Source organism: Coloeus monedula (genome assembly GCF_965178545.1).
Source record: "Coloeus monedula genome assembly, chromosome: 6".
Lineage (NCBI taxonomy): Eukaryota > Metazoa > Chordata > Aves > Passeriformes > Corvidae > Coloeus > Coloeus monedula.
The window spans coordinates 61139503-61283681 of NC_138786.1; the positions used below are offsets into that span (position 1 = coordinate 61139503).

Here is a 144179-nt window from a genome sequence, read left to right on the forward strand (position 1 = left end):
CATTCCAAGTTGGAGCAATTAATTCACTCACTTAAACTGATCAAGATTTAATTACCATCACTCTGTGCAATTACTCCATAATTAAAGTAATTTGGTTCATTCCACTCGCTGACAGTGTCATTGAACAGCCATTCATAGTACCAAAAGAAGTGATAATTAACTTAAAGAACAGCTCAAGGCAGTTTTACACAGACTTTTTGTTATTCCTAAATATACCTATACAGGAGAAAGAAGCCTATCACATACTACAGGTGCTTCCCTTGTAAAGGGGTTCAGATCTTTTGTGTTCAATTTTTTTCAGCAAATGCATTGTAACAAACCCAATTTTGGGGAAGGCTCTGTAGCTGTCACCAGACAATGGAGCATTTCATACAGGCAGGCACGATAAAACCTGAATCCTTGCAGCAGTTCAGGCATTCCCTGCCTGTTCCTGGAGACTCCTCGCTAGGAAAGGAAAAAAATAATCCTCAATAAAAGGTTCCCTCCGTCCAGGTAACAATGCCAGATCTCAGATCTTATTAAGTATCCTTTGACAGACCAAGTCCCCAGCTGATGGGACCAAGGGAAGGCAGAGAAATCTCAGGGTTTTTAATGATCTCAGTCCCCGGGTTGTTGACAATCATTGAATCATAGAATTATTTGGGTTGAAAGGGACCTTAAAGCTCACCTCATTTCAACCCCCTGCCATGGGCAGGGACACCTTCCACCATCCCAGGTTGTTCCAAGCCCCATCCAACCTGCCTTGACCATTGCCAGGGATCTATAAATAAATATCTGGTCTAGGTGTTCATGGCATGTCTACTCAGAACCCAATGTTGTGCTTATTTTATTGCAGAAAATGATTTTGCCAGAAGGGTTATTCCTCAAGGTTTGGAAGTGAATATTGCTGCCTGTTTTCAGAAAGGCTGTTTGTACTCACAAGTACAAAGCTGGGGCCCCTTCTAAGAGGCCAAACTTATTAGACCAGTCTAATCTTTCCCCAGTAACCTTGTGCAATGCACATGCCAAGCTCTCTCCAGGGTGGGCAAAGAAAGAGCCAGATACATCTGTCTGTCCTCTCTTTTGAAGGATGGAGCAGCAGTCAGGACCTTCAACACGTTGTCCACCCATTTCAAAGTCAAGCCTTCTCAGCCCAGGCACAGAAATCCAAAACGTGTCCTACTGCAGTCATTTGGACATGAAGTTTGCAATATTTGTACCAATTTCTTTTCCCCCCACCATAAAAGTGATGTTAATCTAGAGAATCATCTCAAACAAGTGGAACAAGCACACTTGCCTTGATCTGATGGACAGCGTGGACCCCAACCAAGCCAGGTTACAATGATCATGGATCAGCCAGGAGAAATGAGGTTTTGTAATTATCAAACAACACAACAACAACATGGAAAACATGGAAGTTTAAGAAGAATGTAATGGGTTTAAACTGAAAAAGGGGAAATTTAGGTTAGATATACAGAAGAAATTCTTGCCTGAGGGTGAAAGTGGTGAAAGGATGCCCAGAGAAGCTGTGGCCACCCCTGGATCCCTGGAAGTGTCCAAGGGCAGGTTGGATGGGGCGTGGAGCAACCTGGGACAGTGGAAGGTGTCCCTGCCCATGGCAGGGGTTTGGAATGGGATGGTCTCTAGGGTTCCTTCCAACCCAAACCATTCTGTGACTCAATGATTCTGGGGTAAAATTAACACAAATTTGTTTAAGCAGAAGGTGAACAGCTCATGAAGGGAATTGTGGCCCCTGGCTCCATGTGGCAGCAGATCCCACGTGGTCCTGCACTCTTGTGACCCACTTTGGAGGTGACAGGTTCCCTGCAACTCCTCTCCTGGTGCTCTTCCCTCAGCCATTAAATCCACAATTCTCAGCAATGCCAGACCTCCCCAGAAAGCTGAGCTATGCCATGAATTATTCCTCCACCTGCAGCATCTGTAAATCAGAGCCTTTTGGTTGGGCTCCCAAATGCTTGTTAGCCTTCCGTGACTCAGCAGTGGCTAAGTTAATGTCAGCTCTACCCAGGGGAAAATACTCAATATTTCTTTTTACTTAAAAAGAAAGAGGGGGGAAAAAACCCTCAAACATTATTTTTAAGCTCCTAAAAGAGCATTACAAAAGAAAGAAGGGAAGAAAAAAAGAGACTGTGTAAAGATTGCTTACCAGACTCCTTTTACAATAGTCAGCCACACAACAGAAATAGGTGGACATTAATTCATGCTAACCTTGCACACCTAAATACCATTAATTCATCAAAACTAATAACATTAATTCCTTCAAAAATGAGATTAAAGACAGGCACCCCTTGCAGTCATAATCTGTGGCTGATGACACTAAAATGAAACCGCCAGTATACAAAGCTACCAGCAGAGCTTGCAGAATCTCATAAATTGCAGCTGGCAACACATAAATCCTCAGGACAATGTACATTATTTTCTGGGGAGCGGGCATTTGCACGCCAATTGCCAGGCAAAAAGCAAAGCAAAGCTGTAAAACTTCTCCCCCAACCCAGGAGCTGTTGCCAGTTGATGTCAGATGATGCCACTCGGACAAATGCTCACCTAAATCCATCAGGCTGGAGCAAGATTTAGGGCACATGTACTGAAAAACACTTTTGCTTTAAGTTTGTAAACCCAGGGAGCAGAAATCTCTGAGCTGGAGGTGGCCAGATCCTCTGGCAATGCATGCAAGGCTTTGGGTGCACAACCTACCCTCACTGGGGGATGTTGGAAGAGCTGGGAAAGGTCTTCAGCAGGACCTGCTGATGCCTCTGAAGGGCACTGAGATGGCTTTGGGGTGGAGAAGGGCTCAGCTGTACCCTGGCTCCAAAGGCAGCTGTAAGGAAGTTAAAAGCTTTCCTTCTGCTTTCACTGGGTTTTGGCCATGGGAATGGCATCAAGCTGAGTCAGGGGAGGTTTAAGTTGGGTATCAGGAAAAGGTTCTTCACTCAGAGGGTGATTGAGCACTGGAACACGGTCCCCAGGGCAGTGGTCACAGCCCCAAGGCTGCCAGAGCCAGGAGGGTTTGGACAACGCTCTCAGGGATGCCCAGGGTGGGATTGTTGGGGTGTCTGTGCAGGGCCCAGAGCTGGACTGGATGATCCTTGTGGACCCCTTCCAGCTCAGGATATCCTATGAATGTATGGACTTTGGTGGTGGGAGAGCCTCTCATCTGCTCCTGAAACATCCTCCTGCTACTTTTGCTCATGCTGGAAGAGCGAGTGTCTGATCCCAGTGCTGGGCTGAGCCCCGCCAGGATCCTACTGTGCTTGGGCTGCCAGTGTGACCCTGTCCCTGAGATCTGTCACACCTCCTTCCCATCCTCTCTGTTGTACCCATTGCATTTTCCTTTTCTTCCAGGCTCAGGTGAGTGGTTTCACCTGCATTCAGTAGGTTGGGCAGCTAACCCACAGCTTTTACCTCAGGGCTCCTTTTTCCTGTGACCACTGCCCTGAGGGGACCCTGACAGCACATGCCACACCCAGCACACCTCCAGGTGCTGGGCCCACAGCTGTGTGTCACCTACAACATCACCTGCACTGGTTTGGGAGTTCCACTGTTACCAGGGCAGGCCTGCGAGGGCATTCACAAACCTACAGATTCAACAAATTTCGGTCTTGCACTCAGAAGTCTCCAGTCTAGAGAAGATGCTCAGGATGAGGGCATGATCACTCCTACTGCTGGTGGCCACAGAGACCCAGAGATCATTTCAGGAGGCAGCAGGATGCTGCTGTCCCAGCCAGCTTGTCTGGCAGCGCTGCCCAGGGCTCGTGAAGGACGGCGGCTGGTCCCGCCAGCCCTGTGCCGGTACACCCAGAACACCGGAGGTATTATTTCCGATTAAGACCAGATTAAGCCCATTTAATTTTAACTCAGATTAAGCCCCTATTTAGAACTTGGCCCTGTTTCCAATGCAGCTGGGCTGACCCCCTCCCTCCCCCCCAGGGGGCTGTGAATCACCGTGGAGGGATGTTGGGTACCACCCAGCCTCTCCCCCATCCTCCTGAGACAGAGCAGCTAACACTCTGAGTTACTAAAATAAGGCTTTGCTTGTGAGCACTCATGTAAGAGCAGCGTTTTAGGATGGGGTTTAATATTTTGTGGCTTCAGGAGGGACCCCAGTGCCTGCAGTCCACGGGGGTGTTGGGCAGACGTGAGCACTGAGGAGCTGAACTGGTTTAATCTCTAAATAACGATGGAAGTGCAAGTGTGTGAATTACTCCAAATGAATGTATCACCCACACACGCTACACTCTCTGCATATCTAATTACGCAGCACTTGCTCCTGCCCTGCTTTTGAAGAAATACTCCACAAGCCACCAGTGCCTTTCAAACAAGTGATTACAATGCAATTTCGGGAAGGAAGAGTTTGGGACCCTTTCAGCCTAGCTGAAAAACAGCACTGGGGAGAACATAATCAATCTCACTGATTTTTTATTCCTATTTGTGTAAAGAAGGCACCCCAAAGCTCCAAATCTGTGAGGAGATAGCCCCAAGACAAGCAAAATCTCTGTTTTTCAAGAGGAAAACAGATTTTTTTTTTTCTTAAGAACAAGGCACCACAGCAAAGGCAGGTTTGGCAGCACTTTTTTTTTCTTTTATTTGATAGATTTCTGGAGTAGCTGTTATTCTGACTTTACCAACTCATCCTTCATCCTAACCCTGCATTGGGCTGTGATATGAAGTGACTGTGTGGTGTGTTTTCACTTCCTATTGACTGGTTGTGTACTTCCCTCCCACTAATCCCTTGTTAATGGACACTTTCTTTGAGCCAGCTGAGATCTGAGTTATGTTGTCTTTGTGCTTCTCACAGATTTTATTACTTGGATATCTTTGTTTTCATTATTTCGAGATTTGGGGATTTTGTCTCTTCCCTTCAGATGGATTCATGCAGTTAGAGACGGGCTGGCCTCCCACAGCTCCTGTTTGCATTTGATCTGGGAGCAGTGGGAGAGCAGCTCCTGGGATGGGAACAGCACAGTCCCACACTTCAACAGCCAAATCCAGGAGAAAACCCACTTTTGGCATTTGCTGGAAACCACCTCTCACTTCCAAGGGAAAAAAATAAAGCAAATCCACCACTCACTCGCTGAACTGGGGTGCGCTGGTTGTAACTGGGCTGGGCTGGAGGGTGCACACGCAGCAAGATACAAACCACCCTCAGCAGCAGGGAGGTGGCAGGTGGAGCAGGCAAGGAGGGGACAGCCCCCCAGCTCTGGTCCTGGGATGCCAAGGGACTTCCAAAAATGCAGAGCCTGAGGCTGAAGGAGCATGGCTAGGTGCAGGCTGTCATGGAATCACGGAATTACAGAATGGCTTGGGTTGGAAGGGACCTTCAAAGGCCACTCAGTCCAACCCTCCTGCCATGGGCAGGGACACCTTCAACTCATCAGGTTGGTCATGGCGTGGGGAAGCCGTTGGTGACGTCCCTGGACACGGTGCACGTGGCAGTGAGGTGCACGGGAGGTTCAAGGACACCACTCTGGTCTTCAGAGGAGGCAAAAAGGGCAATGCATGGTGCAGCAAGGACAGATGGAGAGCCCAGAAGGAGTCCTCTGGCAGCAGGGTCCCACCTGCAGGAGGGACAGGAGACCCACTGGGAAAATCCAGGGTTGCAGGACAGGCTTCTTGGGAAAGCAGAGAGGGGGAGATCCTGCAAAACCACCGGCAGAAGGGAGACACACAGTTAAAGACTTATTCCTCCCAATCAACTTGGAGCAGAGCTATAAAACTTTTCTTTTCTTTCCTTTTTCATTTAAATATATTTTAGCCCCATCATCCTTAGGATGGGCGCAAACCCAGTCCAGGGAGGAAAGGCAGAGTAGTCAGTGCTGGCATAACCTGAGCAGTCCCTGGAGAGCCAAGGCTGCCCACAGGGACCAGACAGGTCACCAAGGGCAGGTGGGAACTGGAGTGATGCTGAATTGGGTTTTCCAGACCAGCGGGAAGGTGTTTTCTAGTGGAGAAATCAGAAACTACCCCACAGTTTCAAGAAATGAGACAAAAATAAAACCCCCAAGACTTCAAAGGAATATGGTTTGAGGGTGAGTTTCTCAGCTGGGACACAGAGCCTGGTGCTGGTCATGGCAGAGCTTTGGCCACGATGTCCCTGGAGCTGGGAACCTGCTCTTTGCAGACTGGGAACTGCTTCCAGCCAAATGCCACAGCTCAGAAAAGTCCTGGCATGTTCAATATCTCCACTTTGTCTTCTTAGTGCCCTCTCCTCAAAAAATCAAAAACAAATCTGATATTTTGGTGCTTCCTGATAAAATTTACCTCTGTCAAAATGACCTTTTGGTTAAACAGCACTAGCTGGCATTAATCTTATTATTTCATCATGATTATTATTTTTTATCAATCCAACACAGCTGCCATTTCATCTGGCACTGAGTGAATTGAAGTTCTCAGCTGGGGCATGCCGTGCTCTCAGATGTGTGAAACGCTGATAGCCACAACATGAATCACCCACCCCTTGCCCTCCTGCCACCCTACAGTTGGCTCCAGGTCTACATTGAGATGGTCAGAGAAGTCAGCTCAGCATCAAGAAAAATAATCTCTTTCCAGTTTGTGGATGCACCAGATGAAATTCAGAGTTGTCTCTCACGGTGCCCTCAGCTCCTCACGGTTGGGCGATGCCACAGCGTTCCTCAACCTCTGCAAAAAAGGAGGAAACGTGATAGAATTGCTGATGTCTTGAAAGGGATAACAAATACAAGACAGCCCTATTCCAAGATTGATTTTAAGGCAGATAAAGATGAGGGCTAAAGCATTTCAAATCCAATCCAACAAAGTCCTTAAGCGGCTGCTTTAAGGCAAGCAGAGGAATAATGCCATTGACTCAAAGGGGGTGTTTATCTGGTTATATTTGTGAGGGCGCTTAAGGGCTTTGCTGGATCAGGATGTCAGGTGTGGGAGGAGGAACGCCCCGCTCGCCTGCCCGCCGTGACCTGGGCACACCCGGCCACGCTGCACAACTTCCTGGGAAAATGCATCCAACGGGAGGTGCAGCCGTGACAGAGCCATTGGAAGGGCAGCACAGCCTGGATGGGTGCCCAGGGGATGTGGTGGGGTCTCATGAGAGCTCATCTCTCTAGTCTGGAAGTTGCTGATTCCACCTGAGAGCCAGGTATGGGTGAGGTGACCTTTTGAGGTCCTCGTTTCTGTGTGAGGGAAGGGTTGGAATTGCAGGAGGGGCTTGCACTGAGCTGCTCCTGCTGAGCCTGGCCATGGATAGACATGGGAGCGGGCATGGATATAACCATGAGTGTGGACATGGAGAGCGACTTTTTACAGGAGCAGATAGTGAGAGGAAAAGGGGGAATGGTTTTTAATTGACGAAAATCTTGATGGCTAAAGACTGGTAGAATTGGGAATTCTAAGCCTGGAAAGGAGAAGGCTTCGATGTGACTTCCAGTGCCTGAAGGGAGCCTTCAAGAAGGATGGAGAGGGAATTTTTACAAGAGCATGGAGTGACAGGGCAAGGGGGAATGGCTTCAAACTAAAAGAGAGTAGGTTTAGATGGGGTATTAGGAAGAAATTCTTCCCTGTGTGGGTGGTGAGGCCCTGGCACAGGTTGCCCAGAGAAGCTGTGGCTGCCCCTGGATCCCTGGAAGTGTCCAAGGCCAGGTTGGATGGGGCTTGGAGCAGCCTGGGCTAGTGGAAGGTGTCCCTCCCCATGGCACAGGGGTTGGAACAGGATGGGCTTTGAGGTCCCTTCCAACCCAAACCATTCTGTGATTCTGTGATGGATGTGCAATGAAATTAAGTCTGAATCAGCATAAGGACCCTCTGGGACACACCTGAGAGCAGATTCCTGCTGGCAGTGGGAGCCTGTATTGGGACTGGGAATGTCCCAGCCTGTGCAGTGGAGAAGGGACAATTATTTACCAGAGCAGGTCCTTTCCTCAGGGCTTCCCAAGGACCTCATCTCCAATGAGTTCATCCAATGCAGCAAATCCCTTCTCTTGCAACCCTCCAGATGAACCAGGCCTCAACCCCTCTCCCAAGACCACAATCTGGGTGACAATCCCAGAAAAGAAGGAGCCTTAGAAGACCCCTCTGTTTTTAGGAGACAGTGTAGGACAGTGGCTGCTGCTTCTGCAACTCTTCATTTGTCCTTTACAAGGTTCTGTGATTTAAGAATGTGTGTTAAATCTTCTGCAACAATCAATTCAAATATACAAGTTTGGCTATTCAAATTACTTTTCCAAAAGTACTTTAAAATGCATTAAGTTATTAATTGCCTGCTGGCACTTTAATCAAACGGGAAAATTGACATAGCCAGAGGCATGTATTTTTGTGGAAAGGAAATTTATTTAAGAAGAAACAGCGGCTCTTACTGCTTAATTTAAACTGAGAAAACTGTGGAAAATCAACTGCTATGGAAAATTAATAAAACATTTCCAGCTGCAAACAGTGACTAATTGTACAAGATGAAGACTGCCTAGAATTAATAACTTGCAATCTTCTGTGTGAAGAACCCCCTACCAGTTCAATTTACTGGGAGATTAAATTACTTCTAAGTTTGCCATATTAAAACAGAACATGAATAAAATGTTAGTGAAAGCACATCTATTATTTACTGTCTGTGATATGGATATAATTATTTCCAAACAACCACAATGTGACGTGACTGGCAATATTTAAATTATTTGCTAAAGAATGTAGTTTTACCACCTCGCTTCCTATAAAAAGAGCCCAAATGGGTTTTTACAGATGGCATATTTCTGCCACAGGGAGTTATCCCCTCATCCTCTGCCCCATGGTGCCCAGCATCCCTATGTTACTTCTCTTTTAGCCCCACCTCTCGTCTCCCCCCACTGCCCCATATCCTACTAACTCCACACCTCCTTCGCCTTCTCGATTTTTGTGTTTTCTCCCCCTTTTTCAAGCTGACTGCACAGAGTACCTTGTGCCAACAAGAGCTTTGGCAGCGGTAGAGCATAATCAGGCAAATGTTTTCCCCATGCACGAGGGCCCCTTGCTGATCCCAGCGTGGAAAGCTCACCTGTGGAGACGGAAAACTCACGCTTGTCTTTTTCAGAGCGTGCCAAGCTCGCGGGACGCACGAGCCCCTTCCAAGGAAGCAAAAAATAGGGAGGCAAACACGAAAACCCAGGCAAGAGGGTGTTTGTGAAAACCCAAACAAAACCCAGCAGGGTTTCCTAGAAACCTGCGAAGGAGCAGGAGGTGGGAGAGCCGTGGAGGATGGAGGAGTTGCCAGCCCTCGAGGCTTCCTGCTGGGATGCTGTGTGGTGGCCCCAGTGCATTGGTAGGTGCTGAGATAATGCAAAGAAAGAGGTTGTGCAATGGTGTGGCTTAGGTAGAGGGGATTTTCAAAGCCCTGAGTGGGCTGGGAGTGAGGAGAGACCACCTGGAACATGTTTGGGACTGATGGGATTGGCCACATGCTCACTGCCCTGTCATGAGATGCAAAACTGGAGAGGAAGAACAATGAGGAGCAGCTGAAGGATCTGGGGGTGGGGCTCAGACAGGAGAAAAGGAGGCTCAGGTGTGACTTTGTCCCTCTCTGCAACTCCCTGAAAGGAAGTTGGAGCCAGGTGGGGATCGGGCTCTGCTCCCAGGCAACCAATGGCAGAATGAGAGGAAATGGCCCCAAGCTACACCAGGGAAGGTTCAGATTGGACGTTAGGAGGAATTTCATCATGGAAAGAGTTATCAAGCATTGGAATGGGCTGGCCAGGAGTCACCATCCCTGGAAGTGTTCCAGAAAAGACTGGACATGGCGCTCAGTGCTCTGATCTGGTTGACGAGGTGATGATCAGTCAAAGGTTGGACTTGGCAATCTTAGAGGCCTTTTCCAACGTAAGTGATTCTGTGATTTGGTGTGAAAAGACTTCCAGGACCTTAATGTAAAACTGAGACCCCCAAGAAGACCCCAAAGAATAAAGTATTGCAGAGAGATGGTGTGGGAGGATGTTATTGGGCCATAGGGTGTCTTGTCCTCTGCTTGGAGAAGACAGGAAGAAGGATGGTGTGGCAGCACCCCCACTTTAGAGGGGAGAAACTGAGGTATAAAGTGACCTGGGCCAACCCATCTCTGGACAAGCAGGCTGGGCCTTTGTGGGGGGCATCTTGCAGTCACAGCCCTGGCAGAGAGACCACCCCACATCCCTGTCCATCCACCCAGCCACTGAGCAGAGCTGATACCCCCAGCAAAGCCTGGGGGATATAAGGGCACAATTAAGTGCTCTCAGGAAGTGACAGAAAGGGATGAGAGCCATGGAGCTGGACGAACCACAGCAGGAATCACTCCACAGCTCCTCCAAACAGAAATAAATGATTCTGTCATTAAAGCTCGGCACGGACATGGTTAAATACAGGTGCATGAAGCCAAAGCTGCCCAGGCAGCAGTGTCAGAGAAGGAGAGGACCAGCCACCCTCTCCAGCTGCTGCTGGAGGTCAGAAGAAGTTAAGCATGGAGTGATACCTTCACACCTTTTCTTTACCTCCACTGCTCTGCCACGATCCTGCTTCCAGCCAGGGGTGGTCCTTTGGACCTGCGTGTGTTCCTGAAGTGAGGAAATCCACAGCTCCATCATTTGTCCTCACCTCAGCAGGAACCATTTACACTTGTGTTTAAAGGGATGTGGTCGTGCTCTGTAGAAATAACTGTGCTGCAGGAAAAGGAAAGGGGCTCTGTGGTAACTGTGGGCACCTTGTTTGCTGTTTATCCCCATCTGTCCTTAAGTGCCCTTCCCAGCTAGAGGTGATCCCTGTCCCTCACACTCTCTGCCTGGGAAAGTCTCCTGAGGAAGATGCTGAGCCCAAGCAGAAGGCCCTGAGGAGATGAGTCAGCCCACTCCCAGCTCCTCAGCTTGACACTTTGGGAGAAGCAGCTCATGTTCACAGAATCCCAGAATATCTTGGGTTGGACTTTAAAGCCCATCTCATTCCAACCTTCCTGCCCTGGGCAGGTATACCTTCCACTATCCCAGGTTGCTCCAAGCCCCACCCTTGGACAATTCCAGGGATGGGGCAGCCACAGCTTCTCTGGGCAACCTGTGCCAGGGCCTCCCCACCCTCACAGGGAAGAATTTCTTCCCACTGTCCCATCTAACCCTGCCCTCTGGCAGTCTGAATCCATTCCCCCTTGTCCTGTCACTCCAGGCCCCCATAAAACCCTTCTTCTCTATCTGCAAAGCAGTGAGTTGCAGCTCAGATCTGTTGGTTATCTTGGAGAATGTGGATGGAGATGGAGTTTCCCAAAGACACTTTCACATGTCAATAATTGAGTGTGGCACATTTAATTGCTGTAGTCCTGTTGCTGTGCAAACCTGGGGACCTCTCCTCTTGATGTCAGCTTAGACCCGATTTTCTAATTGCATTACCTGGGTAATTAGATAGAAATACAGCAGCCCTGTGCTGCACCAGAGCGAGGATCCACTTCCTAGCAGAATTAACCTGGCTTTAGTATGGAAAACTCGTACCCACACACGGGCACACAGACACATTCAACTTAACCCGGCTGCGATCACACGGATTAGACCATGGGGCTTGTTCCCTTCAAGAAATGGCTCAAAATTACACAGGCTTGGTTCCAAATGGACTGTAATTTGAATTCCAGCAATTAGAGGTATGAGACAACATGGAAGCCACCACGTTCCCACCATCCAGCACCTTTGCAGGATCGCCCAACAGCCCAGTCCAGCCCAGCTTGAGATGCTCCGGATTTGGGTGCACCAGACGCCAAGGAGCATTTTTGGCTTCATGAAAGCCCAAGGCTGGGAAAGGTTTTGAGTGTTATGGGCTTCCTCACTGAGTCCGGCATCACGTCCCCCGTGATGGTGGCAGCACCTGGGGAAGAGGGAGGGACTGTTTTTGCGGGCAGAAGGACTTGCTGCAGCCATGACTGGTTGCCACCATGCCCTGCTGTCACCATGCCTACTGCCACTGTACCTTTTCCCAGCCAGGGAGGAGAATTAGCTTCACCCTGGAGTGGGTTCAAGAACAAGAAAGAAAAGAATAATCCCCCCACGGCAGGGTGCAAGTCTTGTAAAAACAAGTGGCTGTAGCGCTCACCTGGAGTCCTGGTGAGATTTGTTGGCCTGGTGAGATTTGTTGGCCTGAAGGTCCCGTCCTTTCCCTCGTGGTCCATGCAGAGATGGGGATGTGCCCACACCTTCATGTCCACTGGCCAGGGACAATCTGCACTGACCTTGGCCATGGTGTGACCAGTGAGGAGTAGGAAGGAAAAGGCATCTTCATGCAGAGGGTGGTTGGTATTTAAAACAGGTCCAGCCCCTTTTCCAGCCCTTCACGCCTATCTGGGACAACCTGGTCTTTCTTTGCTTTGAAACTCCCATTTCCCATCCCATCTCCCCCCTGCCCACACTTGTCCCACCTGTCCCCACCACCCTCAGCCACTATATCTCTCTGACACACCACCAACCCTCCCTTTCTCCCTCCTTTTGTTGTTCCCGCCCCGCCCTTCCTTTTTTCTTCTTTTTTTTTTTCTTTTTCCCCCCTAAAGAGCGAACAAAACAAAACAAGAAAAGGCGATGCCAAGCCGATCCTCTTAACCCAGCGTTCTTACCCCGGGGAGGGCCCCGGCAGCGTCGAGGCGCACGGCGAAAACCCCCACGCATTTTGTCCTGTTTCTTCAGAGCAACTCGAGCAAATTGAAAGCCGCGGAGGGGTGTGTGCCCCCAGGCACTTGGTAAATCCACTTCCTTTGTCATAACAAGAACAAATCCCACCTTTGAAGTTTTTCCTTCTTGTTACAAGGGGAATGTCTTTTGTTTAATCCATTTTAGCCTTTAATGCCTGACCTGGATCAATCCTGTTGGGTAGATTACACACTACTCACGCCGACTTTAAACTACCCTACAGGGATTTTTATTCTTCCCCCCTTCTCCCCACCGCATTTGTGTGAGAATCTCAGCAATAATCGGCATTACGACTTTAGACCATCACTCACTTTGAAGGAGGAGACTGTCCTTTAACAAAGGGGAGGGAGGGGGAGGAAACCCTCAAATATCAAACAGATTTAATCAGCTTTGAGGCCTTTCAATCTCATATTCATACCGGATCTTTACTAGTTATGAAAATCAGTGCAGAACTTGGCTGAGCTCTGTGTCTCCGCGTTCTCCTCCCCTGTTTCATGCTCCATTCAGGACTGAACTCACTTTTGCAGCCTTCCCAGTGCTGGTCCAGGGGAAATACAGGGAAGTATCCACCCAGGACTGCTGCAAGCAGCCTACCAGGGTGTCCATCACCCACACCACGCCTGAACTGCACTGTTCTCCTCCTCTTCTCACGCCAGTGGAAGAGGCTGAAAACTGCTGCCAAGAGGACCCAGGTGACCCCCATGGTGACCATGACTTCCATGGTGGATGGATATCAGCACTGAGGATAAATCTACACATGAACTCATAACCTCCAGCTCCTTAAACCTTTACATTAGGACTTGCTGTGGCAAGTGGTGACCCTCAGCTCTTGCCATCTCCTTATTTCACAAGACAACCTTTAGCAGGGGCTGCCTGTGTTCCCTAAAAGCTACTTAGAGCAGGAATGTCCTGTCCCAAAGCCTTCTCCTGCTGGCAGCTTCTCCCTTCTCCTGCAGCACTGAGGCACTGGCTGTGCTGTGGGCCTTGTTAACAGACTGACATTGGCTTCACTGCTGTTTCTCGTGGTTTAAGGCCAATCACCAGCCTTGTGCAAAGCCACAGGGCTCAGGCACACGCAGAGCTGCAGGAGAGCTCCAGAGGGGACTGCAAGTACCATTTCCCACTCCTTCCCAGCTCTGGCACCAGGATGGAGCTGATAGCATTCCCACCAGTCTTACTTTGCTCCTGGTGGCCACAAAGTGGAGAAGGCCTGAATGACCCAATCCCTCCCCAGGAGCTCTCTGTCTTGGAAAGCTCCAAGGCAGAGGCTGCACGTGGTCCCCTCATCACATCATTGCTCTTCCAACTCAAACCAGTTTTTCCTTGAGTGCAGCTTTGACCTTTCCCCAAGGAACAGGAGAGCCAAATCCTGCTCCAGGAGGCTCATAGTCCATCTCCCCTCACCAGATGTGGCCCAGCATCACTTCTGTTCCTTCCCTCTGGACTCCCTACAAGCTGCCTACAAGGTTTTGAAGCCCTGAGCTGGACACAAGGCTTCTCTCATGCCTGGTAGGAGCACACAAGGCAGGACCACTCCCTGCCAGGTCTCACATGTGGCTCTCTTTATAATAAACACCCCAAATAAGTTTTTCTTTGCTGTCTGATCAGCCTTAGGCTGTGATTTGTTCTGCCTTCACAACCTGGCCCCCTGTGCCACTGCTTTCCCACCTCTTCTCCATTTCATACCTGTGTGCCCAATTTTGCTCTCCTAAATGTCCCCAGAAGCCCTGGCTTTGAGAATTTGTAACTGCTCATTTCTGATCTTAGTTCATCCAGGTCTATTTTGGATTCCTGCACAAAGGCTCTGGTCTCTCCCTGTCTGCAAGGGCCACAGGTGCACCAGCTCGGTGTCTCATCCATCCAAGCATGGGAAGGCAAATGAAAGGGATTAAATGACCCAAATATGCCAGCAACATCTCACATTGCAGCCCTTAAATTCCTCTCGTCTTTGAATGGCTGTTTCTGGTGGTTTCTGCTCCTGCCTCATGGGTAGATGCCCTATTGTGGAAGCTCAGAAGACTGGGAACATGAGGACATCGAGGAGACTGATGAATACCAAGATGAGATTTGGGCAACTCAGTGACTTCTCCCATCCTTGCCCCTCAAGCAGCTCCCAGCCAGAAACCAGCCAAGGTCACCCCAAAAAGTCATCACAGAAGACATGGGAACCAAACGCTCCTGCCACCACCAGTGGCCACATTTGGGGCCCCAAAACACCTGCCAGGACCCTGCTGCCTCACCCTGGGGAATGAAGCAAAGAGCGGGATTGTTTTACAGCAAAAATACACCCCTGGGTTAGAGCAGCTGTGGGTCAGAGTACCAGGATTAGAGTACCCGTTCCTGACAGCATCAGCCTGGGAGATAAAGTGACTTTTCCTTGGCTTCCACAGGGCGAAGCCTTAAGCAGTGGGTGTAGCAGAGCATTTTGGCACGTGGAGCCAGCGGACTGCTCAGGAAGGGGCCAGGGAGCCCCCAGACATCCCCCAGGACAGCCGAGTAAGGAACCATCTCCTTTCACTTTTTATGAGATTGATATGCTTTGAAATTAGTAACCCTCCATTAGCTCTCCAAATAGCTCCGAATCATTAGGGTCAGTACGTCTGCACTCCTCAAAATGAGCTTTTACCTGAATTAGCATCTCAAAGAGGCAGGACTCCCTTCCCCGGTTTTAATTCCAGCGTCGCGCTGCACATCAGGATGGTTTTGGTGGCCAATCCAAGCCCCGCATCCCAAATACATTCAGAGGAACCTGCTGGCTTGTTTAAAATGTTCTTTTTCCTTCCCATTCTTTACTAAATGCCTATTATATTAATGTTTAAAATCCATTTAAGTTCATCATGGGTGGCTTTGTGAAAGGACAGCGGCTCCATCACTGTAATTAGATGATTTATTGCCCTCTCGTGGTGACACGCGCTAACTAGAGAAGCTGTGATTTAAATTGGATGATCCTTCCAAGAGTGTTTGAGTGAGAAATAAAGGGAGAATTATTAATACTATTAGAGAGCGGTGGCGTGTTCGTGCAAGGGATATACTGTGCTGGGAGAGGGATTAGCCAAAACTTGCTGGTTTTGCAGCTGAGCGTGGCTTTTCCCCGGTGTGGGACCGGCATCTCCCTCAGCCAGAGCTGTGAGCAGGGCAAGGTGCTGGCACAGCGATGAGCACGGTGTTAAAAACCAAGTGTCAGCCAAAACCACTGGGTTTAGAATTGGAAACTCTGGGGAAACCACCCCCATGAGAGGAATCGTTGCTTCATCCCAGCCAGGTGTCCCATCTGCCTCATAAATCAGGATGTCTCTGTCTTCCCTCCTTTTCAGGGGCTGCTGGCCACCGGAAAGAGAGAAGGAGGTTAAATCTTTTTTTTTCATTGAAATTTTAGTTCCTTTCTTCTTCCTGCTGATTAAAATACTTTAATCACTATCTGGGCTGACAGACCCTCTTCCCTACGAGCATGCAGCCTTCCTCATTCCCGCTCTTGGGAGAACTGGATGACTCCCAGAGCCATCCCACTGCAAGACAATTCACCACCAGTGTAAGTGAATCCACATGAACACTTCTCACGGATTCAATTAAAACACCAGGCAGGCCTGAGCTGCAATAATTTGGGATAGAAACCAAGTATAGACCTAGCCTGGAGCTGTTATTTAAAAGCCTGGGTTAATACAGTGTAAACCCACGAGCACATCCTCTTATGATGGGGCTTAAATCTTTTAAGAGTGGCTTATATCAATCTAGTTTAAGTCAATTCCTCACCGAGTTAAGCTAAATTGAAAGAAGCACTCAGACCCCAAACACAGAGCTGGTGTTACCTAATCCCTCTGCACACAGCCATGGCTTTGGCCAGCGCCTACTGGGAGGGGACAAGCCCCAGGGAGCCTTGGCCAGGCCCTGGGGAGCACCAGGGCACAGAGTGTCACAGTTTGATCCCCACAGCTCCCTGCAAACACAGCTGCCCCCTCTCAAGGGTCCCCTTTGCTGCACAACCATGGTGTGGCCCTGTCATCACAGAGGACGGGCGTCTCCAGGTCACCATTCCTTCACGATGAACTTCAACCCCAAATTAAAAACAACTGCTTGTGAAGCTTTGGAGAAAACCTCTTTTTATGCTGGGTTTATCCAAAGGGATGGGCAAAGATTTAAAAAATGGTTTCCTGGCAGGAGGTACAAGGGGAGTTTCAGAAACAGTAGGTGGATGTCTTGTGACCACCAAAGGTCTGTGTGCAGATGAGGGCTTTAGAGTGGTGAAGGAAAAAATAAAGGAAAAAAATCTTTTCTCCTACTTGGGACTAAGCCTGGAGGCCACAAACTGTTTCAATGCCCAATTACATGATTTTTGTATGATTCTGGGGTCAGCTGGCTGGCATAAGGCCCAGGAGCTCCCACCAGGAACGCCGTGACCTGCACAGAGGTAAAATTAGTTGTGGAAGCTAAAGGAATTCCAACCTAGATTTTGGGCACAGCCATTAGGAAGCTCCTTGGTTGGGTCCCATGAGCCCATGGCCCATCAGCCCCGGATGTATCAGCATCCTTCATCTCTGCCCTCCTCACCCCCCAGGTGAGCAGCGCCTTCCCAAAAGACAGAGGCCACCCTGAATGTTGTGACATCCAAATTCTGCGTTTATTTGTGTCCAGCCACACAGATCCCATGCCCTCTGCATCCTTCATGGAAATGTGAAATCACCAAAATCCCTTGGAAGGTCCTCAGGAGATTGGACCCCACTCTGAGGGTCTCTTTGGGAAGGACAAGAGCAGTCTTTAATCCATTTCATATCCACCCACACTCATTCTGGAGAGCGATGATTGTGAATATAAAAAAAGGGGGGAAAAAAGTAAACCTTCTGCAGAAGTGATACAAGGGAAGGAACCTGCCCCGAGCACCTCAGTGAGTACTAAATAAATACAAAGTTATTACAGGCAGCAACACTACTCAGATACAGAGATTAATGAAGATCTGACTTGAAAAAAACTCCTTTCTCCATTCACAGATCTCCCATCCAGCCCATCATCCCAGCCACCAGCTAGTGGGAGGTGTCCCTGCCCATGGCAGGGGGCTGGAATGAGGTGTTCCTTAAGGTCCTTTCCCACCCAAATCATTCTAGGATTTTATGACACGATTCTATCCAAGAAATCATCTCTCCCTCCCTGGCAGAAAAAGGGCAGGGGGGAGCAGCCCCAGCAGGACTGAAGTCCTGGCCGTGGTGAGCCGGAGGGTGTTTTTCCTGCAATTTTCAGGTGTGCACAGCCCAAAAGACCAGCTAAAAGCATTCCAGGCTACCCCACATCCCTGCCCAGATGCTCCCATGATGCCTTAGGTTTTAACTTTTATATTTTTCAAATCCTGCACTGCCTGGTGTGTAACTCTGGAGTTTCTTGTAGCCTGTTAATTTCTGCCCTCTCATGCCAGGCAGACACAACAAAGCCTCTCCAGGCCTGCTCTCCAAAGACACTCAGACTGTCCTAGGGCCAAAAAGTATAAACCAAAGAGCCTCTAAGGGGCGTAAGCTGAGGGGAATTACATCATTAAACGGAAGCTTTAACTGGAGAATTAACCCTGCTGTGCAAATGAACCAAACCTATAAAAGGGTGAAGAACTCGTGACCTGGGGTCCATCTTGGGGTCCATCTTGGCAGTGGCCTCTGGCTCCCCAGGGCTACCTTTGAAGGCCTTTCAGATAAATCCCTGCCTTATTCCCTTACTCCTGTCCAGTCTCTGCTTCCAGGAGGCTTCTTAAGGCATCACCCACTGCTCGCATGAGCTGAACTATCCATGAGGTTGGTATCTGGAAAGGAGCATCCTTTACCTGCACAAGCAACACCCCTTAAAGAAAGGGGGTCATTTTTGTCTCAGCTGCCAAAATCTGCCTTCCTCGTTCCCTGCGGGGTGCGGGCCGTGCCGGGCGCTCGGGCCGTGGGCATTAGATGGCAGCAGCGCTCAGGGATGGAGGAGCCCGGCAGCCGCAGCCAACATCCCCCCTTCCCTGCAGCACCGAGGAACAGCTTTGGGATCTTGGCAAAGGAGAGGAAAGCGTTTTGGAAAGAGCTGCGGGTTGGCAGCGTCGCCCTGGATGCGTTACCCCGGCCGTGGCCTCTGGAGTATCCTTTGCATAGGGAATAGCGGGGCCAGAGGGGCCGGAGCAGGGATTGTCCCCTGTGCTGAGCATGGAGGAGGCACCTCCAGTCCTGGGGGCAGTTTTGGGCCACTCACAAGAAGGACATTGAGGGGCTGGAGCATGTCCAGAGAAGGGAATGGAGCTGGGAAGGGGCTGGAGAATTCCTGAGGGAGCTGGGAAAGGGGCTCAGGCTGGAGAAAAGGAGGCTCAGGGGGGACCTTGTGGCTCTGCACAAGTCCCTGACAGGAGGGGGCAGCCGGGGGGGTCGGGCTCTGCTGCCGGGGAACAGGGACAGGAGGAGAGGGAACGGCCTCAAGGTGCACCAGGAGAGGTTTAGGTTGGATATGAGGGAAAATTTCATCACTGGAAGGGTGGCCAAGCATTGGGTGTCCAGGATGGTGGTGGAGTAAAACAGGTAGTTCCCGTGAGCCAACCAGCCAGAAAAGGAACGTGCTGGGAAGTCTCAGGCCTAAGCTAAGAAATGTCCTCGGCTTTTCAGCTTTAGGAGATGCTGTGAGTCCTTTCCCCAGGTCCAGGTGCTCAGTCCGTGGCAGAGGATCTGTGACCACCAGCTCAGGGTGGCAGCAGGACGTGCAGCCATTGCTCCATGAGGATCACTGGAGCGTGATCCCAGTGCTGGGAGCTGGCTTGGAGCTGCAATGCAGTCCCAGACAAGGAGTGCCCTCAGCCCCAAACCCAGGAGCAGCTCTTGGATGGGTATTTTCACAAACAAACGTGTTTTCACTCCCAGCTCTCTGGCTTTGTGTCCATCAGGAACAGATCATTACTTTGCAAAAAAATTGGAGAAGGGAAAAAGGCATCTTGGCTGTTGCTGCAGCAAACTCATGGGTGCAGGAGGGGACTTGCAGAGCACAGTATTTATTTTTTTTTATCTGACGTATCCACTCTCTCAGCCTCTCGTTATCTTATCTGCCATCCTGATAAGGGCCCCAGAGAAAAACCCAGCAGAGAAATTAGCAATCACGGGCCACTTTATCAGGTCTGTGTGACAAACACAGGGACAGGGAGCAGTGTGTCCTTTGGCCCCTCAGAGATAGGGGTGCCTGGAAACCACATGGCTGTTTCCAAAACAGGTCAGAGAGATGACGTGACTCTCAGTTTTATTTTTCCTGGTCCCACTTCTGCAAACACCCGGCACACCCAAACTCCTGCAGGGAGCAGCAGGTTCAAGCCCTGGATGCCACAAGGTGCTTGGCCATGAAGTGAATCTAGAAAGTCTTTGCTTCAGCAAAAAAAAAACCACCTTTTTTTTTGGAGTTGGTTTTGCTCCAGGAGCCCAAGGAAAGATGCTGATCCTCAGTGTCTGCTGTATTACCAGCAGAGAATCCCAGAAGGGGTTGGGCTGGAAGGGACCTTAAAAACCATCTGGTTCCAGACAGAGACACCTTCCAAACATCTTCTCTGCAAATGCAAGGCCCTCACAGCCAGAAAAAAACCAAACAATACAACAAACTGGAGATATAGCAGAGAAAATCACAGATGAGCTGGCCCAGCCTCAAAACCTGGGAAGCAGCCCTGTCCCAGGCCAGGCTGGAGTCTGGCATCACGAGTCCCCCTCCACCCAAAGCTGCACCTTGCAGAGGGAAAAGCCAGCAGGCTGCAGAGAAGTCAGCCAGATCAATACTCACCAAATTCATATTAAAAAAAAAGAGTGAGAGAGAGAGAGAAGAGCTTGCTTTTAACCTTGGGCTTGCCCTTTCTCCGTCTGGCTGATGAGATTCTGCAGCCAGCCTGCCAAGGAGGAGTGGCAGGACGTGCCAAGCTCCATCCAGCCCCGTGCCCTCCCGGCTCCGGGGGTTTTTGTGCCTTATCACATGTGCTCTGCAGCCCTTTCCGCCGTCAGCGGGCGGAGCAGGAGGTCACATTCACAAATGTTGGGGGAAAAAAATCCTTAATTACTCCCCCAAGAGCCGTTTCAGAGCTGCTGCCGGGCCAAAAGCGAGATTGAAAGGGTTCATTAAGGAAGTTGGCAGACAGATGAGCCCGAATCACGGAGTCACAATATGGTCCCTGACCTTAAAACAGGGAACCTGACCACCATGGAATGAAAGGAGGGGGTGGAAGAGCTTCAAACCAGCCCTTCTCCAGCAGGGAGGGAGCTGTGGAGAGGAAGATGCTGTCAAGAAACGTGGATTTTTTTTTTAGCCCAGCTGGGGATTTTTCTCTGTGCAACATTCGGCAGTGCCAAGAGAGGGCAGCCCAAGCCACCACATCACTGCCTGGCTTTTCCCAAGGCTGTACACCAAGCGGATAGGATGCTGGGAGCGAGAAGAAAAAAAAACAATTTAAAAAAAAAAAAAAAGAGGGAAAATGAGGGGGAAAGTATACATAAAAAAATAAACAGGAAAAAAAAGAAGAATGGAGAAAATGGAGAAAAACAGGCAGTCAGAATAGTGGGAGAGAAAATACAGAGAGGAAGCCAAAAGGAGACACCAATTCTGGAGGGATGGAGAGGCTGATGCTGTAAAATTGCAAACTGCTTTTGGGCAAGAAAACTGTAAAAGGTGTGAGGTTAATCCATACCCCCGACCCTAAGGGGCTGTGAGGGGAAATGTGGGATGCAGCGAGGTGCTCCAGGGATGCAGCATCTGCCCTTCACCCCCTGTGAGGGAAGGTGAGCCTGAGGTGCCCAGATGTTTTGTTTTCAAGATGTTATAGGGAAAAGAGAAGCTGGGAAAGTTTCCTATGCAGGCCATAAATGTGTTTTTTGGGCTCACAGGAGTAGGTCTTGTCTCCCTCAGAGTGGGACAGGGGTTATCCATGCAGGTCATTGGGGTTTTGGTCTCCTCTAAGCCCCTTCCTTGTGGAAAGAGGCTGATTTGCACATTTACAGAATTTTTAATAACCAGTGCCTGGTTGTGGCACTGGATATTTTCCGTTCTGAAAGAGAGCAAAACCTCAAGTCCGTTTGTTTTCCCTTCTCACAGTTCCCAACCCAATCTGGACACAGAAGATTTTGAAAGGTGGTTGGAACTGGATTTTCTTTTAGGTCCCTTCCAACCCAAACCATTCCAAGATTCTGTGACTCTAATCCAAGGAAGTGTTTTGGAAATGGCACTGGTGAGAATCCAGGGTGCTGAGATGAGGATCTGCCCCCAGAAAATCTGAATTTTACAGGGACAAAGTAAATTAACCAGGAAGAAAAAGAGCTGCCCAGCAAATTCCCTCACCATGTCGTGGCAATTTAAAGCAGTGTTAATGTTGATTTATTGATTAGGAGAGGTACTTACATTTATAAATCAGCAAGGGCTTGTCTGCAGTGCCAGTAATGTAACACACCTGATGGCTCCAGGCTGGCGAGTCCCTTATCAGCACCTAAAATTCATCATGAGGGAAGGATGCCAAGAGCAAAAAAAAAAAACCAGGAAACTTTATTTTTCCTGACAAAAATAAGCAGGCTAAACCTTCCAGCAAAGGCTGGGATGCTGTGCCATGAGCTGACCACCCTGCCAAGAGCCAAGGAGTTAACCAGGCTGGGAATCAAAGAGAGGATCAGAGGGAGCAGCGGGATCTCTGGCACATCTGAGGCTCAGGGATCAACACCAACACCACAAATCCCTCAAATATCCCCAGAAGCCTAAGAAAGTTTCCCCAGGGATCCAGCTGAGCAGCTAGAAACAGGTAGTGTTTCCCAGCAGGAAAGGTGGGAGCAAGGAGAGTGTCACAGGGACGAGGGGGGATGGTTAGGTCTGGTGAATAAAGGCACAGAGGGTCAGTGAATAAACTTAGAATGCCTTTCCTTAGATCCAGTGGGTTTCTGTGTGTGTTCCATGGCAGAATTTGGCTTCTGGAGGCATTAGGTCAGAGCTGCTCGGTGAAAAGATGCTTTTCAGTGAGCAGGAGCAGGGTTTGCTCTGGGCAGCTCAAAGTGCGATGCCAAGGGAAAAAAGGGTCAGGAGCCAAAAGGCTGAGAGATGCCAAAAGCCTGGGACAGACATCCCGTGGGAAAGAGCCTTCCCAGGTCACTGCAGCTCCCTCTGCTTTGTAGCTTGTCCAGGAGATCCATCACTGGATCAGAGCAGGAGGAAAATCCCGACTGGAAGGCAAAAACAAACCAATACCTGCTCAAGGCTCACTCTTCAGACAGGTGTGGGAATAAAGGTATTTTCTCAGCATGGGGTGCAGAAAATAAATAATTTCTCATGAATCCAGCATGGCCCAGGTCAAACAGGCAGTGTAGAAAGGATGTGCCTGACCAAGGAAATCCATATAATCTCCCCACAGTTTGATCAAGCTCCTTGCCAAAGTAAGGAGGAAATTGAGCTTCTTGCACAAAACCTGCCCCTGGGATTATTCCAGGCTGGACCAGCCCAGAGAGGAGAGAAAAGCAAGAAAAGGCCAATCAATTTTCTCAGCCTGGACATCTGCCCTCTGCATCCTGTGGAGTTCCTGGATGGAGTCCTGGATGGAGTCCCCATGTGCTCTCATTCCCAAATACATCCCTGGAGGATGGGGTACCCTGTCTGCCACAGAAAAAAAGGGATGTTGTTGTCTCAGCAGACAAATCACCCACAAATTGTACAAGCCACAGTTACTAAATGATTTAAGCATCTGATCTCTGAAACGCCGAGGATGAATATGGTTTGAAAAACAGGATATTTGGGCAGGGCGAGAGGGCTCCTCCAGCATCCCTCTGGGGGCTGAGCCACAGGAGCCGTCCAGAGGAGCTCCAGATAAGTAAGACATCATTAATAAATCAATGACAGGGAAATGAAAATGGAAGTAGATGAATCAGCGAGCTGATGGGGTCACAGATGAAAAATAGCGCATCTGCTGCCGCTTTCAGTACATTAACAAATAAGGCCAGTGGCTCAGACACGCTAATGCTCGGAATAATGAAGCTTCAAGACCGATTAGAGCATAAATCACTTTTTTAAAGCGTGGCCAGGCCCTCCCCGGCCATCGGGAGACAACATTTGCCGTATCCCACGAGCTGCCCGGCAGTGCCACCGCCCTGCCCCGCTGCCGGTGGCCGTGGGGCTGATTCCAACCAGCCGAATGCACGGAGCCACCCGTGATCCACGTGTTCCATCCGCATCCAGGGAATGCCCGTGCCTTCCACACCGGCTGGATGGGACCCAACACCTGCCCCTCTTCCTTCCCCACTCGCACCCCTTTGGGGGTTTAGTTGGACCCGGGAGGGCAGCGAGTGCAGGCTGCAAAACAATCTGTTCCGCGTTATCAACTTGGATTTTGGGAAGGAAGGCAAAGCAGCTTTTTCCCTGGTGCTTAAAAACGAGCTGGGAGCAGCCCCCGCCTTACCTCGCAGGGTTTCCCTGGGGACCTTGGGGTTGGGTGCAGGGACACAGGGGTGGGACACAGGGGGATCCGCAGCACTCAGCACGCGTGGCAGGCTGGCACTGAGCAGCCACAGCTCGCAAATTCCTGCATTTGTTATCCTTCTCCCCGTCCCTGTGTCCCCGTCTCCCTGCCATCGATCACGGTGACGCAGCCCAGCGCGGCGCCCGGGAGGCTCCCGCTCATCCATCAGCTCCAAAACCAGCCAAAAACCACCCTCCGAGGGCGTTTTGGGGACAAAAACACGGAGCCACCGCACACCCCACAACCCATGGATGTGTCTAGGGGGTCTCCCCTCCTGGCTGCTCCCAGATATCCCCCTGCACATCCCCACCTCCTCCGTCCCCTTCCCGGGACACCGCGGTCACTCTCACGCAAACGAGGAGATCCATAAGCTAATCAAGCTCCTTCCCCTCCGGGCTTGATAGGGAGACAGATCGTTATTGGTGTTGCTATTTTTAAATGCCCGAGAAGTGCCTGGATCTTCCCGCAGTGGGGTCATCTGCATTCCCCGTACCCACAACCTCGTGGGGGAAAGAGAGGCACAGCCTGTCCCTGGAAATTCAGCACCCAAAATATCCATGGGAAGAGGCAGTTCTATAACCCCCCTGGAGAACTCACCTGGAAGGGAGAAGAGGGGTGAAAGAGAAAAGGAGAAGCCCCAGCTGCTGGGATGGGGATTAGGGCATGGGGCACTGAGCTGCAGCACCCTCCATCCCTGCTGGGAACACTCTGGGGCTGATCCTGGGCTCATCCTGACACTGAGCTCCTCCGCTCAGCCCCGAAACAGCATTCCCCCAAATTATTGTCGTGGCCACACCACCTGCCTGCAAAACCCGGAGCAATCGGAGCGTGCTCCTCCGGCCTCGTTAAATCAGATTGAAACGAGGGCAGGACCCGACTCGGGGGTCGGGGCTCCTCAGCCGCGCTCCGGGGTTATTGTAGGACACGATTACGGAGCCATCACCGTCCCATACCTGTGGCTTATGCACAAATGCTCTGAATTGCAGCTCCTGGTCCGACCAGCAAACATGATTCCACGGGCTGATTGCTGCCTGTGGAAAGCCAACGGGAATTCTCAGTTGGCAGGGAAGGCTGGCAGGGCCTCTGTTGCTGCCAGATGGCGACGGGAGGGTGCTGGGCTGGGGGCTTGCAAGGGGATGGTGTCAGCTGAGGCAGAGGCCAAGAGCTGCTGGGGGATATCAGGGAGTCTCTGATCCCGAAGGAAGAGTTTTGCTCTGGCTGTTACATCCTCTGTTTATTCCAGCAGCAGCTCCCGGTGTTTGTGTTCCCATTAAAAGGCAAAGGACCAGCCAGCCACACTGGTTCATTAGGAAGAACATCATGGAAGAGCCTGCTCGGGCTGTGATTACCTGTTTGCAAGTGATATTAATCACTGAATCAAAAACTAATTATGTGGTTCACCAGTTTTCCCTTTTCCTTCAACAGCTCCGCTGTGAAACCCCCGGACTTGACAAACAGGGAGCCACAATCTGCCACTGCTGTGACACAAAATGCCTCCTCCTTCCAAAAAGGGAAGGACCAAGGGATTTAGGACAAGCCTGGAGGAGCTATGGGAGCATTCCAGGGTTTGTATGTCAAACACAAACCTCTCTGTGATGACTGGGACATGATGGGAAGTGTTTAAAAATGCATCTTCTGACCTAAAGGGAGCTCCTTGGGTGTGCTTTCTAAAAAATGTCCATCCTTGGAGTCCAAAGGACCCCTCTGCTTTCCTGGAGTGGCAGGGCAGGTGCTCCCAAAGGAGCTGGGGACTGCTAGAGGAGAGCCCCAGCAAAGGAACAGAAAGGGAAAAATGGGAGCGAAAAATGAGATAAGGAAAAGGGGGAAATAAGAAGGAGGAGGGTAAAGGGGAGGAGAAGGAGAAGGAGAAGGAGAAGGAGAAGGAGAAGGAGAAGGAGAAAAGGAGAAAAGGAGAAAAGGAGAAGAGGAGAAAAGGAAAAGGGGAGAAAAGGAAAAGGGGAGAAAAGGAGAAGGAAAAGGGGAGGAGAAAGGGAAGGAGAAAATGAAAAGGAAAAAGAAAAGGAAAAGGGGAAAAAAGGAAGGCTCAAACCTTTTGCAATCCTGGAAATAAGGCAAGGGTGGGAGCTGCCACAGAAGCCACTGGGGCCCAGCAGGGTCTGTGCACCTCGAGTCACCTCTGAGCACTCACGGAGTAGCAAGCCCAGAGCGGTGCTGATTAAGTGGGTTAATTCCCATCCCTAAATGATTATTTTATCACAGCAGCAGCAGCATTCCATGGCAAGGCCCAGGCCCTGCCTCTGCTGGCTGCTCCCCAGCCCACCGAGAGCCTTCCCCTGAAGAGCTCCAATCTAGGTCAGAGCCACGCTTTGTACGTCTTTCAATATTAAACAAAACTGAGGCGCTGCGAATAACTCATCTGCAGGGGGGTGGGGGTGGCTGCTGCTCCCATCCATCAGCTCGGTGGGAAAGGCAGCCTGGAAAAAATGTGGAGAAAAGGCTGTAGTGCTAGCAGGGTCTCAAACCTGGCAGAACCTGGAGCAGTGATGATCTGTCCTGCCAATATTTGATATATTAGAATCTTTAAAGTTGGAAAATACCTCTAAGATTGAGTCCAACCATTCCCCCAGTACTGCCAAGCCCACCCCGAACCCATGTCCCCAAGTGCCACATCCATATGTCTTTTAAATCCCTCCAGGGATGGTGATTTAATTTTGCTCAACCTGGTACCATATGACGGTGGTTTTGTGGCTGGGAAAAGCCAAGAGTTCATTTCCTGCTGGAGCTCCATGGGCTGAATGAGGGGCAGAACCACCTCCTCAGGCACAACTTTTCCCACTGGCACGAGAGTGGTGGTTCAGGTGCTGCCAGACCTCCAGGGATCACAGGCAGGATGGAGTCCCGGAGCACACGGGATTTTGGGAGCATTGACCACAGGGAGAAGCAGCAGTTCCCTGTTTCCACGAGCAGTGGCTCTGGAATTGCCATGAAAGGGCTGCTGGTGAGCGTGGCTGGCATCCCCAAGGTCCGGCTGCCTCCCGGCTTCGCTGCTCCGTGCCCATTCCTTCCCATTCCAGCACCTGTCCAAAGGGGTTCCAGAGCTGATAAATCCAGCCTCAATTTAGTGCCTGTTACACTCTGCAGGGAGAAGGACGCTCCTGTCCAGGAAAATGCACTGGCTGGTTTTCATCCTTTTGATTTATAGAGCTCGTGGTTTAAGAGATGTTCCTCTCCTCTCCAAACGGAGCAGCGCTGACAGCTCCATCCATCACCCGGCCTGTCAGGAGCCCAATGCTTTAAATAAGCTATTAAAGTGAGATCTAGCTGGTTAACAGTCATAACAGAGCGGGAATCTGAGGGTTTACTTACGTCAGTGCCTGGTGAAATTAATTTCCTTTTAATGACCGGGCACTGGAGGGAGAGATCACTCCAGGCTGGGAGATGCAGAGATATCCCTGACACGGCGGTGGCTGCAGCATCAGCCATAAAGCACCTTCCTGTGCTTGCTCTGGAGGGAGAATCTGTTTTCATACTCTGGTAAAGGCTAATTAACAGCCTCAAACACCCACGGTGCCGGGCTGGGAGAGGGAAGTGGTGACACTTCTGCTGGCATCCCCTCCATGACCTAGGATGAGACACAGGTACACACTGAAATGGGACACGTGCAACTTACCAGCTTTAAATCTCTTCTGTGATGGATCAACATCACCTATTTGGCTTTTTCTTTCCCTAAAATAGGTGTTCATTTTTTATAAAATACTTGTTGCTGCTGATGTTGAAGATGAAATGGTTTTTTTGCATGATTAACCCCTGAACTTGCCTCTGTATGCCCTGAAACTCCAGTGTAAAAACAATTAGTGCTGTTATCCAGAGTTTACTGAGTGTGTACAACCAAAGAAAGAAACACAATCTAAGTGGGATTATCTAAGTCCAACAGAAGACTGAAATTTAATGTAGGAACTGTAATTATCCAAAAGGAAGTCTATTACTCCAGGATAAAACTGTCCAAACAATGATGGGAGCTCCTACAAATCACGCAGAAGATCAATAAAGCTAATTCTACATCATTGCTTGAGAATTTAGAAATTGTATTTTGACCTTAATTTATGATGCAGCCATTCAAAACATATTTTAAAAATGGGCTTTAGTGCTTCTTCTTCATTAAAAATTAAACTGTTCCTGCTGGGTTGGGACACAGGAGGCTCACGTACTGCTGTACTCTGCCCAGCAAAGCCCATCCCATCCCATCCCAAAAGGCCCACCAAAACAACCTGCTTTGCCTTTGTGGCATTTTTTTACCCCAAAGTGGCCGGTCACCATTCGTTCCCAGCCACTAAAATGTTGCTTTTCAGTAGCTGAGACACTCACTGCTCATTGAATTCCTTCAGAGCAGCAAAGTCCCTTCCAAGCTGGTCCTCTTGGCCATGGCTATATTGGGATGTTGGGATAGGGATGCCATAACCCCACAGCTAAATGCACAAGTGATGCTGAATCCCCAGCCCAAAGTCACCCAAAGGTTTTGTTCCATGGGCACAGACTCACAAAAGCTCTTGTGGAGATTTTGGAATCCACAGGTGAATATCAGGCTCTGCAGCCTCCATTCCCAGGGGCTCCAGGAGAGCTGGAGAGGGGTTTTGGACAAGGGATGGAGGGACAGGACAAGGGGGAATGGTTTCCCACTTCCAAGGAGCAGGGTTGGATGGGATATTGGGAAGGAATTGTTCCCTGTGAGGATGGTGAGGCCCTGGCACAGGGTGCCCAGAGCAGCTGTGGCTGCCCCTGGATCCCTGGCAGTGTCCAAGGCCAGGTTGGATGGGGCTTGGAGCAGCCTGGGACAGTGGAAGGTGTCCCTACCCATGGCAGGGGTTTAGAATGAGATGGGCTTTGAGGTCTCTTCCAACCCAAACAGTATAATAAAAATAAAAAGTAAAAGTAAAAGTAAAAGTAAAAGAATAATAATAATATTAATAATAATAAAGGACACAGCATGAGGGCAAACAGCTCCTCCTGGGCAGAGGGATGGGGCCAAGTGAAGGGTCATGTGCACAATGGGGAGCAGGTTGGGCACCGAGGGAAGCTCAGGCAGACAGTGATGAATGGGAAGGGGGATGAAAAGACACAGCCATATTTATTACCACTGGTCATTTCTGACAGCAGAATGTTAATAGGAATACTAATAGTCAATATTTCTTTGGGAGAGGCTCCATCCATTTTTAGCAGCTTGCTGCTCCCAGCAGATGAGTTTCTCATGGGCTGTTCCTTGTGGCTGCCGACACGATGTGATGAAATCTGAGCTCCTCAAGCTACAGCACAGAGCAGTGGCACAACTTTATTGGGCTTTCAAAAATCCAATTTTACTGTGTCCAATATTGTGAGTTGATTAAAGCTGATTTGAATCGACAAACGTCCAGGAGGATGGGTGGTAGCTCGCTGTGAAAGAAGGGAGAGAGTTTAATAAACAGGCTTGGGAGATAAAAATCTGCTTTTATTCCAATAAAACCCCCGTGTCAGAAAGCTGATGGCAGCGTGAAGGGTAAGAGAGAGAGAGAGAATTAAAAAAAAAGACATCTCCAAGCCAGTGAAGACTCAAAGATATTGAGAGGACAAGAGATTAAAATGGAAAACCAGCCAGGAAGGCAGGATCTGGGTGCAGGACTCGTGGGCAGAGTTTGGGGACAAGATGCAGAGCTGGGGTTGCTGCAAGGAATCCCCACCAGCACTAAAAGCAGTGCACCAGGATTCCAGCGTGGTCAGGGAAAAGGTTAATCCTGGGGGAACACAGCCTCTGTTGAGTATAAGGGAAGCTCAACCTCTCTCCCCACCTGCACAAACCCATGGGCTGCAGCTTTGGTGTGAGGGGATGGAGCAAGGACCCAGAGCACTGCCAGTGCTGGGGACGGGCCTGGCATGGCCAGAGGGAAATGTGGGTGCCCTCTGCTCCTGTCCTGCACCTCCAGCCAGCATTGCTCAGGGTTGGGGTGCTGGGCATCAGATCCCACCCCCAAAATCCTATTCATCTCCCCCTTTCTCCCCAAAATCCTATTCATCTCTCCCTTTCTCCCCAGTGCAGCTGTCTGGCAGCAGAAAATTTTGCTTTTCCCCTGGACGTGCCCTCCCTGGCCCCAGGAGGGGAGGGGGTGTCCGGCCATCCCTCATGGCATTCCCTGTGCCCCTGCACCAGCCCTAAAAGCCTTCAGTCCTTCAGGTTAAACTGCTTGATCCGGGAATATCCCCAGCTGACTCCTACCTTGCATTTGTGCTCCCTCTCCCATAAATCCAGAAATCCTTCACCACTCAGAGCCCTGCCTGAATATTCCCTGGCAGCAGTTGGAGTGCGATAAATTCCCGCATCCCTCTCCATAACAGCCACAGACAAACCCTTCCTCCATGATTTAGGGGGGGTGGGAGGGGTTAAACACAAATTGAGCACCCTGAGGTGGATCCTCTTTCCACAGCTCCCCAAAACCCGCTGGGTCCAGGCGAGCTCCTGCTCAGCATCACCTCGAGGATGGGATGTCAGGAATGTGCTGTGCCAAGCACGGGGCTGAATCCATGGAAAACTGTTCCTGGAGATGGGGAGGGAGCAGATCAGAGCCTCAGCTCCTGCCAGAGCCTGGCACTGAGCGGGTTTTACTGCCCTGCAGAAATATATTGTCCTGTCCTCCACAGCCGCCGGAGTCCTTATTATTCCACAGGCATCCGTGTGCTGGTGGCTCTCTCCCAGGCAGCTCAAGATCACAGCCAGGGCTGCTCCAGACAGTTGCTGTGGCTTTTTTCATGAGGAGCATGTTTTCAGAACCTCCAGGCTTTTTGCAAAAGGTTTAAAAAAAAAGGTTTTACAGCCAGGGGGTGAGGCTGTAATCTGCTGTTCCTGGTCATCCGAGAGAGACGATGGGCAGGCGCTGAACCAGGCTCCGAGAGGATGCTCCTGGCTGTTGGGACAGACTGCAACCAGTGGGTCCCTTCAGGACACCAAAACCTTGGCTTTCCCCACATTTTTCTGCCTTGGCATCTGGTTTGATCAAAGAGGAGGGATTTGGCCGTGTCCTGCTCCAATATCTGGGCACCCCCTCAGGTCCCCCCCCATTTCACAGAATCCCAGGATCACTCAGGTTGGAAAAGACCTCCAGGATCATCGAGTTCAACCTTTGACCACACAAATTCCGTGGGTGCATGGAGGTCCTGTCCCCTTGGTGTCAGGCAGAGAGGCACATCTGGCCCACCCAGTCCATCCCAGCCTGGCTGCTTGCAATCCCACCTCTGCCCAAATTTTCATTAAATGGGAACAGTAAGTACCTTGCATTGACCACAAAAATTCTTCCCTTTGAGGGTGGGGAGTCCCCAGCACAGAGAACCTGTGGCTGCCCCTGGATCCCTGGAAGTGTCCAAGGCCAGGTTGGATGGGGGTTGGAGCCACCTGGGATAGTGGAAGGTGTCCCTGCCCATGGCAGGGGGTAGGAATGAGATGATTTTTAAGGTCCCTTCCAACCCAAACCCTAAACTCTGAGTTTGGAGAGATGCAATCAGTACTAGCACTTTTTATTGCCCCCTCCCCACCTTTCCCCTTGGCTGGACAGAATCCAGGCCACAGAACCAGATGGATGCATCAACACCTGGGGACGGAGATTACAGACACAGGCTCCTCCCAGCCTCACACTTGTTTTATTGCCCTCGTGGTTATCATAACCTAAATGTCCCTCCTTTTCCATCCTCCCCCGCCCATTTCCCTCAGCATCATATTTTCCCTCCATCAATTCCAGCTCTCTCCTCTCCTGCCATGAAGCCAGGAGGGTTTCCAAATCCCTCAGCCCAGGAGTTTGCCCTGAACAGGTTTGATGTGCCCAATATCCGTGTATATCTCATTGTAACACATCCAACCCCTCCAGGTACAAATCCCCCTGTGCCCAGGGCTCTGGGCACCCACCCCAACAGAAAACAGGAGAAATTATTGCCAGGAGCTTAAACCCACAGCCCTGGAAGTGTTAAATGTCCCTGTGCCAGTCCTCCCTGTCCCCTTGGTGCCAGGGTCTCTGAGTTACAGGATAAACATGGATGGACCACAGGAAAATCCCACTTTGGTTTATGCTCCACTAAAGCATCTCTGAATACACCAGGCTGCCCCAGGGGCACTGGATGGGGGAATCCATCCCCAAACCCAGCACAGGTGTGCAACAGCTCCAGATCTTTGTGTGGTTTCGAAGCACTTTCAGAATAAAACCTTTTGGTGCCCATCTCCAGGGCAAACAATTGGCAAAGGGCATTTTCAACCCCACTTTTCAAACTGTCCAATCTTTCCTTGGTGGGGCACAGCTGAGAGATGTAAATCTCAAAACTTCCTTCTTCTGTTTTTTATAAGATGAGGCTTGAGCAAAACTTTTGATTTCTCAGGGATAAAGTTACATGTTGGAATCATTTTGCTGCTTTAAGTGTTACATTTTGGAGGGTCCATAATCAAATCCCTGGCAGGGAAGGGGAAAATTCATGAATCCCCCCAGATTTTGACCACAAATGCTTCAAGGTTCAGATTTTTCACCTCATCTGAGAGCCAGCCCCTGGCCAAACACATCAGGTTTTCCTGGGAAAGCTGCATCTTTACACACACCAGCGAGCCAACAGTCCCCCGTCCACCACAGCGATCCCAAATCCCTGCAGAAAACACTGATTTTTTTTTTTTTTTTTTTTTTTTTGTCTGGCAGGGAGGATAAAGAGGGAAATGACAGAATTAGCAACTCTTCTGGCAAGAAGGAGCTGTGTTTTTTTAAGGAACCAAACAGCATCCCTGGCTCCAGCACGGGCATGGGACACTCTGCCTGCAGCCAAAATCCCTGCCCTGATAAGCAGCATCCCCTCTCTCCCCCACATCCCTTTGTCCCCCAGCATCCCCCTCTTTGCTGAGTCCCATCTGTACAGAAGGTCACACAGTTCATATTTTTTTGTTGTTTATTCCCTTATTTGATTTTCCTGTCCCTAAATCCCTCGGCATTTTTGAGCCAAACCAAAGCCCCGCTATAGGTTGGGTTATTTTTTTTAATTACTTATAATTAAGCGATTCTTGGCAGGGAGGATCATGGAAAGAGCATTATCCCACAGACAGGAATTCAGCTAGGAATTTCCTCTTAGCCTCCTAACCCTAAATACATCTGGAAAAACGTATAATCCCTTTATTAGAGCAGTACTTCCCTGGGAATAGAGACCTCATGCAGCACCCCAGGACCTTTATCACAAAACCAACAGCAAGGCCTCGAGCTGCACCTTTGGCTCATTATTTGCTCAGGTCCACTTTTTTCTCCTGCCAAAATCACCAGGAAAAACCCTCCAGATTGTTTTTGGGAGGGGGGTTTGAGCAACCTGGGATAGCGGAAGGTGTCCCTGCCCATGGCAGGGGGTTTGGAAGGAGATGGGCTTTAAGGTCCCTCCCAAGCCAGACCACTCCGTGATTCCATGATATTTTCCAGTGCGTTGGCTGGTGCCAGACAGAGAGAGCATCACCTGTGCCCACACAGTGCTGAGAACTGCAGGACTGAACATCTGCTGAGAGCTCCGTGGGTTTGGCCACTGCTTCCATCGAGCTGATGCTCTCCCATGAGTTACAGCCTGGCTGGGGCACAGCCCTGGCTGTGGGGGCAAAGTGGCTTTGCAGAGGGGAGGAAAGCAGGAAATCCCTGATGGAAATAACTGGTGCACCCCTGTCTGCCTGGGTCGAGGGGATCTGCAGGGCTGGGGGTGCCCAGATTGGGGCTGAGTGCTGCTTACGGGCACTGAGGTGGCTCTGGCCAAGCTTTGATTCTCTGAGGGTCCTGCAGCATCTCACGGTGCTGGGTCTGGGGGTTCCCACCTGCAGCTTGAATGTGATGGATTCCCATGGCAAACACCACACACGGGGATAAATCCCACAGCTGTATCCCACAGGACAAGTGCCAGACCCAACAACTGGAGATACACAAGGAAACAGGGAAATCCAGCCAGTTCATCAATAATCTCCTTCAGTCCTACCTTTTTATTAAGCTCTGCCTGCAGTCTTGAGTCTCCAAAACACCAAATCCTTTGGAAGCAGCAGCAGCATCCCTCCCCCATCAGGCTGGATGGGGCTGTTCTGGTGGGAGATGTCCCTGCCCGTGGCTGAGGGTTGGAAATAAATGATCTTGAAGGGACCTTCCAACCCAAACCATTCTGGGATTCTGATTTCCCCACGCTCTGAAGGGGAAGTGAACCCCAAATTGCTATTTCCTCACATCATTTTAGGAAGACTCTGTGAGTCTCCTGAGGCAGATAAGGATGCAGGAGGCTAAACCAGCCCCAGTTCCCTTTCCAATCTCAGGAGCATAATCCAAAATGCTCAGAGAAGGAGGTTTCCTAGGGTGGGCTGCTTCCCAAAACCTCAGCACCTCTGGGTGGGGAGAGGTTGCCCAGAGAAGTTGTGGATGTCTCATCCTTGGAAGTGTCCAAGGCCAGGTTGGATGGGGCTTGGAGCAACCTGGGATAGTGGAATTGGATGATCTTTAAGGTCCCTTCCAGCCCAAAGCATTCCATGATTCCAACCTCACCCCCAAAACCAAAGGAACTGAGTTCACACAGCTCCGACACCCTGAGCTGCCTTGAGCTCATCACACACTGGAGTTTAGCATCACTTTCCCAAATAAGCTCAAGGAAAAGCCTGTACCCAGGACTGTCAGCTCTAAATATTCATAAGTCATGAGACTGCCGTCAAAGTCGGCAGATTTTTTTTAAAATCTTACTCATACACTGCTGTTATTCAAAATTGCCTTAATTTTTTTTTTTTTTTAATGTTCTATATTTGGCTTTCTTTTGATGTGCATTCTCTTTGGGGTTGTGTTTTCCCCTGCAACCATGTAGGCTTTAAAAAATGAAAAATAAAAGATAGCTGCAATTCTGATACATTCACACAGCTCTAGATGTTAATCCTTAAAACAAAGCAGACAGGAGAGGGAAAAAAAACCCATCAGGATGATGCCACAATAGCTGGTGGGGAGCTCCTGGAATCTCCCCCCACATCCAAAATCCTGCCTGGAATCCAGGGTGCTTCGGGAGTCCATGTCCTGTGCTCAAGAGCAGGGACAGGGACCAGGGTGGGGCGTGTGCCAGGTACCTTTTTGTTCTGCCAAATCCGGGTTTGCTAGAAAATCAGGAGCTGGCCAGGAACGTGCAGGTAAAATCCTAGAAAAATCTCCTTGAGGTGACAGGGATGCCTATGAAACCAACCAGTGCCCAGGAATGAATCAATATCCCCCGAATTAACAGGGACAGGGAGAACCCCCATTTCCCACAGCAGCATCCTCCACCCAGGATGAGAAAAGGAAAAGCCGCTCTGATTCCTGCTCCGTTTGCGGAGGGAATTAAAGGAAATCCCCACGCATCCCCGACGAGCATCGCCGGGGAACACAGCAGTGCCCCCTCCCGCCGCATCCGGCGTCTCCATCCCCAAATCTGAGCTCATCCCGGCCGCCGTGCCAGGTGCCTGCCTCATCCCCACGGCAAAACACTTTGCATAATCCGATTAAATAAATGGATGAGTTGCCTGGCACGGCACGGGCCGGCGGCAGCACCCGGCTCATCACCAGGGAATAAAAGCCTCCGGGACTTCGATGGCTGCTGGTGGATTCTGCAAGGAGAGGCTTTACCTTGTAAATCCTGGAGTACAGAGTTTGGTGTTACCGCTGGGGAAAGGGGAAAGGGGAAAGGGGGAAAAGGGGGGAAGGGGAAAGGAGAAAAGGGGGAAAGGGGGAAAAGGAGAAAAGGGGGAAAGGGGGAAAAGAGGGAAGGGAAGGGAAGGGAAGGGAAGGGAAGGGAAGGGAAGGGAAGGGAAGGGAAGGGAAGGGAAGGGAAGGGAAGGGAAGGGAAGGGAAGGGAAGGGAAGGGAAGGGAAGGGAAGGGAAGGGAAGGGAAGGGAAGGGAAGGGAAGGGAAGGGAAGGGAAGGGAAGGGAAGGGAAGGGAAGGGAAGGGAAGGGAAGGGAAGGGAAGGGAAGGGAAGGGAAGGGAAGGGAAGGGAAGGGAAGGGAAGGGAAGGGAAGGGAAGGGAAGGGAAGGGAAGGGAAGGGAGAAGTGAAAAGCAAATGTTGGGTGCAGAGAGAGAAACCTCCCAGAGCCAACCCAGTGCTGTTAATGACATCTAATTAATTGTGGATAGTAGGGAAGTCCTGGAAAATTAGAAAGATGGTTTAGTGTGGATCCAGGATCAAATAAGGCAAAAGGAATGACCCACCAGATGGTGGCTATTTCCCACTAGATATCTGTCCCAGGTGGAAAACCACAGGTATTTTTCCAGGATTCAGCCCAAATGCTAAGGAAATGCAAAAACAACTGGTTCCACTGGGAGGATGTGTGGGAATAACCACCAAACACGAGTGTTCTCCTTCCTCATGAGCTAATGCTTGGCTTTACCAACAGCAGGGAACTCCAGAGAGGAATTCCAGGAGGATGTTGGATTGAAAAGCCCTGACATTGGAAAGCAGAGCTGCAAAATTGTTAAGACTCGATGATCTTAGGGGTCTTTTCCAACCTCAGCAATTCCGTGAGGGAACGGGGCTGATGGCAGGAGGGGGAATTTGGCATGTGGGGAGGATTCCAGCTCCATTAGGTGGGGGTCTGCAGCCAGGGGAGCCTCAATCCCACCAGGTTCAGCTCAGCTCAGCAAAACCAGCAACTCCCATCACCTCCCAGCTGTCGTGTGGGAACAGGGGGGTTGCAAGGGTGGGATGTGGCCTTACACCACATCATCCCACTGAGGAGCTCAGCAGGGAAGCCACATGCCCAGATCCAGAAAGGGAACCTGAAAAGGCACAGGAAAAGCACCAGAAGGGTCTTGAGGGCAGAGAAAAAGCCATGTGGAAAGGACCATAAGGATCTCATCCTGCTTAAGGGAAAGAAGATTGGCAGTGACTTGGCCGTGTTCGTGGGGAGACACAGGCACAGCCCAGAGGAGCTGTGGCTGCCCCATCCCTGGAAGTGTCCAAGGCCAGGCTGGATGGGGCTTGGAGCAGCCTGGGATAGCAAAAGGTGTCCCTGCCTATGGCAGGGGATTGGAATGAGATGAGCTTTGGCATCCCTTCCAACCCAGACCATTCTATGAACTTCTGAGCCCTCATTTTCCTTCACCTGCCAGCACTAATTAACGCACTCATCTACCCAGGGTAGTTAATGAGACACACCAGCAACACACTCCTCAGGAGTGAGAAGCAGGAGGCACCTCAAACCTGTGCATAATCCTACGGTGATTCTCTGTCAACAAAAACACAGCAGAAGCTGCTGATTCCAGTGGAAAACCAAGCCCCATACTGACACCTCAACTTCTGGGAGACACGAGCTGCCCCTGCCACAGCTTCACAGGCAGCGAAGATGTGAGAGCTCAGCCCTCATCCCATCCCTGCTGAAAGAAGCGTTTGAAGGAGCCCCAGGGCTGGGAGCTGTTCTTTAGTGCTGCCGGATGCTCTTCAGGTCAGCGTCCCAAAGGAAACCTGTGCTTAGGGCAGGGCTCCAGCGTGAGCCCTGGGCTGCAGCATCCATCAGATGCTTTGCTCCCCCATTGTGGATTTATTCGCTTCCAACCCAAGATGTTTGGGATCTTCCGGAGAAATCCATCAGCGTGAGCTTTGTCACCGGTTCACAAGGGCAGGACCCGGCTGCTTTGATCCTTGCTCATGGAGACATTGAAGGTGCTTTTTCCCCCCAGGCTAAACACAGCTGAGCTTCTCAGAACTGCCAAAGCCCAAGTTTCCAACAACTTCCCTTAAAAAAAAGGCAGGCCCAGAGCAGTGAAGTGCAGCAGCTCCATCCCCTCCTGCAGCAGGGCATGGGCTCAGTGGGCTGAGCTGCTCTCTCTCTGCCCAGGCTCCTGTTTATTAATTGCAGACCTTGAATACAAAATATGCCAAATCCTCCATATCTGCAGTGTCTGGATTCTGCTCCCAGCCAGTCTGGCACCCTGAGTCACTTGAAAAGACTTTGGGCTTTTGAGGGAATTTCTGGTGTGTTAGTTGGCACTTGTGATGTCTCCATTAACCAGAACCACTGCAGAGTCATTGAACCCCTGAATTTTTCTGCAAATGCCACTTTAAGGATGTTTTGGGTATTTTAATTGATTTTGTTCTTTGAGATAAAGGTAAAAGTGCTGTGAGTTGCTGCAGAACCAACCACTCCCAACACGTGTTTGGAACCTGATGGAGGAGGGATGCTGCTCACTGTGGAATTTACTCACACCAAGCTGGTGGAAGTTTTCTGAGTTGGGAAAACTTTATCCAGATCTGAAGTTTTTCTATTTAAAGCAATCAGCAGCAGTGGAGCTTTGCATTTTTGAGCAAAGACCAATAAAAATTACCTTCTCTGGGAGCTGGATGGGATCATTTTTAGGATGAAGACAACAAGTTGCTCCTTGGAATACAACACCCTGACATTGAGGCTGTAGAACCTGCCCCTTGACTGGGGGCTTTGAATTATTTAAATGTAAATAGGAACCTCCACTTCCTCTGCCTGAAAATCCTATCCAAGTGAAGAAAAAAGAGGTTTGGATATTTGTGTGCTTCCATATGCTGGAAATCTCAGGCTTGCAACGAGCCCTTAGGTGGGACACAACGGACCTGAGCTGGATTCTGCACGGACAGATCAGACCTGGAGTCTCTCAGGTTCAGGTTCTTGCTGCTCCACACGTGTCCAAGTCCTTTCTGCACTCACTGGACACGGGAACGTCCTTGCCTGAGGAATGTCACAGTGGGAAGGAGAGGAGCTCACTGTCACCACTCACTGCCCACGAGCTTGGGATCCTGCGGATTGCCACGGTGAGCACCAACATCTGTCCCACACCTGTGCTGGGAAGGAAAGATCTCCTCTGGTACTCCAGGAACTGCCTGGAAAACTTGCTGTTCCCTGCACTGGAGGCTCCTGGCTGTCTAGACACGCTCGGTTACAGGCACTCAAATCCCCAAACGCTCCTGATCTGGCTCAGAGTGACCCTCCTGGCTCTGCTCCCGAGGAGGGGCCGGCTCTCCCTGCCAGCACAGCTCTCCCCAGCCAAGGAAAAGGCAGGAGGATCTTGATACCGAGGGCCCAGCCAGAGGACTCCAGGGCTGGGGTGGTGCCTCCTGATGGGAAGGGTGGGAAGGGAGAAAATAGATCCTGCCAAAAGGACAAGACTCCTGGGAGCACCCAGAGGGTGAAGGAAGAACAGACACCTGAAGGAAGACACTGGATTCTGCAGAGAACATTCCCCCTGAAAAAAGGGACATGTTTATTATCTGCTTGCAAGAAGGGGATAAAACCATTTAGTCAAAAGCCAGATTTTTAAAAGAAAAATCTCAAATAGCTTCAGGCAGGGCCAGGTAGCCCTGCAGTTCCTATTCTCTGCATAGGAAAGAGGAAATGAAAAACAGCCAACCCAAGGGCTGAGCAGGGAAAAGCCAGAAGCCAAACCTGCCCTCCTGTTAGCTTGTGCCTTCACTGGGAAATGTGATATTTTTTGGCTTTAGGTGTCCAAGCAGCTCCCATGACATGGGGTGGCTGTGGCAGCACCTCTTGGTGCCTTTCTGACACTGAGAGCTGGAGAGGGACTTTGGATAAAGGATGGAGGGACAGGACACAGGGGGTGGCTTCCCACTGCCAGAGGGCAGCGAGAGATGGGATACTGGGAAGGAATTCCTGGCTGTGAGGGTGGGGAGGCCCTGGCACAGGGTGCCCAGAGAAGCTGTGGCTGCCCCAACCCTGTAAGGATTCCAGTCCAGGCTGGATGGGGTTTGGAGCAACCTGGGATAGGGGGAGGTGTCCCTGCCCATGGCAGGGGGTGGAATGAGATCATCCTTGAGGTCCCTTCCAACCCAAACCATTCCATGATTCCTCCAGGCCCACTCCCAGGTAAGGGTTGTTAAACCATATCTGCAGCCAGAACAGACTCCCTTTGTACAGACACAGTTTGGACAAAGCTCAGCTTAATCCTCATCTGGACCCTCTCATCAGGGGAATTACTCTGGCCTGTTCTCCCTCCACCCCTTCCCTGGCTCATCACTTGCATTTAATCAGGGAGAAATAAAGAGGGGAGGGGATGCTCCACAGACCCAAGATGTGCCAGATGTTGCTCCCTGCCCTCCCTGCCCAGCTGAGCTGCATTTGTGGCCTTGGCTCAACAGGCACGGCCCAAATCCTGTTCCCCTTGGGGCTGAGGCCAGGCTGTGGCTCCTGTCCCTGCTAACACAGCTGGCTGTGCAGAGCCACAGCTGGATCCCAGCAGCCTGGAAGGGACACAGAGAGCCCATCCTTGAGAATCCCACCTGCATGGGCAGCAGCACATCCCATTTCTGGTCCCTGGGTCCCTTTCTGGTCCCCTTCTGTCCTTGCAGAGCACAATTCCTACCAGAATTAGCAGATTTTTGGCTCAGTTCAAAGGCCAGGCCCTGCAGTCTTCTTTAAAAATACAGCATTTAAGGCCAATACTCCCCAAAGAGTATTTCTTTGCAAGTATGATTATTTAATTATTTACAGGCACGCCTATGATTTTAAGCCCTGATGTAACTGGGATTCTACTGAATTCCTTTCTGCTGTGAAGTCTTTTCTCATCTCAAGCCTGTCTTCAGACAGTTTTCAGTGAGTGGAAAAGAAAAGAACTATCAGGCTCAGACTCCTCTGTCAAACTTCTGTCTGCCTCAGTTTTACATGAAAGAGATTTCTTAAGTTCCTCCTAAAAATATGCATCCATGCAGCCATGCCTTGAAAGGCAAAGGAAAGCAGGAGTCACAGGTGCCCTGGAAACCTCTCACAAAGGTGAGTTCCTAGCAGCACAAGCTGCAGTAAGTAGTGAAATTTTACAGCCAGGTAACACAGCCAGGAATCGATGCTGCCTTCAGAGGGGAGTGAAAAAAAGACCACAGAATCTCTAATCAGGGAGCTGAAGGGATGAGGAAAAAAGCAGCAAGGGAATGGGATCATTAGGATGATGTGTGGTCTGGTTTGTCTTGCATAAAATGAATAGAGAATAGGCTGAAAGCGGAAGGTTTCAATTAAAAAACAAACTCGTGAGATACAAAATCCACACAATCTTCATGACAAGCTCACGGAAGGTCGGTAGTGAGGGGTACTGAGGGTTGCTTTAGGATATGAGCTGGGACACTTCTGCTGCTCTGGAGCCAGGCTGGGAGAGCTGGGGGTGCTCACCTGGAAAAGGCTCCAGGGAGAGCTCAGAGCCCCTTGCAGGGCCTAAAGGGGCTCCAGGAGAGCTGGAGAGGGACTGGGGACAAGGCATGGAGGGACAGGACACAGGGAATGGCTTCCCACTGCCAGAGGGCAGGGATGGATGGGAGATTGGGAAGGAATTCTTCCCTCTGAGGGGGGCAAGACCCTGGCACAGGGTGCCCAGTGAAGCTGTGGCTGCCCCTGGATCCCTGGAAGTGTTCCAGGACAGGTTGGACAGGGCTTGGAGCACCCCAGGATAGTGGAAGGTGCTCCTGCCATGGCAGGGGGTGGAATGCAATGGGTTTGAACAGCCCCTCCACCCCAACGAACTCAGTGATTCCATGAGCCCTCTCCCCAGCCTGTCCAGGAACCCAGGACCACATCCATGCCATCAGGAGTGCTCTTATGGTGTCCTGGAGTGAAACTGGTCCCTACAGACAGCAATCCCACAGGAAAAAGGGTTTACTCTTCTGTTGGGAGGGGCCACAGCTACACACAAACATCCCAGAGCTTCCCACTCTCCTGGAAGCATCTTCCCTGGAAAGGATTTAGCACTCTTGACTTCCATGGAAGCACAAGAGCCAGCTGGCAGGTGACCACATCTAGAAAACACTTCAGATATCCTTATTTCCCTTTCCTGTGCTCACGCCAACACTTTTTTGCCAAGTCCCAAAAAAGGATGACAATTCATTTTAGCTCCTTTTAAAAAATGAAGCTCCTCTACTCACAGGGGCCACCTACAAAAAAAGGGATACAGAATACACAAATGGAAAACAAAACACTGAATTCCCATTATGGAAATTAATTTTAAGTCACAAAGCATATTATTCCTGGAAATTGCTTTTATTTAGCAATTACGTTAACCCTGCGAGAAGGCAGCTGGCATTGAAAACAAACAGCTCAATTTAAAAATCAGGGAAGGGAATTAACTGGAATTCCAGGGCACTCACACCTGAATACGCTCCACTACCTCCAATGTTTAGGAATCCTCAATCAAAGGCTTCGGGTTTTGTTTGCTGAGTAGAAAGGGGATAAAAGAGTAAAAGAAACTGCTTATTTTTGTAGTTGTTCATATGGTTTTTTGCAAATCAAAGTCAAGCTCTGACAACCAACCAGCAGGGAAAACAAACCAAAGGAGTCGGAGACAATACTGAGATAATATTTTAATTTGTTTATAATGTTTTTTTTTTTCCTGTAAAATGGCTTGTACTTCCACAGGTACAACAGCAAAAGAAATTATTCCAGTCCATTTCACACAGCATATAAAAAGACCAATTTTACAAATATACCCAGAAGTTGAACAGCTGCTAACACTGTTTTAAGGTAAACATCGCTCCTCCGTCGCACAGGGCTTGCTGTGGGAGAGGCTTTTCCTACAGCTGTGCTGAGCCTTCCAAGGGCTCTCCATCATGGATCCAATCCAAGAGCAGAGCCACACCTATCCCTCATCCCCAGGACACCAGCAGGAGGGACTCCACGTGACTTGGAGACAGGCTTGCCCACCAGGAAAATATAAATATGCCCCCCCCAAAGCGAATTTTGACAGGCATTGATTTTTTCTGGAGTCTGGGTGTCCAAGCAGCTCCCATTTTTGTTCTGCTGCCAATAAACCAAAACTGAGCAGCACAGAAAGCAAAGTTCCATCTTTACTGCCTGTCCAGGGTCACTCCACTGCTCTTCCAAGATCCAAGTGTCTGCTGCACTCAGTGGGACAGAGTTTGCAGAGCAACTGCAATTCCATCCTAGGAACTACCCCTCTCCACCCCCACCCCCCAAAACCAGCCTTACCTTCTACGTCTGTCCTTTTATCTCACAACACCGAGTGTGCAGACTTGTGACGAGTGCTTAGAAAACTCAGAATAATGAGAAAAATCTGTAAAAAGACACTTGCAACCCCGAGTTGCATTTTGTTTTCTTTCCAAGCTGTATTTACTTGTGTACCTGCAACTGCATGGATAAATAGAAAATGAGGAGCCAAGGACTCACAAGACTGTGAGAAACTGAGCAAATGAGGAGGAAGAGCCAGGGCGGTTTTCCTACTGGGCTAAAAATGGATTTAAATGCCTGTCAGTCCTCACCACGGCCAGCTCTGTACCAATGGTTCTCCAGCCCCAGGAAAGTGTCAAGACTGTGGGATGGATGATCAGAAGAAGGATGGTCTTGGAGAAGTTTCCTTCCACTTCCACAAGAATGAAAAAACGGTGCAGAAGTGACCAGCTACTGCAAGAGCACTAAAGGGAGAGTGACCATGGCTGAACCAGATTTCCTTCAAGTGGTGTGGCAAGTTCTGTTCAGCTCCACTGCAGTTCCTCACTATGACACACTCAGCATCTCTGGCTCCCCACTCAGGCTCTGAAGCCAAACCCTCACATTCCAGGAACTGCCAATAAAACACCAAGGAGTGCCTCGCTGGGAAGATCACAGACGTTCCACAGCATCCCAGAACTTCAACAAACTGAGGAGAATCCTTTTCAGAGCATGGATGAGGGCTGAAAGCAAGAACAGCTCCAGTCACATTTCTGACTGGTTCCTGGCATGCCTTTGCTTCAAGGTGGATCTGTCCCTGCTGGCACCAGCCCAACCATGGCTTTCATCTCTTCTGATCCCCTTTCCCACCCTCACAATGGAAAAAAAATAAAATCCTCCTTTAATTACTTGGCCTGTACAGTATTATGACTGTACCTTGATGCACAAAATGACCACGTTTGAAAAAAATAACCAATAAAACACAGTCTCATGTGAACTCCCCTGTACAACTGGACAACAATTCCCAGCAAGAACAGCGTTCACCACTCATTTTATTTAGACTTCAGCGCTCTCCCAAAAAGCTGCCAGGAAAAAGGAAAGTGTTCCAGCTCCAGTCATGGATGTGACAGATATACTTAAAAAAAAAAAAAAAAAAAAAAAAAAAAATCAGACTAGAAAAATACTTTTAGCTCGAAGTTATGCAGTCAAAGCTGGTTTTGAAGCATTCAAATAGAATCAACAGTAACAGGTGATAAAAAAAATCCTTATAAATACATTGCCAGCATTGGGAATGGTATGCAAGGAACATCATAACACTGAAATAATGAATAAACTTGAGGGTGGTTCTCAAGTTTACTGACTCCAGTTTTATTTATCCACAAACTCCTTTTTCTTATCGAGGTACCAGAGCAGAGGAGGAGTTTGTGGAGCTGAGGGAAGGCGAGGGCTAAGAGCTGAATGCTCCATCATTTCACCAGAGCAGAACACCAGAGCAGGTTTTGAGAAAAATCGTGTTACAAACTCTTCTGCCTCCCAAGCAATTCCAACTCTGCGGGACTCACCCTGGATTTGAACAGCAAAGTCCCTGGATTCCATGCAAACTGTGGAAGATTGCTTCCCAGAAAAGAATCCTGCCCCTCAGCTCAGCCCTGCTGAGGCACATCCAGAGTGCTGTGTCCAGTTCTGGGCTCCTCAGGACAGGAGGGACACGAAGATGCTGGAGCAGGAACAGCAGAGGGCAAATCCTCCCAAGAGGATTAAGGGAGTGGAGCCTGTCTCTCAGGAGGAAAGGCTGAAGGAGCTGGGCATGGTCAGCCTCAAGAAGTGAGGATAGAGGGGAACTCATCAATGTGTATAAATACCTAAAGGGGGGTGCCAAGAGGAGGGACCAGGCTCTGCTCTGTGAGACAAGAGGAACGAGCAGGAGCTGATGCCCACAAGTTTCACCTGAACATGAGGAAGAACTTCCCTGTGCAGTGACCGAGCACTGGAACAGAGTGACAGAGAGGGTGTGGAGTCTCAACCACTGGGGATATTCCAGAGCTGACTGGACACAATCCTGTGCCATGTGCTCCAGGATGGCCCTTCTTGAGCAGGGAGGTGGGACCAGATGAGCCCCCGTGGTCGCTTCCAGCCTTGCCCATTCTGGGATTCGGAGAGTTTTCCTTCCTGCAGTATTTCTTGTGTTACACAGAACTGCCGACAGCAAGAGAAAAACAAAAAAAATCTTGTTTAAACAGCTTCAAACAAACACTTCCCTCAGATACAAACCATTAGCCAGTGCTCTGCTTCACACAAGCCAAACACACCGTGCCTGATGGTGTGCTAGTGTTCCTAGCAAGGATTCTTCCAACACTGTACATTCACTTTCCACAGGGAACAGGAAGGGATACGAAGCCCTGAAGCAGCAATTAAGCTGCACCGGCGAAGGGAAGGAGTAAAGCAGCTGGGGAAGGGAGGTGGGTGCCTGGGAGCCGGGGTGTTTCCGATCCACTGGGGCTCAGAGGAGACAACAGCACGTGCCCACCCTGCTCAGCTCAGCCACAGGCTGCCAGCCCGAGCCGGGGGTGCCGCACACGGAGCTCCGGGGCCCTGGGCCTGAATCCACCCGGGAGCAGCTCCTGCAGGCGTGTCCAGAGCGGCTCTTGCGAGGAGGAGCAGGCGAAGCGTTCCGGAGTCCGGCAGGGAGGGTGCAGGGAGGCCGCCTCTCCCAGATGAGGTATCTGCTAACCAGGAATGACGCTGCAGTGTGGGACCTGAGGAACCGGAACGGGGTTAGGAGCGAGGAAGAGGCACCTTTGCATCCGGGACGGAGCCACACCAAGGAACTGAAGGCCCAAGGCGTTTCTTCCCCGGCTGGCTGGGCTGCCACTCTCCATGGAGATGAGCCACGAGGTTGCCTTGTGGGAGTAAGGGCTTGGAATATGGAATCACAAGAGGATCTCTTTGAAAAGGCACTACAAAGAAGCATATAGTTTTAGGTTAACAAGGTTTATCCTGTTTCCAATCACTGAGTGGGACAAAAACTGTACAGTTTGGGGCTTTTAGAAAAAAATGCTGCAGAGTTATATTTTTTTTTTTAACAGCAAAAGCATAAAAAGAAAAGTAAAGCTATTTTCAAATTATTCAAATGCTGAACATGTATACAGCAAAATTATATTAAAAACAGCAGCAGACAAAGTCCATCCCATCACCATTGGCAAGGGACATGTAAAATGTTTATAAGGTTAACTATAAAACAATTTTACAACCAAAATATGAACAGGCCAATTCAAGTATATCTATATACAGAATATATTAAAATCATATAAATTATGTATTTATACAAAGGGCACAAATATAGCAAAAAGCTATAGTTGATTAAACAGAACTGAGCTTGAGTGATCAATTTCATCTAGAGATGTTATAGATTTCTCCCAAATTTTTTTTTTTAAACCTGGATAGATTGATACCTCAGATACCAAGAGTACAGAAAGCATAAGGAGAAAAAAAAAAAAAAAACCACAACCCACAAATCAAAGAGTTATCATTCTGCATGAAATGAGCCTAACAGTGGGCAGGGTACACCTCATATGAAATTCTGATTTAATTATTTCCATAGTAAACATTTATCAGCTCTCTTAAAAAGTCACGAATTTCAAGTGATCCACTTCAGATGTACCACCCTGGTGCATATATTTGATTACATTTGAATGTTGTTTGATTTGCAAACATTTGGGAAAAAAGAAGAGATACAAACACAACTCAATCTGCAAAAGAAAAGGTGACAGATGGCAGCAAGTTGAAAAGTGAACAAAAACGCTCAGCTGAACTGGAAATGATGCTCTCCCAGTGAAAATGCTTTAAAGTGAGCTTAAAAAATAACTTATTTTAAACTGTTTTTTTATTTCAAAATGTAACAGCAAATAACCGCAATGCACTGAAGCTCTTGCGAATCTAAACAGTCCCAGCCGTGGGCTTATATTTAAACACAGACTAAGTGCTTTCCTGAATTCAGGTTTGTGTAAATGAATTCTGTATCAGCTGTACCTAAACCTCGTGTCGTGCTGTGGCACCACCCCTTCAGCACAGACACATCTCTGGCTACATCAGGGTGCTCAGAGAAGCTGTGGCTGCCCCTGGATCCCTGGAAATGTCCAAGGCCAGGTTGGACGGGGCTTGGAGCAGCCTGGGACAGTGGAAGGTGTCCCTGCCCATGGCAGGGGGTTGGAACTGGATGATTTTTAAGGTCCCTTCCAACCCAAACCATTCTGGGATTCTGTGGCCTCCACTCACCCAAAGGTCCTGGGTAAGGAGCAGTGAGGGAGAGCAAAGCGAGGCAGAAATAGGAAGGCCAGACTGCACAGACACAGAACATTGGCTTAAACCCCAGAGCTAAGTATGGAAAAGAGTAAAGTGGTTTCACCAGATGCAGGTTAAATGGAAAAAAATAAAAAAGAAAATAATCAGCCATCTCCCATACCTAATAGCCAGTGGGTATCTATTACACTGACAGGAAATCAATGCAAACAGGATTTCCTCAGTTTCAAGTAATCTTTGATGCCTTTTTGGCCAGCTGTGTTATACCATAACAGATATTTTAATAGCTTTTATCCTCTACACTTTAGGCAGCTGATTTTTCTCTTACATATCCAATTATCTCTAGTGAACATTCACCTGTGGTTGTCCACACATTCTGTATTTGCTCCTTGAGAAACTATTCAAGTTAAATTATATTGCAAATTAAAGACAGTTACATTCTGTATGTTCCTTCTAGATTTGAAAAATACGTTTTAAAGGCTTGTCAAAGTTTAGAAGAAAAAACCTTTCCATTAAAAAATCTTAGCTTAAAAAAATCATTTAAGACACCTTTTTCTGATCCAGGGTACTAATAAAAAGATTACAAATATACTACAATTTGACCAAGAAGACTCCATGAATATGCTGCTTTTGAGCATGCAACACCACTGATATCTGTCAAGTTCCAGGTATCAATGTATCCCAATTCCACCACAGTCCCTCCATTTCCATGTCGCTCCCCCATCCCCACCCTACCAACCCCTATTAATAACATTATAAAAAAAGGTAAAATCTAGAGTTAGTGGCAAAAATCTTCACAGTAAACCGTTAAAGAAAACTTTTATTGTGGTCGCTGCAAAGTGATTTCTCAGTCGATGGGGCCCTGAAAGATGAGCTTGATGCAGTTGTGCTCCCCGGAGAGCTGCGTGGCGCAGAACGGGCAGGCGGCGTGGAACGCGTGAGTCCCGTGAGGCAGCGGGATCTGGGACCAGTATTTGGCAGATTTCTCGGAGCACACGTGTCCACAGGGGGTGAAAGCGTGGGTGGGGGGCCCGGCATCCACGTAAAAGCCGGCCTCGCAGCCCAGCCACAGAGGCACGTAGGGGCCAACGGTTCTGCACATGGGGCACTCGCGCTCGTTGGCTTCCGTGTCACTGCGGTGGCCCCAGTTGTGGTAGCCGTGCACGTGGCCGCAGCTGAGGTAGGCCCAAGGCTGCTTCTCCTCCACCACATCCTTGCGGTTGATGCTGGGGAAGGCCAAGGTGTTCAAGCCCACGGGGCACTGGGGCCTGGCGGCGTTGATCTCCTGCCGCAGGGCCTCGATGTGTTTCTGCGTCGGGGTGTGCAAGAGTCCGTCTGCCGTTCTCCACAGGAGGGTGGCCCCGCACAGGTCGATCAGGGAGCCGTCCTGCAGGATGTTGGTCTCGTTTTCTACCTGGTGGCAGGACACAAGAGGAGGTTGTTTAGCCTGAGAGCTTTTACAGACAACCAGGTCAGTTCTGCAGTCTCATCATCACCATCTTTAGATGCTACTTGAATTTGTCTTATTGTTGTCCTGAATCCACCTCACCTCCTAACCTATATCTGGGATTATAACGAGCACTGGTCTCTTATTCTGTGCTTGTACAGGGAATTTGCATTTCCAGTTGCAATACAAATTGTTATACACACTCTTCAGGCCCCTGAGCATGCACTTTTTTCTCCAGTATTGATTCCCTGTGTGCCTCTGTCATATTTCAGTAAGTCCTGATAGACTGAAGAAAAGACGTGCCATTCCCTAAGGGCTGCATTAGCAGATTCTCTCCTGGAATTCTTTGCCCACACAGACTGACAGAAGCTGCTCACACAGTAAAGAAAATCCTTTTTGGACTAAAAACTGCTACCCAGGACAGGCCAGCTGTCCTGCCTCTTAGATACCATTTTCTCTGGGGTTGTGGCAGGAGTCAAGCGTTTTGCAGAAGCATGAGCTCCCAGACTGTGCCTCAGCAGCACAGGCACCTGCATGGTTTATCACTGCAGCAGACTAAATTACCAGCTGAATTTCTTAGGTGACAAATTCTGCAACAGAAGCCACACAGGCTCAGCTTGTGAACAATTACTCACCCCACTCATTAGGCCTTTTATTTAATGAGGTATTCCAAGCAAACACAGCCCCAGCTTGCACTGCCTAAAGGCTTCTCTCTGATTAAAAGCGGGTACTTAAAACATTTTCAAGGGATTATGCCAAACACACATTGTACTTGGCTGAAATACTCTTTATTTTAATGTCACAAACATATAAGTAACCCATGGTTTTGCTATCAGTTCATTAATGATGAATATATATATTTAAAAGGCTCTTCATAAAATTAAAGACAAAAACAGACCTACTGCCTGGCTTTATACACAGAAAGCATGCAGAAAATACCACTAATGCAGAACAAATAGTCAAATACAAACAAATACATTAAGTAGGTCACATGAAATCATCACATCTGCCTAAGAATACTATGAATGACAATCAATTTGGCATTTACATTTTAATCCAGTTTAAATTCACAGATTAACTGTGGATCATCCTTGCACAAAACACCTTAGTGGTACAATACAGACTACAGATAAGAGGTCACCAGTGCAAAGTAATTCCAGCAGAAAAATTTAGTGGTTCAAGTAGAGATGAGAGAAGCCCTGATCTGATGCTCTTTTCAGATAATTCCTTCACAAACAGCAAAGCAAAAAGCTCCCTCATATGCAACGTGTTCAATTCATTATACAGCCTGCATTTGGTTTTATGAACCCAATCAACGAATACTGATCACATCAATACCAGTGTGCCATGCAATTTTATTTAAATGAGAATTCAACTCATTTTGGATGCAGGGAGGGGGGATTCATTTGTTTTGCTGTGCCTCTCTTTAGCAGCACTAAAAAGGTGTTTTGCTAACCACGTACAAAGGCTGCAATTGCCACATCATCTGTCCAGGTCCCCAGGCGACGTTTGCCTGCCACCATCAGTGTGACAAAGCAATTTATGTCCTGCAGGGTGTCTGCTGAAAGCAGAACAGCCCAACTCCATTCCCCTAACTCTTTCAGCAGTCAGTTTTCTGCAAAGCCAATAGCAGAGTTGAAAAGTCAGTTCATGAAACTTCTCTCCTGGTTTTATGTGTCACAGGTCTCTGGCAGCTGAAATCTCTCACTTCTGGGAAAGGAAAAGCCCATCCTGCCTCACAGGAGAAAACAGGAATATACTTCCAGGGCTTCTCTTATCTTCCCAGTGGCAGGTAAATCAAACAGAAGCTGCCTTTACCCAAACTGCTTTTGCACAAAAGTGGACTCTTCAGGCAGAACTGCAAAAGACAGCTCCTCTTGCAGCAACTTCCAGACATCCCCATTTCCCAGGAGAACATTTCAGAGATGGAGATTCCAGAGCAGAGTTTATTTAGCTTTCACACTCTGTGCTATTTCAGTTGGAAAAGTGGCATTAGCAGAACGTTTTGAGTGTTCTCCCAGACGATCAGTAACAGAACAGCAGCACAAAATCTGCTGTCACACACAGAGTCGGAGCTTGCAGTGCCCACTACACTCAGGGACAGTCACCCTGTAACTGCCTCCATTCAAAGCCAGCAAAAAAAAGTATCCCTTGATTAATTTTAGTTATCTCCCACTTACCAGTTTGCCCCTCTGCTGAGCAGACCTGGTCTCCCGGAGCGTGTACACATCCCCACAGACAGAGATCTCCCGCCACACTCCAGGCTTGGACTCCTCTGTGAAGCCTCCTTTGGGATGCATGACCAGCACCCCGTTGGTTGTCAATCCATCCATGTGGCCATCGGGGTTTTTCCACTTGGCTGCTTTTTCCTACGTGTGACAGTCACAATGACTATCAGAAATACATCAAAGCAACCTAAAGAAAATCCACTAACAGTTACTAAAGTGCAGCTTCATTGTTATAGACAATTATGACCACGAGTCTCTGCTGGTGATAACTCAGGCACATAAAACTGCAGTTTCTACTTAACACTGCAGCTGGTGCATTGGAGTAATAAAAGCCTAATGACAGTACAAGTTATCAACCAGTACAAGGAGATTTGGGGACTTGAAAATAACAGAATATAAACCAGAGCTTGCTCGTAACATCATTATTAGCAGTACTTACACCAAGAAATATATTTTTAGATGAGTCAAAGCCAGCTGCAAAGATCCTGGCTGTGTATGGTGGGCTTCTGTCACAAACAATCCTGCAGGCAAATCGGGAGATGGTGCTCTGGGTAATCTGGGTTTCATCATTATTTTGACTTCCTGAAATAGTATCTGTTACTACAAAGTCTATGGGGCTTTCTGTTGACCTCCCAACCTGCAAAAAAATTAAGATAATGGTATAACTAGAAATACCCACAGAAATATGAAGCATTAAGGACACAGTTTTGCCAGGTTAATACTGATGATAAACTACTGCCTGCTGAATTTTCAGATGGTGAGATCCAACCAGAGACTAACCTGTATTTCCACATTTTTCCTATGCAGAAATACATCACAGACATGGAATGACAAATTTGCACTTGCCACAAGTGATGTTCATGCTTGCTTGAAATAAATCAACACAGCTGATTTGTTTGGTAGGAGTATTGTCACCAAAAAAGGTATTATCACCTTGCTATTTCCTCATTCAACCACAGCAAATTACTTGCCACTACATTCTGTCAGTCAAGAAAACACTAGCTTAGATTGATGAGTTTTACTCACATTTTCCAGTCCCAAATTTATTTGCCACGAAAATAAAGGACTTTTTAGACCCAGAACTTGGTTATTTTGATATGTCATAACAACGAGCTACCCACCTTCATGTTTTCAGGATTTCTAGGCCCAGAAAGAAGAGTTTTCAGGTAAAACCCACCATATGATTAAATTCATTCCTAATCATGCACATGCGTGACTAACAGAACTAAAAGAACTCTCTTCAGCAAGAATGAAACACACTTGACCTTTAGACAGGGATATTTTTCTATCTTGCCATGTATAAGTTTTAATTATAATCTGGAAACATCTGGAACAGAAAACTTCATGACTACATGGATGGAGAGATCTGACTGCCAGACAGACAGACAGTGAGGCTTTATCAATATTTCTCCAGGCAAATTAGTGTTACACCAACTTTGAGCATAACTGGGAAAGTGGAGCTGAGGAACAAGAAGTGGAACAGAATATTAATTTCACAGATACCTTGTGATGAAACAGAATTAGGAATACTCTTCACATGAAGCTACCTTATCTGGTACTTACATGTATATAAAATAACCTCCTCACTAAACACAATCTCACTGTCCCCCAAGAAGTTCTATTCTGCTCAGATCTTGCTCTTAAAAGTCAGCTGTGGGGAGCCATCACTAACAAACATCTCTGCAAACCACATCTGCTTTAAGGAAACACTGTTCAGGAGTAAAGGAAATTAATATTATCAACACCCAACCCTTGTCACAACGGAATTGACAGAAATAGTACAGGGATCTCTCCTGTACTTCTCTCCTGCTTCAAGTTCTATTTTGCAGGGTTACACTCTAACACATGTCAAAATTCATGTCTTCAACAACACAGCCAGTTACTGTCTCCATATCACAAGGCTCAGCAAAATGGGATGAGCTCTCTGCAGAGGAAATACTCAACAAGGCCTAATCAAAAGTGTGCATTTCAATTTCTCACAGAAAGTGTCTAGTAGAATACTCAGGAGACAGAGTTTAGAAACTATTTAATATGGAATATTTCTGATTTATATAACTTGACAACTTGAAGTTAAATCTTACAAAGCAATATGCTTCTTCCTTTTACAGTATTATTTCTAACAGGCTTCTATTTCCCATCCAAAGCAATTCCTGCTAAGAGTCAGCACTGAGCAGCAGCAGGAACCTCATGAATAACTTCTGACTATTCTCTATCTGTATGTGGAGTCTCTTAAAGGATAATCAATAACAAATATGGAATTAATTTGTTCATAGCAAGTTTCTGCCTCTTGCAGTCTCTGCAATAGATCATTCTCTCAAACCTTTTAGATGCAAATAGAGAAAAAAACCTGCCTCATTTTTCCTTAAAGGATGACAAAGCACACAAGTGTGTGCTCCCAGCCTTTCTTACATCACACTAATCATTCACCACGAAATCCAAATATGTTTGGATATAACCATTAAGATCTATAAACAATGCTTCTGTGTGTTTTTTTTCATCTATGGAATGATATGTAATATTTTATATAAACACTTAAGTACTTATCTCATTTGTGTCACAAGTATGTCTATGCAAAATCAAGTATTTAAAGTATTTGGTTTTCTTCCCTTTTCCTGTTGAGAGAGCCTTCTAGAAGATCAGTCTCATGTACTGTGCTACTTTTCGGCACTGGAATTTATGTGAACAAGTGGCCTTCAAAATCTGGCAATTTCTCAACACTGTATTAAATCAAAAATATGGGTTTGAGATTACCTGAAAAGCAAGTGCCTAAGGAATAAATGAAAAACTTGATGCTATCAACGTTCACCCTCCAAAACTTTTAACTCATCTGCTGTTGCAGACTACAGTCACTACAGAGTGAGCTCCATTATTCAGAGCTGCTCTTTCCACACTTCATTACTCATTTTTCTCCCATTTTCCTCCACAGCACAAAAGAGTTTCTTCTTTCTAGCAATTTCAGGCTGTATTTTGGGACCTTTCTTGTTAACTGTGTCCTATGAGTTCCCTAAGTTACTTCCAACAAGAACCTATAAATCTCCCAGGTGCTGCAGAAGGCAGCGAGCATTGTCTCCTCTGCAGGTGATTGTTAAAGGCTGCATGAGAGGCAGGCAGTCCCTTGGTTTGCTGGTGGCTGCTGTCAGTCACAGCCATGCTGGTAAAACACTGCTCCTGACACAAGGCAAAACCTGCCAGCACAGAATTTAACAGCTGCACATTCCTGGGCTTCAAGAGAATTTCACTCTGATGAGAGCGAGAACTGGACTCTGCATCTTCTGAAGGGCCGTTCTTCAGAAGAAAAATCAATGCTTCATATTGAATGTACTTGCTTCTTGTATAAACTTGTAGTTATTCAGGGTAGGAGCTACACATTTTGGTTCTTTGCAGTGTCATGAACAAGTATAATCAACCCATTCTCACCCCATCAAACCATGAAGGAACAGGTTCAACTTCAGTTAATGCATCATCAACAGAACGGTTAAACTCTAAAGAAAATCTTGATTTACAGCAGCTCATGGATGCTGGAGCATACAGAGCCTGGGAGATGCCAGAGGAGCACATTTGTACATTCTTTTTGTAATTAAATGAAGAAATCTGACCTGGATGTCACTAAGACAAAGGTGCATAGTAGCATTTGCACACAGATTTCATTATATAACTACATTTTTAAAACCCCATAAACCAAAACTACGAACAACACAGCAGAACAACGCTCAGGAAGCACAGTGGAAATCAAGAACAAAAAGCCAAGTGATTTGTCCAGGATAATACATGTTAACAGCAGTCAAAGTGGGGCCTCAAGGCTCAGGATAATCCTGTGGTCCAGAATTATCCTTCCCTTTTCAACTTCCACATCCTACACAAGCCAGGAACACACATTTGAAAAGAAAACAACAAACTCCAAGGACTGTCTGTCCAAGTGATGCTTGGCCAGCAATGAAACTCTACTGTGCAGACCAAGAGACATGAAATTCATTATCATGTACCACAGGGCTGCACTAAACATCCTCAAGTAACTTTTCTCCAACAGATTCATGAGTACAGTTAAAATCTAATGGCTCATATAAATAATGGAAACCTCTTCAACTGCTCTGGCACTGCTTCAGTGGGGAATTATTGCCACAGTCTACCAGACCACTGCTGTTTCCATTCTCCCCAGCCATCAGCCCCTGCAGGGCCAATGCACGGAATGCAATCCCCAGGAACCAGCCAGAGAGCAGAAACCTGAACCAGGACACAGCCCTTGGAGGTCACACTGAGATCAAGTCACAGCAGGACCCCCTACATATCCCAAGACTGAAATGGTGTCTTACCCCTCTCAATAAAAGCTGTACCCACCACTAGGACGTTATGCGATAGCTGTCAATGCAATATGCACAGAAAAGCAGCTGTTCTGCAACTCTTTGTTCATTTTTTACTGTACTGAAGAAGGGGGGGGGAAAAAATCCAGCTTTCAAAAATGGCTTTTCAAAATTTATATGCAGGAAAAAATTTCACTGGAGCTACTCAAGAGCCAAACAAGTATCACACAGTAACGCCAATGGATGGGTTACATTTTTCTTTCCCTAGTCGACATAGAAAAACCTATTTCAGTTCACTCTGGCTGTTCAATCCTTCATTCTGCAGCAAATGAACAGGACTGGGTTTTAATCAATTCCTATTTGGACCTAATAGTTTCAGTCACACTGGGAAAATTTAATATAGAGCAAAACATAGAAGTCAAGAGAGGCAACGACATCTCCAAAGAGCTATTTCCTCTCCTCTGTCAACAGCACTCAACTGCTGACCCTTCTGAATATGAAAGGCTGAATGAGGAGGGGTAACAATTCCTGGTCAGATGCTCTAATTAGAGGTCAAAGATAACACAGACCTGATTAGTCTAGAATGAAAAAGGTTGTTTGGCATGTTTGGGTTCCCAAAGTTTGAAGTCTAAATTTGCACAGGATTTCTGCTCTCTCTTATACACAAAAATAACCATGGCACAAGAAAATCACTCAGGTTAGCAGAATGTTAAATGATGCAGAAAAAACCACAAATGCATAGAGGGGACAGTGAGCATGTGTTGGACCATAGATGGGAGCTTAGAGAAACTCAGCCCAGTCCCCTACACCACCGGAGAGATTTGCACACCCCTCAGGAACAATTTATCATTTATCACTGGTTTGTCTTCCCTACTGCACAGCTCCCACCTTCCCCTCCCCACCTTCACTTTCACCTTCCTCCTTCCCCATCCCATGCCCTACTCCTTTCCACTTCCTTTTTACTCCAGAGACTTGATTAACTGGAGGGTGGTGGGTGTAATTCTGTGCTCATTCATGAATCCAAAGAGAGCACGCATCTCTCTCCAGTACTGTTTGTGTTTGGAGAAAAGGCAGAGCACAATTAAAGGAGTAAGTCAGTAAGAATATTAACAGATGCTGGTGTAGGTTTGAGAAGAGGAGCATAATGCAAAATTTCCAAGTGCTCCCATGTTAATGCAGCTGGGTTAGACAGTGGAAATCCCACAGGTCACAGAATACCCAGAGGACAATGCAGAACTGAGGTTCCATATGTTGCTTTCAAAAAACAAACCAAGTATTTCAGAGCCTTACCTGAAACATGTCTGTATCTTTATCATGAATATATTCCACTATAACTGTCTGGCTTCTGGATAATGTGAAAGAGATACTGTGGTGACCTTTCGAGCTGATTGCCTGGTGAATAAAAAATAAAAAAGGTGTCTATTACACACAAAAATACTGTAATCAAATTCATTGCTACATAAACACCTTTGCTATGATCAGGAAAAGCAGTGTATCGTAACATGTTATTACAAGGTTGGGTAAACACATACAATAGGATTTTTGTTGTTTGTTTTTCATGGAAACCCCCAAGCTGCACTGGTTTGTTTCTAGCTCAGAAGTACCCAATACTTTTTTACATTTTTACAGTTCAGACTCCAAACACCTTTTTTCTCTGAAACCATATTTAGTTCCTAACCCTTGTACCAACTTGTACACCAGCAAAGACTTGGAGTTGAGGGAGTTTTGGCTTGTTGTTGTTGTTGTTTTTGGTTTTTTTTTTTAAAGTGAGCAATAGAACTGATTTCCAGTTAAAAGCCAGGATTTCAGGGATATCATTACTGTTAGGTAAATTTCTGGTTATATCAGAAAGAGCCCAGCAATTTTATATAACTGGTGACAAAACCCAAACACTTTCAGTGTGGTTTTCCTCATTAAAGGGTACTTTTTACTGCCTGTCAAAGTAGACTGGTGTCTATAAATACGGATTTAGCATCAAAGACTAAATGGTATTTCAGTATTTAAAACAATACAAGAAGAGGACAGCTCCTGTTTTCTGCTTTATCTTACCAAAATTGAGGGAAATGAGCTGAGAAACTGAATCTATTGGCTAACAGGGAAATAGATGTAAATATAAAGGTCCACATAACCACACACAATTCTGGAAGGTAATGACTGTTACTGCTCAGAAAACACTTTGCAGACACTTAAGCAATGGATTAATAGGTTAATTAAGGCTTTCTCCAGTTTTCAGCTAAGAGGATAATTTTCTCCAAGAGGTTCTCTTACTTGCTCCATTCCTTCATTCTCCTTTTCACCTAAAGAATTCACAGTTAGGGATGATTAAACTAAACAACTAAATATATTCTACTCATCTGCCTGCCATCTCTCACAAAAGCCTAAATTATGCCAAAGCTACATCAATTATTGAACAAATCATTAAAAATCCTTCTGAATGCCGGAGGTATTAAAAACATCTATGTGCATACTAAAATCCTACTAAGGGTTAGCAAGAGTATTTGACACAGAATTATTGAAAACACATAATGGAAGAATAGCTTTTTGCAAACCTCATGCATTTACAACACCAGAGACTGCTTTTACAAGATGCCTCTTACTGGAAGCTCTAGGGCCTGGTCTAGTGGAAAATGTCCTTGCCATTGGCAGAGGGCTGGAACTGGATCATCTTTAAGGTCCCTTCCCACCAAACCGTTCTATGATTAGGCATGAGGACCTTTCCCAGTATTTCTTTTCTGCAATAAAGCCTTTAACTAAACTTGAAGACAAAGTCTAGGAGTTGTAACAGCTGAAAAGTGATATAAACACACTTGGTAATCAGCAATAGGCAGATTCTGAATTTCCCAGATTATTTATAGTGTTTTGCAGTAACCACTACAGTGGCACACAATATGTTGCAAGAACAAATGGCACCAAGTTTGGATGAAGTCACTAACACTCTGTGACCTGCCAGGACACTGAGCTGTGGTCTCAAAAGTTTTCTCCTCTGTGCCTGTTTGGCAACTAAGAAAGGGGTCTCAAGCCCTGGGCAGGCCTCAGGTGTTCCTAGGATATAAAAGAAATAAAGTGATAATCAGGAGACTCTTAGACCTTAGGTTTTAAGCTTAACATAGCAATAATCAGTTCATATTCGTATTATCAGATATCATCATTTCAAACATCAGAAAGCAATAGCTTTCATACACAAGATTTCACTCATTTCCACAAAACTCTGGGGCAGCTGGAATACAACAGAAGACAGACTGGTAACACGACAGTCCTGACTGCAGCTCCAGCCCCTCTGTACAGCACTGGCCACCAGCACCCAGGCAAAATGCCCAGGCAGGGATGTGTACCCCAAGCTCCTGCTCTTGTCAAGACAAGCTTCTGGATCCCATAAAAGCTTTGGTGAGAACCCAAGCTGAAAGTTTTAAGGTCTGCTGGAAAAAACACGGAGGGAAACACAAGGACTTGCTGAATTACTGAGTAAGGTCGTGCCCTACGCCTACAGAGCTCAGGGCTTAGATATATTAATAATACTGACCGGGGTCAGCGTGTCCTCTGAAATTCCAGGGTAGGACATAATCTTCTGTGTGTGCTCCATTCCCCTCCCAACTTTTCTTCTCCATTTACTTCCCCTCCTCTTTGTTTTCCATTATTTATACCCAGTTATTTTCAGTGAAGAAACACTACATTTAATTTCCTGGAATTGTGTAAACATTTTTTAAAAAAGCCAAGAACATTATGAGAAATGTTTCAACTTGTGTGCTTTCACAGCCTGTTCAGCACCAACAGTTGCTCCAATTTAAAGACACTTTACAGGCATTTTAAGTGCTGGTCTCAAAGCAATTGACCACTTCCAAGTCAAAAAAAAAAAAAAAAAGTAAAAAAAGTGACAAGTAACAGTATTTTAGGAACTACACAGAACAGTGGAAGTTAAAACTCCTAATAAAACACTATTGTGAGTGGAATGCAGACACAGGCAAAATCATGAATGATTTTGACTGCCTGAGGAACCAAATAACCACACTACTACAAGTCCCAGAAGAGTCTGGAGATTGAGTGCACAAATCTGGTTTGTTGCAACCAAAACAGTGAGTTTTCCTTTTTACTGCTTTTAGCATTCAAATTTCCCGACTGTTTCTTCTGTCAGCAGGATTCCCCCCTCAAAACCTCTCGATGCTGTCACATAATTGCCCTGGTGTAGCACCTGAAGTAGTGAGAAAAGCCCTCACTCCCACAAGAATTACAGCAGCTTCACAAGTTCTGGCAGATAAATTTGGAGTTTCAGGCTGGACACCGCCATATTCACATTCCAGGCAGGAAAAAGGACAAGAAAGAGCAAGAACCTGGCACTAAACTTCACCTTTGTCTCTTCACCTCCACCTCAAGGCTGCCAAGATCCACCAGAGCAACACTGGGTATTTTCAAAACTTTTTCTTGGAATCCACTAAGCTTCTGAGTGAGTGGAATTCTAAGTTGGTTTCTGAGTTGGAATTCTGAGTAGGTTTTAAAACATCTTTAAGATCATCAAATCCAACCATAAACCCCAGGGTTGTGGTTTCACCTGAGTGGTCATGGAAGAGAAATCTTCCTTCAGGCACTTCCAGCATTTTGGGCTCCTTTACTCTTCCCTGAACTTACTTTGAGCAGTTTGTTCCTATTTTTCAGGTTCTTAGAAGTTTAATGGAAATTATCAATTGAACAGGAAAAAAAAACCCAAAACCACTCTGAATTAGTTTCCAACAGATTCTAATTCTAGAAAAATCTCACCAACATCCATAGCCTGAGCTTACCACGCCAATCCAAACCATGTGGCTCCAGGCTGGCCATAACACATCCCACTTCTTGCCCAGTAGGAATGTTGGTCAGGAGATGAAGGCTGGGTGAATTCAGCTGCCTACACAAAATTGGTTTTATACACTTAACTGTCTCGAGCTGCTGAGTTTAAGGAACCCCCTTTGGAGGAAACAGAGAGCAAAGTGCAGATGAACTGACCAAAACCCTGTGGAGGAATAGGGGGAACAAAGAGCAGCAAGACATTTTTCCAGAATAATTCCACTGCTAATGACTGTTCACAGCAGGGCTGAGGGATTTTTAAAAGTCCAAATGCCAAACAAAAGCAGTAAGAGAACCCTGAGGTGCCATATTCTATGTGGCATGAAGGGACAGATTGCCCCAGCACCTTTCCAAGACAGGGCTCATGTTTGCTCAGCAATCCAGCCATCTCCATGGGGTGTTCCAGATGGAAGCTCCAAACCTCACTGGATGTTGAGCCTGCTCTTAAGGTGAGCAGGAGGATTCCTCCCCATGGCCCAAGGCAAACCCCACAGCTCCCCCCATTACCTCAAGATCTGTATTCTAGTCATTTTGAAAACTGCCCAATTTTAACAGAGACTGAAAGGAGAAGGTCCATGACCTCACCCCCACAATAACACAGCCCAAGCAAATATTCTTTTTTAAAATTATTTTTCACTTCTCGACTTTGCTAGTAGCTCAAGTTTCCAGTAATATCCTTCCTCCTGGCTGGAATTACACTTGGCCTTGGTTTTTCCCCTGCCTCCTTACACACACTTTTTCATTCTTGCTCCTTTCTCTCCGTTTTGAGAACAAAACCTCGTTCCAGCACTTTGCCCTCACAATCAAAGCAGCAGCTAAAGGCTATGACTTACAAATCTGTCAGGTCTCAGAGGAGCCAAGATCAAACAGAGATCAAACAGAGTCTGCTTTCCCAGCAGCAACACTGCAACTCTGCCAGCCCCTGGAATATCTCAGTCCAGCTGAATTCTTTGCTCTCCACTCACTCCCCTGGAAAGGTGGATGCTATCGGTTTTATCGTCATTTCAAGAAGTCAGAAAATAGAACTCCCTCACCCCACATAAAATCACCTTGTAGATAACGGGAATAAGACTAAGGGTTATATTTAAACCCAGTGTTTCTTGGTGCTCTGCTTTTTTAGCAAAGATACAGAAAAAAGGGGGAACAAAACTAAAACTTAACAAATCTTCAACAGATTATCCCCAAGAGCAGAAATGGCTCTTTAGTCAGAATTTCCACTTTTTTCTCCTACACTGAATTTGCATCTGTCCTCAGCCAGATGTTCCCTACCTAGGATCATGTGCCAGTGTGCCACAGCAAACCCCTGCACACTGACAATGCTGCTCATTCCCCTCAGTCACCTCCAGCCCCCGAGTTCAAGAACAGGTCAGGAGCTCACGGCACGATTACATCAACTTAACGCTATTAAGTCAAACCTTCCGTGTCAGGAGCGCGTCAATGAACGACAGAAGCAGATCCCAAAACTCTCAGAGCCTTTAGGCTGCTGCTTGCAAAGCTTGCAGGGAACAAGTCTAATCCACTTCTAGAAACAGAGATTTTATTGCTTCCCTCCTGGCTTGCAAACCATGTTTCCAAGGAATGAAAAAAAAAATCTCTGCATTTGGAAATTTAAAATTAACCATTCCCTTGTGCCAGGTGATCTCCCCAAAGATGGCAAGAGGGACTAAACGTTATTACGGTCACCAACTCTTGTGCACTACAGCAGAACTAAAAGCTAAAATCCATTAAGAAAGAGGCAGATGTCTCACAGGAAGGGCTGCTTCATCCGAATAGGAGTTTTAGTTTAGTTAATTAGGTTGGATTAGGACAATAAAATGATTTATGGGAACACTTTAGTTTTCTTTGTTGGTAGTCAAGCTGACCGACACCACAGTGACGTGTTTAAAATTAATGACAGCAGAGCCTTCATGAGTTAAATGCTTTCGGACTTGGCTGCCAGCCTTCCATTGCTTTTATAAAAAGAGAACACAAGAAACACTCAGGGATGTCAGACAAAAGATCTTGCAACTTAAAAGGAAGCTTTAGCCAGCAAAGAAGGAAGCCTTCAAAAGCAAAGAACACATCCCATTTCCACTGGATTTTTGGACAGACTGACTGCCAGAGCCAGCACACTGAGTTACCGTAAGAAAACGTAACAAAAGCTCATGAGCATGAGCCACTGATATTTTACCCATATCAGAAAAGTGTGTCCACTTGGGTAGTTTCCCAGCAAATTAAGACAGATGCCAATTCATATAACATTAGCTAAAGACTGTTTGCAATTTTACTCTATCTCAAACCTAACAGTAATTGCCCAGAATTACTGCTTCTCTAACACTGCATTTCAATACATTTACAATGACCTCTGCCTACTGATACAGCTATTATATATATACTGTAATTTTCCCATAGCCTTCTGCAAAGAAAGACACATCATTATGGAAACCTTATGGGTTTCCTGTGCCTGTAGGAGAGACTGAAATATCTGTACCAACCAGAATCACTGGCCCAGCTCTTTTAACTCTGCATCTGCTTCTTGCACAGCTCCATACAAGCCCATTCTTCCAGGTTATTCCCTTTCCTTATAAGCATTACAACTGCAACAACATCTAGCAGTCATTTTTGAAATACCAATGTTAACACCTTGCCTGTCTCTAATACTTCAGCTGCCAATATTCTCTTGACAACTAAATGAGTGTTAGGAAATGGCCAAAAAAAGACCAAGAGCCAGTAACTGCATGTAGGGAAAGAAATGTGCCACCATAAAGAAATTAAATTTTGTCACTTTGAAACTATCTACATGTGGCACTGTCTGCAATCCCTGTCACAATGAATGAGTTGAAGCATGCCAGTGGTAGGTCACCCATCCCACTTCAATTTACTGAATGCAGATCACCCCCCAAAACTCAAGACACATGGGCTCAGTGACTACACAGAAGCAAAGTCAGCACAGTGTGGTTTATTTACACTTCACATTTTTACGGCTTTTGAAGCACTCCCAGGTTTGTTCTGTGCATCCTTTCCTACTGAGGTTGGAGGGGGCAGAAGGGACAGCACATTTGTCTCGAGCACACATCAAAGCCATCTGCTCAAAGTGCACATGTGGGGTTGTGTGCTGCCACTTGAGCAATTCACCATTTATCAAGTCAACAGGCAGATGTCAAACCATTTTCTCCATTTGCTCAATCTGTGTTGTTTTAGACAACCAGCCAACACCACACACAGCACCCTCTCTAGAGAGGCAGCATCCAAACATGCCATTCCCTAATTCTCTGGCTGGGTACTGCAGAAAGGAAGGAGGCAGAAAGGTAAAAGCTCCTAGATAAGCTACTGTAAAGCTACATCAGGGCTGATAAGACACTTGGCTGTACTCTGCTTTTACAGAGAAGAATGTAGAGTAGGCTACTCCTCAAACAAAAGGGAGTATTCAAAACATCTTCAAAATGCACAGTGGGCATTTGTGAAATTGTACAGATTGAAGTTAGGGGTCCAAATGATCATTTCTGCAGCCACCTCATTCCTAGGACTCCTGACCAGCTCTGCAAGCCCAGTTGTTCCCCCTAATAAGTAAAAGCAGCTCAAAGTAGACACCAGTTTATACTAACAGGCACCAACTTTATGATGCAGGAGTTGCTTTGTAAATCACGAACTTTTGGTGGTTGCGAACCCACACTTTACAGAAGCAACCTATGAATCATTTTCCTCCCAGTCTCACCTTTTCACTTTTCTAGCCCTTAAAATCTTTCTTCTCTCCTTCCATTATTTTCTCTGTTCAGTAACATTATATTACAAGTGATCTTTCATCCATTTTTGAAATTGTCTGTATTTTTCTTCCTTTAGTCAGCTTCCTGAATTCCTCCCCCAAGCAGAGCAGACATAGAGACAGCCCAGAGGCATCACACAAAGCTGCAGCAGTGTCAGATACATCAACTACCCAAAGCATAAATCATCCTTCCCAAAATCCAGAATGCTCCTCTGGACACATGGGTGCCTGCACATTGCTCTAACACTTTCTATCACAGCTGCTCTGGAGTTGCTTGCTGGGAGTCCTGTGTTGAGGACACTTTTCACCTGCTCTGGAGGCTCAGGAGACATTTCTGTGTATCACTGTCCAGTGCAGAGTTTCCTCTGTTTGAAAGGAGTCCTTAAGTGTTGTTGTATCAGACTGCCATGTGCATATTTCTAGAGGGTTCGTGGTTTTTTTATACTGGCAGTCAACAATCACTTATCCATACTTTAAAAAACAGTCCCACTACTTCTCATTTACTCCAGCAGGGATTCTCTTTTCATTGTCTTAACTGATCACTACAGAGCATATGGGGATGCCCCACTGTATTACAGGTTACATTTACATATTCCTGTCAATACAGATTACAATCAAATTATTAAGATAATTTTTTGGACACCAGTGAGACCTTCCCTGATGTGTGACTTCCTGGAAAGCAAAACTTCTGACCCCAAAACTCCTGGCATTAATTCCCTAAGAGTAGGATTTCTCTGGGAAGACTACAAGCCTATAGATTTAAACATGAAGGCATAAACATGATTTTGTCACTGCAGCTGGGTCACATCCCCAGAACTCTTGACACACCCACAAAAATATCAGTAATTAGAGAAGGATGCAACAGTGTTTGTAACTGAACATTCTGGTGCCAACAGTCTACAATTCATTTATACACATCAGGAACAAAAGCAGCAGATGCCTGGCTACACTTATGTATTTGGGTATGCCAAGCACACAAAATAGCCACAAATTAGAATCCTTAACTAAAAGCCAGACAAAAAAAAAATAGTGATAAAGTCCCCTCAAGGGCTTCTATCAATACACAGACTGAAAGATTTGTACACTCAGCTCATCAGCAGTGAATGCTTCTGTGAATCAAAGCACCCCTGAGCACCAAGCTGTGCCTGCCTGCCAAAGGAGAGCACATAATAACATCAGGAGAAGCTGCAGATCGTTCCACAGCTCCCAGAAACCATAAACTGCATCTGACACAAGTCAGTTTTACATTAAGACAGCCAAAGACTCTCCAGACAGTTACCTTAACAGACTTGTTAAGCAGCTGCACAAAACTCTCTCAAGAGGGAAAAAAGGAGCAAATTCCACTTGCCAAAAAGCCATTCAGTGCTTCTAGAAAGCAGTTATATTTTATAGAGCCCATCAAGGGACAGAAGCTGCTTTCTAGAAATCACACTATAGAATATCACCCTGATAGAAGGCACTCTTTGACAGAACAAATCCAAAAGCAATCAGGTTCTTTTTTACTGGTCTGGGATTGCTACAGGAACTGCAACAAGTCATTGCAAAATGGACTTTGTGGCAATTTCCTCTGTGAAGACTTTCAATAAAAAAAAAAATCCTGTAGAATAGTTCAACTGGTGCTTGAACCAAGTTGGGCAAACTTGACAGCATCACTTGGGAAAAGCATGTTAAGCCCACCTTTCAAACAGAGCATCCTTACTGGAAGAGATTCTGGTGTGCAGAAGGCACAAGACAGGTTAAGTCTGTAGGACCTATCTCCTACAGGGAGGAAAGGGAGGATCTGACCTCTCAGTACACTAACACAAGTTAATAGCCCACATCTTGCATGTGGAAAAATACCACTTTGGGTTTCTTTAGCCCTACAAGTACACAGTAAACAACAGTATTTCTAGCTTTTCCAGTTCTCATTTATGCACATTACCAAGCATCTTCCTGTGCAAAGTTCAGAGCTTACTCACATTCCTTATACACAACTTAGTGTTTTTAAAAACACAAACACATACACTCTGAACTGTGTTTAACCAAGCTACTTAAGTGATTTAAGTCAACAAGATAATACATTAAACAGCAGTCAGAATTAAATACATGGGAGTTAAAAAATCAACTTGCTAACAAGTGGGAAGCAAGGAGCTTTCCTCACCACATGTGCAGTTGCCAAGCTCATTTGAAAACATAAGTGACTGTAAACCCCTCTGGTGCGGTCTCTGAATCTGTGCAGAACTGAAAACAAGGCTGGCCCCAATTCCCAAACCTTTCTAAATTATTCAAGGGAAAAAAAGAAAAAAGACCATCTCTGCAGCCAGGAGGTGTCATGCTGTGGGAGCATGTAGGACCCAGTACTGCCTCTCCACCTTACAAATTGAGAATGACAGTGAGAAAGCAACAAGTACAAACCTCATTCTCAGTCTCATTCTCAGTCACTCACCACAACTACAACAAAGTGCTTACAACCAAATTTAGGATTAATTTATCTCTGAATGTGTTGTACCTGGGTGTTACTCCAGAACTTTTACTGTCCAAGCTACCAGCCAGGTTCACAAAACACAGGCAACACCTGTACAGGGAGGTTCAGTTGAAAGCCACACATTTAACTCGAGCATCTTTGTGTATTTACTGACTCCAGTGTGGAGTAAGGGATCAGGGAAAATTTCAGTATCAACAGCACACTACTGAGCAAAGCAAGCACAAAGGAACTGTCTGAGAGCACTTGAGCCAAAATAGAGGTCATGTCTGCCACTAAACAGCTTTGATATCAGTGTGGAGCCAAAGAGAACTTTTATAGGACAGTCCAACACAAACAGTCACTGTTGTTAATGTGCCACATTCTCAGCCCTCATGCCCAGAGCAGAAGGCTCTACCTAATGGTTTATAAAATCATGGAATTGTTTAGTTATATTTCAAACCCCAGGGTGTGAAAGGGCAAGCACAGGGCAATTAACAGCCAGGAAAATTCAAGTCTGTAGACAGGCATTTAACAGAGCAGCCACATCTGCTTCGCTCCCATCAGATAAAGACCACCACAGCCCATTACTATTCTGAGTTGGTAGCAAAATCCCTCCCTTTATAGCTTTGGAATGGAATAAATTTAGCTTACTCTAGATTGTACTGAAGAATATTCTGCAGCACAATTCCCAGTGTTCAGAGAAAGTAATTAGAGGATTAGTCGCCTCTACTGCTCTCCACTCCTGTTATTTTCATTGTGTTCTCAAATTCGAATCTTCTGTCGTTTTTCAGTAAGATTGATACAGACAGAGGAGAGGAAGGGAAATTTATTTCCCTAAAATTTAAATCTATCATGCCAGCTTAAAAATTCAAGCCACAAAGATTCGTTTTAAAATTTATGATCCTGGAATTTGGGTTTAGCAGGCTGTACTAGATGCATCCACATCAGGAAATTACCACTTATCTTTTCTGCAGTTTATTAAAATTTAAAGCAAGCTTTACAGGCAACTTGCTTTCTATTCATATGCAATGTCAGATAAGAGAACAGCTCATCAGAAGCCCTGCACTTCACACAACATGATTTTACCACTGATATGACCTGCTTTGCCCCTCTCTGAAACAGGCTGTCTCTCACACAGAAGCGAGGCAGAACTCCATCCCATATTAACACATTTTTTCCAGATGTACCTTTAGTAATAAGACCCAAATTATCTGAACACACACACACACAGACAAAAAGATTATTTTAAAAATAAAAAGGTAGAGCACAAGACTAGAGTTGCAGCAGCAAAATTATAGGATGTGTCACTATTTCTATGAAAAATACAGACTAGTACCAGTGGTGGGTTGGATTTGGGGCTTTATATTGAATGAAACAAACACCAAGAACCAGTATTAAATAATTACACAATGCACTTAGAAGGCCCACAGTGTAAATAAGGCACAGTTTTAATTAGGGTTATAGAATATCCAGTGCTTCCTAGGATAAAGCAGCCCACGTTTATGTGGGGAACAGGCTTATGAAATTACATACAGCAAAAAGCACTTCAAGGACCTTTTTTTCCCCCCACAGCATGCCTGGGTAGAAGTTCTTTACATAAAAGTTAATTGTGTTCCCCAGTATTAACTGATTTAAACCATGTTTTTAATTTGGTGTCTTGAACTATTTGATTTCTTAAGTCAGTTGTTTAAGCCAGGTTTTAACAAGCAGGAAAATCTTTGCCGTGCTGATTCTTCTCCTGGCACAGCTTTGAATCCCAGTTTCATACAGTTAAGGGTACTTAGCACACAGCACTATCAGGCTGCCCATAATAAAGATGATAAATATGTTCAATATAATTGCTTAATTTCAGGAAAATTCATGAATTTACACACGTGTTTCTGAGAGTTTTAACAGGTGTATTTGACATGTTTCAAACCACTTCACTATCCACAATTCTACAGGTTTACTGGGAGCAGGACTTGGAACAGCCATTACACATTACACATACAGCTCAAGGGATCACTGCTTACTTCCCCAACATTTCTGTGCTGGAGATACAAAGCAACAAGTTTCCCTTCTGCAACCCTCTGCCAAAAACTCTGTTTCAACTTTCCAGAGAGCTGCCCCATAAATCCCAGAACCATCTAAATAATTTCCACTGTTCCTTTCCTCTGCACTCACCTTCATCTCCAAACTTACCTGCCCTTCACATTCTCTTGACCAAATATCTAATGGAAGCTGTTAGATGATTTGGAAAACATATATTATATATATATAAAATTAAAAACATTGAAATCACATAATATTGGGTGGAATGTTAGTCAAATTCCTGTGCACTTTTGGAATACCTGGATGGTATTCAGAGGAAACCCCAAGACACTGTGCAACTGCCTTCAGTGAAGTCAGCTGTGGGTGAGGGAATTAAGAAGCAGCTTCAGTGAATCCTTGGAGCAAACACTGCCTACAAATAAATTATCAAATCATCTAATGCAGGCAGTAGAAAAATCATGAGTAGTCTTTTTTTAAAATAAACAGCAGTGGCTGTGAAGATCAAATTGCAAGAACTCTGCCATCACTTTGCTGAGCTAAGAAAGTAATTTAAGAATAGTAAATGTGGGAATCTGCACTGAAATCAATTGATTCTTTCACAAGGTATGAACTGCAAAGCTACAAAACCCAGCAGGAAGCCTAATTAAAGACAACAGATTAAAATGGCAATCCAGATCAAATGCCAGATAAAAAAAAATAATTAAGAGCTAACATATTTTTAGAGCAAATAGAATAAATGGAAATCCAAAAAGATAATCTCTTCAAAGTCAATATAAATGAAGAGTATATTCAAATTCACATTTAATGTAATTATAACTGAAAAAAAAACTTACCCGTTTTTCTAACAACCACCCAACAAGCTGGTACAGATTCACTGATCCTTAAAAACAAGACCTTAATAGCACAGCAATGATGAAGAAACGCAGATCACAGAGTGCAGTGCCAACACAAAAATTCTTTCTATGTACAAATTGTACACAAATAGTTGGCTTTACTTAAAGAATTCCTTTCAGAAAACTGCAGCAGAACCTCTCTTGAATTCTATAAACATGGAAGGAAAGGTTGGAGTGTCTCAATAACTGAATGCACTTCCCACTGGCAGCATGACTTCCAACCACCTCTGTTCTCAGTATATCTTGTCCTATCAAAACATTCATTTTTGCATTGACCCTCCAATGTTTTATTAAATCTCTGGGATAATGACATGAATACTTTAACAAGCAAGGTAATATGCAGAAAGTATTTCACACCTAAAAGGTGTTTTATTCAGCTACATTAACCCATCCTGCTCTCTCAACCTCTACTGTTATTGTTAATAGAGCTATTGCGTGTAATGGGTAATTCAGAACACCTTTTATCACAGTATCTCATTTTGACCTTTTCGTTTCTGTACATGGCAACTGATGTAAAATTATTTCCACTCAAGAGATTTGCCCTCTGACTGTTCAGTCAGGTCAGGGAGAGCAGATAACAGGGATTTAAAATGATGGCACGGAAGCTGTAAACCGAAATTTGTTGCTGATTATAAACGACATTTTACACTTCATACAGTATCATTCCAAATTTACAATTCCCCAGACAAAATACATAAACTCGAGTTTGAGGCCTTTTGGTACTGGATTGTGTTGTTGAGCCTCTGTAAGAGTAGCAACTAATCCCTTAAATCTCACATCTGCTTTGCCTAATGAAGCACCAGGAACAAAAGGCCCCAAGAGCTGTGAGGGTTTCCCTGCATCCATCAAGGCACAGGGCTCTCACTCCCTTCCCTGCAACCTGATGTCTCTGCAGACAGAGCTGGAGCTGCAAATCACATACAGGCTGTAAAGATGGTATCTTCCTTTAATCTTCCCAGGTTTTTTTCCCCCACATTAGGTGCACAGAGACTCTCCTCTCACTAGAGGCACCATCATTTTCTATACCTACAAGAAAAAAAAAAGGCTCAATTTTGGCGTTTACTCACAAAGAGCCCTAATTTGTTTTTACAACAGCCATCACCCTCCCATTCCACACACTGCACACAGTGACTACTATAACACGCAGGAACATTTTCCATCATTTTCAAAACCCTGCGGTTACTGGGATACAACTCACCTCACCTTCCACCCAGACCCTGAAGAAAATAGTGAACACCTGGTTCAGAATAACCAAATACTTTTGCACACTTAGTATTTTCTCTAAAAGAGCATAAAGAAATTGTAATTTAGATTTTTAAACCCTGAATTACTTAGGTTAAATTTTCCCCATACCAGTTATTTTGCAAAGTCATCCTGTTGTCCCCCATACTGGTTTAAGTTTTGCCTAAAATGTCAATCGGCTTCATGCTAATTTGATTTCATCAATAAAGCGTAAATATACTAAATTAAAAGCAAACCAGACTTCTTCAAAGAAATCAGTTTTCATACAGCAGTGCGTGAAAATTTCTAGGGAATTGCTGGAGTTCTGAAGCAAATTTGTGAGGCACTTTCTGCCAGGGTTTCTTGGGTAGTTGTGGTGAGTAACTTGTGGAATAGCTCATTTAAGCTGCCAGTTTTCATTTGCTGTTCTACCAGGCAGAGTCTCTCCACTCCCTCCTCCAAATCAGTTTTGCTGTTTGAATCCTCTCCAGTATTTCAGAATCCTTCTGAACACTTGACAGGCAGATCTGCACAGCGCTGGATAATGCAGCCTCATCAACACAGACTGTTCAATTCCCCAATTCCCTGCTCATCCCAGTCCAGAAATCCATTACATTTTTACCAACTGGAGACAACTCTGGCTTCCAACTAGAGTTCCAACCGTCCCTGTTGCATTAGCTATAGGCCCTACTGAAACTCTCCAAATATTTCACTTTGCTAGTATTTTGGTTATAGTTAATTATAACTAAAGCGTTTTTTTAAAAACCAAGCCATCCAGACAACTCCATGCAGCTGTTTCATTTTATTTACCCTTCTGACACTTGAACTGCTACCAATTTTGTCAAATTTAATTTATGAGGTTTGTTTCTTGGGGTTTTCTTTGTTATTTTTCAAAGTTTTCTTTCATGTGATGCATTTAATGCTGGAAAATAGCTTACTACTACGGAATCCCATTTGTAAGCAGCTCAGCAATTTAAATTTCACAAATAATTTACCAGGATTTAAATTAATTAATAGCCAGCTGATAACGGTGAAGATAGTATCACCTAAAGCTCCTTTCCATTTCTCTCTGACTTTCCTACCAGTGTTCAGTAGCACTGTATTCCCACCCTGCACACAGATCAGGTCCCTTGTTATCCCTTTCCAGCTCTCAGCGGACCATTAAGCTCTCCAGGAATTCCCCACTGTTCTCACTCCAGCAATCAATTACCAAGCCAGCGGGTGCTCTCAACCTCTCTCTCTTTAGCCACTTAGGATCCTTGGGAACACACTCATTTAGAAAATGGTATTTCTAGGAAGTCCTCAATAAACCAGGACTCACCTTATAACCCTGCAGTGAACAGACACCTGCTGTTCTGCTGTTTTCCCCAAATACAGGAAAAAAATGTGTGCAGAGGGCTGAAAAGGCAGCAGAGAGGTGCTGTGCAAGCTTTGCCATGCCCATCTCCTTTGGGAAAGGCACAGCCAGGCTCTCTCCTGCTCCCAGCAAACCCAGAGAATGCCTCATTACAGAAAAGGGATCCAATCTAACCCAAATGGATGAGGAACTGATCACGGCATTTATGATCTCTCCTTCAAGAACACGAGGGTGAACAGTTCAGAATGGCAATTCCTCCTTACTACTTCCTCCCACACTTTCTCAAAGTGTCTTTTATTATACCAAAATCTCATTTATACTCAGCAAGACATGGAAATGTCAGATTCCTTACATTATTATGTAGGCAAGAAAGGAATTCTTGGGACTAGAACCTGCTAAATGAGTTTCTCACATTTGCTGCTTACCACACTCACCACAGACTGTTCACTTGGGTGCTCCACCTTGTCTTCAACCCCCATGACAGATCCCACCTGCAGAATGTTGGGGTCATCCTTCATACAATCCATCTTCCACTGAAATGCAACAAAATAATGCACAAAACCAGAGCATTTAATTCTCACTGGTCTTGGTACATTTTTTTTCCCCTTCTTCTCCTGGCTTGAGAGCATCTGAGAAAGCCAGGATTTGCATCCTGCCAAATCTCTATAATGACATACTCTCTTTTAAGTAAAATATTTTGAATAGACCTCTCCACATCTCCACTATTTCTAAAAATAAATATTGAACAATAGCTAATGCTCACTTTCCAGACACGGAGCACTGTGAATTGCAGGTAGCTACTTAAGTGCATTCTTTTCAAAATATTATAGACATTCCCTTAACAAGGAGTTATAAATGCATGAATAAACTATTCAGTTCCCCTGACTTATACTCAATACTTAAATGCTGGCAAAAATATCACTATGAGAAAAGAACTATGTCACACAAAAACACATAAGCAAAAAAAAGAGCATTTATTTATTAAAAACCATTATTTAAAGTGTCCTGAAATACCAGGTGCCCAACTGAGACAACCTTATGCAGTGCAAAGTATAAATATAGCAGTTTTTGTGTCTGTAACCAAATGCATCTTCACTACAGTCTTGTGCTGCCACACAAGCCTCAGCTTTGAAAGCTAAAATTGTCAAATTAAAGGAGGTTTAAGTGTTATGAAAATACAAAGCACTACCTGAAGGAGGAAATGTTACTATCAAGTGTAACTAACAGTCTGGAGGGTCTGAAGCATTAAGTACTTGCCCTCGGGGTTGGATCAGCAAATCTAAAACTTCAGGAAAGCCTGCTTAAACCCATACTAGTCCATCATGAAATTGTTGTTAGAGCGTGAGGCTTTAAGTGTTAGAGCATTACGTGCCTGTCAAATTACATTAAGCAATATTAGAAATAGAGCAGTTTAAAGCCGTGTTGGGGCTGGAAGTGTCCCTGTCTTTGGCTGATAGCAGTGGAGGAGCTGATGCAGCAGAACTGTCGATACTTTTGCCACATCGCTATCAAACAAGTCGGTTTCAATAATACAAGGTCTGTCTGAACTCGCACAGATCCTCCTGTTACTACAACAACAGCAAAAAAAAAACCAAACCCAAACCCCCAGTTAAATGTTCCATCAGCATGAAATACTACACAGACAGTGAAAATAGTAATTTGTTGTGTCTGTTGAATCCTGAACTTCACCTTGCCGGGACACGGCAGCAGGGAGAGAGGAGCCGCTGTAATGAAGCCCCACGGGAGTACATAGACAGAGATAATTGCAGCTTTGTCTCACTGCACAACAACCTGACTAACTTCTGTTAGGAAGTTCAAACACCATTTCAGAAATTAATTCAAGATTTTTATTTTTAGTGAAAAACAAACAAAAAACCCACACGGCACTTATGGGGAAGGCATTCAGAAAAGAACAATGCGCTGGAGTTGTAAGAACAAAAGGCAGACATTCCTCCTGGAGGAAAAAAGCTGAGTTGTTACTATGAGGCTTCTCCAGTGCAAACACTCCAGGAGAAATGAGCTGAAATTCTGTCCCGACCTGGAAAGATTCATTTTATTTGTGACACTGGGAAATGACACATCAGTGTTGCGCCGCCAGACACGCAGATCCATGACTGACACTTTCTGCTCAGACCAGCTTCCAAGGAAAATAATAATAGTTTTGAGGAAAAGAGAGCTATGAAAGAACAGCATGTATCCTACATTTTTCCCTTCAGTAGCATAAGGCCTCAGTACCAAGGAAAATACCAAGACAGCGGAAGACTTTGAAGTGTAACATGTAATTTCTAGTGCTTGTCTCTGTGCATCTCACTTAGCAAAGCAGGAAAAGTACTGATTTTCACCTGAAAGAGGTGATCTAGTGTAACTAATATTGTAATTACAGAACCATGTCTCCTAGGCCAGGATTCCCCTTCACAGAAACATGAACAAACAGCAGTGTAACAAAATCCTCCCATTTCCTGCTTTACAAAGTTCTGTTTATTCATGAAGATTTTAGGATTTAAGCCAGAACCATCAGGCTCTGAACTACTTTCATGAGCACAAGCATGCAAAAATGATGAAGAGATTAATTCACAGTTCTACATTTTGGATTATTAAAAATCTTTTCTGGATCTAATGTTATACAGAATATATATGTATCTAATATTATAGGAAATATATATTCTGTCAATACATCCCCCTCCATTCCGTTGCTGCACTGCCACAATTTGTGTTCAGACACCAGCAAAGAAACTCGCTATGGCAAAAACAAGGTTCTCATTTTGCCAGCTCAAGAGAGAAGAAATAAAAATCAAAATGCTACCAACATGGAGTGACAGATCAACACAGTGCAAGTGTGATCATTACGAATGAAAACTGGGACACATCCAATCTCATAATTCTTGAGCATACTGGATTATTTTTACTTCATGTGTATTCCAGTAGGAGCAAGGCTCTACACCAGTAGAGTGCTAAGCACAGTGCATACATGTTTTATATATTAAATGCAAAATGAGAAGGAAAACTCTCTTTTAAAGCCCCGTGAGTACGGTTTTAACATTTTTCTTTCCAAAAAGAAAATGTTCAGCAATGCTTTCCTAAAAAGCTCAAAGGCATCTCACTGATAGGCCAAGCAGAAAAAGCAAAAACCAATGTCTAGACTGCTGGTGTCCCCCACTTCCCAGGGACAGAAGAGCAAAGGAGAGGAGCAACACAAAACAGGTCAGTGGCAGGAGATGGGAGTGGGGAGGTTTGATGGGAAGGAAAATAACAGCAGGACTTTAACCCAGCCTTTCAAACCAATTAATGAAATGCCCACTTCTTTACACTCTGTATTATGTCTGCATTCATAAGAAGCACAGGAGGTGATGCATAAGAGGAAGAAGACAGAGCACAAGCTTCTGTATCAGTTTATTTCCACCTTAAATGTCATCCTCTCATAAAAAGTTCATACTATACATCCGTCCACAACTGTATCACAGCCACATTCTGTATGTCAGTTATCAAACAGTTCAATGCAACCCCTTGAATTTTTTTGATGCTTTAAACTCCTGGCAAAATTGGAACTAGCCCAACAACTTTGCAGCAAGAACACCACATCAGAGAGTGAGTCTCGCTGTTTACACAGCCAACCAACCCATCTGCCACTTGACAAGGAGACATAACCTGCCTCAGACAGGTATCAATTTTAGTTTCTGCCAAAAGCACTTTACTACAACCACAATCCCTATTTTCAAGGCAAGGTGTTTTCCCCCAATGTGAAGCAAAACACAGTATAAGAAATTATTAATAGAGAACTAGTACAGCAAGGCACAATCAGAAATTAGATTAATACAGTACGGATGATGCCAAAATATTCAGCACATTCTTGGCCTTTCCACTTTGCATGCAATTTCTTGCTGTTGACAAAGTTATCTCAGTGAATTTCAAAGGTGAATCTTATTCCACTTCAAGTCTCCATGAGCCTGCATGAAAAAGCATTCAATCATCATCATACTGGCTATAGTTAACAGCCACTAAATAAATAGATTTAAAAGCAGTGAATGCTTCATGAGAAAGGATTATAACTGTAAATTACATTTCCCCCCCAATAGTTTGTATGTCTTCTTTAACACTACTCACCTATTTTAGTAATAACAGAATAAGGTATCTAGATCAATGCATAAAACAAACAAAAAAAGAAAAACAAAAATAAAGAAAGCACGTAAGCAGAAAACCATCACAGCAAATTAATGTGCAGGCTTTGGCCAGTCTGATGAGACTGTGAGTACATAATATTTGAATGAAAAGGATTTCTGTTTTAAAGAAATCTACTTTTTTCTTCACTGTTCTTCAAATACACATTGATACACAACAGGAAAAAAAGTTATATAAGTGATAAAGAAGAGACATTATGTACATGTAACAAGTGTCCTAAGTGCTCTCTCCTTCCTGTTAATCAAGCCTGAGAAACACAAGACTGAGATAATCCTGGAACACTGGACAGGCTGATTAGATACAATCTGTATCTGTGATTTATGAACTTTTACTGGTGCTAACAACACATTTCACAAGTAGGCAAGTGAAAGCTGGCAAAGTACTGCTAGAAAAAAGCCCATGCACTATTTATGCACAAATAACAAATGATTCTGGGTATGACATTTCCTTGAAGACAACTTCCTTGACTTCAAAACAAAGAGTATCCAAATCTTGGCAGGAGTACAGAAAATGACTCTGCAGACACTCAAGGTTTTGGCAGAAAAATGACTGAAGGACAATGGATTACATGAGGCTCCCAAGATGTCAAACATCCCATGTACACAAACTGCTCGAGCTCCTTCTGGAGTGACCTTCAGCCAGGGTTGTATCAGCAATCAAGATACCAAAATTGGTATGACCTTCTGGACACATCTGAGTCAGTGCAGCCTTGACCAAATCCATGTGCTCTACACCAGCATGTGCTGCTCAGTTGAGCCACCCCTGAGAGTCCACTGACCCTGCACAGCCAGGCCTTCAGCATCTTCCCACACAGAGCAAATGCTCCAACACAGGCTCCTAGTCTCAGCCTCCATGACCCTGACACTCCTTCCTCCACAAGCAAGGGCTGCTGGCACAGCTGGGCTGCCAAAGGGAGGGACTGTCTCCACTGCATCCACCTTGAGCACTGTGGTGGGGTTTTACCTAGTGCAAAATGCCTTATTCACAACAAGTCTAGGCAGGACTGATACCCTTGCAGCAAGACTCTTTGGGTATCAGAGATCATCCAGTTCACGTTATTGCTCCACCACGAATGCTGCAGCCCAGCATTACCTGGCACACTCTGGAACAGAATGGATTGGAGCTCCATGGAAGCTGTAGCATCCATTTGTTGAAGTAACTATCACCTCTCAGCATTTGCATAGCCCCCAATCCAACCTGAGGCAGAAGTATCAGTTGTTAAATTTCAAAATCTTCTCCTTTTCACAGATGTGTCTGAAGCCATCAAAGCCTTTGACTGAGGAAGGTGCCTCCATACTCCTGCTTCAAAGTGGTTTAGTGTCTTTAAGGCTAAATGAGGTAACTCACTGCCACCAAATAAAAATCAATTACTACTTCAGCCTGGAAAAATCTCAGTGCATTCATACTGCCACACTGTATGATGGTGTTTCCCCTTGTCATGCTGTATTGCTATGCCCATATAGATTTTTATTTACCATTATGGCTAAATTTTAATCAGAGGATTTTTTACACAGAATTTCTCAGGAGTCAGAGAAAAATCAGAGCCCTACCTCTACATTTAGCAAATACATCTTCATCTGGAGATGGAAAAATGGTTCCTCAGTAAGAGCCCTGTTTTTAGATGCATCCCATAATGGCACAGTGATACTCCCAACCCCAGCAGTATTTGCTACTACAGGGCAAAGATACCAAGAGACAACATAATAACCAAGATATTTTTAACCATGGAAACAAGAGTTAAAGAGTTAGTTCCCAGTAACAGGCAAGATCATAACACAAGGATATTTTAAGACATTCAGCATGGGTTGTCTCTTGCACAAAATTGCAAACATTTTGTTTTGACTTACGCAGTTTATTTATTACACTCAAGTAGCAACAGAGTCAATTTTTGTGACAAAACACCAAACAAAGATTTGAGAAAGCTCTGAGGGGGAGGGATGAATTAGGGAGAACACTTTATGTGCTTTTGCAAGTTTTGCAATCCAGCTTTCCAAGGCCAGCTTTTCTTAGGGAACAAACTGGGAGCAGCTGCCCATGCTGAAGCAAGGCCAGCTTTGTCCCTCCCTGCCTCCCACCTGGACCACCAAGGCACTGCCTCATTGCTGACCTTCAGCAGTGGAAGATTCTTTGGTGGGCTGAAGCAGGGAGAGGTGTGGAAAACCAAATGCTAATGTAGAGATAACAGGGAAGAGGAAAAATTTCTGCGTATTTGACACAGTAGCCTATTGTCTGAAGTTTATAATGGTAAATGTCATTACAGAAAGACTACAAGTCTAAGGTAATCCACAAAGCCTCCCCAAAGTTTCTTTCAGGCCTCCTTCCAGCTTTCGTGCATTTGCTCTCACATTCCCTCCAAACCTTCGTAGGAAATTCAGAACTAGTAATGCCTGTATACATAAATCCTCAAAGGTGCAAACTACAGACATCAGCCCATAAGCGCTGAAGCTGTTTTTGATCATTCACACAATTTTTTTTTTTGCATTTATACAGTACAGAAGTTTTGCTTTAATAACACTCACAAGCTCTCTAAAAACCTCAAGCACAAAAAAGCACCTCTCCCTCACCTTCTCTCAACCATATGATCTCTTTAATTACCTCTTCTGGAATTCTGGACTTAGGAGCAGGCTGTATGTTAACCAGATGCACAGTCAAAATACTGTGAAGACAAGAGTTTCCAAGAGAGAGAGGTTGGTTGGTATCTGTGTGATTGGCTTAGGTCCACCCAAGCAGCCAGGCACATTTTCAGGTGGCTGAGCTACACAGCTGGGAGAAGTTCACCAAACCTTTGGCAGAGATGGGGAGTTGCTGGTCCTACAAATTTATTTGTATTAATATGAGAAGATAATTCATTCAAGAATGCATAAACCTTATAAAAACAGGGGAGAGAGAAGATGGAATAACCTCATTCAGCTGAAATAAAGCTTCAGCAACAGCACTGTTAAGAAGAGCACTGTCTGGGGAAGGGAACCTTCTAGAAGCTCTAATCCTCGGAGGCTGTAACCCACTACCCAAAGAACAGCTTCCACAGAAATTCCCAAAGAGCTGGAGAACAAGCAAGCTGCTACAGGTTCAGAAATTCCCTGATCACCCAGAGTCTAAATGCATATGCTCTGGTCCCAAAAAGTCCTGATTTTCAGAGGTCATCTGATACTACAAAACAAAGCATCTCTTCAGTTAAACTTCTGTGGGATTTGAGGTTAGCAATAAAACCCAGAAATCTGCATTGCTGTACAAGTATAAAATGTGGTTTATCTCACCAGGGAAGTTCCATATTCTTTTCAGATTCCCCTGCTCAAGAACACTCCTAACCAATGCTGATCAGAACTGGTTTAGACACAAGAGTAATCCAAGCTGCAAACTGGAACTGCTTTGTCATCTAAGCCTTCAATCAGTTGTGAGGTCTGGGAGGAGAAACAGACTTGTGCAGCTACAGGCCCTGGAACCAGAGTTTCTTTGGCCACATGAGATTAATGAAAGAAAACTAAATACATAGCAATCAAACCTGTCCTTGCTTCCCCTTTTCTTATCCTGGGTTAGGGCAAAAAAGAAAGAAAAGTGTCTCTCAGTATCTTAAACTTAAAAAACAGGTGAGGTTCCCAGGAAAATCTCGGGGACCACCAAAGTGCCAATTGTTGTCAACATCTAAGGCTGCGAGTGCAACACTTCAGGATGACCCCAGTCTGAGACAGATCACTGTTCAGACACTGGCCTTGTTCTCAGTGAAGTGCCAGGCCACAGTCCCCAGAGTGAGAGTTCACAGGGAATGCGCAATCCTGAGCTCAGCGCACCAAGTCCAGAGTTCTTCTGGTGGACAGGGAGTGATACCCCTCCCTGCTGGTATCAAAAAGCAGAAAAGAAAGCATCCATCATTCCCTGGCTGTGGTGAACTCAGAACAAGAGAGATCCCTCAGAGCTGGAGGAATAGAGAGTACTGAACAACCGAGCAAGCTGGCAATGCTGGGCCTTTAACAAGCTTCCTCAAGTCAAAGCGATAAGCATCTGCTGCTGCTGAAATTAGAAGGCCAAAGTATAGATTACCACAAGCATTATCTCACAGCAGGCATCTGCAGAGTCCAGAACTTCCTGAAGTACCGGCAGAATCACTATGGACAAGAGGCAAGCAGAATTTCAAGGCAAGTCTGTACATAACACACTCAGTCTGACACAGAGGTCACCTAAGAACAAGCTCTGATGTAGGTCCAGTGGCTGGACTCATTTGTTTTCATGGAAGGACACCTCATGGATGATCCAAAAAAAAAAAAAAAAAAGAAAAAAAAAAAAAAGAGAGAGATAATGACCCTGTAGAAGCAAAGCCACAGTGCTAAAGAATTCTGAATTGCTTCATGACTGCCAGATAAATTTCTGCTGAAGAGCTTGGAGCATCCAGCAAATGAAGCATCACCATAAGCACTTTGCTGGGGATACATCCCTTCAAAAGAGATTATCAGGAAAAGTACTCCCTGCTTTCTCCTAAAATATCTTTGGTGTTGAATAGGAGCAAACCAGTAAGATCTCAAACCAAAGTAAATCTACATCTAAAAGAAAGCATAAACATGTCTCAGACAAGAGACCTACAGAGTGGAAAGAGGAATCTTCAAATGTCACAAGAGAGTCACCCTTCTTAGTTTTTCTCTTGGCAGATAACATTACTCATTTTACAGATGGAGTCATAAGAGACTCCCAAAAAGAGAAATATTTAGATTTTATTATTACCATCAACAAAATCTCTAAGCACTCTGGAAAACAAATATTTTCTAATTTGTAAAACAGGAGTAGCAGCTGTTTGTTTCTCTGAAAAGTTACTGTTGGCCCATGATGCTTGAATTGCTTTCTGTGCTTTCAAAATAACTGCCCCTCTCAACAAAGCCTTGAAGCAGAGAAGTCTCATCTCCTCTTTGATGCAGTTCCAACTCCCCCGTTCCAGGAGAGCAATTCCATACTGCTCTGACTGAGTACAGACTATCTGACTTTTCCAAAACACAATGTTCCATCCATGTAAGACAATTTCATTTGGACATTAGATTAAGATAACAGGAAAAGTACATCCATCAGCAGCTGCACGTTCCCTTTGTCATGCCGTTTTCTTTTGAGTATGAAAAGGCCTATATAGGGAAGAGGAATTCCTGTATTACAGATGCTGACAGTCCCAGGCTCTAATAGTTGTATACAAGCCCCTGCAGTCATCAAGCTGTTCCCAGCTGTGCTCCAGCACAGCCCACCCAAACACCTGGAACCCCACAGCAGATCCCCATCACTTTAAGACTCTTTGAGAATCTCCCTCAGTAATGCCAACTTGCAGGGCGAGCTATCCCCAACAAGTTCCAAAGGCAGTACCACCACACAGGCAGAAACAGCATGCTCAGGCCATGTGGCTTCATTTAATCCAAAACCAGCCTGGGGGGTTTTCCTGACTTTTAGGCAGCCCAGCTCTCAGGAGACATGCACTTCTAAGACCAGATCCATTCCAGCCAGAGTCTCAATTGAGAGTCCAAACAGAATAAATATGAAACAGGACAGAGCCTCACCACTACAGCAGGTGGTCCAAAATTTCCACTCTAAATTCTGGGGAACGGTGGGGAAGCACGCAGGAACCAGTCAAACCGGAACAAGACAGTTTTAAACAAGTCATGCTACATTAGGCTCAAGCTGTGAAATTTTCATCTTCCAGTGAAACAAGTGGCTCTGCCGTCTCCAGTACAAATCCTACTCATCGCTTCTCCCGTGGCACAAACAATCGAGGACATTCCGTGATGGGCAGCAAGATTTGCAGTGTCTGACCTTACACTACAGCATTTAAACCTCAGCTGAGGTGCAGCCTCTCCTTTCCCTGGTTCTGCACTATCACAAGCCCAAACCCCCCAGGTTATTTCTGACATGGTCAAGGAAGCTGCAAAGTGACAGATCCTGCACAGCAGTGGCTCCACAGCCTGGCTCCCTGCGGGAAGCCAAGGGGAAGCGTATGGGGAAATGAAATGTTCCCAAGCTTCTTGACACCAGCCCTGGTGATCACTGCATCCTCCTCTGCTTTCAAAGGGCACCACATTCAAGTAGAATCTGCTCTAAAATATTGATTTAGAGCAGATGTAGTTTAAAGAGAGTTTACAAGGAAAGCACTTTTTGATCTTTTTTTTATGCTCTAAAGGGAAAGCATGAAAACAAAAAGCAACGTTAAAGTCATAAAAAAATAATTGTTGTAGACCTCAGCAATTTTTAATTCCCCTTCCTTCACTAAACATCTGGGTTTTGTTAGAAAACACTATAAAATGATTTTCCAAAACCTTTGACATGCATTGAGCAGTCAATAGGACCCAAAAGCTCAGGAGGGAGGGTTTCAAACCTAGTAAGTGTTGTTATTTATTAAGCCCTAGGAGTGAAATTGGTGTAACCATTTTCTCCTGCCTAACCATTCCCTGCTATTTACAAGGGCACAGGGGTAAGGAGTTAGCATGTTAAGACAATGCTCATTTAATAGAAAAAAAGGACATTACACCAAGGAAACTATTATTCAAGCAGACTCAGTCTGATGAGCCAAGAAAAAGCTGCCTCTGCACAACCCAGGGCTCTCGAGACACCTATGCGATTAAGTTACTTCAGAACAAATTAGTGCTCCATAAACTGATTAGACCATAAATAAGCCCAACAGGAAAGAGAGAAGCCACTGACAGACACAGCATCCTCCCAATAGCAGCTGAGCTCTACAGCTCTCATTCAGAATGAATATCAAAAAGCTGTCAGTACCAAAAGGATTTGTGGCCTTTTTACTCCCAATTCAAAGTACGTCAAAGCAGATGCAGTATCTACAGTAGATAACTAATCACAAGAATCCTATACTTTCATTTTCTCTCATCACTCAAAGCACAAATTGCAGCTCTCTCCCCGACCTAATAATTATTCGTATGGCTGCGTTTTGTTCTTCTCCAGCAGCAGCAGGAAACTTGATTGGAGCTGCAGGAACCCAGCCAGTGACTATCCAAGCTGCTGTTGTGATAGCACAAAGCAGAAGCCAACTCGGCAGGTAACTGGAGTTGGAAGTCAGAGAGATCTTCCTCAGTCAGCTTGAAATAGTAATTTCACAGGGGAGAAAATAGGTTGCCTTTATCTACCACAGGTTGCCAAAGGAAAACTTTGATCCTAAGAAAGATAGACATAATAAATACCAAGACACACTACCACAAAAAAGTATTAAAGGTGGGGTTTTTCAAGTCTGCAGCAATTCAAAAGGCATTTGGAATCTTCTCTGGAGTCACTATTAGGCACGCAATCGCTTAGGAAAGCACAACATTCCCTTGTTAGAAAGGAGTACTTCCAGTGCTCAGCAATTATAGGCTCTTGCCCACTGACTTAATACTTTGGAAAGTCTCAACTACCATCCACACTGTAATGAGGGAATTCAGTCATGCTTCCAGAGTACTCCTAGGGAATCCTGGAGGGCTACTGTCAACAACTTCTGCTTCCTAACGCCATATTTCAAGTAATTCTAACGTACATGAAGCCCCTTCTTCATTTCTCTAAACTCCACACTCATGGAAGTAATTCTGAAGCATCAGAAGCCAAGAGAGAAATCTAAATGCTTGCAGAGCTGAAGTCATGGGGGATTCCATAATCAGAGTGTCCAGCAACACCAGTGAGCTCAGTGTTAATGCCAGCTGCCAGCACCCCTCTCATACGAGACTGGGGGAGTTCTCCCCCCTGTTCCACAAAAAGAACTCCAACTAACAACATCCAGCAAGAAGCCAGAGGATGGTCATGAAGAAGAGGAATGAGGAATGAAGATTCACTTGTGTTTGCACAGGGCCAAGTGTTAACCTAATGGTCCACTGAATCAAAAGATTGGATGTGTACTGGAACAGGAACACCCACGCTCCGCAGAAACTGGGATCATACAATTTTATTTAGCATATTATTGACCTGCTTAGGATCTGTAAGAAAAACATACTGGCCTTAAATATTACTCCACAGTGATATTAAGCTGGTTTAATTTTCAGTCACAGATTCCCCTTTCCCTTTCAGATTCAAATACCCCCAAATAAATAAAGTCACAAACCCCCAAAATATAAAAAACCCTTACGAAAGCCTCCCCCATTCCTCCCAAAATCCAGTAAAGTCCAGTTCAGCATCCCATCATTCCCAGGTGATTATTCTGAAAAAAAATCCTTTTATGCCACTCTCACGTGAAGTTCAGCACTTACTGGAAAATTTCTGCCCAAGTAAACCCTGTAATCATTTCAGACACCAGCACACTCGGACTGGAGTTTCACAGCATTAAATATTGTGCATGAAAGCAACAGTTAACACAACACAACTAAATGAAATAAGCATTACAACTAACTTCTGATTTTGTTAAACAGCTCCAATAGCCTGAAAATAAAAATCACCAACCCTAAGTATGTTATGATGAGCCAATAGCAAACTTACACCTATGAGTTTGGTAGTCAGAGGAAGGTTTTCACAAATTCTGTGATCATAACTGATAAACCTTTCTCTTCATCACAAGACCCATGTCAAGAGGAAAGGAATGGACTCTCCTGTGATGTGATGATTTGGAAAGAAACTCTCAAATTCAGCAAAGGGGATTATTAAAATCTTGAGAAAGATCCATACTCAGTTAATGAAGACTCACAGTCCCCCATTCACCAAACCCCTACCCCAGACATGTTCACACAGACAAGCTCAGGACACCAGAAGAGTTTTAAGCTCTTTCTTACAGTAAAACCAATTTTGACAATGTTGGAAAAAGTCTGTCTCAAATAGGCTGATTTTGTCAAATAGGGGACACCACAAAATTTCCTGAATGGTGCCTAAGCACAGAGTTAATAAAATAGGTCTTAAAATCACGTGCAGAATGTTGAAGAGATGTATCTCTCTTTTAACAATGACAACTCTGAAAAAACTTGAGACTTACTACCCTAGGCACTGCTTTCCCCCCAAATACACCCATATACTCTCAGAAGGCCAAACATTTCTGAAATTTCTTCAGCACCTCAGAAGGCAGAATGGCAAAAAACAAGTGCTTAGTGGAAAAAACAAAAGGCAGTGATTCATATGCAATTAGCTGAGCTAAATTTACTACTGAAGCCATTGCTACTCCAGCTGTCCTTGACACCTGCACAGTAGGGACAATGGAACATGACAAGCATCCTCTTACCATCTATTGCAGTGTTCAGGCTGACACACGAACTTGAAATTGGTGACAGCTACAGTTCTTGAGCTGCTGCATTAATGCAATCAGCACAAAACCAGCCATGCACCTTATTCAAGCCTCCATTTGTCAGAGACAAAGCCAGTGGAGGCAATCAGGGCTTCTCCCACCTCTGCTAGAGCCACCACCCAAAAAGCATTAGCACTCTAAACATTACATATGTCTTTTTACTCACATATTCAGTTTACAGTGACAGACAAGCAGAAAAAAAACCAGAGAATTGGTATCTGAAAAGTTAAAATGAAGGATGTAAAGGGAGGAAACTCGTTAATATCCTGTGCAGCACAAGTTTCTGCTGTTTCATCTTCCTTAAATATGAATTAGACTGAAAGACAGAGCACAGCTAAACTTCTGAGGTCAAGTTGCACATTATTTGCTAAGAACTAAGCAGTTCACTTTTTATTAGCCTATGCTTCTTCATTTACACAAGATACATGCAGAAACACTTCTCAGTAAAACAATTCAGGCTCTGGTGCCTAAGATGTGAGAAAAGCTGATGACAGCATCTTAAAAATCTAAGTGTCCTTTCTGTGCATGGAAAGAGCACTCACTGAGAGTCACTGCACCACTGTTCTGGCACACATCCACCAGCCCTGCCCCAGACAGCAGCACAAATACACAAAAGCTCTTTTCTAAGGGTTCAGAGAAAGTGCAAAATACATTCAACTTGACACATCTCCCTGAATTCAAATGCTCGGAGGACAGGCTTTAATGTCCCAGACCCTCTGCTATCTTTATAAGGACACCAATTTGTACAGCACACATATTTTATCTGCACTACAATAACACCACAGATGAACATTAACCAGATTCCATGTGGTGTCTGCCAGGTGTTTAAATATTTTGCAACTCAAATGCTGAAATACTATCTGCAGTCTAAATGCTTAAGATTATCCAGTGAGAATATGTGTATATTTCCATCCACTGTGTAAAACACATTTTTTCCCCCATTTGTTACATTTTAAGCAACAGACTAGAATTACCAACATACACTACAGGTCTTTTCTGAAGGTTGATGCCATCAGGAAGATTTAACTCACAAAAGCTTTCATTTTGATAACAGAAACACTGAAAAATATTTACTGTAACTTCTAATCCAGAAGACTCCACATCTATCTGCAGAAGGCAAGCCCTATATAATGTTCAAAGAGAACAAGCTCTAATATTGTGTATTTTGGTGAGTTTAGGCACATACTGTGTATGGTGCGTATTAGAAGAGAAAACATAATCCCATACACTATGTATTAAACATTCTTCTCTTGGTCCAAGACAGACAACACTTTTCTGAGAATGGTGTAGGTTCTCTCCTTCTCTCTCCCAAGAGGTATTTCAGTGAGGTACATCTCAAACAAACCATCCTCCTGTGTGAGTGCCACCACAGAACTTCCCCTCCAGTTTGGCCCAGACTCTACCCACTTCTTGCTTCTAAGAAAAACGGTTTGAGAAGAGAGATAGCAAGACCTTTTGCAGCCTGAAATATATTCCACCACCAGAATTCTGACCTGGACAGTTCTATGCACTAATATGTTGCTAGGTTAATATATTTACTTGGCTGCTTTTCCTCCTTCACCCACACTAAACTTCAGGTAAAAAATTGTGTAGTATCATTATTAGCAACAAAAGTGAAAGGCCCAAAGAGATCAGAACATTTTTTTATAGCATGTCAGTTACCTTCTGAAGAGGAAAGAAATATCACTCCAGTGAGAAAGAACAAAAATACTTTTTGTGTTTTTATCCCCTGACTATTCTATGGCTCATATAGAACAGTCAGCACTGACAGTCAGCTTTCTGAACACGGGCAGGAAGGTCAGATTATCTCATACCTGAGCTTACAGACCATTTTAAACAGGTAACTGGATTAAAGCTATATACCCCAGAAAGAAAATCCACTGCAGCCTCTTCATTAAACAAATGTATCCTACTAGCACAGAATAAACTGGCAGCAAGGTAAATCAGCAGTAGTACCCGAGTTCTTCTCCACTCAGGATCACCAAAAACCAGGATTTGCCCAGTGTCACATACCTTCGATGCTTGAGGAGTAGAGATGACGTGAACAGTGCTGGGCTTAACTCCATTTGCCTTAGGTCGCTTATAAAGGGCAAATCTGCTTTTCCTGCGCCCCCTGTCACCATTAGGGAGGGATCCATTATATCTGGAAATAAAGGAAAAAAGTTGAGCATAAACCACCACCAGTTTGGAATGCAGGAAAGGAGAGAGCGGTAATTTGGCCACAATGTTCTGGTATCATCAAAGGCACGGGGCAAAACAAAGAAAAGTAACAACCAGGCTAAGCTTGCTTCCTGAATTATGAGCACTCAAACACTCTTTACCTACCAATGGTTGAAATTTTATTCTCATTAAGAAGATAATTAACTACAAATTAAATACTCGGTTTTTCAAGCACAGAAACACCTCCTCATCTCTAGAATCAAAGGAATTTGGAAGAACAAACTCTGCATCTTCACTTTAATTTCAAAACATGAGGAGGTTTCAAATGTTTTTACCCTACCACCCCTCTCCCCACATCTCGTGTAGGAGTGGAGGAAGAACAGGGGCAACTTGGAAGACCAAAGTAACTTAGGGGCAAGTAAAACTATGTGAAAAGGAATATTACTCACATAGAATGCTTTTCTAGTTGTGTTCCCCACCCCCCTTTTTTTAAAAAAAAACTTTAATCCTAAAGGCTTTATCTATTATTAAAGAAAGAGGATGCAAGTGTTTTTAATTTATGTGACTATCTGAAGCCTCACTAATGACTTTCTTTATCAGGTGTAACACAGGAGCCCTTGACAGTTCTTTCATCTCTCCCTGAGGACACAGACCCTATGGATTAATTATTCAGAGAAGTCTGAAGCCTCAAGGGGACAGAGCTCCTTCCCCAGGGAAGGGATCAACTGGAATTTTCTTTGCACTGTACAAGCACAGAATACACCACCACCTCACCCCCAAGATTTAGGTCATGTAGAGGCTTTTCACCATCATTCCTGCCAACTCTCAGCTGGTCTAGGAGGAGCTTTCAGGGCTTTACTGCCTCTTCCATTCCTGATCCTGAGATTTCAGACTTTTGCCCAAGAAACTATAGATGTTATTCCACTGATAAATCACTTCTGTCTTACTGGTGAGGTCTGTTCTATACTGATCTCATGTATCTCTCTCCTACAGTCTTTATGATTAAAGGCTAATGTTGCCGGCAGAAAAAGAATATGAAAAAGAAAAGCAGCAATGCAACAACCCAGAATATTTTTTTTTCTTATCATTACATCCTGTATATGTAACTATTTGAATAACAAGAGAATGCACTTTGAGAACCTCCCACCCTTCTGCAAACCAGCAGGAAATGGGCAATGGATGAAAGCAAGAGACCTCATTGCTGGGGCTCTGGAGAAGGCTCACTGCTCACTCCAGGCAAGGATCACCTGCTGTCCCATGGGGAAACTGCTCACAATGCACAGCCACCACATCTAAACAGCAGGAATCCCAAATGCAGGACTGCTGAACGACTGAGCACAAGCAAGAACAGATTTAAGACCAAAATAATCTCAAATCTCAGTACTGTAGAACATAAAACTCAGACATTTAAAAAATGCACATTCAATACATGATGCTGAAGCCACATAGAAAGTTGAGAGACTTTCAGCTGAACTTGTCCTCTCACTCCCATTTTCACAGGGAAGACTACTGTGTCTTTCTGGAATATTAAAAGAGATTCCCTAACACAGCACAAAACCAACAAGAGTAAATCACTACTATTTCATGCCAGGCCTACTTGCACCTTGGAAATTTGTTATTAATGCTATTCCAGAGAAGTGCAGCACAGTGGATCCTCATCACAAGAGACCAATCCCTAGAAAAATACATCAATATGTTCCACAGGCAGCTTAAATACCAGCACTTAAAATAGGAGTTATTTGATTCTCCACTTGAATCTCCCCGGATACATGCACATGCTTTCTTTCAAAGACACTATTATCAGGAATATGCCAGCAAGTTTTAACTTGTTGAAGACAACATTCTTTCTACAAGTATTTTTATCTGGAAACCTAAAAAAGTAACAATTCCCTCAGAAATAATGTATAACGACTATATATTACCACTGCTAGCTTTATATCCTGTAACTATCAATTTTTCTTATACTTGTGTAACTCCTAAACAGTACTGAACTAAAGTAGTTCCACTGGAAGTTAAAACCAGGCAAGTGGTGTTTTATTGGTTTGGGTTTTTTTCCTCATTTTCAGAAAGCAATTTTAACTGGGGAAGGCCGCTCTAATTCATTTCTGTGGGATTTAATTACTTTTAAAAGAGAGAAATAAAGAAGCTCAAGGTTAAAAGACCTCTTGGAAACTTCAAATAGGAAGGAAATACAAGCAAAGTGAAAGCTGAACTCATTTATCCTGATTAGCACTGACAAATTTTCATGAAGGTTTTCCTTGTGCCCATTTCTACATTTCCTTTCCACAAAGGGCAAGAGGAATTGAGTGGTAGTTTTATTATTTGTTATGCTTTAATTATAGACCTGCAAGTTTGATTTTGATTCGACAGCGGTAGAAAGAGCTGGGACAATTCCTAGGGATACACACATGTTTTAGAAGGGGGGGAAAAAAAGTGTGAGAAGTTGCCTCTCTCCACAGCCAGCAGATGCCTTCATTTTTCCTGCACCAGGCCTCTCAACTTGTTCCCCACAAACCAACCCTCCCCATGGCACTGTGGCCACACCTTTCCTTCCCACCCCCGAACAAGCTCCATCCCCAGTGACCCAGCAGTAATGCCCTGGGATGCTGCCAGCCGTGGCAGGATTGCTCCCTCCCACCCTCTCTGCCCTGCTCCTGAGGCAGCAGCCCCACAGCCTTGGCCCGTCCCTGCCTTTCTGACAGGAGCTGTCCCACAGGACACAGCAGGATTCAGCACCCAGGAGGAGGAATAGCTGCCCACACCTTGCTGAGCCAGCTTTTCTAAGCACAGGCACAAAGAACTAGCACAAAACCTGCCCTCTCTTCTCCAGTGCTCTCAGCTCTTCCACTGAGCACTGCCTGGGTGAGCAGAAAGTGCCTCCCTCTGAGCAGCAACAGGATGGAATCACAGATGGAGAAGGGACAAGGACTGAGGCCACAAATTCCCCATCACAAAACACTGGGAGACTCCAAGCTTCCCCACAACCAACAGAAGCTTCCTCTCACAAAGCTCCTCCACAAGCAGGAGCCATTTCCCTTCTCCTTGCACTCTTCCAGTGGCTCCACGATCAGCTTAGGGACCAGCACATTAGCACACAACTTTTTGCTTCACAAGAAGGCCAGTACTACCAAAAGAACTTGCATATGAAATTCTCCTTCATCGCACCAAAAAGCCTGGAACAAATGATGTTCTCAACTAATAAAACAAACAAGGAAAAAAAAAATCAAATTTCACAGGGACAGAACAATCATCTCTGAGAGCATCCTGCCCACATGCAGATCTATGGGGCACTTCCAAAGTTCTCCAGATGTTCATCAGACCAACACACGTGGAAGGAGTGGTCTACTTTTGCCAAACACTTCTCAGTGACAGCAGTACTGGGACAAGCTGCATTATGAAACCTCCTGGGATAATTATCTCAGCTGATAGCACTATTCCTTGCAAATAAGGGAGTGGTGCTGGCATGGGCTATGGGCACCATAATTATCAAAGCCAGTTTCCTACAGATTTACATCAAACACTTGAAGAGTTTGGTATACAATGAACTGCAAACTCCAATTAAGCTTTTCCCATGGCTGGGATATGTAATGAAAGCCTCTCCTCCGCCTGGATTCGGGGCTGTCTGGAAAGCAAGACCACACATGCTCGCTCCCACAGTCCACTGTGGCAAGTTCCTACTTTCTACAAGTCTTGTACTACTTGTACTACTACAAGTACTTGTCTACTTCAGAGATCAGCAACAAGCTTTGAACTGTGTGTCAGAGAGCTTGTTACACAAGCTTTTTTGGTTTATGTTTACTTTGGTTTTGTTTTTTAAAAAAATCCAGGCTAGACAGTGGCGAAGAGTAAATGACAGCTCTGTTACTTGGCACGAGAGCTTTAAACCTTGACCTGCACCTTGGAAAGTTTGATGTCAACTCAAGGAAGTCATCCTTAAAATCAAGGTATATGCTAGCTGACATTGAAAGTGCTGCATATAACTGATTTTTTTTTTTTTTTTTTTACAATGCTATCAAAATACAAGTCATCATAAAACTTGAATACTTCTCCATACCTATGCAAACTACCTCCCAAAAGACTAAAACTGAACAACTCCTGATTCTCACCGGTAATATTTCCCCCAGATAAAAAGGAGCAATTTTACTTTGCTTTCCTTGTCTATAACTAACAGATCTATGGCACACCTCATCATTTTTGGATGAAAACCATCCCAAATGACAGACTTGGCTATAAACAGATGAGATGCTGCAGTTCAGTTGTTTCCATAGCTCTAGTGAGTCAAACAGCACATCTTTGCTCACTAAACAATAAAGCTGCAGAAGTGAAGTCAGACTTGAGTAAATCTTCCCTTGTAAGTACATTCTGATCCCATATTTGGTAGAATCCTGTAGTACATTCTCCACACATACCAAAATTCAGTTTGTGCTTACATTGTATTTTTACCATCCCTGAACCAGTGTGGTCCCACACTGGTGCCAAAAGCAGCACTCTCACCTTTCATTTCTTAATTCGTTCCCACTACTTCTCTCCTTGGTTCATATGAAGGGGAAACAAAACTAGATTTATGCTTTAAATTCAGTTTTAAAACCACATTCCTCACTCTCCAGCCCATTGCAAAACCACAGAAGCACTTTTATCAGCAACATGGAAAACAGCAGAGAGAGCAGGAGAGATTCCCTTGGAATGACATCCACGACATATGAAGGCTAAAGATACATTATTCACCTTTGCAATACCCAGTCCCAGAGTTTTTCACGGCTCCACACTCAAGTCCTGACTAACTGGAAAACCCTCTGCTGCTGAAGCATCCAACACTCCCTCCCTTGAACACACATTAAAAGGGAAGAAGCCACATGTTTATAGTTTATAGCAAAACACAAACAGAAAGCTTCAACATATGCAAAGTTGACAACAAAATAAGCATATTTGTGTCTCCTTTTATATAATATCACTGCCAGTACTTCATAGTCTTTACACCCTCTCCCCTTGTAACAACCTCAACAATTCATTTTGTATCTAGCAGTACTTCAGCAAAAGAATGGCTAAGGATTTCCTTTTGGAAAAAAGGCAAGAATTCTTTCAAATACATTCTTCTGCATCAGAGCTTCAGAAAATAAGCAGTTGCTGTCTGCCAGTTATCTGTGAATTTCAGTGAAACAGAACAGTGAAGTTATTCTCAAACTTAATCTCATGGGGAAGAGTTGCCAAATAGCAAAAGCGAAGCTAAGGAGAACTTCTGTACCAACAGGATACTCCTGGTTCATTTCCTCCTTTGAACTGTGTTCTCTGGTGCTGTATCAGCGTCACAGGTATTAACTCAACATGAATTTAGGTCTCAGCTTGTCTCCAGCTGATTGCATGCATCAATGTCTGTCTCAGAAGCAGCCTCCACCTCCAGAGGTACCACTGCTAATCCCATTCCTGTTGGGAGTTCTGGCAGCGAACACATGGCTGCTCCTTGAACAGTGCAGCGCTGCACAGACCACTGCAACAGATTGCAACAAACACCTTTAATGCTGGACTTTCTTGGAGGCTGGAAGGAGGATGCTGGTTTATCCTTGTTGCCCTCATCCCCTGGCACTCAACAAGCCTTGAGTGACCAGAAGGTTCCCTTATGTCTTCCCAGGGTGCCCTTTCCCCACTGCATCACATCATCTCTGGAAAAATGTACAGCTGCTTCCTGGCCACAGAACGACAGAAATGAATGACAGAGCTGGCAGAGTCACCTGCTCCATCCCCAACTCAAAGGCTTGATCCAGCCAATCCATGACATCTCTGTTTCAGTTAGTCGGGAAGATCTGGGCCTCCCCACTGTGTTTCAACATCTTTAGTTAAAACTTTCCCCATGCACACAGCAAGGGAGACCCAGGTCAAGCAAGTCTCCTGCACTTCCTGCCAAATCCACCAAAGAGCTTCAACAATCTATTCTCTCTTCTCACAGCAGGCTCACGTGCTAGAAGATGAATTCCCATCAGATTTTTCTTCCTTTCTGAAGGAAAATGTTTTAAGTAGTTACAACAGCAAAACTAAAGCAGTATTAAGTAGAAAGACTGCAGCAATAAGCAACTCATGGATAACCAAAGGACTTCCATCCTTGGATTACCAAAAGCCACTGATCCAAGACCTTTGGTTTATGCAACCTGGGATGAAGTCCTGAATGAAAGACACAGTCCCACCTCAGACTGCTGGCTAAGACATCTCCATAGGCATAAATGCTTCCTAATCACTACCAGTTGTACAGCTTAATAAAGCCAGTCTTCCTGCAGAGCAAGAAAATCCAAACCAACAAGTTCCAAAGTCCCAAATAATCTCATCTCCTTACCCAATTAAAAGCAATGTTTTTGCATCTGTGAACTTGATTATCCCTGAGAAAGGTACGTTGGAGCTATTAATTGTGGCTATAATCAGTTTGGGGTTGGTTTGGTTTTTCTTTTCTGCTTCTGAGACAAGTGTTTGTTCTTACAACTTGAATTTGTGAAATCATTTTACTATCATAGAACACTTCAGGAAGCATTCCCTTCTCCAGCACTTTTGGAACACTCATTGGCATTAGTCCTGTGTGTGTTCATCACAAGCCTTCTCTTCCCCAGCACCAAATTTTAGAACTCCTTGCTTTGTTTACTGCTCCCTGTACTGTCCTCGAGCCTTCTCAGAGGCTGCAGTGATTCAGTGAAATGCAGCCTGGCCTGATCTGTGCCACGACCCCAGATTTTTCAGAGAAAAGGCTGACTTGCATCACTGGCTCGTGATTAGGAGTTATTTCTAATTACTTTTTCTAGCTACCTTTCAAAAGTTGCTCCTACCATCAGGAACCCAGCAGTGAGTTGGCCCAAAAGCCTCATGCTATATGCACAGAGCTTTTATGTTCCAGCCAGCCTCTCTCTGATCAGAATCACAAGTATGGATTAGCTGAGCACACAGTAAAAGGTTATGTACACCATGAAAAAAACAACAAACAAAGCTTTCAGAGGCACCTACATCAGATCAGATAAGCTAGAACCTACTTTCCTCCTTCACAGGGTATACAAATTAAATATAACCTTATCTACTGAAAACACCACAAGAAGTCACATGTGCAGTAGCTGAGGTTCTCCAGGGTGACCTTAATTATTCCCTGGTGTTCTGAAACAGAACTGGTCACTCTTCTGGTTTGGGAGAAAAGGCTATTCCTGGATGTTGTGGCCTCCTCCTGTTCCCCCCACCTCCACCCACCAAGCAATGAATGAATCTGGTACCCTACAGATAAGGTTAATTCATTTTTTAATTATTCCACTCCACACATTTTCCTCCACCACCAGCAGGACTACCCTGCTATTATAACAGCTGTAACAGAAGAGTAATAAAAAAAATCAAGTTTGTTTCAGGGAGAATATTTATAGAAACTACAGCTGACTAATCCTCATGCATGTTTGGCTTACCTAACACAGGCACTTCAAGAAACATGCACCTGATCTGTATTAACTGCACCCTACACAAAGTTAAAGGATGTTCTTGGCTTGCAAATACCAAATGGGTTGTGTAAGAGCTGCTTTTAATCAGCTTTATTTACACCACACATCCAACTACCTTCAAAATTCCCAAAACTCTTCGCTATTTTGATGCTCTTCTCCTCATTGAGGGGCAGAGGAAGAAATTCTGGAGTAAGAAAATACAGAAGCAGCAGAAGCAACCAGTCCCCAAGTGAGGGGCACAGGAGTCAGGGATCCATTACTGCAGCTACTTGTCACAGAAGACCAGGGAGATCCAGTCAGGAATACAAAAGAGCTGGTGTTTCTTCTAGGCTGGGAGAAACTTTCTGCAGAAACTTCTTATTACCCTCCTTGATTTTTCTTAGCAAGTAGCTTGTTACTTGTCCCAAATAATTTTTCTGGAAAATAATTTGTTAGTTTTGTTTTTGTGAAACCAAAGACATCTGAATAAGTAACACAAGAGTTTGATTAAAAGCTGATACTCTGGAAGAACCCAAGGAACATGCTGATGCAGCCTACTAGAGCATCAGGATAAGCTTCAATTAAAGCAGTCAGATAACCTGACAGTTACAAACAACTTAATAGCTAAAAACTCTCTAGGCAAGGATGACCTGAGTCTGACAACATAAAACACAAAAGACATCCATAACCATGGTATTAGCAGGGAAAAAGAAAAGTAGCAACTTTAACAGAAAAAAACCACCACATTTAAGATACTATTATATCAATTCCAACAGAAGTAATATGGTAGCAGAGAATTAGAATGCAAGAGGTTCTCCTTTTAGAAAGCAGAGGGTATGGGGCAAGGAAACCTCTTCTTTCACATAATGATTTCCTTAACAATCCTTATTTCCAACATTTTACTGCTCCCCCCAGCATTCATTTAACAAGGAGGCAATTTTATTCAGTGCTTTAAGCCCATCTCCAAAGCTGTCAGCTAAAACCATTCGCCGCTGCATAAAACCAGCAATGTTAGTGCACAGCAAAATACAGGGTATAAACTAATCAGGTTCATTTCAAAGGATGCTCTTTATTTCAGCTAAAAGAGCACAAGAGGTGGGCAAAGCACCATGTTTAGAGAATCCTCTTTCCAACCCTAAACCTCTCATAGCATGGAGGAAATGCTACTCATCTGAGAAGGATCTATAATCTAGCCAAACGCCACTGGAATTGTTTGATATGCCATTTGGTTAAATATACACAAATACAGCAGAAAGCAAGATCTGGCTTTCACTGCATTCAAAACAAGGCAGAAAAACACAAAATCCCTTTCAACGCAAAGCACTACGCACAGCTGGGTTTCGGTGCACAGGAAGAAAGAAGTGCAGGAGGAAGACTGCTGATCCACACCACCAGAGGAACCACACAGCTTTGTTTGGAAACTATTTACAATCGGCTCTTAAACATCAGATCAAGGCTGCAAGTTTCAAAATTGAGACAAATGAGACATCATAGCATGCAAGGGGACGAGAGACCTCAAAACCCACCTGCCCTGACATTCTGGACACTCTCTCAACCTCTTAGTGCTTCACACATGCTCAAAGGGACAAAACCAATCTGTTTGAATTTTAGCCTGCGAATGAACAGTAATAACACCACGTTACAGCTGAAACTTCACTACATTAAACATTATGGAGAAACTACATTTCACTCAAAGGACCATTTGGGCCATTGAAAATAAAAGCACAGTCCCAACAAGTCATTTCCTAAGAAATCAAGTGCTTTCCCTAAAACCCTATCAAGGACTATTTGATAGTTCATATTTTCATAAGAAAATGTGATAGCTTTCTTATAACTTCAGTTCACCTCCAAATACAAGCAGTTGCAAGGTCATTTTTGTGCTTCCACAGACAGTAGAAGAAGTTCCTGGATGTCTGTTACAGCTTTTTCAACACTCATGCATGACAAGAATCTTCTTAGGTTGGTTTCAGTACCATTTAGCACAGAGGAAGAGATAAAATTTGCATCCATTTTGTGAATATAGGTGATCTCACCAGCAGTGCACTGAATAGAAAGTGAGGCACTCAACTACTGCATCCTGAGCTGTAACATCCAAGTCAAATTCTATCAATTTTAACATTCCTTTTAGCTTCCTGGGGAAAAAGACACCCTTACAAATACACAGCTCCCAGTTCAATCCCAACTGCTGAAGAGAATCCCAAATATTTGCCTCAGAAACAGAAAATAAAGAATTGGCTCTCCTTCTTTGTAGCACTCGCAAGCATTGCTGCCTCTCTGAACACAGCAGCTTCCTTAATATCACTGATTCTGCATTCTATCAGCTGCTCCATGGCACAAGCTGTCAAAGGGAAGATCATCTACTGCACTGCCTACTCCCAGCACATTTAGAGTGGGTAAGTAAAGAGAAAAAGCAAAGAGTTACCTTTCTGTCTGTTCTTGGTTAGCAAGTGTGTTATGTGCCCTAAAATCGACACAGGATAAATTATTCCTCATACCCAGTTTGAAAGAAATACCTGAAACCAACTGGATCTGTGTGTGGACCGTAAGTACAGAGGCATCACAGCACTGCTGAAGCTGTGGGGGCTTTTTTAAAAGTCTTAATAAACCAGAAATTAATAGTGCAGCAATGCAGAGAACTAGACTTCAATATATCTTCTTCAGACTTAAAACACACTGACAGCTTACTAATTCACAGCAACCTTGGGTGTTTGCTTTTATCATAATCTGTAACAAAGTTAATCAGACATCTCCAGCCAGGAAAAGATTTCTGCAAAGCCATTAAGTGTTTACTGTTGATCAGCAAAATGAATTCTGATCTATGTACCTTCATGACAGTAAAGTCTTTCAGCTTCACACTTTCACCTAGAGAACGTTGAGATTTTGCTTCCCTTAAGAGGGCTTCCCAAAATGCTACATAAAATAAACATTGGCTTTTCACAGGCCTCAGAAAACACCACTTACTAAGAATGAATCAAAGCAACAGAAGTGATGAATTCCTAATGTTTTTCCACTTCCAAAAGTGGAAAATCTTGCTCAGAGATTCTGATTTCCAGAAGAATCTCACTACAGAGCTTCGTGTAGCAGTGCCTGAACAAGAGATCTTGCACTGACATGGTCTGCAGATGGGAAGACATCTCCTCACTGAAGAATCAAGAGTTTTATGCAAGACAACCACACAAGACAGTGTTTATACACGGATGCAAGCTCTGAAACCCTGAAGCCACACTGAAGGCTCTACAGCAGATAAGTTTCCCAGAGAGAAATCTTCACTTAGCTCATCCGCAGGGCTGGTCCAGCCCATCTACTTCTGGTTATACTCTGCAAGCTGAAGTTTCATTCCAACAGATATTAAGTAATGTGCACAAGTAGCACAATGGTTTGTAGAACAGAAAACAAGTTTGAAACCACAGATAGCTCTCCCTCAAATTTTTTCCTTTGGAAATCCAGCTCTTTTTCTTTGCCAACACCCACAAAGACAGACAGCATACTATTACTATTTTTCTTCACCAACCTTCAAGAAAACAAGCCATCCCATATGTTTCACTCCATTTCTCTAGATTCCTTTGATTTTAAAGGCAAGGATGCCCTATGGGGCAAAACAGACCAAGAAAACAGAGGATCTGTTTAAAGCAAAGTTTCCCCAAGTACAGGCCATAATATCAAACAGCATTACAGGACTTAAAAGTAGCTTTTGCAAGCCAAATGGAAATTCAGCTGTGGAAATAAAGCTCATGAGCCCAAGACTGAAATTGGAAGTGCATTGCCCAGCAAAGCATGACTGCAGGAGCTAGTTCAGAGACACAGAAATCAAGTAATTGATTACAGCTGCCTGGCTCGAGATATTTCCCTGTTGCCCTCAAGTTTTTATACCTGACATCACTCTCCATAAGGGCACCTTGGCCACGCCGCACTGTTTTCAGCTGAAGAGGGGAGTGGTAAAATGCTACAGAGCTTTGCATCCACTGCAGTGCATGAGGATATACATATATATATATATATATATATATATATATATATATATATATGGATATATACAAGACTCAGATTTTATCTGTACTACCTCATTTTTATGTGGGTTTTGCAGATACCCAAATTCCTTCCTGTCCTCCCCTGCCCAGCTTAAGGTGCTGCACATGCATTTCAGAATATAAACCACACATTCCCTTGCTACTCTGGCAATACTTTGGCATTATACCCACAGGAACATCTCTATGGGTCTCACACAACTATATTCCTTTCCTCCTACAGCCCTGTCAAAAGCAGAGGAAAGAGCATTTGTAGAAATCTCTCAGGCTGTACCACCCTGAGGGGGAGCAGAAGGTAAGAATGACATCCAGAAATACTCACACCCCATCAGTCTCTTTCAGTATCTTTGTAAAACTCAGAAGCAAATCTCCTGAAACTGCCCATTATAAAGGAACAAGCCTGGAATCTACTGGAGAAGCATTCATGTCTGAACAAATCCCAAATTTTTCCTTTCAGAGTTTTGCCCAAGGACAAAAAAACTCCACTAGGCTATTTTACAACCACTAGGAAAAGGAGACTTTCCACATCCAGAAAATTTACATGTTTGAGTAACACAATACTATTCTTAGCTCTGAACTGAGCTCATACACAAGGCAAAATATGAGGCTGCTAAACTACACGGGACCTTGTTTACAATTCTCAAAGCAGTTTCAGGTTGTGTTCAAAATTACTCCAAAAGCTGGTTTTCCAAGAAAAGATGACATTCAGAGTTATTCTCATCTACATCTACCCCTGAGTTACCTGGGGTAGCAGAACATTCATGTCCATTCTCACTCAAACTCAACATCCCAACACTGTTATTACTACTGCAGGCAGCAGACGTGAAGCAATAGTACTGACAAGGAGAACAATGAAAAAACAAGGAGTTTCATAAGGCAGGGAACCAGCAAAGCATGATTTCCTCTGGGTACATGTCTTGCAGTTGGATTCCTCCTTTGTCTACTGAGATGACAGCTCCAACTGGAGCTTTTCCTCAGAGGTGAGATCAGTCACATGGATTCCCTGATGTCTAAGAAGGAGGGGGGTGGGAATCTCATTCATCTTACAGCCTCCCCTCACCAAAGCTCAAATAGCTTTCGGGAGGCTGTGGAATAAAATCAGTTCAGTGACATCCTTCATTTCCAGTTACAGACTACAACCTCACCTGTCACTACAGCTCTCAGTAAATCACAGTGTATTCACCAGAGGCAGATGGAAAATGACTGGGATAGGGAGCCAGTGGTGCCAGCACAGGAGCAGTGACTGCTTCACTCCACCTGTGGTATCACCACCCCAAAACTGACCACCTTGTTAAACAGCTTATCCCACACCACAAATACCAGCAGTTCTAGAGGCTACCAGCAGTTATGACCATCAGTGTGAAACAGGCACCTGTTCAGAACTTCTCCAGATTTTAACCAGGATTCATTTATGCCAAGACAAACTGCCCATCTGAACAGTCATTATCTGGACTTTTGTTCTTCCATAACAACAAATAACAAGAAACTAAAAGGTCCTGTCAAATTCTGCTCGCTATATACCACATATTTAAAATTTTGACAACAGCTGTCACACTGCATATGTCTGTACATCAAATAAACTCCATCCTTCTCCAAATACAGAATAAAGTCTAGGAACAGAAGCAGGAAGAAAATGAAATGTGTGTTACTCCTAACCAGACCAGCCTTTAGATTTAATAATGACTAAGTAAACCAAAGACTGCTCACAATCACTTATGCAAGAATCACTTAGTTCATGCACAAGTAAGAATGGTGGCAGGAGGTGAGAGAACATCCCTTTGCACTCGTGGTTACAATGAATGTGCTGTTTTTACAAGTGAATACACTTATTTTCTGGATATTAAAGAGCATCATACATTCTTATCTCTTTTAGTTTAACTCAGCTAAGTGTTTTGGTCTCTTGACTTAGGCATGACAAACTGATCTTTAATGCATTTCTCAATCTCTGTACAGCACAAAGCATCCCACTTTTACCATCTGAAATACTCGTAACTAATTTCATCGGTTCACAAATGTGAGACAGCTGCTTTTTCTCAACTGTCATTTTTGCCCAAACCTTACAAATCAGCCCATACTCTTCTGGCTTGGGTCTGAATAGAGTCTGCAACTGGACCCCAGCCAACCCCAAATCCAGTTCCTTCCTTCCCTCCTGGACTGGCTACAGAATGCTCAGAGGTGAAAGAGCAAATCACTTTTGCCTCAAAAATCTGCTTACCCTTTAACAAAGTATCATTTTACCATTGTTCTCTCTCCACCAAGAGATTTCCAGTAGGTAAAGACATAATATAAACCAGTCTCCTCCAAAGAGCTGAAGGTGCAAACCAGCAATAAATGATCAGAGGCCAATTCCTGAGTTGAATTTAAAGTCACATTGCACATAATAAACTGCGAGGGTACACAGAGCTTGACTTACACCCTGCTAATCACTTAAACCCTGGCTTTGCTTACAGAGGGAACTGTACTTTCTGTAGTCTTCCTGCATCCTTACATGGACAGCTATTTGCTGGATTACACCAGTCTCTGCATGCTGGAAACTCCAAACTTGCAATAAAACTGGATATATGGCACTCCAGTTTTGCAGCTGGAAGTGGGATTGCACAACCAGAGATAAGGCACAGCTGAGCGAGCCATGGAACTGCAGCATTTTGTGCTCAAACATGGAAAGGAAGGCACCAAACCCAAGGCAAAAGTTAAAGCTCTTTCGCTCTGACAGCAAGCAGACTGTGAAAATACTGGGAAAAAAACAGCTTATTTATCTTTCATAGAGAAAAGAAGGAACATATCTAGAGCTTTTGGGAAAGCTCCATCAAAGTCTTCAAATGGGTGCAGGGACCCATTACCAAAAAGGGTAGAAAAGAACATTTGGGTATTAAGAAAATATTTGTGAAAATTATGGAAAAAAATTTGCTGCGCACATCCCTAAAACTGAACAAGCAGCTTGCAGTCTCTACCCCAGCACCTTCAGCAAGGCATCTTACCTAGAGAACAAATCTCAGCACAGTCAGTAAGGCTAAAGCACTGCAGCTTCCACAGCCACTGCCCATGGAGCCACGTTCCTGCAACCTCCCGGAATGCCAGCGCCATCCCAAGGACAGCTGCATCACCAGTGGTGTTTTGAGGCATCTCTCATCTTTCAGACTTTTCATTCTTCCAGTGAAGCCCAGTTAAAAACAAAAGTGGAGTAAAAAAACCATCCAAGGCTTGTCCATTTGGCTGTTGCCAAACTTCCTTCTCCAGTTTTCGCCCTGATGGAAGAGGTTACTCAGATGCTCGTATGGCCTGTAACACCTGCCTCCTCACAGATCTGCCCCAATTCCAAATCATTCCATTTGCTTAATTTGCTGGTGGTTTTTTGGCAAAAGCCACCAAGGTAGTGACAGCCCATTTAATTAAATCTTCTGGCAGAGTCAGATGAGGGAACACTTATGAAGAATTCCTCTGCCTGGACTGCAGTCCTTCCAGAGGAGGTGCAGACCTGCAGCAGGGCACTGCCACCTCTCCCATCACACACATGGCTCTGGGGCTTCTGGAATGGGTCTTCTGCCCACAGCCCAGCAGAGAAGGCCACACACCAAACTCATGAATCAAAACTCACTCCCTGATACACTGAAAAACTATTCCAGCAAATTTTAAGATTCAGAATGCAATTCAAACTAAGTATTGCACGTATGTTAGCAGAAAGGTTAGGGCAAGCACAAGGTAATAAATCTTATCAAGTCTGAAAGATTCTTCTTCAACACCAAAATGATTTTGAATCCAAGTATTGAGCTGCACAGCTCTTTGCTCTCAGAGGTCAAACATGCACTAGGAGGAAGGCAAGTTGAAAGTATAGCAACATTTTGGTATATTAGTCAGTGCTCCATAAAAAACACAGTCAATCTGTGAGGTGCTGAACCCTGCCACGGGATGTGCTGGGAAGCAGGAACCACGCAGCCCTTGCTATCTTTCACCAGCTCCGTATCTCCTGTGAAAGGAGGACACACACACACAACACTCCTGTTTCAAAGGCTGTGGCTTCACCAACACTAAATCAGACACCAACAATCAAACTGAATTCATGCTGTTGCACATGAAGAAATACAGCTGTGCTTATATCAAAGTTTCAGCCCATTAACTTCTGTGTCCAGACTAAACAGTTCTTTCACTCTTCCTAAGGGCACATGCTCAAGGGTTTGTACATTTGGGCTCCAGTTTATTTGTAACAGGCAAGCAGAGGTTTAAGCTTTTAATCACTTCAATTTGTTTACTTTCATACAGTGACTAATTGTCTTCAGTCAGTCCCACTCCATCCTCACCCATGACATTTCCATGCCTTAAGAGGATACACGTCAGAAGTTTGAAGCCTACCTGTTTGTTGAGGCATTACTAAAGCCTGCCAGTTTGAAGAATAAAATTGTTTCATGACAGTTTATGAACTTACTGGACTCTAAATTAAAGACAGCACACGTATTTCTGGGTAAAGAGTAATTTAAAAGCCCACTACACCCATCATTACAGTTCAATAAGTATTTCAAAAAGATAAAAAATGTTCCTCAGAGAGAAAGACTGACAACAATTTTTTGTCCTCAATTCCTTGAATGTAAAGAGAAAAAAAAAAAAATTTGCAACAACAGGGGTCAGTTAACATTACAGTACTCAAGGAGATGACCATAATGATTCCCAGCCCTGTGCTTTTAACCTACTATGTGCCAGCTGTCTCATAACCTTTCTTGCCTGTCCCGGCTCCTTTGGGGAGGCAGCACAGCAAACAGACATTTTACACAGTATTTATCTCACTGTGCAGCTGCCTGCACCTCTGGTAAATACAATTAGTTGCTACACAGCAATGTAGCTATATCACAGTTAATATAAACAATAAATATGACAGAAGAACATGAGGTCTTTATTGACAGACACTTGACAAGGGCACGTGTGGCCTTTGTACCAATTCCCTAGAACAGGAAGCTTTCTGCTACCCAGATTAGGTACAGCTCACATCTACTTCATCCTCCTTGAAACACGTGAGTTCTAGCTACAGCGAGGTCAGTGTGCAACATTAAAAAGTATACTGTTAAATGACCTGAAGTAAATCACTTCCAGAAGCACAAAACAGAGCTTGCTTGCTTTCCCTCCCTTCAGGAGAAACAAACTGCTATTGAAAGCAGGATGTCTAATAGGTCCTTCAGCTATCAGCACCTTCATATCATTCCTCATCAAACAGAGTTCATCTCCAAACCACTTTGCTTTTAATACAACAAACACTTCAGCTTTGTAGACATCATCTGTATCCATTTTCACAACTGCTGTTTATAATGTGTTCCCTACAGATGACATTTCTGTTGTGAAACAGAGGAAAGCTTTTAGCTGAATTACTCTTTCTTCTCCGTGAGCCAATAACTGCTGTACTACCCAGCTGCGTGTGTGCTTCCCAGCGACCTCACACGAGGACTTCCAAGGCTGGAGTATGAAGAACTGAGCGAAACTTCATTGCAAAACAGCTGACAGTTGCTATTTTTAGGAACAGAGGTGATACTAATCAGTACAAGTAATGGTAGAAGCATTGTCTAGATGAAGACAATGCAAGTCCAGTGTCACCTTGTTCACACACCACTCATAATCCCATCACACTAAAATGCTGCGTCCTCCTGCCACACGGCCCCTCAGTGACAAGTCTTCCAAGACCAAATATTTTAAACTGCTGAAGCTTCACTGTACAAGGATTTCCTACAAGGACTGTCTTCCTGGATCCTAAGATCTTTTAACTCACGCCAACAAGTGCTGTTTGTGGAAAGGGAAGGAGAGAGATGTTTATTCCTAGGCAAACCCAAAGACAGGTTACTCTTAGTGCTGAATTCCCAGCACCACGATGCCTACTCAGACTTTAAGAAAACCCTACAGTTTGCTGCCCACCATCCTTCCCTGGTCTTTGTTTGATTTCAAATCATTATCCAGTCATCAACACTGCAGAGACCCAGCGAGAGCGTATTTGCACAGGAGGTCACATTACAAGGTCAAACAGAGGAGTCAGCACAGAAGGGGCACAGCTGGTGGTGCAGAGGGTGCTCGATGCTGTAGCACAGCTGAGGAGCTGGGACAGCGCTGCTCCTGCCCTCAGAGCTCACTAATCTCTGCTTTGGAACTCCCACTGCTCTAGACTCTGTACTCTTTGCTTAACATGAGCACCAAGACTATTGCAGGCTAGCGAGTAATAGGATTAAAGCAGTCTAATCCCAGATGTTACTTACAGTTCGTCAGACAAGTCACGAACTGGTCCCCCAAAGTACGGGAATGTCACTGTGAACTCAAGACCCAGGGCTAACCCACATAAAGCTACACCAGGAGATGCCTAAAAACAAATACGATGCAATGATAAAGGAGCCATAAAATTCTGAACTGCATCTTATCAAGAGGGAAACAAGCCTTCTAAAGGAAAAGTGAAAAATGCAAAGGTACCATTTAGTGATGTCTTTATAAAACAAACAAAATGAGCAGCTTTGCCTCAGAAGTCTCTGGAAGCAGGCACACTCCCTATGCCAGCATCCCCATTCCTGTCCCTCAAGGTTTAAACTCGTGACAAGTCACATGCAAGCTTTTCAGTGGTGACCTTGGGACAGAGCAAGAATAAACATAAGGATTTCTGTTGATAAAAGGAAAAGCATCCTCAACACAAACGAGATTTAGGGTATCAAACAGTAGAGGCAAAAAAGGATTTGACAGCACAAAGTACACTGCAAAACCAGCTAGAGATCCTGCTTCAAGCTGGGAGCTTAGACCAAATCCTCCTCTACTTCACTTGCCTTGCAGACCAGAGGACAAGTAAGTCACAACTATGACAGTGCAGAATAGCCGGACACAACTGAGACAACATCACAAGAAGCACTAAACAAAGACTGCAACTAACACGCCAGAGGAGTAATCTTTGGAAGGTTTCATAGCCACACCAGTCACAACTGCTCAGGACAAACTGAGAACCAAAGGCTGTGCAGATGCTTCCAACAGGAAACATGACACTTCAGTAGGACTTTGCAAACAGTTGTAAAACTTCTCTGCTGGCACCCTGAACTAACAAACCCTACCTAGAGCAAGGCACGGGCTCAGTGCTGTAGCATGCTCAGACACCTTCTCATTAGGGTACAGAAGGAGGTTGTTATCTTCTCAGAGTATCAAATTTCTACCTTCTATCACTACTGAGCAAGTCAGAGAGTAGCATTACTCCTGTAAGTATAAACCAGACATAATTTCAGTTTGAATTGGATAATAAAAAGTTCCTGACTTCCTAGGAAAAATCTATTCTCAAGCAACCTGGTAAGCAAAGTTGAAGAACAGCCTGCTGTTAAGGAGCATGAAATAGCTTAAGTAAGCTACTGCTTTCAGCAACAAAAAACAAACCTTAATAGCCTAGAAAGTAATTTCTTGGTTTATATGCGTATTTTAAAGTAGAACTACGTGGACTGTTACAGTACTTACCCATTTACGAATGTCAGCTGAAAATGGAAAACTATTCATCCCTGATTCTGCCAGGATCGAAGAGGAGCAGCTACTTGGTTCTACACAAGAAGTGCATCAAAGTCCTACATTTCCCAGACTTGTTTCTTCAGAGTAAACTGTTTTCCATATTTTAAGAAAAAAACCCTGAGTCTTCCACATGTGTGACCTCCTGCCTGTACACACCAAGGGGATTGGTTTAACTTCCAGAATACACTCAGTTTCCTTTTTATAACAAATATTAAACATGCAGACGTTTGATGCTGTGATTTGCTTCAATAAACATAGATTTTAAGAGTCTGACGTTTCTGCTCTCTGATTTTACATTGGTACTGAGATGTTGTGAATAAAGCCTACAGCTGGATACAAATCTGCACTCTGAGAAAGTCAAAAGTACTCCAAGGAATAGGAGAGCTGCAGAAAACCAACTCAAGTATGTTTTCTTTCTTAGCTTAAATGAAGCAAAACCTTTGCTCTATCCAACCATATACAAGCTTTCAAAAGAAATCCACAGACCTTTCCTCAGATATAATCCTTTCCACTGTTTTCCTACACTGCAGTTAATGTTCTATTCAGACAATTCTTCTGGTTTTTGATTAATCTCCTTGCAAGTTCTGAACTGACCCTGATCACACATTCTCAATATGCACATATAAAATCTGCCATAAACCCAGCACAAGACGTAAAGGTCTCCAAGAAGCCACTGTCAATAACAAAGAAAAAAAAAAATTTGTTTCTCCAGAACAGCAGCCTTCCAGCTATCACTGCTGGAGCCAATGATTGTCAGAAAATCACGACCTTGAACACATTTAACTGGTGGCTCCCATTATGTGCTACAGTCACCCCTTGAAATGAAACCTGAAGTACATTTTTAAATAAGGCTTAAAAGCAGAACTCCAGTTCTGCTAAACCTAAGCGGTTTCACCGATATATCTACACCAGTTAGTGCAGAAAATCACCAGGTCATTAAACAAAGCCTCAGTCTGGTATCAGACAGCAAATCCACCTATGTGCAAACCAAGTCCCCAGCCTAATTCCACAGCCAGGATGACTCTCCCTCCTCCTTCAGTTCATGCACAGAAGCAAACAGCAGTCAAGGACAAGCAGAGATACCACACTGCAATTGTCAACACCACTGGAAACCTGCATCGGCTTCCTCCTGAACTGCACAGCAAGAGATGAACAGGAGTTATGTGAAAAGCCAGACAGGTAACTTTAAAAAATGGAAATGTGTTTATAAGCAGAAGACACCCCAAAAACTTTATTTACCCTGCAAGGAGATAGTGGTAGTGAGAACTTTGATCAGTCAGAAAAAGCCAGTATGAAAAACAGGAACTTAAAAATGCACGTCCCTTCAGATTAACAAAAGAAAAGACTGCTTCAGATCTAAAGTTGTTTCAAGTATAAAGTGGTCCATCAATGAGAAGAGCTTCCCAAAAATTACCACAAAATGTATCATTGTAAACACAGGTGAGAATTTTTATAGAATCGCGGAATGGTTTGGGTTGGAATAGACCTTAAAGATCATCCAGTTCCAGCCCTCTGCTACAGGCAAAGACACCTTCCACTAGACCAAGTTGCTCCAAGACCTATCCTTTTATTCTGCTTTCTCAAAAGGTTAAATTTAAGCACAACTACAGACTGTTTATTCGAGGATGTCCAATAGTCCACATTAAGCAACACTCACATAACAATTCACAGTGGCTTCTTTCAGCACTGAAGCCTCCAAGTTAACAATTTATTTATTTTAATAGTAGACAATGGAAAATTTACATGTAAAATGTTGACGGCAATTTCAAAGTGACTACTGTGACAACACTGAGGGCCAGCCTTTACAGTTTTGTCTGGTTAAATTAAAAAAATGCATTACAGACTGCAAAATCCTTTAAGTCTGTAAGACAGTCTTCCTCAGATGAGGATGCACAAGGCTGCACCTCCTTGCTAATGAGTAGCAAATACCAAAGAAGTGTTTGGTTAGTATGAAATATTCCATTTACATGCACACAACTACCAGAAACCCCATCCAAAACTGCCATACAAGAAAGCATTCAGTGTCAGGTACACATCTTTCACTGCTACTGAACTCAGCCACTGACTACAGCTTGTGTCTCTTTGCTGTTCCTCCTTCAATTTACATCATTTTAATCAAGTGACTTTTCTGAGAGGGCACAGCTGCCCGTCACCACCATGCAGTCCCAAGGGAGGAAAGATTTAAGGGCACCAGGCCACTGACACCTGCCTTCGGTGACAGTCACCCCCGCAGCCAGGGACCAGCCCCTGCTCGAATTAAGCAGAGCCGTGCTGGCTGGAATGACACTGCATGATTCAAAGTTAGGGGACAAAGGGGCATCAGGAGGAAGGGGCCAGGACATGCAACATGCACCTCAAAATGTTAACAAGACACCAGATAAGTCAAACAAAAGCTACTGACACACTAACAAACACCCTGACACTATTCAGGTACTTGGTACCGCATTCAGCATCTCCTCCTTAACTCCCTCCAGCCCCACAGTTCCAAGAAATATCTAATGAGCCACTACTTTGACAGGACTTCAAACAAAGCTGCTTTCTTTTTTTCTTCAAAAAGAATTAGAATATGAATGTTTCTGCTTCACCAAGAAATCCAGAGCCTTTTGTGAACAGATGATGCTACGAGCAGATGTACACAAGCAGATTCACAATCAAGCAGATGATCTCTTCTTTACCAGCCATCTTGACCTGTCTGGCTCGATTTACATAAACTGTTTCTATTCACTACAACATTGATTATGTAAACCTCGACAAAATCTTAACCAAACACACGCTGCCACATCACTGACAGCACAGACGTAGCACAGTGCTGGGAGAAGGTTATTAGAAATGTGTCTGCTGCACCGACCGACACGAAACGCCTTGGGCTTTACTGGGGCTCACATTAAGGTGCAGACTGAGCAATCACAACTACTGCGAGACAATAAGGAACGTGTCCTGCTGGGAAAGCCACCTCCTGCCAAAAAAACGCCTTCCCCTCGACTTAAAGGTCAAGGTACAGCAACCCCACTTTAATACTGCTAAGGCAAAGTGAGAGTGAAAGATAAAGGGAAAGTTTTGTCATCTTAAAAACAGGAGCTCAGCAGTTTGCCAGGTATGCCAATTCCTTTGTTCATCATCCTTTTCACCACCTAATTTAAAAGTCTTACAGTTCAAGACACAAGTTATTCATCAACATCACAATCAAGGCTTTTTTTAAAAAAAACAACAACCCACACAGTGTCTCAAAACAGCTTTTTCTTTTTTTTTTTTTTTTTAAATCTAGCTGCGAGGTTGCGCTATCAATTTTAATCAGGCAGTTGTAACAGGAGCTGCAACACTACGCTTCTCCTGGTCCCCAGGTCTCAGTTTCACTACAGGGAAAGAGAGAAGGAGAGCAGATTTACATTGTCTTATTTAAATGAAACTCCAGATTACAATATTTAAATACAAAATAGGTATTAGGAGGTTTTTTTAGCATACTGAACAGCTTAAGCTGTTCCAAGAGTTCCTAGTCACAAACGTTGAGTCACCAAAAAAGACAGAGATGTTTGCATTATTTATGGCACTACAAACAACATTTAAGACATCTCTGATAGGACACGCAGTCATCAACTCCTAAGTGGCAAATGGATCTTAAAACGCCAATCTTCGGTCTAAAAATTAAAAATACAGTTACTGAAGTCGTGAGATTTCCTGGACTGCTTCCATCACGTCTACCTATCCCTGCATCACACTGCCAGGCACATTGTGTAAGCAGCGACAGCCAATGCCCCATTGTTTCAGCGCAGCCACAGAGACACCGTGACCAGAGGGACTCGGCTCCCGTACACAGAGTTCTTGTTCCTGGCTGCACTGCAAGGACAACAGGATCTGTTTGGCTTCTCAGTACATCTTACACCTACAAGATGCAACCTCAGTAGTTTTAGAGAACAGCTGAAACTCAAATAGGACCTAAACTCAGCCATACACATTTTATTTGGACTTTACTGGCATGTTTCAACACACACAGTGAAGATCAAGAGCCCAGCAGAACCGATAAGCCGAGATCAATGCGTCCCCATATTAAAGGCAAAGCACAGCAGACTTTGCCAGGTTAAGATCAGAGCCAAACATTTCATACTTCTGTACTTTCAACTGCTGCTAAATATAGTAAAGCAACAGAAAGGAAAATGTTTCCAGCTGTGCACAAAGAGCCTCTGCAGCACAACATCAATTTATGCACTCTAATTTAATTAAAGATTCTGCATTATACTACGACTTTATTGTCAGAGACAGTGTTGCACAGCTGAGCTCACTCTCCATTTCCACAACCGAAACAGTAAGAACGTCTCTTTATTAAATTTCGTGTGATATGGGTGTTTCTCGTGAAACAAGGGACTTAAATTCGAGGATTTTAAGTACCAGCTACGCCACATTCATGGTAGCAGCTGTGTTTTATTCCACGGTAACTGCATCTTGACCCAGTCTCGTGACAGGAAACATTTAGCATCCCTTAAGGAAAAAAGGTGCACTACTGGATACGAGTACGCAGCCTGGACTGCTCTTTTTCAAACAGTTATTCTGCAAAGGTGAACACGGCTCTTTATGAAAGAACCGAAACAAAACAAAAATCCCTAAGAGACCGGAATAGGGCTTTCTACGACCTTGCAGCAAAAATGTACCAGATTCTGGGGGCGGCTGAGTAACGCAGCGAGGCTGTGACTGTTCTGCTTCGCGGCTGGCTCGAAACCTTTCTGTTGCGTTTAGGACTAAAAAAATTACTCCATTAACCATACGTTACCACGTATTAAACCACCAAAATTAAGCATCTCTTCTGAGGTTCGCGAGGGCTCTCAGCACGCACGGCTTAGACGCTTCTCCCTCATCTGCTTCCGCAGCGCTCAGCAGAGCGGCCGCGAGCTTTAACAGCAGGGCAACAGCGTAATGCCAAGCGGATTACTTTAAGATCCATATCAAGCCGAGAAAATAAACATTTCCACGACGAATCTGAATATAAGTGCTTCACCCTCCTCCCCTCTCCCCCTCCTCTGCTCCTCATTCCAAAGTCATCTCCCTGCCATCTGCAAGGAGGACGCCGTCTCCCGGAGCCAGCGGCGGAGGGACGGGGCCCGCAGCGGGGGGTTCGTGTGCCATAACCCCGCACCCCGCGGCCCCGCACCAAGTTTCTTCCCCAGCGCCGCCGCGACCTCGATGCCCGAGAGCGGCCGGACCCTACTCCGTCCGTCCGCCCGTCACTCCGGCACCGGGACCCCGCAAGGGCCGCACCGCGCGGGCCCCTAAGGCACCGGGACCACCCCCATCCATCCATCCATCCATCCATCCATCCCTCCCCGCTCCCCTCCGGCACCGGGACCCCGCAACGGCCGCACCGCGCGCCCCGTCACGCACCGGGACCTCCCCCCCCTTCACTCCTCCATCCCTTCCCGCTCCGCTCAGGCACCGGAACCCCCCTCTACCCATCCCTCCCTACTCCCCTAAGATACCGGGACACCCCCATCCATTCCTCAGGCACCGGGATCACCCCCCCGCCTCCAGCGGCCGCGCCGCGCACTCGGCCGGCGGGAAGGCGGGAAGCGCCTCGCGCCCCCTCGCGCCCCCGTCCACCTCCGAGCGCTCCCTCGCAGCGCGGAGACGCGGCCGGCGCGGAGCCGGAGGGTGGGAGGGCGGCAGCCCCCGCCACTCCCGGCGCCCCGGGACCGCCGCGCTTCCCCCCCTCCCCGGAGCCCCTGCCCAGCGCTCACCCCAGCACCACCAGCTCCCCGTACTTGACGGGCTCCTTGTTCAGCGCGCACAGCTCCTCCTGGCTGGGGGAAAACATGGGGCCGCCGCTGTGGTGGCTCCGGCTGCCCCCGTCCCAGCCGCTGCCGCGGGGGCGCGTCCCGAGCGGGCTCCGCTCCGCTCTGCGCCGCCGGCCACCGGCAACGGCCACTACACCGCGGGGGGGGGCGGGGGGCGGAGCCTCCGGGGGAACGGACCAACCCGCCGCGGCGGGGGGGCGGGAGGAGCGAAACGGCGCCGTCCCCCCCGGCGGGGCTGCGAGTGGCCCCGCCCTCCCCGCGCCTATTAACTGCCGGCGAACGGGGCGGGGCCTGGCGCGGGTGCGCTCCGCCCCCTTCCGCGCCCCTGCTCCCCCCGGCACAGGCAGCAGTGGTACGGCCCGGCCGTGTTATGTAAACATAGAGTAAAGCGGACCCCGCCGCTCTTAAAGGGGCCGCGCAGCGGCGGCCGCGGCTGGGGGGTCGGGGTCACCGAGGGCTCCTGCCCGCGGGGCTCTCTAGGTCACCTCACCCTGGATTCCACATCACCGGTGGGGTTCTAGATCCTCTCCTGCCCCTGGGGCGTGTCCAGATCCATGGGGAGTCTCTGGACCTCACCTGCCCCAGGTTTGGGTCACTGCGGGGCTGCGTCGCCTCCTGTCTGGGGCGGGGGTTCTGAACCACCGCGGCTTTGGAGACCTGTGGAGAGCTCCTGGGTCAGCTCCTGCCCCAGAGGGAGGGGCTCAGCCACCCCCACCCCGTGCACCTTCCATAGGGTCTCAGCAGTGGGGCCACCATCAGGCTCTGCACTTGTGGCTGCTCTCCTGTCCCATCTCCTGTCTCCCATTCCTGGAGGTGGCAGCAGCCATGGAGCCCACATTCCAGCCTCTTCCGTCCACTGTCTTCTTCTGAGGGGACAGAAATGCCCCCTCCCCCTTTGTTCTTTAATGGTCCTTCAGGTCCTTCCCAACCCAACCCATTCTGTGACTTCCAAGGATTTTTTCCCCCCAGCCTTCTGCTCCCTCAGTGTCTCGCCCATCACCATCCCCTTCTCTCCTCCTTTGTCCTCTGCACCTGACTAAAGTCCAAAACCAACAGAGATTGGCTTGATGTTAATCCATGTTGAGGATAGAAATTCTCATTAGCTGATATTTGAGGTCTCCAACCCATTATCAAAGACAAAAGCAATGGGAACATCCACCTTTGCTGAAGAGCATCCCTGAGGCCGGCACAGTCAGACTCAGGATCCAGCTCCTCCTGCCAAAAGCTTTCCCTCTGCCAGAAATTGTATTTAGCTATTAATTTTCCTGGTAATGTTATTTTTCTGTCGTTCTGGTGAAGAGGTGAAATGGAAAAACACAACCAATCTCGAAGGGCTGCAAAATGAAGATCTTCCCAGGGGCTGTGTGAAGAAGACAAGATTTTATTAAAGACAGGGAGCTGAATTATTACAGATTTATCTTCTTTATTGCTCTAACAAAATAGAAAAGAAAGCCAGGCCGTAAGTCACTGTCAAAGGAAACAAATACATCCCCAAAAACAGTGCGGAAAACAAAGCTCCTGGCTACATCCTCTTCAACTTCTGCATTTCTCCCCTGAAAGCAAGACCTTCACAGCAGCCTGGCTTTCACATGACATTAGCAAACTCCAGTACTCTTCCAAAAAATGCTCCTGAGATGCTCCGCTCACATGGGCTCCCACAAGTCAGTGACATGTCTGGACTTAGAGCATCTTCTGCTGCTCCCACTCAGGGATGGAGGGATGAGCAAGGACCTTGAAATCTGATTTTGCCCCTTTTTTCCTGCTCTTTTTGGAAAACAGGGTGAAGCTGGGCAGTTCTGCACCCTTTTCCCAAACCTGCACATTTTTCTCTGAGCACACAAACCAGTGCTTTTGCTGTCATTAAACACAGGAGTGACTCCCACTCCATGACTACAGAAAATGCACTGGTTTGCACTGCTGAGAAAAATTATTGAATACAGCAAATGCTCTTCTCAGCATTGCTGGAAAATGAATGTGCAGGAAAAAGATCCCAGTGGGACTCACAGGGGACTGTTTACACCTGTGGTGTTTGTTGGAGGTGAATGAGCTGTGCTGGGATGAGGAGGCACTCACCTGCCATGTACCCGTGGTGGGAGACTGTGACATAAACCCTGAGCTTGGGCTGATCCAGTATCTTTTTTTCCTTGGAAATGTGCTTCCTTTCTCCATGTCCAATCTCTTCATTATGCCCACAGGATGTTTTAGGCTGAGGGAAGATCAGCCGCACAAGGTGTTCTGAGGGCTGCTGAGTCTTTTCTTCCCAAATTTTAGGTTTTCTCATTTCAATTCCCAAGGACCAGTCGCTGCCAGCACTGGAAACCTGCTTAGAATTGTTTAATACTTAAAGTTTTTACATTTTGGCTAATGAAGCAGAGCCAGGAGGAGGCAGTAGTTCTGCCACACATTACACAGCTCCCTGTGCCACACAGATCCTAGCCCCAAATCCCAGCCCCTCTGTTTCCCCCAGCTCCAAATATTCCTTTTGCAACTGGTATGAGCAACACTTGGCTGGCATTTTCCCCCAAACCCATTGACATAATTGAGAAATATACCCACAGCTGCAATCTGCTATTTTTCAGCTCAAAATATCTTTCCTTTTTGGATTTGGGATGTCTCAGGGTGGCTTTCCAGGGTGGTGAAAGGAAGTTTGGTTGTTTTCCACTGAAAGTGGAAGTCACAGATAACTTGGAGCTCCTTCTAGGCTGCATCAACACTGAGAGAGGGATTTTGCTCCCAGGTTTAGCATGAGCAGCTGCTTGGCTGGATGGAGGAATATCCAGCCAAGCCAGGCGAGCATTAAAATCAATGTTTGAAAAAAAAAATCCCAAACATGAAGAAATAGTACATGCCCATTTATTTTTAAAATGTAATAAAAAGTTATTTTAAATGCAGGAAGATTAATAAGGCTCTAATTCAGCAAAGTACTTCCAGATGTGCTGGACTCTGAGTGTACTTCAGTGCTTTTATGAATTGGGGCTTAGGGAATGGGCTTCAAAAGCATTCAAAGAGGTTTTTAAAGTGAAAGAGGGGAGATTTAGAGGGGATATTGGGAAGAAATTCCTGGCTGTGAGGGTGGGGAGGCCCTGGCACAGGTTGCCCAGAGAAGCTGTGGCTGCCCCATCCCTGGAGGAGTTCCAGGCCAGGTTGGATGGGGCTTGGAGCACCCTGGCCTAGCCAAAGGTGTCCCTGTCCGTGGCAGGGAGTTGGAATGGGATGAGCCTTAAGGTCCCTTGCAACCCAAACCATCCTGTGATTCTCTGAGTCTAAACAGCCCCTGAGTCACACCTGCAGCTTACATTGCACATGAAACCCATGGCACAGGGAGCATAAATAGGGATAAAGGTTTCCATTCCCAGTCCTGCATTATCGCTGTTCCTAGGAAAGTTTCCAGGATTGGGATCAGGTTTATGTTCAGCCATCAGTGTGGATGGTTAGGCTGGGAAAATTAAATTCTGGGGTTGCAACAGCCTGGATTTGGTGCTCCAGGGAAGGGAATAAACCCCAGGAAAGGAGAAAAATTCTCTCAGCTCTAAGGTCAGGATCAAGCAGGTATCACCTGGGTGGGTGATGCCTTTCAGGCTGGAAAGTCTCCAGCTGGCAGGTGAGTGAGGCTCTCAAGCAGCCACCAAGTAGAAATAGTGGAAGAAAGAGCAGCAGATGTTTTAAAAGTAGATTTGATAAATAAGCAACAGGAAAAATAAGTTGTGACTGCACGTAATGATGCAATACCAAGCTTAGCATGTTTGGGGGAGCCTCTCAGCCCTGTGTTTCAGGGGTTTAGTGCCTAATTTAGGTCAGGCTAAAATAGATTTCCTTTCCCTTACACCATTTGGGAATCTCTCCTATTGTCTTAATTTTCCACCACGGCATGTAATGGTCTTGATTCATAGTACCACCTCAAATTTAGAGAGGAGAATTGCGTTTAAAAATAAGTGGAAGAGCTAAAAGGATAAAATACTTTCAAATACCCTGGTAGCAGCTTAAAGATATGGCACAGGCTCCAGCTTAATATATAACACTCCTTAATAAAGACCCTAAAGGATTTTTTTAAAAGCAAAGAAGTTAAGTAGCAGAGTGGGGAAGGCTATTAGGAACAAAAAAGATAGCTGTCAGAAATGAGGGAAATAGAATATAGCACAAACACTGGCAAATATAAAACCACAGTAAGGCAAGTGGAGAAGACATTTTAAAGCAGTTTACCAGAGGCATAAAAATGCTCATAAAAGCATAGCAGAGACAGAAATTCAACCAGGGACTCACTGGGACCAGCAAGCAGTGAAAGTGAGAAGTTTGGGGTGATATAAAACACTGGTGGGTGGAGTAAATGAGGTCCCCATGTGTCTGGGCTTGAGACTCCCACTGAAACACCCTCCTTATCTGCAGTGGGTCTGATGAGCCTCTTAAATACAAGTGTCACCAAGAGAAATTTTGGAATAAAAAGGTAAATTGAGGGGGGAGAAAATTTCTAGAGTAAGACATCACTGGCCCAAAACTTGGAAAGAGATTCAAACACAATTATATGAGTGATTTTATTTGCATAATTATGTTCTACAAAACATTGTATAAGTACATTATTATCTATTTGTATTTGTACAATTATATGAAGGGTTGCATTTGTCTGCAGGATGAAAAACAACAAGCTTGCCACTGGAGAAGCAAGTTTAAGAACTTAAAGTTTAAGAGTTGAAGTCTGATTTGCACTACACAAATGAAAATACAATCAAGTTCAGGTAAATATGGATACCTGGGATGCACTGGGAAGATCTGATGCACCAGGGAAAGGGCAACAGGAAGTTTTTGCACAAGGAAGTCAAAGTTTATAACTCACTCACACCCCTTAAAGCAGCCAATGAATAGGCTGGAGGAGGCAATTGCATGTGTATCACATACCGGGGGTTCAGCAAAGCTTTGGCACCACAAGAGCTGTCAAAGAGATAAAAGTTGCATGAGATAAAGGAAGGGCTTCATGCATTAGCAGCTGAGACAAGAGAAACCGAAGCCTGGAAATCAGTTTTCATTTTCACAGTGGGGAGAGGTTATTGCTGGGATTTTGTGGTATCCTGGGGCCCTGGCCAGGCTGCTGACTTCTAATGGGAAAGTTTGCTGACATGCCAAAAATTTTAAGCTGACTGCAAGGAGTTCTAGAAGGACCCAGCAAGAAAATGTCCAAGTAAAGTACATACAAGATGACCTTAGCCATATCTGTCTAATGGCTGGCTCTAATTGAGCCATTGTCATTCCAGAAAGACATCCCGAGGTGTTACAGGTCCTTCTCTTGAAAGATCAGCTCAGGGAGCAATCTAAGTCTAAAACACAAAATGTGCCCAGATGGTTCTGTACGTCTTTTACAGCAAGTTAAATAGTCATTTATTTAATGTAACTGTTAAATAATAGCAGTGGGTTATTCCAGAGGGATGGTCTGAGTCCCTTTTGCTGTGCCCCACAGCCCACCCCCTTCCCTGGAACACCAGCACTGTGCACTCACTTTGCAGCTCGATTCCTGAATTCCTGTGTTAGCTAAGGGGGAATAAAAATAAACACCTTTTGTGTGTGTTTGCCAAAATCAGAACACTGGCATCCCAAATCTTGGTGTTGCCTTTATTGCACTTTTCCCAGGAGGATTCAGGTCCAGCCACAGCTCCAGCTCCTGCTGAGGCAGACCAGAGCCAAGTCCCCTCTCAAATCACCACATCCCTCTATCCAGTTTCTCACCTGGGAATGGACTTTTGCTGTCCAAGATGTCACCCCTTTTTCCTTTTAAATCTTGCCTCCATTTGAAAGTTAACACAAACACAGTGGTGGGATGCAGAGGATGGGCACAGTTTCCCTATAATTTACTTGTACCTAATTTAGGGGAAATTCTGCTACTCTGACCTTTATCCCAGCAGACAAAGGTGGTGAGTCTGGTTCCCTGGGCTTGGACCACATCATCCTACTGCAGGAGCCATCCCTGGCCATGCTGGCCCCCATCCCCCAGGGGAGGAGCTTCCAGAGCAGATGGCTGGGTCCCCATCCACAAAGAGATATTCAGCCATCTCATAAATCAACCAGACTTCCCCCAATCAAACATAATGAGAACACCCAAATCATTGCAGGATATGAGGCAGGAGAAGAGCTCTGCTTTCCAAGCTCTGGGTCTCTGGCAAAGCGCAGGTCTGTGGTCTCAGCCTGGCTCTGGTGTGAAAGGCTCCCGTGGTGAGGGTTTGTCATCCAATTGCACTGACCCCTGAGAGCCTGCTCTAGCTGCTGGTATCACACAACCAATTTTTATTAGCCAAGGAATCCACTTTTCAGGGGATGCTCGAGGAGTTTCAGGATGATGGGAGCCATCAGTGTCAGCACCCTGAACCTCAGACCCAAAACTTCCCCAGTTTGCAGGTGCCAAAATATCTCGCCCACCAGCAATGCGTGAACACCCACAAAGACACTTAAAATCAAACATCACTTTCACATTATTTCTGCTACGGAGAATGAAATGCTTTTTAGAAATTACTGCATATTAGAAATGAGAGACATTCCCCTGGCTCCCATTCAGCCAGCAGATAACCAGCAGGTTACAGAAACCTCCTCCACATCTCCAGCATGATCCAGCCTGGGCTGTTCCCGAGCAGGATTCAACTCCACAGCCAACAGCACTGAGCCCATGGGGGCCCGTCCCCCTTGTGTCCCCAAATTCCTCATCACTGCCTTTTTCAATCTTTGCAGCACTTATACACAGGATTTTGGAAGAGTAGGAAAACACTCTGGGACTTGGTGGGACCTCGTGTTCTTTAAGGAAGGTTTTGTGATGGGGGTGGTGGAGCACTGAACAGGCTGATGAGAGAGGTGACACCACTGAAAACATTCAAGGCAGAGGTTGGACAGGGCTCCAAGCAACTTGATCCACTTGAAGACATCCCTCCTCACTGCAGGGGGCTTAGACAAGATGACCTTTAAGGGTCCCTTCCAGCCCAATCTACTCTATGAGTCCCTTCTGTGGTTAATAACAACTTGGGAGTTCTGTCTTCACGGGCAGCAAGACCTGGCAATTCATCATTTCCTCCTCTACGTCTTGTCAGGGTAAAGAGGTGCCAGGTCATACCTGAATGTGTTAAAAGCAGCATTTGGCCTCCAAAGTGTATACACCAGTAAAGCCTTATAGCTCCCTCCCAGCATCTGACATTCTTTTCACTGCTGTAATTTACAGAGTGCATTGCCAGGTGCCCCTGGCAGGCTTCCAGGCTGCCTTCAGCCAGCCAGTGCATAAACTCAGGGGAAAAAAAAAAAAAAAAAAAAGCTTTTGCAGCCCCAAAAATCCTTGAAATCTGAGCAAGAGGGGGGAAAAAAGGAAGCAAAAACCACAACAAACACAGCACCAAAAAGCAGCGACCACCATCGGCGCGCAGATGTCAGGAGGATGTAGCAAAAGGAGCGACATCCTGCAGCATCCTGTAAAATCAACGTGCAGCGGCAGCTCCCAAAATCCGGAGCGCTGCCTTCCTGCCGGCCCTGGGAGCTTGTGCTGCGGAGATGGTTATAGATGGTCACTTCTCCTCCGCCCGCCCCGTCTGGGTAATTAGTAAGTCATTAGCTTTACAAGCTGAAAGGCTCGCTATTGTCGGGAGCGGCCGGGATTCCGGTCGAGTTGTCTTTATTACGGGCTCTTTAGCAGATGGACGGCTGGAACGGTGCTCCACAGCAATCAGGTAATGGCTGAGAAACACAGTCCTGGTGGTCCCTGATTGCTCCTGGAATCGTTAGGCGATGGAGATGCCTTGTACCTCATCGGATAATGTCTTCCTTAGCAAAGGAGATATCATGGAAGAGGCTGAGAGCTCCTCACCTTTTGGGCAGGGAAAAGGCACTTGAGTGGCTGAGATTTACCAGTTCTGTTAAAGAGGGGAAGATTTTGTATGGAAACACCAGAAGAATCCGTGGAAACGAGTGTGATACATTTTTTGGTACAAAAAGAGCACTCACATACCTGCTGTTGCCATTAAGAGACGGAAGATGAATGAGGAAAGCCTTTGAGCTGAAAGAAAATCAACATGAATTCATTGCTAAGGGTTAGCAATCATACACAGAGAGTACATCCAACCCCAGCAACAGCAAATACATTATTGAAGGAATCAAAAGAACAGGAAACCACTTGCTAATAAAAATCGCCATCTGCCTTCTGGAGTGAAGGAGTCCTTGGATCAGATGTTTTAGTCAAATCCAAGCATCCAGGAAAGCAAAAGAAACCTTATAAATCCACATATGGAAGTGTAGAGATGGTGGCAAAATCACAGGATCATGGAATGGTTTGGGTTGGAAGGGACCTTAAGCCCATTTTGTTCCACCCCCTGCTATGGACACGGACACCTTCCACTGGCCCAGGTTGCTCCAAGCCCTGTCCAACCTGGCCTTGCCCCAAAAGTTTACATTTCACAAATTTCATTTTATGTATTATTTTATTTACTTTGTGTTTTGTTCACCTGATTTTTGGGAAACAGAGCCATAGGAAGCATCCTCATCCAAGAACTGACCCAACCTGCAACTCCTTAGTGAGGCTCTACACAGCCAAACCCTCTGCTTGTCCCATCTGCAGCAGCCAAAGCCTCGGTGACCTCAACCCCCCCACCTGGGATCCCCAACCCTGCCACGGCTGCTTATAAATCTTTACATTTGAGACACAGGGCGATCGATAACTCCAGGATGCAAATGGAGCATATGGAGACTATAGCAGGCAACACAAAGGCAGAAGCCACAGGCCACTTCCATGATCAGAAAGAGAAGGAGCTGCTAATTATGCAAAGGTCATTGACTGAGCATGGTGTTACATTTAAATATTTCAGCGTGTCTTTGCCTGGATCCTCTCAGAAATGTTGTCTTCGTGTGGGAAATGCTCCTCTGTTTTGGGGAAGATAAGGAAACACAGAAAAAGTGCAGATGTCTCTGTTTCATGCCACGTGAGAACTTTAAAGGAAACTCAAGCGTCCTGAGGGCTTTGGGGTCCTTTTTATTCTTTTTTCCCCTCTTCCTGTAGTTATTTATTCATGCTTTGACTCCTGGTTGCTCCACACAGTTTCCAGCGTGAAGTCAAGATAAACATTTCTACCTCCCAAAATTCGCATCGTCTCTGCCTCGCTGACGGATGCAGCGATGGCAGCTTGGTGCTGTGGGGTGTCACCTCCACCCCAGCCACCCTGTCACCTCCTCTGTGCCCACAGGGCATGGCTGGCACGGTCAAGGAGAAGGAGACAAGGTTTGACTTTCATTCTTTCCCCTCCTCCTCTTTGCAAATGTGTTACAGTGAGAAGGAACATTGTCCGCAGGTCCGTGGGAAGCACAAAGCCATGGCTGTGCTGACCTCCTTATAAAAATTCAAGCCTGTCCTCATTTTTCCTGGAGGTTTTGGTGGTTTGCACACACATATCTTTGTCCTCCCCCCACCCCCAGCACTGACCAGTCCAACAGCCTCCAGTGCAGCCCAGCAAATCCTGACAGACCCAGTCAAAACTCTGACAATCAGGGAGAAATTTTGAAAATTCCGTCTCGGAGAAGAAAAGCCCTGCTTTTATTTCCAGTGATGCTGCCAGTTCAGTTCAGTGAAGCTCAGCTGGCAGTGCTGACAACTCAGCTTTTCCCAAAATCAAGCCCTTGAAGCCTCTCTGGCCGGTCTCTCATCACTGCAAGCACAGGGAAGGGTGGGATGCTGGGTGTGTAATTTGGAGATTTTCACTTAAATAGATTCTCTGTGACCACTGAGGTCCCTGGCTGGAGTCTGTGAATTTTAAAAAGGACCTGGTTGTGTGCTGAGTGCTTTGTCCTCCTAAACCTACCACTTCAAATCCCTTTTGCTTTCCTATCTCCAACCCTATTGTTTGGGGGTTTTTTCCCCATTTCAGGCATTTAAATATTGAGCTCACAACTGGTATTAAATTTTTTTAAAGGTTGTTGATTTAACAACCTCACACATATTTTTTTACATATTATATTTATGTTTATGTTTATTGTGATGCTTATACATTATATTTATATTGGGAGGATGGATGCCCATGGTTTCACGGGTTACAGAAATGGGAATTCCAGTTCATGGGGTAGACTGAGCTTCACCCTGGGATGTGCATGAAGGGTTTTCACCTCCTGGCAGCATTTTTGGGTTGATGCAGGGTCCATCTGCTCTGCTCCTCTCTGAAAATTTGGGATTTAAGCAGCATTTGGGAGTTACACCATTGGTAAATACATGGGATATGCTGGGTTTCTTCCCTTAGCCACAAGCAGGATTAAGGCCAAAGAGCTTCTTCCTGCCAAAAACAGGAGAATAATCCTGTCATAAGCCATTAATATGGAGCTGTGTTGGCACTTGGCAGCAAACCACCAAACCCACAAAGTTGTGTTTAATTTGCTGTTAGAGGACAGGCTGAGTCTTCTTCACTCAGTTATACCAAGATGACATTTCAGCACCAAGCCCTGGAAACAGGCCACCCCTCAGCTCTCCAACTGCACATCTCCATCCCAGGATCACTGGCATTGCCCATCCATTGCTGCTCTCATGGGAATTCCCTGATTTGCTGGGATGGCCTTTGAGCAATACATCCCAGGGTTCTCCATTCACACCGATGCTGCCGTGTGAAGCAGAAGCTGTTTTGTCCCGCCAAGAGCCAACCCAGCCTGGCACCCATCTCATTTTGGCCCCATGCACATGGCAGAATAGCAAGAACAAGCAGAAACCACCCCATTTCCCCCCAAGAGTAATGGCCAGGTTGGATTTTTGACTTTCTACAAGGTTTGTTCTCCCTCCTCCCATTCCAGCCTGCAGGTCCCCATGTGAGCCAGGCTCCCTGACAGTGCTGGGCTTTGCCTGGTGACTTCCTGCCTTCCCTGGCTTCCCATCGGACACAAAGCCTTCCTCCATCATCCAGGATGTCGTTTTCTATTTTTACTCAAATCCCTTTAACTTTTTGACATTTTTTAGGCAGCAGCCTGGAGGAAATAGATTATCCCGCCGATGGAACTGCACGGCTCCAGTCCTTGGTTAAGAAGATAAAACTTCTTCTTCTCAGGGTTCATCACATTTCTGAACTGTGTGTGACTCCTAACTCACAAAAGAGCGAATAAAATGCCCGTGAGCTTTTGTTAGATAAAAATTTATGATTAATCATCATATCCTTCATGTGGATGGGGAACAGCAAGCAAGGAACGTTTCTCGGTTTTGAATACAGACAGCCTGGGAGACAACTGCAGCCCTTTTCTCTCAGCTCCTTGGATGTCTCTTGACTTCCTCAAGTCCCATCTGAGTCTAGAAGCTGTTTAGCTGTCCCAACATTGTGTGGGGACATGAAAAGTGGGGCAAAAGGTCTTTCACAAACTGCAGTCACCAATGCAGGGACCACTGCTGGTATTTTGTCACAGAGGCACAGGATGGTTTGGGCTGGAAAGGACCTTGAAGTTCATCTCATTCCAACCACCTGCCATGTGCAGGGACACCTTCCACTATCCCAGGTTGATCCAAGCCCCATCCAACCTGGCCTTGAACACTTGGGGCATTCACATTTTCTCTGGGGAACTTGTTCCATCGTTGTCCTCACTTGTTGTGCAGAATCTGAGTTTGATATTTCCTTCTTTTGGTTCTGTAAATGCAGGTTCTGTAATCCTGCTTTTAATTTTTGCCTATATTTCTTACCAAACAAAGTTGCTGTAAGGTCTCACTTCTCCTTTGTTTCCAGCACCTGGAGATGTGCAGAACAACCACCGCCTTAGGAATATTTTGAAGCAACAGGAGGAGAAACTCCAGAGCGGCTCCAGGGAGAACGCTCCCACGTTCCTGAGATTCCTCTTCCAACACTCCTCAGACAGACTCACCGTTTTATTTGCAAAAACTGGGAATGCTTCCAAATCCCAGCCTGTAAAGCCTTTCACAAAAAAGAAAAAAAAATAACAAAGCAACAGAGGAAAACCTCGCTTTTCCCCCACTGTGGAGCAGGAGACCCTTGCAAAGCAGCAAAGCCCCTGCAGATGTGCCCCTGTGAAGTGCAGCATGCTGTGGGTGTTCACCACTGATCTGATGCTTCCCAGGAAGTGTGCAGGGCCCAGGATTTCAATTTGCAAGCACAGCTCTGGGTTGTGTCTCCAAGGATAACGTGCTCTTCATCCGCAGGAAAATTCAAGGTGGGAATAAACAAGGTTTGCTGGGATCCCTGACAGAGCAGGGTCGCCTGGCAGAGCTCTTGAACATGTTTTTCTTGTGCTGGTGCCCCCAGTGTGGAGCAGCTGCTGAATCTCATACACCTGGATGACAGACTCTTGGATTTGCCCCCACTCTCCCAGCAAGTGGGAAAAATAAGATAGAAAAATAGGGTGTTTCTGCTTGTCAAGGGTAGGACACAGGTAACTCCTCACACCTGGGCCGGCTGGGCAAGCACGGGTTTGATGCCAACACTTGGACTGCTGTGAGCAGCAGTGGAGGAACCCCTTTTAGACGTGTAAATTTTCTACGTGGGCTCGGGGTTTTGTGGCAGAAGTTTGACTCTTTGCTCTTTATTTTCCCACTGGAGCTCAGAAAAACCTTTGACCTTGAGAGCGCAGTTTCCCTTCTCTTCGAGCTCTTCGCTCTGTCTTGGTCAGTTACTGCCAGTAACACCGACAGAAGAGGGGGGAAAAAAGCTGAAACAATGTATAGTACATTGTTTTAACCTCATTTTGTACATCCTCAGCACTCATTCTGCTGAGCAGGGAAACAAATGAACTCTGCTTTTCCAGATCTGATCTCCAGCCTTTCCTGGAGCTGCAAACTCTCAGACCCAGGGGTGACAGCTCCCCACCCAAAGTAAGGCAGATGGGTGGCACCGATGGATAACTTGCATTTCAAGGACAGGCTGGTCACAGAGAAGCTGAGCCAGGGCCAGAGGCACCTCGGTCTGTCTGCTGAGCTGAGCAGCCTCACCGCTATAAGCAATTAGCGTTCGTGCAGAGAGGTCTGACAGACCCTGTTTTGCAAATGCTGAAGTGTTGACACTTCCCAGCAAGGTGCATCTTGTGTTATTGGCAAAGAGGAAACTACTCTGTTAAATATGCAGGGTTTTCTGCTACGCCTTCCCATTTCTCTAACCCAGGAGCAGCCCAGTGCTGATGTCCATGCTCCTATGATCTGCAATCACAGAATTATGGAATGGTTTGGGTTGGAAGGGACCTTAAAACTCATCCAGTTCCACCCCCCTGCCATGGCAGGACACCTTCCACTATCCCAAGCTGCTCCAAGACCTGTCCAGCCCAGCCTTGAACCCTTCCCTGGCTCCCATGGGAACACCTCAGTGCCTTTGACAGCTTCCCCTCCTGGGTGCTTCTATTGCTTTAGCTTTGAATTTGAGCCTCCTGACAAACAGCACGCTGGGTACCCCCCACCTCCACAGCCAAATCCTTGCCGTTGCAGCCAAGCCCTGCTGAAGATGTTATCAGGAAAGGGAATTATTTGCTCCTGGAGCATGTATTTGTGCCTTGCAGCTATCAGGCTGCACAAATATGTGGAGTGTTGCCGATAACTCACCGAGGGAAGTCTGGAAAACGGAATCTGCAATGAAATAATTCTGCTTGTAGACTCCTATTTTATGTATTTCTGTTTCCTTCCTTCTTCTCCCCCCCTCCCCCCCCATTCCGTTTACATCTAAATGAGGTCTTTGTTTTTTCTGAGTTAATATTTAGTCACTGGTTCCCGTTCAAGGCTCCTAGCTCAGTTTCTCAGAGCAGAGGCATTCCCAGGGGAGAGCAGGGTCCGAGCAGGACATGGATCTGGTGCCACACAGCTCCTCCAGGTATTCAGGGACTGCACTGGAAATGGCTTTTACATATGGATTTGTAACTCGGTGATGTGAACTTGTTTCTTAGCAGCACACAGAAAGAAATAGCACATCCTGTATCACAGAATCACAGAATCATTTAGGTTGGAAAAGACATCTGAAGTCATCGAGTCCAACCTGTGACTGTCACCACCTTGTCACTCAGACCAGAGCACTGAGTGCCATGTCCAGTAGTTCTTGAGACACCTCCAGGGATGGGGACTCCACCACCTCCCCAGGAAGTCCATTCCAATGCTTAACAACCCTTTCCATGAGGAAATTCCTCCAGATTTGGTATAACAGAAACCCAGGATCGAGCCCACTTTAGTGGTGACTTATCCAATGTCACCATCAGACTGAAAGTTCACACAGCTTCAGTTAAAGAGACACTTCCCAAAGACCCTGCTCAAACAAGGATGTATTTACAGTTAATCATTCTAGATCCTCCCAGAGACTTGCATTAACTCCAGGAACAGACAAGGGAAGCTGTCCATTAAGGGATTGATTTCCACTGAGGTATCAGCCCCTCTTTGTTCAACTCCTGTCAGAGCAGCCGATGGTGTCCCGTTGATTTACAAGGCTCCAGCTCTCTTCATCATCACTTTTTCTTGCCTTTTGCACTGAAGCTACAAGAATATATGTTTGCTTCTAGGCCTATCTATATGCAAAAGCATTATGGTCTTATCTGCCAGCTGAGCTACACCAGCTGGAACCCAAAGCTTGTTGTTATTTCAATATAAGTCCCTGTTACATCATATCCTCTAAACTGGATTTAATTTCTGTTTGTAAATAAGCAGATACTTTAGGCAGGGGGAAAAAAGATATTTATAGGCTTAAATAAAGCATCTGCTTAATCTGACACTGAAATGAATACAGGTGGGGTTAGAACCTATAAACACAGCAGGTTTTCTAACCAGGGACTGTAAGGTGAGACCTTAGACGGGTTCCACCCAACCTAATTCACACAGCTGCACAGACTTTGGGGGTTTCTTTTGTTTGCTCCAAGTGTTTCCTGCTTTTGCTCAAGTCAGCTGGGAATGGGACTTGGCTGTAGAGCAGGATCCGACTTCCCATGGAGCAGCAATGGTTGAAAATCCAGGGGTGCAGAGTTGTGTACAGCTCTTGAGTGAGGACAAGAAGGTATTGGTCACCATCTGACTGCCTTGCCTGCATTGCTTGGCAGAATTGTCTGCACCTTATGCCAAGAAAATAGAAATACTGGAGAGGTTATGAAGAAAAATAGATTCATCTTTGGTGTGGGAGCATCAAGAGTTGCCCATGCCACCGATGGTCCCAAATTATCAGCCCACACAGCACCAGGATGGAGGTGGGCTCCACTGTGACCAGGAGAAAAGCAGGGAAGAGCTTGAGGGGAGAAAGGGAGGGTAAGACACACACAAGGAGCCATTGGGTGCAGGAGCCAAGGAGCTCAGGAGGGTTTGTGAGGATTTGCAATCATGGAGTGGTCTGGGCTGGGAGGGACCTTTAAAGATCGTCCAGTTCCAACCAGTCCCAATACCATCCCTTGAGGGACACCACCGTATGATCTCCATTGGGACACTGAGGCATTGACTACAACACTTTGGACATGATGATCCAGGAAATTCCTTCTCTTAGGGAACGGCCGAATTTGTGCTTTTCTTAGAGGCAATGTGTGAGCAAAGAGAAGGGACCCATGGTCAGAGCACTGGCATCCAGCCCATTCCCCAGCTACCCCAGAGGCACAGACACCCACCAGGCCCTGCTTCCCTCTGTGGGCCCCCTCTCTGATGGGCAATGCCAGCAGAGCAATGCCCTCTTCTCCCTCTTTTCAGCACAGCTACATTTCCTTGGCACATCAGCATTTTTCAAAGTGAAATACCAGAAAAAACCCACCCCTACACCCCCTTCCTGTGGGGAGATTTCGAGCAGCCCACAGTGAGATGCACCCATGTCCTTCAGCTGAGCCCTGCTGGGCACACACACAGCCTTAGAAACCCACATATTTAATTCTCCCCAGAAGAAAGCTGAATTCAAGATTTAAGAACATGAGGTTGGCACTTGGCTCCAAACCCTTCCTGCCTCCTCAGCTGTTGACCACAGCAGGATGATTCCGGAGCCGGGTTCGGTGTAATTATTCTGCTTTCTGTCTTGAAGCCACGCAGAGATGGAGTTACATAACAATACTGCTTAAGCACTTGCAAAATGCACAATTTGATTAATCTCAGCAATGTGCCGGCTCCAGGATCTAAAAAGACAGCCATGTGCATTTTAACAAAGTTAAAGCCCAAAGCTTTTCATTTCATCCTAATGGATAGCAAAGGTCATTCTCCATTTGATAGATGATGATAGCACTGCTGCATTTGTCTGCTGGCTGGCAGGGCTGGATCCCTCTGAAGTTCGTGTTAATGAGATTCCTCCTACCACAGGCACGCAATTCTCCAATGAGGCACTGGCACTGGATTTATCGTGGAGATGCCCATTCTGCATCCACCCAACAGGATAAATGCAACTTCCCATCATGCCAATGAGGTGCTCACGGCAGCTACATCCTGATGTTTTCCATGGCATAAATCCCAGGTGGTGGCAACTGACTCTGCACCTAGATGTATTCCTTCTCCCCATGACTCAGTTCAGCGACATTTTTCAGGAGGAACAGGTACCAGCAAAGAATTAAAAGTGGAGATTCTACATTTCCCCCCTGGGAAAAATGTCTAAAATAAAGCTATCAGCTCGAATCCTGAAGGGATGATATTTATTTCACTTGCAGAACCACTTAGCAGCATCCAGAAGCCACGGAGTTCCCAAGCTGGACCATAAATTATCAGAGATGCATTCATGTGCTTAACGGTGCTCTTGTGTCTCACATGGTGAGAGGTGGATGAATTAAAGCCACGGGAGATGCAGATCCTCTTTTCCAAGAGTGAGGTAGAAGCCATGGTAGGGAAATGGGACCAAGCAGCAGCACAGAGCATGAGATCCTTCTGCAGAGGAGAGGGCTGTGGTAGGAAGCTCAGGAGAAGACATGGGTGCTGTAAAATCCCCAGAAGGGGAAGCCCTGTGTGACAGCCTTCCTCCATTTCCTCCTTCTGGTGCTGAAGGAGCCCAGCAGACCATCAGGGAGGCAGTGGAAGGCAAAGCCCAGGACATGAGATCTTGGAGAAGAATTCCCAGCTGGAGCATCAGCTGCCGAGCTGGGCATGACTGCCTGGATCCCCTGTCCCAACAATTCACCCCAGTGCCATGAGGTTTGAGGGCTGTTCCAACAGGAAGACATTCCATGTCTCCATAGAATCACAGAATGGTTTGGATTGGAAGGGAATTTAAAGCCCATCCCATTCCCACCCCCTGCCATGGGCAGGGACACCTTCCACTACCCCAGGTTGCTCCAAGTCCCATCCAACCTGGCCTTGGACAATTCCAGGGATGGGGCAAGAACAGATCCCCGATATCCTGGGCACTCACGTGTACATGTACAGAACCCTTTCTTGGAGTTGGAGATATCCACCTGTAGTTTGCTTCTGGAGGCCCCTATGTTCTCCATCTGCCTCCTTCTGCAAAAGGCAGGAAAGTCCTGAGTGCTGATAAGGGACTTGAAGTGATTGGGAATGCTTCAAACACCGGGGTTTGTCCTTAAATTACACGGCCCATTAACAAGCCTAAATTAAAACAACACTATTAGCAGGAGATCTGAGGGAGAAGGTGGCTTCAATTTTCATACAAATGACACATAACTAAATACCAGAAATTAAATATACCAATAATAGCCCTTTAAATCCAGTCTTACCAACTGCAATTATTAAAGTCTACACCAAGGCCCCCAAAATCTTAAGACTGACACGGGAAAAATCAGCAAATCACAGAAAGTATTCACATTTTTTCTTTTTCTTTTTAATTTGACATTGGTGTTTTCAGATTTCATCTTTTGACACTGCTCAGTACCTATGAGAAATTAATAATACAATTAAATACCCCATGCAGGTTTATATTGCAGGTAGTAAAGGAATTGAATTAGCCCAGGTGCCCAAAAGGCTTCTCTAACATACTGGGTTAGAATGGAATATCCTGAGTTGGAAAGGACCCACAAGGATCACCAAGTCCAGCTCCTGGCCCTGCACAGGATAACCCCAAAAAAATCACAGCACCTGAGAGCACTGTCCAAACACTTCTAGAACTCTGTCAGGCTTCATGCCATGACCACTTCCCTGGGGAGCCTGTTCCAGTTCTCAACCATGCTCTGGATGAAGAACCTTTTCCTAATTTCAGCCTAAACCTCTCCTGACCCAGGCCTTGTGCTGCCTTGAATGATCACACACTTCTGCCAAACCCCATGACTTCAAAGCCTGAAGCATCCCTAGGCTGTTTGATGGGCTGAGCGTCACCCAGGGGATCAAACCAGCCCCTCAGTCCCAAAGCATCTCGGAGCTGACACATGAGAGGCCAGCTGAACACCAGGCCCTTCACGTGCTGGGCAGCAGACGAGCCCACACAATGGTCCCCTTCATCCTGACCTCCAAACCCCACCTTATTTTGGGACACCACACAGCCCTCTCCGTCCATGTGACTCTGCCGACTGCCTTTGCCTCAGGACAGGCAAAGCAATCACTACAGTGAAGTTTAAAGAGCTGCCAACACCTAAAATTCCTGCTTATTAGACATAATCATAATCCTATAATGACAATATAGTACATTGTAATTTGCAAGAGAGGGGAAATCTTGACATAAATTGCTCGCCTCTGATTCACTGACCCGAGTGCAATTCTGGCACACTGGTTATGGGGAAGAGATTCTTTATCACAGAATCCCAGAATATCCTCAGCTGGAAGGGACCCACAAGGATCATCAAGTCCAACTTCTGGCTCTGCACAGGACAACCCTAAAAATCACACCATGCAATTTATTCGTAAGACTGAAAGGGAGAGTGACCCTCCCCTCTTCCACAGTAAAGGACTTATTTATGGAAATTTCAGCACCCACCAGACTCAGCCCATCCTGCTTGAGGTCATTATTCGCACCCCAGAAGGTAAAAATGTCCCACTCACGGGCCAGAACTCACATCTCCAAACCACTGTACCAATAAATGGAGCCAGAAATGGGGCACTTGGGGCCATGGGTGAGTGGTGGTGTTGGCAGTGCTGGGTGAACAATTGGCTGGATGACCTTAAGGGTCTTTTCCAACCTAAATGATTCTATGGTTCTATGCAAGCAACCCGTCCTGCGAAGCACTGAGAAAAGCGAGGGGCCAGTTTTGAGGCAGAAAGGTGCCTTTTGGTCCCCACTCTGACTGAGTTTCTGCTGCCTTTGGGTTGCTCCAGGGCCAGGCTGCTGCAGCCAGACCCCCCATTCCAGGCACAGCCCCGGCCCCACAAGGATCAGCCGGGCAGAGGCTCCCTCCAGGCACTGCAGTGCTGCGGCAAAGGCTCCCGGAGCCGCTGGAGCTTTTAAGCCTTAAAACACAAATAAGATTTACTGAGGGGCTGCTGCCGTTTCAGCAAAGCTGAGTTAACGGGGCTCCCTCCCCATGGAATGCAGATGCTGCTGTAGGAACTGAGCGCATTTCTTGGAGGGGGGGGAGGCTCCTTGGAACCCCCAGCAGACACCTCCACACCCCCGCACTTCTACTCCGTTCTGATCCCTGCTAATAAAACACTTAAAATAAGAAGCTGGGAGAGTCCCCAGGACACGTTAAAGGTTATCCCGGCTCCATTACTCATCCCGGAGGGGAAGGCAGAGGGAAGCAGCTGACTCACATCGCGGCGGCACGGAGAGAGCGGCTGGAGACACCGGAGCCTTGGGGCTGCTCCGTGATTTTCCTCCACAACTGCTCTTTTTCCTGACTCCCCTCCCCAAATGATGCTCTGACAAGCACGAGAGAACCTTAATTTCCCCTCTGCGTGTGTGGGCGTGTACCTGCAAGGGGATACTCCTGCTTTTCCACCTGAATATCATCATCCCCAGCAGTCTCCGCATGCCTCGCGTAGCCCTGGGGTCTGAGCCTCCTTCCCAAAACTTCCCCCACACGCCGCACATCCCATCCTTAACCCCAGCTCTTTATTAAGGGAAAAAACAGCTGTCAAGCATGTTCAAAAATTGCCCCAAAGCCATGAAGGCTCTTGTTACAGCTAGAAAACCCCAGAAACCCTAAAGGACCTGCCAGAGCTCTCTCCCTGCCCCGGGCAGGCTCAGCCCCGCTCCCAGCACGGTCCAGGGGAGCCTTGGCTCTGGCACAGCACAGTGGGGAAGGAAGGCTGCAAGCAAGAGTGTTCGAAAAAGGTCATTTCTTGGTCCGGCACTGAGTCAGAGCTGTATTTTCTGCCTTTTGACAGCATTAACCAGAACACCCAGATGTCCAAAGCATCTCTGGAGGAAGGAGCCCATAAAGTTGACCAATTCTTTCTCGGTTCAGGGCATGGCCAGGGTGTAAAAACAGGCTCCTGGGGACTGTTTATACCCAAGCCTGACCTTTGAACCTTCATTACTTTATAGCAGCCATTTAAAATCATCCCCCATGTCCATGCAAACACCATGGGTAGCACCTCCTGGGAACAGCATGGCTAATGGGGAGCTGGGAGAGGGCTGCAAAATAAATGTTTCTTGCCTTGCCCGTGAAACAGAGCAAACTCCTCTCCCGGCAAAGCAGCCGTTCCTTTTTTTTTCCCAGCCGTCTGTGTTATTTTTGTGTCATGTTGCTGGTTAAAAATACCCCTTGCCAGCAGGAACAGAGTTATTTGGAGCACCCTCCTTTATCTTTGTTTGGGAAGAGCACACACTACCATCAGCTGCTTCCTTCCTCCTAAAAATCGCCTTCTGCAAAAAAAAAAACAAAAAAAACATTGATCCTGTGCCTGCTCTGTGGCCTTGGAGAGATGATTGTGGCCATCAGGGGCTTTCCAGGCCTAATGTCTCCAACAAAGGGGACAAGGACACAAGTGCCTGTCACATGTAGGGTATGAGGGAGACCTTCCAGTGTCAAAGCTTGTGGCTTCTGAAGGGGATCCTGCAAGGACGTTCCTGGCTGCAGGAGAAAAGATAAAAGTACATGGGTCTGGACATCAAGATGAGCTCACTGGGAGGTTTTTGCTTGTGGAGCATCTCCATGACACCAAGAATGAGAAGCCAGTAATGACCATAAATAATCTGTGAGTGAACCTGGAGTCAGTGATGGAGCCAGCACAGCCCCAGAGCCTCCCCTGCCCTTCCACAGCTGCCACTTCAGAGGAACAAAAAACATGGGAAGAGTCCTCACAGCCTCTCTCCGTGGGGCGTCCAGGAAACCCAAAGTCCATTCAGGATCCTGAACAAAAACAATTTGATGGTGCCAAAAGCCCAAGATATTTGTTAATAACCACAACTGTTAATAGTGTCCATGGAGCATCCCCCAAACTTCACTCTCCCATAAAGCATCCCCTAACTTGTTAAGATGGGCAAAACTATCTCCCTCAATCTTTAGCAATCTTTGGTTGTTTTTATTTACTGCAGGGCATTCTGAGACCCCAAAGAATTCCTGGAGAAACTGTAGCACCCTGTGCTCAGCAGTGCCCTGCCCTCGTCACTGAATCAGCCCTTTCTTTTCTCCCTTTTTTTTCCAGGCTAAAGTAATCAGGGAGTAAAAGTCTGGAATCCAACCACAAGGAGCATGAAAATATTTGAACAAGCTGGTTTAAATCAAGGCTTTGACTTGCCTTTGTAATGGCCTCTTTGGTCAAGGCTTGAGCATGCTGCTGCATTTTGGAGTGGAAAGCAGAGGACGGGTTTGCTCCATCTGCTCTTGGGGCAAGCACGGAGGCAGAAGCATGGCCTGTGGTCTCCAATATTCCAGAGAGAGAAAGGAAATTCTTTAATCCTGTTTGGCTTTTTGGTTGGTTTTTTTTGTTGTTTGGTTTTTTGGGGTTGTTTTTTTTTTTTTTTGTAGTTAATCTGAACAGGGTGGTTTTGATCCAGCCTACGGTCAGCGGGGCTGCCACCACTCATTCCTCTCTCTCCTGCAGCTCCCACTGAACATGGGATAGTGTGGAAGAAACCCAGAGCACCAGAGGTGACACTGACCCTCCCAATTTCTCCATCCCGGTGGCTCCAATTTCTTCATTTCTTGGGTTTTTTCCTGTCTTCATGCATCCAAAGGAATTGTGTGCTTCTGTTTCCCACTGTCCTCCCTAGAAAACACGTCAAAGCCCAGCCCTGTGCTCAGCAAAGGCTGGAGCAGCCCAGTCTTCTGCTTTCCAAGGTAAATAATGACTTTGATTAGGAACTATGCCTAATTAGCCACGTGGAGTTGATGACTCAGCTGACTGTCAAAAGCTTTTTTGCTCTGGTTTCCAGCTTTCACAGCTTGACCCAGCGTCTGCCCCTGTGTGCATCAGTACACACCTGAAAGCTCAGGGAAATCCCAGTTCCACCAACCAGGCCCTTCAGGCTGGCCTCAAGCTGTGACATCTTTTTGAGTGAGTTTGGCAAAACCCCTCCAGCAGGGGCCTTCCAGCCTCCTGAAAAAGGAGATTATTTTTGTCCTCATTTGAATTTTGAAAAGCAAACAGGCTCTGTTGATTCAGACATCACACTTAGGCTCGGGGCGGTAAATACTGCAAGGTTTGCTCTTTTTATCAGCTTGCTCGGCAAATCAATAGAAGGACTCAAAAACATATTGTCATCATAAACGAAGGAATTCATTAATGCCCGTTGTTTGCCTCCGTGTTTTAATGGAATGCAGAGCAAACACATCCAGAGGGTGTTCGCTGAGGCCGGCAGCACAAAACAGGATTTCCAGCCACTTGGAATTTGCCTGGGAGAAAGAGGTGATGGAAGTGAAGAGGTGGCAGGACCTTGGTGAAGATGGCTGGAGGCTGGGGATTTGTATCCCTCTTCCTGTGCATATCCTGAGGGAAAGAAATTCATCTTTTGGACATGCTCTCCAACACCTCCACTCCCTGGGAGGCATTTTGGGAGTGGAAGGATGTGTCTGGCTGAACCCTCACCTCTCGCAGAGCCCGTTATCTCACCAGTGGGAGAGATTTCATCTCGTTCAACGCCTCTGGACAAAACACATGAAAACTGCATTGCTTTAAATATTCCATGCACCCTCCAACAGCCCTGTTCCCTTTCCATGAATCACCAGGACCCAGCCAGAGCAGCTGTCCTGGAGTTTATATGTGCTCAGTAAATACGTTTTTTGGCACCAAGATGAGCATTTTCCCTGCTGCACTTTTGAAGTGTAAAAGGGGAAAGATGCAAAGCTCCGCTGCCATCACACGGCTCCAGGAGCTATAACCCATGATCCCATCCAGTCCCATGAGCTTCTGTCGGCACCAGGCAGGAGTCTGGGCATGCCAAGAGGTTTATGTGTTCCATTTCTTAAACAAATCCTCCTTCCAGGCACTGGGGAGCAGGGTCAGATCCGGACACAATGTGAGATCCAGTTCTTGTACCCTTGCCCATGTCCCATGGATCCTCCTGGGACTTCAGCAGCAGGAAGGAAGGAAATCCATGGCATTTGCCCAACATCCAGGTACCTGCAACCATGTTTGAATGGAAGGCATTGCAGGTATCTTAGTAGACTTTTAAATCTTTTAAAGTTTTCTCCCCACTTGCTCAGCAGCAGAAGAGACCAAGGGCAAGGTTCTGCACCTGAATTGGGGCAACCTTACAAGCTGGGGGTTGAAGGGACTGAAAGCAGCTCTGCCAAGAAGGATTGGGGGTGCTGGTGGTTGAAAAGCTGGACATCACCTGGCAATGTGCACTGGCAGCCCAGAAAGCCAAACATGTCCTGGACTGCATCCAAAGCAGCTCAGGGAGCAGGTGAGGGAGGGGATTCTTCCCCTCTGCTTCATTCTCATGAGACCCCCACCTGCACTGCTGCACCCAGCTCTGGGACCCCCAACATCAGAAGGACGTGGACCTGTTGGAGCAAGTCCAGAGGAGGCCACAGAGATGCTCCAAGGGCTGGAGCCCCTCTGCTCTGGAGCCAGGCTGGGAGAGCTGGGGGTGCTCACCTGGAGAAGAGAAGGCTCCAGGGAGAGCTCAGAACCCCTTCCAGGGCCTAAAGGGGCTCCAGGAGAGCTGGAGAGGGACTGGGGACAAGGGATGGAGGGACAGGACACAGGGAATGGCTTCCCACTGCCAGAGGACAGGGATGGATGGGATATTGGGAAGAAATTCTTGGCTGTGAGGGTGGGGAGGCCCTGGCACAGGGTGCCCAGAGAAGCTGTGGCTGCCCCATCCCTGGAAGTGTCCAAGGCCAGGTTGGACAGGGCTTGGAGCAGCCTGGGATAGTGGAAGGTATCTCTGCTCACTGCAGTAGTTTTGGAAGGAGATGGCCTCTAACCCAAACTCCTCCATGATTCTGTGACCCTTCTGCTGTCCCCATGGTAAATCATCCTGGCACAGCCCCTGCACACTTACATAGGGATTCATCTGGCCCCATATAGTGCCTGCCTCAAATGGAGCTGCCGCCAAAAACAAGCTCATTTGCACATATTTATCATCAGGGAAAAAATAGCCGCTCACTGATCCAGAACATTCATCTCTAAATATTTACAAAGCATTATTTATCCGAATAAAAGAGACATTTTTCACTCAACAGACCGGGCATATGGTAGCAGCGTGCGGTCGGAGACGAATTGCGCTGAGTAATTCTGAACAGATTTAATGCCAGCAATAATTATTTTTAATCAGACAGAAAGTTCCCTGGGTGATAACCAAACATGCAGCAATTCTGTCGACCTGCATTGTTGGATCTTATTTGTTCAAATGTGCTTGTTGTGCCTTTTGGTACTTCAGTGCAACTTCCACCCGCCTTCCTATCTCCCTTGGGGAAGGAAAAAAAAAAAAGGAGGGAAAAAAACCGCAAACCCCAAGCCCTCTGTCATTTATTTCAAGCATGTATTTTAATTACAGCGCTCCATTTAGATAGTGTACAAAATATTCCGGGCTGGATGCCTGTTTAACAGATTCCCCAGTTGCTGCTTGAAGCTGCTCAGCAGAACACAGTGTGAATCATTATGAAATCTCTCACTTCAGAACCTGGGAAAATGGAGAACCAAATGTACTGACAGCAAACATTGAAGAAAGAGTGACACGGGAGGAGGGATTTTGCCAGGCTTTGGTTTTTCAGGGGAGTTTTGATAGATGCTACAGGTGAACACAGCAGGTTCCCAGCCCCAGATCACTCCCTGCTGTGCTGCAGGACGAGGTGTTTTGTGTCGCCCACCTGTCCCCATGTCAATATGGTCACAAACACCCTCCCCAGGGGTTTTTGTAACAGTGGGAGGGCACAGCTGGAGAAGATACAGAAACCTTTGGTATCTCTTGCAGTCAAACCATAGGTTCATAGAATGGTTTGGGTTGGAAAGGACCTTAGAGATCATTGCATTCCAACCCCCTGCCATGGGCAGGGACACCTCCCACTATCCCAGGCTGCTCCAAGTCCCATCCAGCCTGGCCTTGAACACTTCCAGGGATGGGGCATCATTTCTCCATAGCCTTGGGACTGTGAACCAGTGCCACATTCAGGACACCTCTCAAGCCCCAGGCATGGCCATGGCCATATCCAGCTCCCTCACCAGTTATTTCCATCTGCAAAGGTGAGAAACTATGGAAACAGGATGCATGGGGCAGGCTGGGCTGGAAACACAATCCCTGCGCCAGACAAGGATAGAGCCAGAGGTGAGCAGGGCACACAAATGAGGCCAATGGCATATTAATGAGCAATCAGATCTACCTGGCAACAGCTCTTCCATCTGCTGAATAAGCCCCTGTAACGAGCTTACCTGGGCTCTTTGTTATGCACCGGGAGGGAGCAGCAGCACCCAGACCCTCCCTGCCAGCGCTGGGCTCAGGACTGATCCCCTGCCACCACGAGAAGAGCAAATCCCCACGCTCAGCCCACAAAAGCAGCAGCTCAGGAAAGATTAAGTTATGTTTCTGGCAGGGCTCAGGGTCTCCAAGTCCCCTGCAATTACAGTGACAATTACAGGGCTGCCAATGGCTGCAGTCAGAGTCAGGGGAGCAGAGTGGGAGCTGCTGCAATTTGAGGGTTGGTTCGTGTGGTTTGCAGCACTAGGGAATGTCAGTTCCTGCTGGGGGCTGTAACCAACACCGGGACCTCATTGCCTAAACCTGCAGTGACTGTGGGGGTAACCCTGGCTCTGACAACAGTTAAAGATCAAAGATGCAGGAGGGATGAGGAAAAGCAGCGTGGAGGGAGCGTGAGACAGCTTTCATTTCTGGCCCAGAAGAATATGAGCCCAGAAGGAAAATACTTTGGATCTGATGGTCTCACAGATGCTCAGGGCATCAGTCTCCTTGTGTCAAAGAAAAGTTATCCAGGAGAACCATGAACATTGGCATCCCCTGGGGATATCTGACTGGAGATGTGTCTCAGAGCTCAAAACCTCCTCCAAGAGAGCTGAGGAGCTCAGAAAATCCTTTTCAGCCTCACTTGGGGGATCCAACAGAGATCCCATAAGAACAGCTCCGCTGCATTAATCCCCAAGGCTCTCTCCCTGTCTGTCAGCCTATTTCCAGTAAACCAAAGGAGGTGATCACCAAATTCAGGAACGCAGCTGATGAGAAGCGGGAATTTCATCTTCAAGTGCAGGAGTAGTAACAAAAACCACCTTATTCAGCAAAATGCATCCCTTGCACCCGAAAATTGCTCTAACCTGCTTCTAAATGGGATGGACATCTCTGATCCTCCACCTGTTTGCAGTCAGGAAAGACAAATGGGATTTTGCTTTCATCCCTGAAGCCTTTGTGCTCGGCTGGGCTGGAGCACACAGCCAGCACACACCAGTTGTTTCAGCAAGGAGAGAGCTCAAGGGGAATCATCTTGAAGTGCTGTTGTCAGGCTGAGAAGGTCTAGGGCTTGAGGCTTAATAGTCAAGATTATTTTAGGCAGAAAAAACCAGCAGTGCTTCATCCCGAGGGCAGGAGGTAACTCTGGACTTGTTCTCCACCACGGCTTGTGGCAGGCCTGGGTGCTGAGATGCTCCTGGGGAGAATTTTGGGAGATGCTGGGAAGAACTTCCCGTGCAACCCTGGGCTTGACCATAAGCACACCCAGGAGAGATTCACCTGCCCATGCCAGCCCCAGCAGGGCCCTAGACATGAGCCCTGCCAAAAAACTCCACCACCACTGACCACAACTTTCAGCCAAACCTCAGCCCCCTGGCCCTGAGGGTGATTTTGCCATATTCCCAAGCAAATAAATTTTGGGTTGATGCTCAGATTTACCAGTGCTGGGCTCAGAGGTGAAATGATTGCTCCTTAATGCCAGCATCAAAGCCATGCTCTCCCAGTGTTCCCAGCAGTTCATTATCCCTCTCACCCGCCCAGCCTCCTTGTCCTGCCATAATAAGGCAGGAGGCAGAAGTCATTCCAGGGAAAGCTCTCAGGAACTGTTCATCACACTTGCCCTTTTCTAATGAGAGCCATCTCATTTACATGCTCGTTTAACGCTACACTCCACATCTAACAGCACATTCCAGCCACCTCCTTCCTTTACCTAAAAACCCATTTACAAAAACCACCTTTTCCCCTAAATCCTAATTAGGCCACTGTGACCCCACATAAGCTCCAGCAAACCCCCTTTTGTGTCCAAACAGCACAGCCTCCCAAAGGCTTTATCCAAACACCCTCATCACGAGCTTAATTCCAGCCCAACGAATTAACAGTTCTGTGAGCTTTGTCTGATTAACAAAATTGAAATGCCTGGGGAAAAAAAATAGGGAAATCATTCCTGGGTCTGTTCCTGCTGCAGAACAAACACCCTTCTGCCCCAGGGGAGCCTCTCCCACCTCCCTCGTAGGACCCTTTCCAAAATCTCAAGCGTGGCTGGCAGCCCACAAACCTCCCTGTGAAGGCCTATCCCAAAAAAACACCGAGAGCTTTATGATCCATCTGTCTGGAGGCCCTCAGGTTGCAGGAAATGCTCAGATTAACTGAGAAAAAAGTAAATTTTTTGCCCATTTCTGGTCTGCTACCATAAGGTGCTGATGCAATATTGTGGTTCCCATGATAGGAGCAATATGCAGCAGCTCAGAGTGGGTTTGTGCCCACACATCCTTGTCTCAGGCAGGGCTGAGCATCCCCCACCACGAGCATCTTCTGCTCATCAGCACAGGACCCTCACAAGCTCCTTTGTACCTACAGCAGGGACCTTGCTGGGAGCTCCTGTGCTAATGCTGATATCCATCCAGCCTGGTGCAAGGAGGCATTTTCAGATATTCCAGTATTCATTTCAAATATTCCTTTTTTTTTTTTTTTTTTTTTTTTTTTTTTTTTTTTTTTTTACAAATAGCATGGGATAGGCATGGAAAATACAAATAGAGGATCCTGTGGTGCTATGAATAGCCTATACTCCTATTACCATAGGCTCAGGGTCACTGGGATGTTGTGGATGCAAGTCAGGGAGCTCACAGGGATGCACCCCCAAAGGGATTTCCCAGCTCAGCCCCTACTTTGCTGCTGGCAGAAAATGGCCCTGCCAGATCTTTCATCAGTTTAACAAGCTCTGCCTCAAAACTCATTTTGAGGTCTTTCACCCCCAACAATCCTATTAGCCCCAGCCATCCCAGGACCCCACAGCCATGTGCTGATCCCCTCTCAGATTTATTCCTGCCTGGTTCGGATTTGTTTTTCTGCTGACAGAGCCCTTCCAGTTCAATCAGTTTGCTTCCCTCCCTGGTGTTTACATTCCTGCTGTATTTATAGACAGGCATCACGTCCTCTCCCAACATCCTTGGCCAAACACAGATGATCTTTTTCAGCTCCTTGCCTAAAATAGGCACTTTTCCCCTGCCCTTCCCAACACCCCTGTGCTGCACCTGCTGCAATTTAAACTCACTCTTTTTGGGGGCACCACCAGAACTCTGTGGCACATTCCCAAAGAGGCTCCCCCCGAATTTAGCAGAGTCCTTAAATATTTCCTCATCTTTATTTTGCTTGTTATTTATTTTGCTTTAGGATCACATTTTCCTTTTCCCCAGCAGCATCCCATATCGCTGGCACACAGGGAATGCACCAAGGTCTTTTTCCTCCTTTTAATTTCCCTTCACAAGGCCTCAGTTTAGCAGAAAATCTGCTTCATCTCCCAGATTCTTGGGCTCACCCTTTGCAATATGGCATTTGCCCTGTTTTACATCACCCCTAACCCACCCCCTTGCTTTCACAGCCCTTCCCCGGGCCACAGTAGCAACACTGACCCTCAGACTCCCTCTGCAATCTCCTGCCAGCACACGGTCAATGCTTTAGGGAAGGCAGGCAGACTCCAGACACTGCACTTGCCTTGCCTAGAAGCTCTGCTCCCTTTCGAAGAAAGAAATCTGGTGACAGCAGGTTGGCCTGGCATCATCCATGGTGAAATCCCATTTTCTAGCACCTGCTGGCAGCCAGCAGGGAAAAAAAAACAAGGGGGAGCATCCTCAGAGCGAGTTCTCGTGCCGGGGATTTAATTTTCATATAGCTCATTAACTCCCCAGCAGCAAGCTCGCTGCCCACACTTCATAACTCCAATTATTCCCTCCATCCCCTTTCATCCCACGGCCTCCCAAGCCTTGCAAGCTCGAGAAAATGAAATCATCTCGATGACTAGCTCTTTTCATCCCCCTATTTCAAATCCTTTCTGTTCTCCAGTCAGATGATGCCACCTCTGACTTCTCTGTCCACAAAGGGCTACCTTAAGTACTTGATGTAAATGCTGCAGGGGGAAAAACTCGCTGCATTTCGGGTTATTATCTCACCAGAATGCCATGTATTATCCAGCAATCTCCAGCTGAGCAGGGGGTCTGCTGTATCTCTGCATTATCTTGTTTGGAGCACACGGATTGCTCACTACATGGTTCTCACCACAAAGAATACACGGGGAAAAAAAATAAATAGAAATATCAGCACTTAGGCTGCTGATATTATCCTGGTGGGGAAAAAAAAACAACGAAAGGAGCGATTGCTAATGGCCCAGGATTCATCCTAAACACACAGAATGTCCCAAAGTCTGGCTTTGTAATACCTGGTGCCTGTAATTCTCCATGTGGTTCTGCACACATGTGAGTGTCAGAAAGGGACGCTGAGGTTCAGAGAAAGAGGCAGAGTTTAAACATCAGAGCTGTCTGAATACATCAGGGGATGGTGCCTCTTACTGTATTTCCTCCTGGAGCCCAGAAACCACGAGGAGGCCATGAAGGTGATCACAGGGCTGGAGCCCCTCTGCTCTGGAGCCTGGCAGGGAGCTGGGGCTGTTCAGCCTGGAGAAGAGAAGGTTAGAGGGTGGCTTTAGAGCCCCTTCCAGGGCCTAAAGGGGCTCCAGGAGAGCTGGAGAGGGACTGGGGACAAGGGATGGAGTGACAGGACAAGGGGGAATGGCTTTAAGCTCAAGGAAGGCAGGTCTAGATGAGATATTAGGAAAAAATTCTTCCCTGTGAGGGTGGGGAGGCTCTGGCACAGGGTGCCCAGAGAAGCTGTGGCTGCCCCGAGAAGCTGTGGCTGCCCCATCCCTGGAAGTGTCCAAGGCCAGGCTGGACAGGGCTTGGAGCAACCTGGGCTAGTGGGAGGTGTCCCTGTCCATTGGCAGGGGGTTGGAACTGGATGAGCTTTAAGAGATCCCTTCCAACCCAAACCATCCTGTGAATCTAAGTGTCTCAGTATCTCAGTGCTTCCAGCAGGTTTAGGATTGGCAAGTCCCCCATTTTCAGGCCAAGGGGTAGAGGAGAACCGAGGATGAACAGCATCAGCCTCATCCCAGCAATTTAAAAGCTGCCTCCGTGTTCTCCACCACCATGGACAAGGAAAAATCCTGCTGATTGGAGCAACATGGAGCCACTTGAGAGAGAATCACAGCTCCCTGCTGGAGAGGCATCAGGCAATGGGCACAGCTCCCTGGATTTTGTGTTTCTCAAGGGAAGGGACCCCACCAGCAGCTCTGGTCTCTGGCAGAGCACACCTCAGGGACTTCACAGGGATTTCATAACTACATCAGCACGAGTCCTTTATAGACTCAAAGAGATAAGACATTTTTCATGGCCATGGTAATCAATTCCTCTGCTCAATTAGCCTTGCAGATCTAAGAAAACATGAATCTTTTTTCTAGAGGGAAAACCCCAGCGTTTCTGAGTACAGCTGCACTCAAGGAGGCTCAACAGCAGCAGCGTGATGGGCACCAGCCCTTCACCCTGCAGAGAGTGGCAGGATCCAGGTGACAAGGAGGGCAGTAAGGTGGGAGCAGGGGCAGATGGGGACAAGATCCTGCCCTGGGGCTGGGAAGGTGCTCAGGTTATCCATGGAGGCAGCAGCACACAGTGCAGACCCAGTGCCTGTCCCCAGTCAGCCACTCCTGAGCTTCACCCGTCATTTGCCTTTGCTGGAGGGAGCAACTAGGAAAAATCCATGTCCATGTCCTCTGAGACCATGGCTGGGGACAGAGCTGGGGCTGCAGCTCTGCCTCCAGCAGGCTTAGTGCCAAGGGAAAGAGGGAAAGGGATTTAACCTGCTGAGTATGAGCTGCCGAGGAGAATTTCAAATACAAAATAAATGCAGAGAAGTGCTTCTACTCCCTGCTGCTCCCCTCCTTGAGCTGGCTGGACTTTGTAAGTCTATGTCCATGCTCCTGGACAAGAGGCTGGGCCAGTGTGGTGTCCCCAGGAGCAAACAGCACAGGCCCAGGTCGCACAGCTCACTGTCCCCACCACATCCCTGGTGTCATGGGTGACGTTGCAACCTCAGCCACCAGCCCCAAATGCAGCATCTTCTGGCAGCTGCAACTCGGAACAAAAAAGAAATAACAAAAGCCTCCAGCACACAGAGCTCACCCCGCAGCCCAGAGCGCAGCACCCACCACAGTCCCCTTGCATGGCAGAGAAACAGGGCAGAGAGGCAGAGGAGGGAAAACACTGGGGGTGTGAGGGTGCCTGACTGCTCCCAGACTTCTTACACCTTCCCCAGACACATCTGGCTGTGGCCAGTATCAGTGCAAGGTGCTGGAGGAGACAGACGGGGGCTTAATCCTGCACAGCAGCACTGAACATCCCCGTCCGGGGCTGATCTGATTCCTGCAGACATGTGCCCTCTGATTTCATTAATCACAGATGATTCCTCACTGCATTCCCTCTCTCCCCGTCTCCAAGAGCAGCTCTCTGGGAGAACAAACCTCAGCATTGCTGGGTGTTCCTGCAGGAGCAGAGCATCTGTCCTCGCCCCCTGGATTCCCTGCAGGAGCTGCACAGGGGTCAGGGATTATTAGTACAGGTCTGGCTCTGCAGGCGCCAGGCAGCCTGGGGGTTTCTATCCCTACTCCACAGCCCGGCTTTGTGCTCTCCTAATACCCTACAGCACCTCAGATCCATGTTTCCCCTGGATTAAGGATATTTTACAGCCTCTGCTCCACAACCTCCACTCCTCTGTGCCAACCTGGAGAAGTTTGGCAACCCAAATCCTTCC

At 46.1% G+C, this 144179-nt stretch overlaps 1 protein-coding gene across 3 annotated transcripts; it reads right to left on the minus strand.

Moving 5' to 3' along the window:
• Positions 1-48045: 48045 nt before the first annotated feature.
• Positions 48046-112073, minus strand: PELI2 (pellino E3 ubiquitin protein ligase family member 2). 3 transcript variants are annotated; one of them, XM_082284315.1, is made up of 7 exons: positions 111925-112073; positions 87106-87235; positions 72143-72241; positions 56497-56598; positions 51348-51545; positions 50861-51049; positions 48046-48647 (listed from the first exon to the last, which is right to left on the minus strand). In XM_082284315.1, the coding sequence occupies exons 1-7, from the start codon at positions 111999-112001 to the stop codon at positions 48081-48083; spliced, it is 1362 nt and encodes a 453-aa protein (XP_082140441.1). In that variant the 5' UTR covers positions 112002-112073; the 3' UTR covers positions 48046-48080. The 3 variants fall into 3 exon arrangements, with proteins under 3 accessions (XP_082140441.1, XP_082140442.1, XP_082140443.1); XM_082284316.1 differs by lacking the exon at positions 72143-72241; XM_082284317.1 differs by lacking the exon at positions 87106-87235 and having other exon boundaries at positions 111925-111998.
• Between the last annotated feature and the right edge of the window lie 32106 nt (positions 112074-144179).

Bases quoted from the DNA above. Each gene is read 5' to 3' on its own strand.
- PELI2 (XM_082284315.1), bottom strand. From the start codon at position 112,001: ATGTTTTCCCCCAGCCAGGAGGAGCTGTGCGCGCTGAACAAGGAGCCC. The intron at 87,236-111,924 runs GTGAGCGCTGGG...CTTTATTTCCAG, and splicing joins GGGGAGCTGGTGGTGCTGGG to ATATAATGGATCCCTCCCTA. The intron at 72,242-87,105 runs GTATGTGACACT...GTTGCATTTCAG, and splicing joins CTACTCCTCAAGCATCGAAG to TGGAAGATGGATTGTATGAA.